Genomic DNA, 121,896 nt, shown 5'->3' on the forward strand with positions numbered 1-121,896 from the left:
CCAAGGTTATACAAAGTCTGCCCTGGGCTCGCCGGACCATTGTTTCATAATGTTAATCCACGGCCAATGATGTGTTCATACAAGTAGAAAGTTGAAGTTGCATTTGTAGACATAAATTTATGTATGGTGAAAATATGTCGATGAGTAAATTAGTGTAGGGGTATTTACGGCTATTATTGTGAATTGTACTTACTGCATGGCTACAATAGTGCGTTAGTGAGCAAAGTTAGCCCATGGATCTATTTTTGTGCATCCACGGTTAGTCCAAACCGGCCACTATTCGTTGACGTTGCCGAAGATAAAATTGACAGATTAGGAAATGTCACCCGGGAGAGTTTCAGCTTGATGGGAACCGTGGTTGATGTAGAGACGATGTTGACATGTTGTGGTAGGCAGTGCTATAGTGCGTCGTGTCGGTCAAAGGGCGATATGTACATGTGTGAGTACTTAGTAATATCGTATTTCAATCAAAGACAATTCTTGTCCACTGGTCTGGATTAGTTCATAAAATTAGTTTCCAGTCAGTAGCAATGTACGTAAGTCAAGTAAGGGACCGTTCAGTTTTTACGGCCGGGGGGCCCGGCAAAATCCAGGGGGGATCGTAATTTTGGAATCCGCAAAGGGGGGTCATCGCTTTTTCACTGGTAGGAAAGGGGGGGTCACCACATTTTCAAAAACATAATACGAACAATAAAGTTCACTGTATGCCATGGCCATGATCGACCCTCTTTACCGGCGGGCCGCCTTCGGCGGCCCACTACAATAAATATACATTATTTATTACCCATGACCCTCTTAACGGGCAGACTCCTTTGGCGGCCCACTCCAATTAGGTTTACTTCATGCAATGGCCATGATCCGACCCTCTTTACCGGCGGGCCGCCTGCGGCGGCCCACTACAATAAATTGACTTTATGTAATACCCCACGGCAATCTTACTGTAAAATTCCCAATTGAAGCCGCAGCTTGTATTAGAAACATTTTTGAGGGACCACTGGATCACGCACTGAATAATGGTAATGGCCGCGCGCCTTCAGCGGCCCTGTCCAGTAAAGTCTACTTTATGCAATAGCCATGATCGACCCTCTTTACCGGCGGGCCACCTTTGGTGGCCCACTAGAATAAAGTTGACTTTACGTAATGGCCCATGACCCTCTTAACCGGAGGGCTGCCTTTGGCGAACCACTCCAATAAAGTTTACTTTATACAATGTCCATGGACATGATTTGTCTATGGAAATGAAGTTAAAAATTGCCTTACAGTCGTCCTAATTAATGAACAGACGTTTCAATGGATGTGGCTGAGAAGTTTGTGCACTGGCATCTCTGCTACATGAATAAAGTGCGCCGCGTACCGGAGTTCAAATCCAAACCATGCGGGTAAATTTGACATATGGGTTTTGGTTATTTTTCAGGGGGGGGGGGGTCATCAATTTTTTTCGTCTGACAAAGGGGGGGTCATCTTTTTTTCACAAAAAATGCAGGGGGGGTCTATATTTTTTTGAACACCGGCGACAAGATTTTGCCGCCCCCCCCCCCAGGCCGTAAAAACTGAACGCTCCCTAAGGTGAATTCGTTGGCACATGGATATGGATGGATATGGAACGTACTACATTGGTAGACGTGAAGCGCCAGGTGAGCAATTGTGAGAACCTGGGGAGGGGGGGGGGTTGAATACTTCAGTAATGCGCATACCCAGTTGCTAACAAACAATATCTTGTGGGCCGGATCTTGGCATGTTACGTGAGGCCATGCATGCTGCCCAGCCGGCCATGCTACGACGCGGTGTAAATGTACCATGGACGTTAAAATGGATGGACTAAGAGCAGTCAAAGGCTCCACAAGAAGCAGATTATGCTCTAGTTTGATTGGACCTCACGAATATCATCATATCTTAACATTGTAAAAAGTACTTTAAAAAGTGACTTTTAACCGTAACTGAATCGTGTATGCGAATGTAGACCCGGCTTTCTCTAGCGTTTGTACAGCTGTTGAAATGATTGACACAGAGTTTACTGATGATAAGACACAAAACTTGTTGCTCAAGATGGAATGTGAAACATTGGAAGCATTCAATATGTGTGGCATTTTTTCATCGCGTATTACCGGTACATAACGCAGACATCCAATGTTTGTTTAAGCCTTTCAGATTAATTTCGTGTTAAATACGTAGGATATATATTAAGGATACCTTCTAACTGCAAATTAGATGACACATGAAGTGATCAATGTGGTTTTCATTGTGATTATAGTTATCATTAAGATCTATGTTGGTGCGTATGATGGTTTTGTACACTGCAATTATTACACTGGTCATTGATGATCTCTTTTTATTGCAGATTTCAGAATGCCAAGGACAAAATACTGGCGTATAAGCAAAGGGAGGCATGTATGAAATGGACTTATTGATTTTAAAGTAAACACTTGGTTAATAGTGTTTATATTTTTATGAGTTAGTTTTTGAACACAAAGTTATTTATGTATAAGAGAGACACATTCCAAATGTTGGTGATACGCTTGGTATCTTTGGATATATCTGATTTTTGAACATTATTTTCTTTATTTGAAAGCAATAATCGTAATTCTATAACTGGTTTTTGGTCATTGAGTAATTTTTGAATTTGAAAGGAATATTCATCATTGTGGTTTAACTTTGCTCTTGATAAGTGTTAATGTCAAGCACTTTAATGGTCATGTTTTGCTGATATATATTTCTCTTGATGTTTATCCATAATTTTTCACTGTTGTACATTTATAGATGTAATGTTTATATAATGATTACAAGTATAATTGTAAACTTTCATTGTTGAATGCTTATTGATTATTATAAACTGAATAATTTTGTCTTGTCTCTCTACAGGATAGTGCGTAAAGTACAAAGTTTGCTACATCAAAAGGCCCTGAATGGACCTTGTGCAATGAAACCAATGAAAATACAAGTAACATTGTGGCTCAACATATTACTCATAATATGACAAATAAAAATACAGTCAAGAAAAGTAAACATAGTAACCTGTATCATGTAAATCAAAGTAACCTATGTCATAATTTAAATGTAACCAAAGAAAGTACACTTGAAAGTAACACCAGTAACAACAAAGTAAGAGTACCAACAAACATGTAACTGATGTAACCAACAAGGGTGAACAAAGTAACTTGTACCATGTAAACCAACAAAGTAATTTGTGTTCAGATAAAAATGGAGACAACAGAAGTACATTAGCAGTACTAAATATATACAACAGCAAAGTATAGTTGATAGCAGTAACAAACATTTTAAACTAATTCTGGTAAGTGGTAGTACACATCAAGGAAGTACACGATTTAGTGTTGGATCCAGAGGCAAACAGTCCACATGAAGTGCATTAATTTCCCTTTGTATGTCTTTGCAAAGGCACCTTATGACAAGAGCAGATTTAGATACAATTCTGCACCTGGGAGATGAACTATATATTTCCATCATTACAGATTTAAAACTGAATGATAAATTTGTTAATGATCTGCTCATGTTCGATGACCTATCACACACTGACTTCCTAAATCCATGGCATTTTGGCATCAAAAGGGGTGAAATATATACCTTTGTGATCACTCACCTCGCAAAAGCTATTTTTGCCATTTATAACTCACGCAAACTTTTACAAAACCAATAAATAATACAGTAACTTCGATTTTAGGGCTTCATCAACTCCATGTAATTTGAATCATGGCAAAAAGCTCCAGGCTTGGAGCTTCCATCACATAATATGGAAGAGCCATCTTCCGATTGGTATGGTATTGTCCACTCACCCATGATCAAACCAGGCTGTGCATATTTACATAACTATTGTTGAGACTGAGTATCCTTGTACAAACGATGAATCACTTATGATGAACTGTCCACTGTCAGACTTTGTGCTGCTGTTTACCACTATCAACTGAGAAATTTGACAGTGGACATTTTATTATATGTGATTCATCGTTTATGCAAGGATGCTCGGTATCAACAATAGTTATTTAAATACGCACAGCCTGGTTTGAGCCTGGGTGACTGGACAATGCCATACCCACCAGAAGATGGTCCTTTCCAATGATCACATGTTGCAAGCTACCAAGCTTGGAGCTTTTTTCCATGATTCAAATTACATTGACTTGATGAAGCCCTAAAATGAAACTTCCTTAACATATGTAAAATCATCCTTGGTTAACTTCCCCTTTCAATTTATCTGTAGTTGGTAACTTTATTATCATTTGCATATCCTTACATTTGCCGCAAGTTTGCTTAGCGTGGTAATGACTTTAGCCTCTTAGCCTTAGATTACTCTACAATTTTTAGCTCATATTTGGTATGTATATAAATACCAAAAAGAGCTTATATGGTGAGTCGATGGGGTATGTATGTATGTATGTATGTATGTATGTATGTATGTATGTACGTATGTATGTATGTATGTATGTATGTATGTATGTATGTATGTATGTATGTGTGTGTGTGTGTGTGTATGTATGTATGTATGTATGTATGTATGTATGTATGTACGTATGTATGTATGTATGTATGTATGTATGTATGTATGTATGTATGTATGTATGTATGTGCAGATGTATGTCCGTCACACACAAAAGCTCCCAAACCCGCCGCACCTACCATCACAGTATTTGGTGTACCAGTAGACCCAGGGGTTGAGATGTGATGTTGTTCAAATGAACATGTCAGTGTGAAAAATATGCAAATGAGGTAAGAAAAGGGGAAATCCTACAAATGTGCAAGAGTCAGGTGGCATGGCAGTGACTGAAACAGGCTACTCCACTGACCTTGAGTCATTTCCTGTCATTGTTCATGAACTGGTACATATTGGCAGACCTGCTGAAACCATGAAGGACTGTGTTGAAACATTCTTCTGCGAAGCCTGTTCCAAAGTTGACCTCCAGTACCTAAAGTTTCAGACCTTATTTACTTTTGTCATTCTTGTTTTTCTGGTCTAAATATTTCTTGATGGACCAATTCAAACTAAATATGAGCACACTGTCCTTGACGGTATTTTTATAATCATTTTCCATTACAATTAGAGTACATTTGCATTTTTGTTAGTATTTTATTCAGCTTCGATATTTACTTTACACTTACTACCGTTACAGTATATTTTATTTACTCATTTGATTACTCTGTGGATTTACTTCTTACATTTCTTCCATCAACAACCATTTACAATATATTGCCTGCTTAATTGTTTAATACTGTTCAGTGTTTATATATTGAATAAAGTTTGTTTACAGTTAAAATCCATACTTGTCCCATGTCACTTTTTCCCCAGCTGTCAGCTACAAATACCAGGTGGCTATTCCTTTAACATTTGAAGTGCAGGCACAATCAACAACTTCTCCTCTATGTCAGTATGTAGAGCTAACCCATTTAAACTCCCATATGGCCAAGAGTATATGTGCCAGTGAAAACTATTCTTATAGGTTTGAGATTGCCTGTCTTTGAGTTTGTCTGTATGTATATGATATGATTGTGTTGATGTGTGTACTGCATAAACTCCACAGCCGCAGAACCTACCCATTTAGTATTTAATGTACAGGTGCACCCAGAGATAGAGTAGTTTCACAATGTGCCAGTTGTGATCCAGTGCCATTGGCGCTATTTTTAACTGATTGATTTTTAGGGGTCTTTCATATATGTAGTTTTGGAAGGTACACCAATCCTGCATTGTGGACTGTTTTATGAGTTGTGGAACAGAAATGTGGTTTTGATGAATGTTAGAAATAGGCAGGATGGCTGATTCAAAGTATCAGAGATTTTCATGCGCTTTTGGTAATAAAATTGATAAAAAACAACATATTTAATGTTTTAGATTTCTCACATTTGTTATGACCCTTAGCATTTGTCACCTGACTTGGTGACATGACTAGCTGCTGGACCTGTTTACTGGCGCATTGATTTAAAGACAAAGATCGTTTTATTTTGTGATAAGGACGTGCGATTTTGTAAAACATAGTCTATTAGCCTGGAAATGTGATATTTGCGAATATTGTTTACCTCACTGACAACCGTGTGGTTTGAAAATGGCTGGAATGCGCTACTACGGAACTTTTTTGTGTGTGCATGTGGATCAAAAACGTTTATGGTGTGAGCAACCCAGTGAGTGAGAGAACAAAGGACCCAATAGCCGGAAGCTGGAAGACAAAAGAAGACGAAGGTATTGCGTACAATATTATTCAAATCGCTATTCTTTATATTGCTGAGAAGCGCTGTTGGTATTTTGCTTGCTTATTTTGCAAAACAATAGTTCGTCTGACGTGTTGCAGCTTAAGGACTGAAATGAATGTGAATTCAACTTCAAGAATGTTGTTGTTTTGAATTTTACGGTACACTCAGTGTGAGTTTTCGGACGACCTCAGTTTTCGGACATTTAGTGACATGCTGTTAGTTAAACTCACTTCGCTCCTTATCTATAGCGTTTTACAGGTCATGTGACCTCATATTAAGTCGGGTGACACTGTTTTCCCGTTTTCGATAGTATTTTTTGTAGAAGCTATTGAGGGCGCTACGAGCGGAAGTCACAAATTGCCGCGTCAGTGATACTGTAAACATACTGCCGTCAGGTCAATGTAAGTGAAATTTTGACTAAAGTCCTGATTTAGCATTGAATTTTGAATGCGGGGGAGAATAATGATTTTGAAAATATTTTTTCCATTGTTCGCTACGATTGCATGTAGTGTTAACGAAAACTGCGCAGTTGTTTCGAGAAAAAAAGTACATTTAAAAAAACGTAAGAAGTGTACAAGTTTTCGGACAGACAATATTTAGCATAATCGTGTGAACGTTGGAAGTGACTTACCGCGTAAGCCGAGCTTCCCAAACATACTGTAGTCGATCAGTCAGGTCTTCTTTTTATTCATGTAGTTTAAAACTACTGCATAGTTACATGGAGGACACTTTTATACATTTTGAAATATATTTTTTCCACAACATTATATTATTCAACAGGGTGTCACTGATTTATCTTCTTTTATTAGCTTTGATAAAAAAATCAAAAAATAACAATAATAATATAAATTTAATAATCTCATTTGGAGTTTTTATGACATTGTATTTTTTAAACGTTTTTCACAAAGGCTTGAGTGAAAAGATGTATTTCTCAGTTTTGTAAGGCTAAACTGTGAGTTAGGCAGCAAGCAACATTCAAACTTCTTTTAAACCATGTAATCACACTGAGAGAGAGAGAGAGAGAGAGAGAGAGAGAGAGAGAGAGAGAGAGAGAGAGAGAGAGAGAGAGAGAGAGCAAGCAAGCATAGGGAACTGCACCAAAGTCCGCCCCCAGGGGTAGGGGTGTCTTGTCTCAGGACAACGTTCTTCTTGCTATGGTTTATTTTATTTATAACCAATAAAGAGTTATACTACCAACCTTTCTTTGCAGCTTTGGTGTCTTTGTCTTATGTTAGCGCTGGTTTTGTAACGATTTCTTTTTTTCGTTTTTTACGTCCTTTGACAATCTTTAGCGAAGTTTTGTCACTGTGTTTCGTCTATTATCTTACCAGTTTGATTGCCTAATTCGCCAAGGCAAGCAAAGGTTGTAGTAATTTAGTCTATTATCTGATGAGTTTGAGTGCCTAATTCGCCAATGTAAGCAAGTTAAATTACTAATCTGTGGACGCTGTCACCAGATTATCACCGGATTAACTTTGACAAAGTCAACAACGAACGCACCAGCAAGGTATAACGCAATCTGTAAACACTTATATATTTAGTCCATTTCATATTTCTGACATGTCCCTGTACCAAATTAAGCAGGTTCCATACAAAACATTGCCCTTTTTATTATGTCTAGCTAAAAAATGGTAGAATTTGACGATAGCTACGAAAGTAATTTTTTATATAAACTTTGGGGTATGGGGTAAGATTTGGTCATATTTCATGAAAACTATACAAGATATTGCATATTACAATATGTAATTTTAAAAACTAATAAATTAACTTTCCAATGGTACCAAACAAATATGGTTATATAATAAAGTAAGCTCAGCAGATGAGCTACAATAAGACAGAATTAACAAAAACGCATATGAGTCTGCATTACTGTGATTTTGCGGTACCCATCAGAATATGCCTGTTACAACTATAGAATCCCTATATTTTTTCATATTTTTGACATGTCCCTGTACCAAATAAAACAGATTTAATAGAGAAAATGGGCAGATTTGTTGTGTCTAGCTAAAAAAATGGTTGAATTTGATTTTAGCTATTACTGCAATTTTCAATGTAAACTTTGGGGTATGGGGTAAGTTTGATTACGCATATTAAGCATATTAACTTCAGCCAATTCCTAATTTGTATATTTAATGAACTTTGCTAATTAGGGATATATATCTGAAATTACAGGACCAAAATTGATGAAACTTGCTACATATATCGAAGCTACTATGATACGAAATTATTGAAATTCATTAAGCATTTTTACTTCAGCCGATTCCTTATTTGCATATTGAATGAACTTTCCTAATTAGGGATATATATCTGAATTAACTTGATTGTAGTTGTTGAAACTTGCTATGTACATCAAAGATACTATGATATAACATTATTGAAAGTCAAAAGACATTTTTACTTCAGCCAATTCTTAATTTGCATATTAAATGAATTTTCCTAATTAGGGATATATATCTGAATTGACTTGATCAAAATTGATGAAACTTGCTACATACATCGAAGCTACTATGATACGAAATTATTGAAATTCATTAAGCATTTTTACTTCAGCCGATTCCTTATTTGCATATTGAATGAACTTTCCTAATTAGGGATATATATCTGAATTAACTTGATTGTAGTTGTTGAAACTTGCTATGTACATCAAAGATACTATGATATAACATTATTGAAAGTCAAAAGACATTTTTACTTCAGCCAATTCTTAATTTGCATATTAAATGAATTTTCCTAATTAGGGATATATATCTGAATTGACTTGATCAAAATTGATGAAACTTGCTCTGTACATTAAAGACACTATAATACAATATTGTTAGACGTTATTTAGCATTTTCTCTTCAGCCAATTCTAATTTGAATATTTACTGAACTTTCCTGATTAGTGATATATACCACAAGATTCTGTGTACCTAATTTCATGACATTTGATGTATGAGTTTGAGAGATATCGACGACACAAATCCATAACACACACACGCATGCATATTACAGACACAGATACAGACTAACAAACGCCAACATATGACATAGGCCCACCGTGTGGGCCAAAAATGCTAAAATTGACCTTTGAACTTGGGTCGCGACGATGTGATACCCATGTAGAATCTGCAGATCGCTCACAAAGTAGTCGGTTGAAACAGGATTTGGCTATACGGAGAGAGAGGAAACTACTATTTTTCAAAGAACAGGATGATGATATTGTTATTTTTTCAGTCTTGCCAAGACAGATTTTCGTAAATTGCAAGTTTAGTAACTAAAACATTGAAAGCACTGGTTCCAGGTACCACTGCCTGGATTGCTCTAGAAAAAAAAATCTGTGATCGTGATCGAGGTTGAGGCAAAAGTTATCACACAATCACAATATCTCAAGCCTTCACAATAGGTCTGTGTCATTAACACCTCCTCAATTGCCGCAATATCGCACGTGCATGTCCTTTTGTTGTACTTGACGCAACTACTGCGGCAACCATTGTTTACTTGCCGCATGTGCCTCAGACAAGGACTAAGAAAATCAACGAGCAACAAAAGAAGTGTTGCCGCGAAGTTGCCGCACCAGCAGCTACGGCAACTGCCCAGCAAAAGCTACAAATTATGTGATGCTGGTACTGTATGTCTGCGACGTGAAGCTCAAACTTGTTACATGGACTCTACGTTTAAGATCATGTGACATGCATTTAGTGAACTCTTTTCAATACACGTCTTTGTGAAGGGCGGCACTAGATCCCCCTGGCATTATGCCATGAACCCTTTGCGTGGGGTTAGTGATGGTTACATTAAGGAGAACCATCTGAGGAGGGTTAGTGATAGTAAGGTTGAGGAGGACCCTTCGCGTGGGGTTAGTGACTGTTGCCATGATGACAGTTCGTTTACTAACTCTTTTCAAAACGCTTTCAATTCCCTTTTCAATTCCTTATGCTACATTGCTGAGAATACATCTTACCACAATTTGAATACATCTTATTATATTACCATGCCCTGCCCGTCGCATTTTGATTGGTCGAGCTGAACCACGTGACTGACCACAAATACACAGTAATGGTTTGTTTACATGCCCGTGAATATGAATAATAAGATTAACAACTCAAAGTATCGTAACTTTACAGCTCAAACGTAAATCATAATCAATCACAAAATAAAATGGAGCACTTTTGGGCCAAGTTGAGATACTTTTTTCTGAAAACATCTCCGGATTTGCCAATTTTTAACGGCGCGCATGACAGTGCGTCGCGTATTGCTCAGTTCTGCGGCCCAGTTGTCGTTCGCTCCTGACATTTTCGCAAATTTTGACGGTTCGTTGATAATATAATGGAAATAACAGACTCCGCTCTGACCATTAACGTTTATTTATGGGCGCGGGCTCGAGGAAAGCCAAATTAATTTTTGGCTTTTCTCTCGCCCTTGCCCATAAATAAACGTTAATGGTCAGCGTGTCGTCCGTTATTTCTATAGTAACTACCCCAAACAGCTTGAGCTGATACCGTAAAATCAGAAACTTCACACACAAAATTCATGAAGGATTATATTTGAAATATCTCAAGTAAAACAGATTATAAATCAATCAAATGATCCCATTGGCAGTAAAATGTTTTTGAAGACATATTGTTGAATTGTCTCTACACTTCAATTTCAAAAATTGCAATGCAGGCAGTCATAAAATGCACAGTGAGTATCGGCATAGAAACGTATAACAAGCGACCTAACAGACGATATAGCGCCGCTATATTATGTGGAGAAAAACTATTTTGTGAGTTGATGAAGGTGGAAATAAATTGCTCAAAAAATTACAAATATGAAACATTTTGATACAATTTTAACAAACTTGACTGCGTCATCCAAAGGAACATAAATACCAACTTTTGAAGAAATCAGACAAGCGGTTTCATAGAAGATTTTTTGTCTAAAAAGTGAAAAAAGTACGCAAAAATACAAACATGCAAATTCAACCAAATTTGTACACACTTAATTTAGAATACCTAAAACAACCTGCATACAAAGTTTCAACCTTATCTGATCTACGGTTTAACAGAGTTTTAGCAATAGCAGGATTTCTCGCTCATTTGCATATTTTTGACACTGACAGGTTCATTTGAACAAATTCACATCTCCACCCCTAGCTTCACTTGTACACCAAATACTTAAATGGTAGGTGCGGCAGTGTACAAGTTTTTGATATGGGTGGACATCCATCCATCCATCCATCCATCCATCCATCCATCCATCCATACATACATACATACATACATACATACATACCTACATACCTACATACACACATACACACGTACCTACATACCTACATACCTACATACACACACATACCTACCTACCTACCTAACTACCTACCTACCTACCTACCTACCTACCTACCTACCTACATACACACATACACACATACACACATACACACCATACCATACCATACCATACCATACCATAACATACCATACAATACCATATATGTCATTGAGTACAACTCAACATATAGTGCCATTTGTAGAGTATATGTAAATTTTATTCGCATATGAAGTACGTGGTCGGAATGTACACTCCAGAAAAACGAGTCCACTTATGTAGAATTTCTAACTTTCACAGTAAATTCTCTCTGGATAGAATTTGCATAGCTCACTCAAAAGTTTATATAAATGTCGTCGACAGAAAACGAGTGTGAAAGCTCCTTGCTGAATCTACAAAATTCAGACAAAAATTTGGACCAAGGTATGCGCATGCGTCAGGCAAAAGCCAGCCATATCTATTGATATATATTGATCAAATCGAATCAATCAAATCAAATGAGACAGTTTTATGTGCGCAATCAAGGACTGAATATAACCATGTTCATTTCCATTGATTATCATTTTAATGTAAATAATTGTCTGTAATTAATAAGCATACATCAAAATAATGAAATTTCCATACGAAAATATTCCTCTCTTTCATTCGCTGGTAGCGACAAGAGAGAGTCAAGGTGCAGAATGACGATGCATAAAATGTTCTTTGTATCTAAGATGTATGATGTATTAAAATGTTAACATTCCCGAAGTTATATCTATCTATTTACAATGTAGGTTGTAAACAATCATCACTCGAGTTGAGATACCCTTACTCATGTGAAACTTTGAACAGATTAAAAGTATAACAATTACGTTAGCCCTGAATTGGCGACTGTTACTAATGCTGCCTTGAAACAGACGAGTCCCGCTCGTGCTTTTATCGCCCCCTTCTCTGTGTTTCTGAGTCGGCAAATCATCGGCAACGCTTGTTTACTGCTTTTCTAGCATGATCATATCTCCCATACATATAAAAATGATAAAAAATTACCACGCGAAAGAAGTTAATTTGTGGAAATCTTGGTTAATGCGATCTCGAACAAAAGCAACCGAAATAAATTCCCCTTCAAAACTTGCTGATTCACTTTTGAACTTCTCGGCCTACTTGAAGTAAAATTGTGTTTCCTTGACTTTGTTGTCGCTGTCGAAGTAGCGAATCTTGGTTTTTGACATCTTGCTCTTGTCCAGGAAGTTGCCTTCCTCGAAGTCTGCAGGTTAAAAGAAGAAAAAGAGAATTTCAAAGTCATGTAGAGCCTTCGACTACACGCGTCAGTGATTCACAACTTCCATTGGTCAATGTACTGGATACAATTCACAGAGATTGTCGTCAGTGAATACACTACACTCAAACCAGTGGCGGCGCTCAACTTGTGGCCCTATCAGTGTTTTCTACCCGGGACGATGGAGTACAGGCCCTACAGGGGAATTTGACATTTTTCTAGCTATATTAACTTTCCAACCCATAGGCTGCAAAATATGTTTAACATTCAAGGTTGGAGAAAATAGAGGTTACATGTAGATAATTTAGGACTTGATGTCAGTCAAAACTAAAACTTATTTTGCGGCATTGTCAAATTCCTTCCTGTCAGGCATATCGTGGCAATCAAATTCTCCTGTCCCGTGATGCGATTTGCGATTGTCAAATTCCTTCTTGTGCCCCGCACCTTCCACCTCCCCTCGGTAGAAAACAATGACAGGTGCGCTAGGGCTGGCACCACTATTTTAATTACTCCCGGGGCATTCTTCCCCGAGCCTGTTTGAGAGAGAGAGAGAGAGAGAGAGAGAGAGAGAGAGAGAGAGAGAGAGAGAGAGAGATTCGTCGCATGCATTAAATTGGAAACAATGTTGCGGCAAGTCTCGTACAGACTAATGTGAATTGAAGAGCAGATAAAAGGCGGGTACGATATCACCTTTGCCAAATTTTACAAATCAGAGCGCTCTTCCTCCTAACCTATCTTTCAATTCCCTGCAAACGTACGTTTGTTGATTTTCTCACATGAAATTGCAGGTATTGATTTTTGGGGTTCGCAGAAAATGGCGATCATGTTCCTATTAGCGATCGCTTCATGGCTACATAGTATGTCGTGCACTTCTTTCGCATATTAGGGTGAAACATTACTTTCGCAACGTGTGTGAACTGTGTGATCCCTTTTCCATAATTATGTGTAATGAGACCAGCTAAGCCCGGGCAACTAAGTATGTTTAATATTGTGGGAACAACTTATGTAAGAAAAACTTGGTAGTAAACTAATTTTATATAGTTTTTTATATTTTATTACATTTTGCTATGTTGTTCGGTGCCTTCAGTATGACAAAGTTGGTATTATTACTTTTCAAACATTTTCTATATGCATACGAACGTGAATGTTACCTGTAAGCGTTTCTGTTAAGGAAATGTGAACATTCTTAATTGTGAACGATGTCACATTTGGTTTTGGCGCCAAATCATAACTGTGCATGAACATCAACTTAATATTTGAAATTAAATAGAAAAGTCAGAAAGCATTGCAAAATACAGACCTCAGATGGCGGCATTATTTTTTTCTTGTAATCTGAAGGAGTTTAATTATATTACTTTAAAAAGAATTGTACAATTTTTGAAATTTCCTAAAATTCCAGTCTCACCTCCACGGCGGTGCCTTCCTCCAGGACGTCTACCAGATCTGTCAGGATCAAACCATGGCCAATCACCGAAGATGGAGCTCATCTCTTCGGATGACTCGAAGGGTAGGACTGGTTCGGGCTCGTCCTCAGGTTCGGTTACCGGCTCCAGCCAGTAAGTGGGGAACCCGAAACACTTGTCGGCGATAAAGGGGCCGAGTGTCAAAATGTCTTCGACCGGTGGTGGCACAGCTAGGTAGCTTTCACGAACCATCTCGAAATGCTGACGTAGGTAATTTGGGTCCTGTGAGAAAATAAAACACAATCATTATGTACGTGTGCGCCTCGATAGTGAAAGACTTAAACTTTTGCTCAAACTTTCCTGAATAAAACGGTCAACCATTCTCTGACCAAGTCAAGAATAAAGACTCAGGGTCGCCGCGTGCAACTTTTATTAGCAGGGAGACAAATTACCTTAAATTTACCGATATTTGAAATGCAAATTGGTCGCCATCTCTGCGCTAACTCTATGGGGAAAAATTAAATTTTCGATAAGCCGGTGAAAATTTTTCTTAAGCAGTGAGTTTTAAAATGAGCCCCTAACAAGTTCTAGATCAGAATGTATTGAAAAAAGATTGATAGCCCGGCTACCTGGCCCGGTGAGCATTCTACCTTATATAATTATATAAATACCTTATATAACTATATGCTGGTTCTCGCATTTTTTGCTTCCTAAGAATCGCTATTCATTACTGTTTTTCTTTGACATAAAGAAGTTGTCAGCTAAACAGCCCCGCTCCGACACCCCCATCCCTCCAACACACACACAGCTATCTTACATCGAATGTTTGCGATAGAGGGACGGTGATCGGCCGAACACACCCGGCGCTGATGCACGTTTATCTCCTCAGAGTCATTATCTCGTGACATATATCATAAAATTGTCAGCGATGTTAAGCAATCTACTCGTGTAAATGTCTTCAAATTTATGAAGGAAACAAGATTTTCGACATCGGCTCGTAAAAAAGTACTGTCACATCACGTGATAAAAACACTAATTTTCTAATGTATCCTAAAAATAGTATGAATTCGTTTCAGTCAAAGAGTTCCCGATTTCTAGCAGAAGAGACAGTAGAGCAGTACTTCTCTGCTCTCGCAATGAGAACTCGAGGGCTTCAAGATGAAGATGCAAAGAATTGATTGGAAGGTTGTGTCTTTCATGGAATGAATCACGATGTAAAGTAGCACCCCGATGACATTTAATAACGAGTATCTCACCAGGCCAATCAGTCGTCATATTTTTACATGTCAAATACTTAGGAGTACTTGCAAGTCAACAATAGGTGTCAAAATGATTGACGCTGGTGTGCTCAAGCTCTTTTCAATAACTGGTCGGTTGATTCATTTTATTTTTATACAGTGAGGTTTTTTATGTGTTAAATGTAGGATGCACCTCGGGGCACGATACTCGGATTCTCAAATTTTACAATTCTTCTATGATTTACCACTTGTGGGGACTCATTTTAACGCCTTTGGAGTTAGAAAACTTTTTATCGTCAGAGTTTTTCGAAAATCGAAAATCTTATTTCTCCCCATGAGTTAAAAGAGGGAATCTATGGATACCATTTTGAATTTCAAATATCGGTAAATGTTAGGTCGTTTGTTCTCTGGTGCCCAATTTTGCACGGTAGCCACTGATTTTTATTTATTTGGCGAAAGGGTGGTTGACACTTTCAATGAGGAGAGTTTGAGCAAAATTTTAAGTCTTTCCCTTTCAAGGCTCATACTACCTTGAAGCTCAAAATGCGAGTATGACCCCGTAGTCTTTGTGCCTTGTGCACATAACCGATATAGACTAATTTCAGCAATTGTTTAGTTATGACAAATTTGATTTCCGGCTGACGGGTTCGTCTTCAGGTTAATGGGTTTTTAAGCAATAACATGAGCTATTGTTTTGCGGGAAGCATCATTTTCACCTTTCAATTTTAATAACAAAATGTGAATATCAATGATGCATATCATATCCATTCGTTTGCATCGTAATGAGGTTTGACATGGCTCGCCTGGCAGCATGAACCCGTGTGACAACGAGGCTTGTACTGACATTATGATAAATGGCATTTCATTAGCGCTATTGGGCGCGGCGGTAAAAAGCAATAAATGGATGGTCCTTACATAGCCATACAGTTTGAACAGCAAAGCGATCTTATCCTAACAGCAACGGGGCACTAATAGTCTTCGATGATGCCTGACTGTAATGGCTAGTCATCGGAAAAGCAGCTGCAGAGGAACCTACTGTTATTTGTTTTGCCTAAAAATATACACGGGTATTGTTCTTTTTTGGTTTCTCTTCCGCAGTTATAGCATTCGACGCACACTAAATGAGGTATGTCAAGGAACAGGAGAAGTTTTTGAAAAGGCGGGAAAGGGGGAAAAGTAGTTAGCTAGTTGGACAAGCAGTAGTGTCCTTACCCTCATCAACTGGGCCAGCATAAATCGTGGCATACATAAGTTTGATAGAGGTTTGACGAAGCAACGTCCCGAATCCCACAGCCTGTAGGCCGACAAGCCCTGGAAACAAAACAGAATCGAGTGTAAATAAATACATAAATAGTAAATAAATACCTCATTAATAGTAATCATCAGTCGCCATGGTCACCGTGATGTGTACATAGTTATTTGGGGAGCGGGTCCATGTAACATGAAGTCCCTCGACTAAGTGGAGGGAATGTGATCAAACTCAGCGCTAGCGCTGGAAACTTTTTTCTGGCGGCCTCGAAGAGCTGCCTGCGTTGAGTACACCACACGTTGGCTAAGACACGGTTGAGTGAATTGTTATTGTATATAGTTTGTTCCTTTTCTTTTGTTCTGGCTTCTCCTTTCGCAAAAGAAATCCTCGACGCAAGATTACTTACGACAGAGAAATCGTGCATAATAGTGACTGCCTCGCATTCTTCGCTCGACGGGATTTCGAATCTCTCCGTCTCTTCTTCTTCGTCAACTTCAACATTTTCGTCCAAGGACCCTGTGGGCGGGGCTGTAGTCGAAGGTGAGATATCTGTATTCGGTGGGAGTTCGCCAGGTTTCGTCACGGGTAATGGAACGTCAACATCTTCTTCACTGGAACTACTCGTCTGTGAAAAAAAAAGAATATGGAATAAATGTAATTGTAAAAATAGCATAGTTGTGAGAACTTTCTAACAGCAAGGGGAAAATATCTCGTTTACTTTCCTGTATTCCATCCCCCACACACCATTTTATTCAACCGGACTCCGCATTTTTAAGAAGTGGGGAGTACTAGTAAAATTGACCACGTGCCTGTTTTCTTAACCTTTTGCTACAAAACTTGCAAATTTCGCACCAGTCTTGTTTCTAGAGCTCGAAAATATCACAAGTTTCAAAGTTAGTCGATTCCTGCTCACCCATTGATCATCGGGTCTTGGTCTTCCTTCCTGCTTTCCTTTCTCCGGATCATTGAAGTCAATGCGACAGTTGAATTCTTCCTTCTGTATTGGAAAGATAGAAAAAAAAATATGTGAGATGATGGTACATCTGAAACAGTTGTCATTGCATCGCATTATAGATGGTATCTGACCTTCTCATTGCATTTTTGTATTTCCTAGGGATACAATGGATTTCAGAAAATTGAGTTGTGAAAGAAGAATACGAATCGAGATTACAATAAATGGGAAACAGGGACAAAGAGAGCAATTAAGAAGAGAAGACACGTGGGCTTGGTTGGACCGCACAAGTATTAGGCATTTGAATGTAGTCATTGGCCCTAAATATACCAGTTTACATTGTTTTATCAGACTGGCAAAAATTTATAAAAAATGTAACATTTTAGTACAACATTTCTATTAACATGTGTAAAGGAAAATGTGCGGTTCAGTGCTGAAACATCAGTAAAGCTATGAAGATATGATCGAAAATTGACAGAGATAGGATAGAATTTCTGAACAGTCTGTTCATGCAATGGACCCTGTAGGGTCTCTAGGGTTGGTATCTATATTCATGTCTTGGCATGATTCTTTTCGGACATCACCCTCCCCTACAGGGGTACTGTCAACGGTATTTGGCTCCTTCCCAACCGCCCTGCCCCCGCCGGCCGAAAACGCTATCACTTCGGTATTATTTGGGTTTTTTTCCGAGTGTGACAGCAGACGCTTACCTCGTAATCGTCGTCGTCGAAGAACTCGAAGGCGAGGGCGCCAGCTACGATGGCTGTCCCAGCCAACAGAATGAGAAACAGTGCAAGCAGCACACGGCGTGTCGTGCAGCAAGTCTTCTTCTTCGCCGGCACTACACCTTCTGGGACCACTTTTACGTGAGTCTGTAAAGACAAGGGTGGACCTTTAGATCCTGGCAAGGTGTGGTCAAAAAAGGGCTCGGTTGAGCGGCTGCTTCAAGAAAAACAAAATATTGCAATGCGGCTTGGCTGCTTTTACCAAACAACATGGGTGACTGGCAGCTGGGGAACGCCAACGTCGGGCAGTATGTATGCTTTGCCTTCTAGAAAAGTGTGGCAAATCTTGGCTTGTTAAAAAAATCCCCCCCCCCCAATTTCATGTTTTCATTCTGGCTGTCCCTCTAACGCACTAATGGTCGCCCCTAGAGGAGGGGTTTGACATAAAATTGGGCTATTGAATTAACCTCCACGGAGCTGGCTTCAAATTAACTGGGCCTTATTCAAACGAGTGCGTAGTATTCAACGATCCACGATAGCTTCAGAAATTGTTAAACTTACGTTTTTAAAAATGAATGATTTAACTGTTCTAATTTGCCCAGATTGAAGAACAATAAACACTACCAGAATACCTAAAATGAAAGGTACCTGGTGAAGAAGAAAGGTATACTTTACGCGAATGGAGATCTTGCAATGAGTAATATTTCACGTGTTTATTTATTATTTATGGGTGTCATCAATGCATTTACTTTCGAACCAATTTCCATTCTCCTTTTTTTTAATCAATTTATAGTTATGTCTAAACTTGCTCATAAATAATTCAAATTCTAATATCAGTCAAAATCGGTCTGCGGTCTGCTACTTAATCGAAATGAAACGTTGTGTTCAGTCGTCGCGAAAAATGCACTTTCGACTCAATTGCTTTGTATCTTAGCTTAAGGTTACAACAGTGAGTTTTTTGAAAGTTGTGAATATTTAAAGAGGTGATCCTGAGTACGTGCAGAGTGGTGTTGAAACACCAAGCACTGAAAACTTCCTCGGCTCTGTTCCGATCAATTGACCTCTCTCTGGCTGGGGTCATTGGTTGCCATGGCGATTTCAGTCGTGTCATGCGCATACTGCCATGTTTTTTAAGGGAGCGCGAGTGAAAATAATAAGCTCAATGGTAATTGAGTATTGGTGTATGTTATTGTTGACGTGATAATAAGAGAAGTAAAATTGTTGTTGTTAGTGTTACTATTTTCATTATATTAGAGTATTATTATTATTATTATTGTTGTTGTTGTCGTTTTCTGTTATCATTATTTTTGTTACGATTGTTACCATCGCCGTCGTCGTCATAATTATTACCGTCGATTATTTCGCTTTCCTATATGTAGCGGTTTTCCGAGCACCAGTACTTACTGCCAGATTCTTTATTCGGTTTGGCCCACTTTCTGAGCCAAACTAGAAGCACTAATTACTTCCCATTGTCGCACTGAATGTTAGCATACTGTTAAAAATTAAAAGTGACTGTTTCCAGTCTATTCCATCACAGCTCGTGAAAGATCAGCCACAACAGATGGTCTTACTGTGAAAAGTATGCCACGTGACTGGGGTGTGGAGATTAACCTACATGTGAATTGCCGTTCCTTCTAATGACAAATCCGGGTTATGACTCCCGGATACGGCGATTGATTTTTTCTCCGCTCATTTTTCCGGGTTTTTTGTCTCTTGTCGCTTTTGCCATCGCAATGAAAGTGGTGCACGTTGAAGCAATTACGTTACATGATAGTTCCGTGTTGATTAAAGCAGCCGGCGTAGGATTGAGTAGCTGTCAGCGACTTATATGTGACTTTTTGTGTTGAAATAATAACAACAGTGACGACAATAACAAAAAGGACAGAATGCTGAAGAGCCAACCTATGCAATGAGACTGTTAAATCACAATCGCTGATACGGTACCGGATCCGGTATCCTGGATCCGATTGAATTTACGCCAACGTCAGCGAGGAAGAGCGAAAGTGTACACAGACAACAGACTCACGTACAGTTGGACCCTCTTTAATGTTTCTTTTTCAATACAGCACAACTTCAGTAATAAAAACATAAATAAAGACTGTTGTGCTATATTCAGGACAATACGCGTCGTGTTCTTTTCCGTGTGCAATGGACCGGTGCGACGATCGATTCGTTGCATGCACATGCGCGTGACATATTCGATTTCTAGCGAGAATTAAGCTACGATGTTAGGTTGCTAGAAAAGTCGACACAATGTAGCTCCCGTCATCTTCATCACGACAAGTAAATAAAAAACAAATATTCTCAAATCCTCTCGTCATGTTTTTTATTTCTTTTTTACCCGGTAGGACCATAGACGGTCTCTCTACTGGTTATTGTAGAACTGCGAACGCGCATTGACACAGGCTTCGCTTTCATAGCACACCACTTCACAGTGGAATCCTTCACGCGCACAGCCCCGTGCAGTCATATTTGCATTACGTCACATCACAGAGTAATATCAGACAGAGTGGCAACAGCTATTGTTTAAGGCGTGAAGCGGTTACGTAAGCAATCCATGTTTGCCTCGCCTCACGAAGCTCTTGGCTCTCTTTTCCGAAGAGTGCCGACCATGCACCCTTCGGTAATTTTCGGATTTTCACCAATTGTTAAGCGAAAGTATGTTCGACAAAGCTTGTGTTGTTGTTGTCGTGTGGTGCTGATCGGAATTGATGTGCTGGCGAAAACGGGAGTGTTTTGAGCTTCAGGAAAGTGGGTTTTACCGTTTTAAAAATTCCTCTAATATTTTTATGAATATATAATGAGTGTGTTTGAACCAAATTTGAAAGTCTTTTATCGATACTGTCTGGTTTTACTCAATGGTTTACGGTCAGTCATACCGTCTTTCACACGTGCGCCAAGAAATGACATGTTTATGAAACTGCTGGCGTGTTATCTTTTGATTGGCGTGAGGCAGTGTTTCTGGCCTGAGAGCTCACAAAGTAACTATGGTTGCTACGCGACTGGCAGTACGATGCCATCTCGTCGTATGTTTCGCATAATCTCGTGTAATTATCAACCACAAACCAAGCCTCCAAAAAGTTTAACACCTTTTAAGCTCATTTTAATATGAAAAGCCAATAGTCTACCGAGACGACCATGGAACAAAAGGCATGCAAGTGTTGCCACTCTGTTTATGTTACTCTGTGGTCACATCTATGTATCTTCACAGCAGCGGTCCATCGACCGTAAAATAACGACAACAAAAAAACTAAGCCGTGACTCCGTCGTGGCCGTAGACAGATTATCGAGTTCGTTGAAGGGAAATCGTGTTTTTTGTCGTTGTGCGTGTCCCTAGACTTCTCACGCATTTCGTCTGATATTTAATTGGGGCTACTTCCCGTTAACCAGGAAACAAACTGCAAAGGACGAGGCGACATATCCGAATAAACACCTGTAACACCTGGCAACCTGACGACATTCTGTGGCTATAAATAAATCCCAGTTGGCGATAATTTCGACTTAATTGATACATGTCTGTCTCTTGATGCCAACCCGAGGACAAGTTATGGTCTAAAATGCGATAGAATGACACATGCTCTTAAAAATGCACAAGTTTGGACTCACGAAAATCGGTTCTTCTGGTGCCTTCTTGAGATCATCTTCTTTCTTCAAGTCTTTCTCATCTTTGCCCTTTTCATCGGGATCAGCAGAATATACGCCAAGTTTCACCATGGTGACCCGGTACCAGTGAGAATTATAGTCGATATCGGTGCTCAGAAAAGTTACGTTCAGTGCTCGACGTTTTAGCCCAGTGAAAGCTACTGCTGCAGTTGAGTTGGGCACACACGCAGTCCGACAGCTCAGCGAAAGTGGTAGCAGACTGCGGCTGCGCAGTTTATGCTCACGTCACGAGTACAAATAATCATTGAATTTAAGTGTTTGCATTGTACGCGAGAACAAAAGGCACGACTTCATGCTTCATGCACCATTATTATCAAGAGCGGCTATTAACAAAATACTCGTTCGAACTATCACCCAGCTTATTAATTACACGGGGATACAACTTCACGAAATCTCCATCGTTTTTAGTTATTTGGAATTGCGGGCGCGATAAAATGCTTATTCACCACCTGCAAGCTGATGTTATGGCGTCGACAATAACTTTCACCAACTTGAGGGCGCTTCGTGCCTGGTACCTTGTGTAACCACGATCTTATTGTCAAACAAATCAGTCTGTTTTGCTGAGGGCAGGGTTCACCATATTTGCGTTACCGCGTCTGCTCTGTTGAGTCAGGAAGGGAGTGAGTGAGTGAGCGATCCTGGCACGCGCGATCAGATCGGTGCTCTGGCACTGTATAGACTGCTAATTTTAGAGTTGAAAAGATCATTTATTTTGCAGTCGTCCAACTATTCTCCTCCGCCACAGGGCCATAAGGCATTATCAGTCATAGTAAGAATATAAAAAATTAGTAAATTTATGATTATGAATATTTTTGATAAAAATTGAGTATTTCTGTCATTACTTTATACTTACACAAGTACCCTACTGCACTCGAATCTTGAATGATGATCACTTTCCATACAAAAATTCGTGCAGATGACCATATTTCTTGGAGTCTGTGCTACAACTGCGTGTATTTGGCATAAATACTGAACATCATTTAGCGAGTGCTGTAAGGCACTTTTGTAAGTTTACAATAATGACAAAAATATTGTCTATTTATCAAGAATATTAGTAATCATAAATTTATCAATAATAAAAAGGTCTGTACTACTACTACCTGAATTTGGCATGGAAAGTGGTCATCATTCCAGATTCAAGTGCAGTAGGATACTTTTGTAAGTGTCAAATAATGACAGAAGTATCTAATTATTGTCAACAGTATTCAGAATCATAAATTGATTAATTTTCTTACTCGCTTGCTATAACTGATAGCGCCTTATGGCTCTTGCTACGCCAACTTTAAGAGCACTGGGGTCGCCTGCCTGTTGGGCGACTGATATCGTATGACATCTTGCAAAATATTCTGTCTGCACTCACGGGGATGAGTCCTTGATTAAGGACGCTTTTGACCGTAAATTTATTGTATCTAAAACCCACTAAAAAGCATATCGAGACTTTTATTCAAATAAAGTGTTCTTGTTTGTTTCTAATTTCACAAATTTGTTGTCAAAGCTTCAAATTTCTTTCCGCAAAGATTAAAACAACACTGTGCTTCCAATAATGTTGCCCCTGGACTCGTCCGAAAGTAATGTAGACAGATAATGTAGGTGACTTTTGTTTTGTTAGTCTACACGTAACGTCGAAAAAGTTCGTTACATTTCCCTGTAAGCGGGTCAGAAGCAGAGTTTTCACTATATATAATCGCAATAAATATAATTCCACAAATCGGACTACGACACCAGCTCTCTGCTTTATAATCACTGCAGAATTTACAACCGTAGAATGTTGTACGCGATACCTTTTCTCACGCAAGAAAGTGACGGTGTGGCAATCGTTTTTATTCACCAAAAACGGAAACGAACGGTTGGTGCATATACGGGGGTGGCAGTATAAGAAGTTTGCGTAGGTGATGAAAAAACAACAGATCATCCTGTTGTTACTATTTTGGGTAAGCATTACGTCACAGTTTATATTTGGACGTCTTCTGGGTACCTCCACCCACTCTTTCTAAGGAACGACAGATGAGTCACATAGCAAGTAAGAAACGGTACCAATCGACAGCGTCTCAGTGGCTGACCTCTACCCCTTTTGTACTTGACAATAATAGACTATTGTCTGCAAGGGTCGCTATGACCCCTAAGTAGTTTTACGACCAGCAACATCATTTATGGCTCAAATGAGTTCATGGGTATACACTCGGGGATTTTTGGGTGATATTGTTTGACGTTTGGAAGTAATGAGATTTCTCGAGAATGTCCAGGTCAATAACTGTCGGTTTATAGTGATGACTTCATGGATATGTATAAGCGAAGTCCCTCCACAGGTGGAGGGACTGTCTGTAGTAAAAGTTAACGCTCGTACATGACAAAACTGTACCCAACAATATACTCGGCCAAGCCATCACACCTGCGAATGTTATCTGCCAAGTATAAGCAATAAACAAGTTAAGGAAATGGGCAATTTTGAGACTTCAAGACTCACCATGATTTTATGTTTCAAATCATTTCAACACGAATCACGTAAACTAAAGGACTTGTGTATCACGTCTTGTGAACATTATTTTGAGAGAAAAATAATAAAAAGGCTCTTGTGCCACGGGCAAACCCCTCTGCTCGAAATACCTTTATTGTTCTAGTCTAATCATAAATCTTGCGCTAGGGTACATCTAAAATGCAGTCGACAATCGCCCGGATGGCTGTGCTGTATTCGATTATAGACTGTCGCATCCAGTCAGATTTCGTCTGAATTATGTTGTGTTTATTTTTAGCATATTATGTGGAGGCAATGAACCCTATCCAGTAATACGTCCTTGTGCATTGTCTGTTAGTACTTTTGAATACACGACGGATTATACCCCATTCGCAGCTGTTGAACCATTCTTCGTGCTGAAGAGCAGCGATTGAAGTAGATGACATTTCATATGTAGAATGCACAGTCGGGTACTCGGTGTTTGACATCAATACTGATAAATCGGTATTACTAGTACTTCTGTCACCATTAGCGTTTCATTTTACGGTGATAAATCACTATATAATACCAGTTCTGATAGGGGACACCATAATCAATAAACCAAACATAGTGATATGATTAGTCCAGCGTGACGCCGCTCCTGCCAATGAAAAGTAAAAATATGCACAACAACAATGCAACAAAAGTTGGGCCAAAACGATTACAAACTATGCAATGGGGCCTAGAAATAAATATGTTTCTGTTTACCTCATAATGAATGAATGAATGAATGAATGAATGAATGAATGAATGAATGAATGAGATGAATGAATGAATGAATGAATGAATGAATGAATGAGATGCATGTACGTACGTATCTATCTATCTATCTATCTATCTATCTATCTATCTATCTATCTATCTATCTAACTATCTATCTATCTATCTATCTATCTATACCAAAGTATAGAGATGTCCTCGTCGGTAATTACAGTGCTAGATACCAAAAGCAAAGCGTTATAAACAATAAAAACTACTTCAAGTACAAAGTAATGATATCTGTTAACTTAAGTAACAAATACTATTACTATGCACTTGAAGTAATTTTTTATTGTTGGTATATATGTTTATATATATATATATATATATATATATATATATATATATATATATATATATATATATATATATATTGCAGAATTGTGTAAAATATGCGTGAAATAAACGCGCATTAACATGCGTTTCAATGTTTTGATAAACGATTGAAACAACGTGTACGATACCAGGTATAATTAATATGACATTCGATTACACGTGTATGATGAAGTGAAACTGAAATGTATGCTACATTTGTTCGAGCTACATCGGAGTTATTCTAATAATAGATACGAAAGTACTTTAAAAAGGAAAAAAAAAAACGATAAACAAATTATACTTTACAAAGTTGACACCTTGTATGGGTGTCTCTTCATTAGTTGGCAAGGATAAATAACGCTTTGTTCAATTTTCGAATAATTTGTAGGACAGAAATTTGATTTTTAAGTGACATGTACATAAACACACAATATATTATATATTGTACTGATACTAGTGTTGTCTGTACATGAAAGAATAATCTCGCCATTTCATGGGTTTAAGATTTTTCATCGCAAATCGATTTTTAACTTAAGAGGTTATTTTACAAGTGGATTTAGAGCCGCTATTCGTGACTGCAAGTATCTGAGCGACAGACCCATCGTCCTTGCGCCGACATCGCGTGACTTCCCTTTAGAAATGTCATCCTCTTGAAACTGTGAACTTGATAAAAGCCGTCTTTCAAGTTTCCCGTTGAGCAAAGAAATGAAAGAACATGGCCGCTGATGAGAAAAAAATGCCTGCCCTTCTGCTTCCTAAGAAATCAGTTTCGCTCTTTCAGTTGTCAGTATCGATGTCACAAGGACACGCATTTCTTTAGTCCCTTTACAACTGAAGTGGTTTCTACATTCATCGGCTGCATGACAATGATGGTGGGTAGCTAACACGTGTCATAACTCATAATCTTGCCCTTGATTCAGCAAGTTATTTCACGTGTTATCGCATATGTCACACCATGAGCGCACCTCTTCACACAATCCATCGCGCCGACCAACTTCACTTTTAGCGTGTGGTTTCGCCTTGTCGACGCGCTGCCATGCTTGGCTTAGCTTACAAACGTACGTTTTCGCAAAGTCCGTAGCTTTGCCGAGCATACAATAGTGCGCCTACGGTTGACTAAATTTGAGAAATACAAGAAGCTGCACCACTGAAAGTTCGACAAACGCTGGACGAGGAAACTCAAAGTGAGAGGCCTCACCCCAGGCCTTTTCATTTAAAACCAAAACTTTCTGTATAAGAGAACAGTCTTGTGACTATTACATGTTTATACTCTCGTATGAAATGATACTCATGCGTTTCCCTTAGAGATAAGGCGTTGCCCCTATTGATAACCTCAATAATTGGGTGACGTCTTTACGCTCATTTTTGAGGCAATGAAGTCCATAGACATTTGCTGGGTCAAGGGAAAACATTCATGCTTCGTTCTCTGGCATAGCTCCCAGATTTGTTGGGTTTTTTTGTAAAAAAATGTGTTGAAACGCCCAGCGCGCAACGTCTATTTGTGCAATGTCAAGTGTTATTGTTGACAGCTTAATTTCGCTTCGGGTAAGAATTATTTGTAGACAATAATTTTGTATATTAGAAACAACGCCTCGCATTTGCAGGGCTATAGGCGAGCGGCGAATCCACAAAAAGGGCCTTATTTTAGGAGTTTAATGTACCCACCTTACATACGGCCACATCATACGTCATTTGAAAGCTTATTATCTCTACTTTAAGAAAATTGACGATGTGGAGCTGCCAAGTAGGGCCATAACCTCCTAATTTGCATAATTAACAAGGGTACCCAATTTGCATAAATGCGATATAATATTTGAAATTTATTGTTAACTTTTCTAACGATACGTTTAAACTATCGAGTGATATATCAAATGAAAGGTCTTTCCATGTAAAATACAAAATGGATATTCAAAGAGATATTGAAATTGATTATACTGAAATGTTTTCATGTTTATATGGAAACAATATTTTCCCCTTTTGAATAACAATATTTTAAAAATTTTAACACATACAGCAACAACACACAGCCACACCATACGTCATTTGAAAGCTTATTATCTCTACTTCACGAAAATTGACAATTTGGAGCTACCAAATCGGGCCATAACCCCTAATTTGCATAATAAACACGCATACCCAATTTGCATAAATGCGATATAGTATTATAAATTTATAGTTAACTTTTCTAAACATACGTTTAAACTATCGAGTGATATATCAAATGAAAGGTAGTTACATGTAGAATACAAAATGAATATTCAAAGAGATATTGAAATGGATTTCACTGAAATATTTTCATATTTATATGGAAAAATATTTTCCCCTTTAGAATAACAATATTTTAAAAATGTTAACACATAGAGTCCTATCATACAGCCACATCATACGTCATTTGAATGCTTATTATATCTACTTGAAGAAAATTGACAATGTGGAGCTATCAAGGAAGACTGTACCCCTTTATGTCCATAAATTACACTGGTAAGCAATTTGCAGAAATGAGATATGAAATTAGAAAATTCATTGTTAACTATTCTAAACACACTTTTACACTATCGAGTGATATATGGTCTGTGGTGATGGTATTTGCATGTAAAACACAAAATTGATATCAAAAGTGATATTTAAATTAATTTACGGAAATATTTTCATATTTCTGTCAAAATAAATATTTCCTCTTTTCAATAATGGTATTTAAAAAAATTAATTTAAGTATCAATGCAACAAAAAGATCCACACGAAAGGCACTATTGTAGTTGTTAAAATGTAGCTTTGTAGCTGAAACAATGTGTCAGAGTAAGCTGCAGTCAAAGTAATGGCATGATTCATGATCAAAATCATTCATGTCATTTCCAGTAAATCTAGTTATTGTAGGAATTCATCATCCTCTTCTTCACCAGCATTGTCATGAGTAAAAGGGTTGCCACAGTTATCGCTGCCTTGGCAGGAACAAAGGTCTGTGCAGGGAAGATAATTGGTGACATGTAATAAGAGAAAACAGCTCCGAAAATCGTTCATATCTTAGTTGTTTGAATTTTGTGTACGGTACATGTGTATATTGTAAGTGTATATTATGTTATGTTTGGTCGTTTTATGTATAGTGTTGATTTGCCATGGCGAGACGTAACCCTAATCTACGTGTTCTGCCCCATGGGGTAGCAAGACTAATGTGACACCGCGATCCTTTGATGCTACCTTTTGAGAGTACTGAGCTGTTTTCATCAGTCCTTCATTTTTTTTTTGGTGAAACATGTGCACTGATTGAATGATTGTAGGTGTTACCAATCGAGTTGTTCCACTGAAAGTTCAGTTTGTTCAAGTACGGAAGCTAGAATGTCTACTCTTCATTCAGGCTGTATTTGTGTACGCTCATTTGAATCGGAGATCGGACTGTTGTAGGTTTTGTGAAGTTTGGCATCATCGTAACGCTTATATTTCCGTTTCTCATTTATGTGATTAGGCTACGCTCACAAATAACGGTGAGAGGCAGAGAAATTCGGGTTAGATTCGAAAATTTTGGGAGATTGTAGAGGGGTACTTGGAGATTTTGATCAGCATATAGGGGACCTGAAAATGTTTTGGTTCCCTTTTACTATTTACGATTCCAAGGTTTTGAAATTAATTTAATGAAAATTTAATAACATTTAAATGTCTTCCGATTGTCCAAAGTTAGTAATAATTTAACAAGATTTAGAATCGTTTGGTCGCATTTCATTACTTTTATCTCGAAAATATCTTGTATTCTCTATTGCCTTGTTGTTGCATGATTGTTCTAATGTATCGTAATGTTTCGCGTTTAACAAGGCCCTTGAATGTTGCTGTTTGGTTTCGTGAACCGCAATGTATCTGTTGGTTTTGTGTGTGTTTTGCAGTCGAGAATGTCCTCTTTGTTCCACCGATGACCTTTATAGATAATGAGGTCTAACGATATGATTTCTTGAGAAGAGCTTTCGAAAATTTGAAAGTATGATGCATTTTTTCATGTTTGATATGAATTCATTAAGCTTGTGTTGAGTTCCAATGAGAATCATACATCGTTTCTGAATCTCAGTCAGAGCGATAATTTGTTCAGTGTGTTGCTGAATTATTCTCATTTTGTCTTGTGAAATGTAATGTCGGGAATTTCGTGTAAAACTGGAGATCTCGTACCGCACCCAAATACATGACGGTAAAGTTCACTGTTGACTTGAAAGTGTTGTTTTTCAAGATTATTTTCAGCATAGCTATCATGTATTTTGTTGTTGGTAGTTTGATTATGCAATCATTTGATGATCTTTCCTGATTTAATGCTCTGTCGACTGATTCCATTGGTTCATTGTGCGTTGTATTAGTGTACATTGAAACAATGTCTAGTGTTACCAATGTCGCATTGGCCGGAACTTTCTTGTCTCAATTTTCCGTGTAAAATCTGTCGTATCTTTGATGTATGTTGTTTATTTCTTCACGATTTGTTTGAGAAGATAGTCAATGCATTCTGATCGGTGAAAGGTTAGACTGCATCATCCACTTATAATTGGGCGGTCCACGAACTTTCCTCGTGGGCGTCATTTTGTTCACTTGTATTTTTAGCATAAGGTACCAACTTGTAAGTGGTGCTAGTGTTTTACTCTTAACTAGAATAATCGCCATGGCTAATTAACACTTTATATAAAACAGCCAAACATAATATACACTGACAATATACACAATATCCTACACAAAATGCAAACAACGAAGATATGAACGGTGTGTTGAGTTGCTTTTCCTTCATTATATGACAATAAATACGATAAATGAAATATGGTGCCTTCCGTCTACATATTCCACATAACTGAACTGAAAATACAGATGTAACACAGATGTAGTAACCATGATGTCTCCATCAAACAAGATTTCTAGAGAAATTGAAACAAAAATGACATCAATAATACAAAAGGGTCATTCAACACACAGCTATTTATAACAAGATTGGAACTAATTTGGGATAATTGGATGGTGAAGTAATGTCGGTTTAATTTGCAAATTGAAGCTCATCTGCTTTCTTTTTACTTGTAATGTTTTTAAGAGTAACTTGTTATATTTCAACACTCAACTATGGAGCACAAAACACGCTTTAGAAAATTTGCTAAATATGAAGACCCAATTATCCCAAATTAGTTCCAATTGGTTTTATGTATTCTTGTTGTTCAGCTATATGGGAATTAGACAGGAAAATGTTCCAGTTTTCGTATCCTTAATAAACAAAAAATCAATGCAAAACAAATTCAGATATTTATCCCCAAAACTTTAGCATTATTCGTTATTAGTACACAATATTTTGAATATTATAAACTAGTCAAAACGTTTACGATTTAATTGAAAATATTCAATAAGAATATTTTGAATACACGTTTGGAGTTCATGATTCTATTCTACATGCAAATACCTATCATTTGATATATCACTTGATAGTTGAAAAGTAAGTTTAGAGTACTTTACAATTGATTTTTGTAATTTTATATTGTATTCATGAAAATTAGGTACCCGCTTGCATTATGCAAATTAAATCATTACAGCCCTATTTGTCAGCTGCATATCGTCTTTTTTCATGAGGCAGAGATAATAGGCTTTCAAATAACGTTTGATGTGGTCGTGTGATGCGGTTCTATGTGTTTAAATTATTATAATATCGTTATTAAAAAGGGGAAGTATATTGTTCTACATTAGTACGAAAAATTTTAGTAAAATCATTTTAATATCTCTTTGGATATCCATTTTGTATTCTCCGTGCAAATACCTTTCATTTGATATATCACTCGATAGTTTAAAGTATGTTTATAGTAGTTAATAAATTTCTAATTTTATATCGCATTTATGCAAATAGGGTACCCATGTAAATTATGCAAATTAAGGGCCACGTCCGTACTTGACAGCTCCACATTGTCAATTTTCTTGAAGTAGAGATAGTAAGCTTTTAAATAACGTATGATGATGCTGTAAGATTTGGCTTTTTGTATTAAATTTTTTTAAATATTGTTATTGAAAAGGGGAAAATATTTTTTTCAATATAAATATGACAATATTTCAGTAAAATGAATTTAAATATATTTTTGGATGTCTTTTTAGTATTCTACATGCAAATACCTTTCATTTGATATATCACTCGAGTAGTGAATAATAAATATCTAATATTAATCGCATTTATGCAAATTGGGTACCCGTGGGACTTATGCAAATTAGGGGCTACGGCCGTTCTTGACAACTAAATGTTGTCTATTTTCTTCAAGTAGAGATAGTAAGCTTTCAAATGATGTATAATGTGGCTGTATGATGTGGCTGTATGTGTTCAAATTTTTGAGATATTGTTATTCAAAAGGGTTAAATATTTTTTTCAGTATTAATATGAAAATATTTCAGTAAAACCATTTTAAATATCTTTTTGGATATCAATTTTGTATTCTACATGCAAATACCTTTCATTTGATATATCACTCAATAGTTTAAAAGTATGTTTAGAGTAGTTAACAATGAATTTCCTAATTTTATATCACATTTACGCAAATTGGGTACCCATGTGAATTATGCAAATTAGGGGGTTATGGCCCTACTTGGCAGCTCCACATCGTCAATTTTCTTGAAGTAGAGATAATAAGCTTTCAAATGATGTATGATGTGGCCGTATGTAAGATGGGTACATTAAGTGTGAAAAATGGGTGTGTCTGCCGCTCGCCTATATTTCGATATATACTTGAGGTACAGTATGCGCCTCGAAAGTGAAAGACAAACTTTTGCTCAAAATTTCCTCAAGGAATCTTTCAACCATTCGTTTTCAAAATCAAGAATAAAAATCGGGGGTCGTCGTGCAAACTTTGGTACTAGAGAAACAAATAACCCAAGATTTACCGATATCCAAAATTCAAAATGGCCACCATCCCTGTGTTAACTCTATGGAGGGAAATAAAATTTTCGAATGTCGAAAAACTAAGCCGGTGAAAAGTTTTCTTACATCAAGAGCTTTAAAATGAACCCGTTCAAGTGGTATATCAGAAAAGAATTGCAAAAGTTTGAGCGTCAGAAAATCTGTCCTCGAGGAGCGTTATACTTTAAGGGGAAGTTTAAGGAAAGTTTTTTAACGTTTTGTTGAGAACAAAATGATAACAGAAGTATAGAAACTTACGATTAATGTCCATTATAACCTTTTCTCAAAGTCAATAGTGAACTCAAATAAAACAGTGATTTGTTTTACTTTTTGTTTCAATAATGACTTAACTGTCATAATTGAAGTTTGCTGTACACTTTAACAACCGTTACTATGTAGAATGCGCCTCGAAGATTGATTTTCGGACTCTCAAATATTTCCAATACTTCCTGTCAAGTCTCCTATATTGTGTGGAGTCTGTCTGTCTATGTGTCTGTCTGTCTTGTCTGTCTGTCTTGTCTGTCTGTCTGTCTGTCTGTCTGTCTGTCTGTCTGTCTGTCTGTCTGTCTGTCTGTCTGTCTGTCTGTCTGTCTGTCTGTCTCTCTCTCTCTCTCTCTCTCTCTCTCTCTCTCTCTCTCTCTCTCTCTCTCTCTCTCTCTCTTCTCTCTCCTCTCTCTCTCTCTCTCTCTCTCTCTCTCTCCTCTCTCTCTCTCTCTCTCTCTCTCTCTCTCTGACGGATAAATATGACTCGGGAAGGCAACGAACTTCCAATTGATATTTCGTCAAGGTTGAGCTTGCGGAAGGGAAACTTATGACTCTGGTGATATAATAAAATTATTTTAATAATGTTCATAAATTTCATAATCACGACGTTAGTATTATTGTTCTGTTGAAAACATCCTTTCCACCCATGGACTGTGTATAGACTGTATACACATGCGTAACTGACCTGTGACGGACTACATATAACCACAGGGACTTTGGTTATGTGTAGTTGTTGTTCGGTTGTTCGTATTGTTTGCCAATACAAATGAAAAACGCCAACTTATTTGTTGATTCTGTTGTTTTCAAATGTCGTGAAGCGGTGTCACGTTCGATCCATACTCAGTATTTGAAACAACAACAGCTATAAACACCCGCTCGAGTATTTTAGATTTCGCTCATTTTGTTTTTGCTAAGTCATCTAACATTAAAATTTGATTGAACGGGAAATAATTAAAAAAAAATTTCAATGGTATATCTGCTTGACTTATTAGTAGGCGCACCCGTGGTGGAATAAATTTTTATTCTTTTTCTCTAATGCAATCCAATTTTGACTGTGATGAAAATCTAAATGAGCGAAACTCAAAGTACATGAGAGGGTATTCACAGCAAATTAATGATTGTCAATTTTATTACCAATTTAAAACAACGGCAACAACAACCAGCTTACTAAGTTCCCTGTAGCTCAACTGATGAAGACTACAGCGGGTAAGCTTCGTTCCTCCGCAACTGGGTTGATAGCACGAGATCCCATGGGACAAATGTGCATGTAGTTCAGACCTTCAGTTTCAATATAGATGATTAGTTTGACAATAATTTGTTTGCCGATTGTTTCAAGCTGGCACTGGTGTCGCTAACACATTGTTACTCAAGGGGTTTTTTGCCCTTCATCTTGTAGTACGACTTACTACTGCTAAAATGCATGGAGTACTACATGTGTCAAATTGACATGTATCTGTAACGTTACAAGGAAAGAAGGACCAATTATGTGATATGATAAAGACACATTAGGTGTGACGTCATGGCAAACAGCCGGAAATTCGTGCCAAAGCTGCACAGTTTAATTTGGCAAATTAATTAAAGGCGCAATGTACACTTTTTAAAGTAAGCATCGTGGGAAATATTCAAGCATGCTCGCACAATATGTTGTACAAGAACACAAGCTCTTCGCGAGCTTACACAAGAGAGCTCAGCACAGACAAAGATATCGGCTATATGGGCCAGTAGCTGTAACTTTCCATTACTATTTTTACTACTTTTGTTTCGTATGCCCATCACAATATATTGTTCTACTTGAAAGTGAAAGACTTATTACTCAAACTTTCCTGAATGACACTTTCAACCATTCTCATACCAAATCAACAATAAAGATAGGGGGTCACCGTGCAAAGTTTGGAACTAGCGAAACAAATTACCCAACATTTTGCGATTTGATATTCAAGATGGCCGACATTCCTGTGTTAACTCTATGGGGGAAAATTAAATTTTGGATTTTCGAAAAACTATAACTGTTAAAGTTTTCCTTTCATCATATGCTTTAAAATGAGCCCCCACAAGTGGTAGATTAGAAAATAATTGTAGAAATTTTAGAGTCCGACTATCTGTCCCCGAGGCGCGCTCTACCTTAAAAAGCACGTTGAAACACCAATTATTTAGCTTGTCGACATAGTGTGTATACGTGTAGAATGCACTGTTATTGTTTACATTTGAATTCTCTTGTCCACATTAACAATGCAGTTTATATATAAGCTCAGTTGACAAGCTGAATACTGTGTATCTCAACATGTATCTCGGGATTAGGACTGGAAATGCTGTTGACGTTAAAAATAGTGAAAAGAAATCAAAAGTTACAGCTATTGATACTCTTGTCTCGCAGCCGCGGTCACTGACCGAGTGAAGGTTGACCTTTATCATTCTCTGAATAATGGCTGAATATATAAATAGGCCGTATTGAAGTGATGGCTGAAAAGGTCGTATATTTAAGATGTGAATCAGTCAATTTATCGTCAAATGGTGCAATTTTGGGTGATCGTTAAGAAAGCAACTCCACAAAAAATGTAAGAGCTGATGTTTCAAGCCACACACGTTCGGGATGGACCATGTCTTGGGAGGGGTGGTCAGGATCTTGTCATGCGAACGTATTATACGATATATCTTTTTCGCATTTCAACATTTCCAAATGTTAAAAAAGTCCGTATCGACCGACCTTCATAAGAATATTTCTCAAAAAGCAGCATGAATACCTGAGAAAAAATTGATATTTTTTTTTCCTCTGGGTCTGCAGATGTTTTCCTGTTTCCAATACCAGTATCTAATTGTCGGTAGTTTGCGCTTCGAAACTGATTGACTTGTACTCTTGCTTAAACGTTTCAGACGGAAAGTTTAACCCTTTCCCTTTCTTAATGAAGAATAAAAATCATGAGTGACACCATGCAAAATCTGGTCTTAAGGAAAAAATTTACCTTATATTTACCGACACTTGAAATTAAACATGGCCGCCATCCCTGTGTGAACTCTATAGGGATATATACAAATATATTATATATATTTACAAATATAACCCAGTGAAAACTTTATTTACTCCACAAGCTTCAAAATGAACCCCCACAAGTGGTAAACCAAACAAGTGTTGTAAACGTCTGAGAATCCGAATATATGTCCTCGAGGCGCGCTCTTTGTATAGGCGCTCCTCCCTTTCTTTATGGAGAGTGACGAGCGCCCTCAACAGACCGATCTTATGACACCCCGCACTGCTGGTATCTCTCATGTCCTCTGGACTGGCCTATGTCGCTTTAATAGCTTTCCTCTTACGTGCGTAGCCGTTACCATGGGATGTTGCCTTCGCCCTACGAACCCAGACGAAAGTATGTAGCTTGAATTTTGCGATTCACCTCACCGTATATGCCCTCAGACTTGGGGAAAATCTATCGCAGTCCCTCAATCTGAGACTTGCTAATATCTTTGTGTACAGGCAAGATAGATCATTGCTGCATTTAGCAGACTGCATCTAGGGTCTCTTTTTCACCCTCATGATCTAGGCGACCTCTGAGCACGTAACTGTGGTAGATTACCCGTACTCGAAAATTTGCGATTTGGTAAGACGACTGCATCAGTTACGACCAACATTCTTGATCCTGTGATACTATTTCGCATTAAAACAACGGAAAGAAAACTCTGATTCCAGTGACACGGCCTACCCTAAGGGCGCGTTAAGTTATTATGGCCGAGGGTGGGCCGACAAATTCTTCTTGTGCATCAGTCAAAATACGTGAACCCCCACCCACTGCCCCCCAAAATTGATGATCCCCCTTTTAAGGTGACAAAAATTTCATGGAGCCCCCCCCCCCCCCCCCCGCTATCATTGCTTGAGTAAGTATTAATCCAATTTTGAATGATAACACCGGCCATTACCGATGCATACAAGCAATATAACATCAGTAGTGGAAAAGGTTTTTTCCAAGATCCTACTCTTCTTCCAGAAGTTGTGTACACTGTATACTGTGTCTCGGAAGGCTCCAAAAGTTCTTCATCACTTGTGCTGCTGCCAAATTCATGGATTACAACATCATCATCCTCTCCCTCGGCAAATGGCTCTGAGTCTTATATGTCACTGTGGCTATCTGTATTTGAACAGTTTCCAAATGATTTATGATCTTTATCTAAGCTTCCATGTTTTTGTTTTTCGTTCTCTCCTGAGTGCATCACAGTTAACCTCTTTGATTTTGTCTCCTTTGTTACCTTTCATTTGGTTGACAGATTGTGATGAAGTAAGTATTTGTCCAGTTGTTGTACATATAATTTTGGAATTTGGATTTCCCTCGTCTCACCAAAACTGCCAGGGTATAAGGTCATGAAGGGGTCACATAGTCGATGTACAGGCCTAGCCTGGGTACACACTGCTCCTTGAGTAAGGACAAGCAAAGTGAGCTAAAAGTGCTTGATCAAGGAACATGCTCCCTTGTGGAACACTCTTGCCACAATACTTTAATGCTACCTGAAGGATGGATACTTTACCATATAGTATATACACATATTTTGTATTTATTTTAAGAGTTTCAATAAAAAAGGTAATTGTGTATTGCTTCCTTATTGCTAATTGACATTAAAACAAAGTCATCCAAACATTTCGTTTACATTCCAGCCTTTGTGTTTATTTATCCAGATAAGTTTTGTACATCTCTTTCTTGAAAACTGGTCAGACATCAACAGCAGGCTGTGCAACAGCAAAAGGGGAACCTTTCAGTGTAAGCCATGTTTCAATTGCACCTAATCATTGCCGTACATCAGCCAAAGGCTGAAAGGAATTGTTCATTTGCCCCCAGCAAACTCAATTTACAAGAATACAAGCCTTTATAGAGTTGGCAAGGCAATGTGTTAATGAGACCACAGAAAAGGAGAAAAAAGAACAGATTTTTCTCCTTATCTATGTTGTGACAGAAAATACGTATATTTTATTCAGATTACAGTGAAATGACTTTAGAGAATGAAATCATACAGAGAATCCTTTTTAATTTCCCATAATATTTTTGAACACTGAAACTGTTTTGTACAGTATGGATACTTATGAAAACCAAGTGGACCCCCGTGCTGTTTGACAAATACATGACCCACACCCCTTTGCAGTTTTCAAATGTAAGGTGATCCCCTGGAATTTGCCGGCCACCCGGCCTCAATAAATGAACGCTTCCTAATTTATACCATCGGGTGACTGAGATTTTTAAACGTTACGGTAGAATGCACCTGTGGAGCTATTCAGCCTGAGATATCCTAAAATACTTTCCATGTCGACTGCTTGATAGCGTTTTGACTAAACAAAGCTTACCCCATCTTTGAGGGCAATTTGTTCCTCTTGCACAAAAATTTGAACATTGCCCGCTAATTTTCATTCTCGATTTGTTTTCTCGGGGAAAATTTGAGTATAATTAAGCTTAAATTCTTTCATTGCTATCTTTTAAAAGGAAGACTGACAATACCTGTTTTATTGCTCTCTGCGCAAATCCGAGCGAATAGGTAAATACGTTTCCCAAACGAAGTACACAATTGTTAGGGCTATGTTACAGAAAACCGTTTTCTGTAACATATTTAACGTGTTTATTTGTAAGCCTTGTTAAATTAAGCTATTCGTTCTTCCGAAGCAGTTACCAGTACTTGTATGTTTGTAAGGACGCCGGATATGTACATCAATGTATTCAAAAAGTCCCGGTAATGCAATAATAACACAATGTAAAACAATTCAAATAGTCCGCGTAAGTTTTCCCGCCAAGCTCACAAACTATGGCGCCCTAGTCGAGAGTTGACATAGTTGATGTGAGAGGGACGGACTGTGGTGCAAGAAATAGGATAAAGATCACAGTCACTTGTGATCGGTCTATTCCGCTCGGCGTCTATGCCCCCATAGACGTGTTTTTCTCAGGCAAATGTACACACGTCTATGGGGGCATAGACGCCGAGCGGAATAGACCGACACAAGTGACTGTGGAAAGATCTACATCTTAAGAACAGGCGTTAGTTGACGGACTTGTTTTCCAACAAATTTATTCTATAAATTAAATATTATTAACAACTCACGCCACTAAGTATGTATCTAAGAAAAAGTGACAATTACATGGGATGTGTAACATCTTCTGCAGAAGCCCGCTACAACTGTAATCGGTAGTAGTGTATTGTACCGTGTACGTTCTCACTCCAACCACACAGCCTCCCAAAACACTGCACAGATGCTATCCTAGGCGAGGCCTAATTTTAGTGCGCTGTGGTACTGCTGGCTGGCCTGATGATACTAAAACAATTGTACGGCTACAGTTCTGGCCTCGGACAGCTTTAGTATCCAGGTAATGTTTCCAGAGCCTATGTTCAACAATTGAAGACAGATCTCCTTACTTTCGGCGTGTGGAGGGAGTGTGCTTTAATGTAAATGTTAGCGCCTATGGCAGAGATTCGGTTGACAATATGTAGACTTTTCACTTTGAAATGTACTGCAGAGAGGGAACAGAAAGGCGCCACAGTCCAGGCCTTACCACGGGGACAACTTTTCATTATAGTATCCCAGTTTAGTTCTTCATTTCCGGGAGTAAAACACTCGATTGAAAATGAGGGCTATCTAATTGTAAACCATCGGTTTACATCAAATCAATTATGGTTACCTTAAGGATGTGGTGACCCTAATGGTCTGGTATGTGTTTGCTCGGCATACGGTGACGGCCTTCGCTGACGGCGTGCTTGGCAAGCTCGCCGGCCAGCAAGAGACGGAGAGCAGTCTGGATCTGTGATAGCGGAACGCTTGAAATAGGCCAAGCGGGAAGCTTCGGCTGCGATTCGCTCGAAGGTGTCGTTGACAAAGCTGTTCATGATTGACATGACTTTTCAGAAGACAACAGTATCAGGGTTGACCTGTTTCAACACCTTTTGATGTAAATGTAAATACCAGTGTGAAAGCTTTCCTTCCTTTGCGTCCTTCGATGCATTTACTTTTACTAGTAGTTTGTCGAATCAATATCAACGGTCCAGACAATCGTGAATGAAAGATTGACAAATGACAGAATAAAATTAGCACTTTCTCTGCCTAATAAGTAGTTCAGGCATGTAAGTAATATATTTTCGTATTATGAATTTATTCGTTATTATATTAATATTTCATTGCAGCCGAACGAAAGTTTACAACTCTAGAAAGTATGATTTAATGCGCCTGAGATAACTATGAAGCTTCAAAATTCGTTAAAGATGTCCCCATTTCTTCATGTGTCTACCAAGTTCGTTTGTTTGTTGTTGTTTTTTCGGATGGCAATAAAGTGTTCTACTTTGTATCACGCCTTTTTATCTGGAGTAATGCGCTTAATTTTTTTTTCTGATGGTAAAACCGGGCTTGCACAGTTTTTGGTGGACGGCCTTTGCCTGTGGGCTTAGAAACCATCTTACGCCTTTTATATACATGTAAACATTGTACATCATATCTATACTACACTGCATGGTCACAGCGTTCGTGGAGGAAATAATGTTTGGTTCGCTCTTCGCTTGTTAATTTGCATCCAAAGGGTTAGCTGTTTACGCCTTCAGATATGCAGGAATATTATACTAACAAAGGTGAATATTTCAAATTGCTCCAATCAGCAGGCCCCAAGCGATTCGTTGCAGGTTTACGCCCTCAAATTAAAAAGTTTACAAAGTTTTGTCTATAATCCTTTTTGTGTCACTTCAAGTCTTGCGGGTAGTCGCCCTTTTCTCCTTCTTTGACTGTCTTTGACAACACTTTTCCCATTGATCCTTGGTAAAACTAAGCTTCACCGTAGTGTCCCAACACAAAAAGCCGACAAGCAACATTTGTGATTCACAATAGCTTACTACTGTGCTTTGAAGACCATATATGGAACTACTTTGAAATCTTCAGATTCTTACCCGCAGCATTCACAAAGGAGCAAAACGTACTGCAGATCATTAAGTGAACACCAAAACCCCATGCAGGGAAAGTGAAAAAATCCCCACAACAACTTGCCAATTATAAAAGACTAAAAACAGAACTCTTTTTTTGGCCAAATAGGTATGATATCATTCAGAAATTTGGATGTTAAGGGATTAGTCCGTTTGCAAAGAATTCAACGTGTTTGCACACACCAAGACTGTCATCTGAAAAATCTGTGGGCATATAAGTAGACTTCAGGGGACTGTAACGTTAGTGGTGAGGTGACCGCGAAATTGGATCAAATATATACTCTGCAAACTGCCATGAGAATCATGGGTTGAACGCGATCGGTAACTGCTACGGATGCCCGGGAAAAGTCGAGCGACCAGGGACAACTCACTTTACGGTCAATACCTGGGTGTCAGATGGAGAAATTCTACCTTTGAAAGTCATGGTCAACAATAAAGTCGAGGTCGCACTTTCAGTAAAACTATATGAAATGAAACGGATTACATTTGTCGAGGGAACGTGCGCGGGAAAAATCTAAAGCTAGCTGTGTTATGTATTACGCTAAATGCAATGCGGGTTTACCAAGTATGGGACTGTTCATCAGGTGTCACACTCTGTACTCATACTCTCATGCACACATCACAATAAAATATTTCGGTAGTTCTCTTTTTGGAGGATGTGGTGGCCCTAAAAAGGGCCGTTTTGTTTGAGTTAGCAAGAGTAAATTTAAGCGCTGAAACCGTACAGAGTACGGCCCTGGCGTTTCAGAGCGTAGACGACATCCATGACAGTGACGGTCTTTCTAGCCGTGCTGAATGTAGTGACGGCATCACGGATGGCGTTCTACAGGAATACCTTTAGTAGACCAAGGGCTTCTCGGTAGATATAAGACCAGAGATACGCTTGACACCACCACGACGGGCGAGACGACGCATAGCTGGCTTGGTGATACCCCTGATGTTGACACGCACTTTACGACGAAGTTTGGCGCCTCCTTTTCCCAGACGATGAAGCTTGGCGCCTCCTTTTCCCAGACCATTGCCTCCTTTACCACGACCAGACATGTTAACAGGTTATTCTGTTACTAGCAACTGAGGCCTAATACTAAGGACTTCGTACTAAATAGAAACTGATGTCATGAACGAAATTACGAGCACAATGTGTAAATTTGAATGTCGATTAGATGAACTGTTCAAAATGCTCCAATCAGAACGCTTCAAGCGAGTCGTTGCAGGTTTACGCCCTCGAAACTCAAAACAAACTTTTTGTTTATAATCCTCTCGCATCACTTCGAGGCTTGTGGGTAACGCCTTTTTCCTCTTCTTTGCTGTGTTCGACAAAAGAGTACCCATAGATCCTCAGGAAAACTACGCTTCACCACAGTGTTCCCACACAAAAATTCAACAAGCAACCTTCATGATTCACAATGGCGTATTACTACTATACTTAATAGACCACTGTGGAGCTACCGTGATTACATTGAATTCATATCGGTAGCATTCAAAAAGGAGCAAAACGTACTGCAGATCATTAAAACTGCAGTAAGTGAACACCAAAACCCCAGGGAAAGTGAACAAATCCCCGCAACATACTTGCCAATTGTAAAAGACTAAAAACAGAACTTAATTTTTTTGGCCAAACAAGTATGATATCATTTTGAAATTTGGATTTTAAATAATCAGTCCGTTTTCAAAGAATTCAACGTGTTTGCACACACCAAGAATGTCATCTGAAAAATTTGTGGGCTAATAAGTAGACTTCAGGGGACTGTAACGTTAGTGGTGAAGTGACCGCGAAATTGAAGCAATTATACTATGCAAACTGCCATTTTGTAAATCGTGGATTGAACGCTGTGACTCAGTAACTGCTACGGATGCCCGAGAAAAGTCGAGCGACCAGGGCCAATCCACTTTATGATCAATGCCTAGATGTCCGATGGAGAAACTTTGCGTTTTCCCTACTAATGTAATTTATTAGCAGAAAAGCCATTGCCAACTATAAATTCGAGGTCTCAATTTCATTATAACCGTATGAAATGGAACGGGGCACAATTGTGGAGGGAAGTGCGGGGGGGGGCATCTAAAGCTAGCTGTGTCGTATAACACTAATACAATCATGCGGGCAAGATTGTTCATCAGGTATCACAGCCTACGGTACTCAAACACTCATACACACAAAAAAATGGCAATAGTTCCGTTTTAGGATGATGTGGTTGCCTTTAAATGGGCCGTTTTGTTTGGGTTAGCAAGAGTTCAATGTATCTAACCGCCGAAACCGTACGGTCCCGGCGTTTCAAGGCTTAGATGATGTCCATGGCAATGATGTTCTAGGTGTGCTCGATGTAGGTGACGGCATCGCACGTACGGATGGCATTCTCCAAGACCCAAGACCTTCAGCAGACAAAAAGGATTTCTTTGTTGATATAAGACCTTAGATACGCTTGCCACTACCACGACGGGCCAGTCGACGGATAGCTGGCTTGGCGATACCCTTCACGTTGACACGCAACACTTGCTTTACGGTGTAGCTTGGGCCTCCGTTACCTAAGACCACTGCTTTCCATTACCACGCCCAGATATGCTGACAAGTTATTCGGTTTAACAACTGACGCCTAACTAACGGCTTCATACTAAATATGTAAAGGTGTCAAGAACGAAATTACAAAGCACTCTCTGAAAATTTGAATTTCAATTAGCCTTTTGCCCACTAAACAGTTTTCTCCGCCTGTCTCAAGAGTGAAGGTGACCTTGTCGATGATTGGTGATTTCAATTGTCCAGTCCAAGTGTGTAAATGCACTGTGACCCAATTAAAGATAATACAGTTTTAGAACTCTCATGGGAAACATTTGATCCAAAATTCCGCGAAAGTTTTGCCAATAGCCCACACATTGCACACTGATCGACTTTTTACGAAACTTATGATGAAATTAAGTATTACTTTAATTTAATTTAAGCTTTATTTCAGGATATCATACCAAAAAAAGTACACAATCCCGTAGACTTTTAAAAATACACAACACACAAAAAGAGGTATTAGACTGTAGTAAAAAAGAGCTAAAACTATCAAAAATACATCAGTTGCCTATACATCAGATAGATTTTAGAATGCCATAGAGCATACGACTTGAGGACGGTTAAAATAAGAGCATTAGGATGGTCTTTAAGACGCTCATAGAAATTGTACATCGATTTACGTCTGAGAGCCTCAAATGTCGGTATACTATTGAGAACAAACATAGCACTGGCACTGCAGTCACGAGCATAGCCCATAATAATTCGGAGAGCGTTATTGTAAGCTACACGAAGTGAATTCAGTTTTTTCTTGGTGTAAGAAGACCAGAGACTCGACCAATACATATTGGTACAGAAACTTCGGAACAAAAACAGTTTAACATGATCTGAACAGTAAGAAAATTTACGAAGCAAGGTATTTGCACGGATATAAAGGCCCCTAGTTTGCCGCATAATTGCTTGGTCATCAAGGAAATCATCAGTCATGTCATAACCAAAATACACATGGTGTTGCACAACTTGCAGTTGGCTGGTTCCGATTTTTACCAAAGGGAGCTTTCCTAATTTGACAGAACTCTTACGCGGTATAAAATTAAGAAGTACTATGAAGTAAGTACACACCAACACAACAAATTGTTTACGTTTTACTTTATCAAACTAAGGCCAAGGACGAGACGGCGAATAAAATCATCACAAACCAAAACGAGTTTGAAACTAGCGTTTGTTAGAGTATAAAAGGACAATCAGACATGTTTAGATAACGAGGGTCATCAGTTATTTACCAGCTTAAGAGTTTTCGGGAATACAACATTTTCAGATTTTTTCTAGCTCTCTAACAGTGTTGATCAGACACCACAAAAACCTTTTTTTCACCCAGTGAATTTCTTTTTATAAAGTCTTGAAAGATAAAGGATGCCTTTCCAAAGCTGTCTAATCTTTTCGTCTATCATCTCCTGTGGTAGCATGTGTAGACACAGACAAACATAGACTGTCTATATTTGTCTGTAGTGTAGACGACAAAGAACACGGTACTCTGCTTGTTGTTGTTTGTGTATACATATATATATAACCATGTATTTCAGTTTGTGGTATTCGCGTAACTGTACTGTGCTATGGAGGTACATAGTCGCTTGTGCTTCGATACACGGCGAGGGCCCCGGTGAGCATTAGGAAGTTTCAAAACATATGAAAAATTCTCCTGTACGCCTTCCCGCCTTTTACAACAACAATGTATGGATTTACTCAAACGAAGTTGAAAGTATTGGCTCTTTAGGGATCATGTTCCTCTAAGCGACTTAAAAACCTGTTTCGATTTCTCTTCATATCGAAACGTGTGTAAACTCTGTGATCTCTCTTCCATGATATAGGGGAAGCAATTTTAATATTGTGGGGAAAAGTTATATAAGAAAAACCGATTTATTTTTGGAGGTATTGATTTATTAAACTCTGAAGCGCTCTTCGGTGCCTTCAGTATAACCACGGATGTAAAAAATCTTGTTTTTAAATCCACGGTATGACATGATGGGTGTTAATGATGTACGAATGGTTACAGGGATGTGCGTTTTGTTTGACAAAACTGTCAAATAAGGAAAATTTTGATTCTGTGTTAATTTTTGTGTGTCTGCGTGTGTGGGAGAGTTTAACCACGTATCAGCCTACATTTGAGGGGACGCAAAACTATAATCCACTATTAACCTCTTGACCTTTATTACTTAGTACGACAGAATTTTGCTCGATGTTTTCACTTAAATTCGCAATTTAACGGTCAGATTTTTTTTTAATTATGGGAAACTGTCAAACGAGGAAAATTATGAGAACAACTTACATGAGAAAGGCCGAGTAGTAAACTTTTTTTATATTGATTATTAAACTTTGCAATGCTCCGGTGTCTTCGGTATGACAAAGTGGGTGCTAATGATGTAAGAATTACGCATATTTATGAATCACACATTGTGCATTCTTCAATTCTGCTCATTTACACGTAAATATGCAAAGCGTACTAATGACTGAATGCCAATGACGCATCATTCGGTGAAAGAAGTTTAGTGTGCAAGCATAGTCCCTCCAGTATTGCTGTTTGTTTTGATCAATCAAGGTATATAGAAAGATGTTCGCTGCATTGTTGGTATAATAGCATAAGCCAAGCATATTTTTATCATGTCGGAATATCAGTAATAACATATTATCTATCATTATACCCGTGAGCGCACTGCAATCCATGTCTATACATGAGTTCAAGCAAACGTAAAAAGAGGCTGAAACGGTAAGAATAGCTAGAATGACGCTGGCGAGGAAAGGAAACAAAATCCTGTCTCTTTTCATAGACCCTAGAGTAAAACTAAGGTTTATGCTCTGTTTGGTCTTACTCTGGTTTAAATCGAGGTTTCCATCGTTCAGAAGCAACTGCAAGACGCTGTATAAAAAGGGGATGTTCTCAGCATTTTACAGTGGGATCAGTTTCACTGAGCAAGTGCAATACATGTTGGCAAGACTTACCATGACCTATTGACACAAATACTACACGGATAGTCCTCTGTTGAAATTCACATTATTAATGAGCTATTCATAAACACCGTCATAATCTTTAGCTATCGCATTGCGATCTTGGCTATTGTCTCCCCCGCGAACAATTTTTTTCTTGTCAAAACATTTGAGTCACCTCGATTGCACTGAGAAATAAAATCCTTTCAAAGTATCGATACTACGGCTAAGTATTATTCGGCTGTCAGGACATAGCGATATTTGATGTACAGCAAGGTGTTACATAAATACATGGGTAAATGTTACTCGATGGTGTCCCCCTCGATCTCGCATCAAAACCCTTTTGAAATTGTGCAATATGGTGCAATCTGCAGATCTGTGTGGCGTTATCAATTTGTTTCCCCTAGCTACATCTATTTGAAAATGACATATGTAATACTCCAGGGGGAGAGCGTAAGAGGGGTGTCCACCCTCTCGCATCGAAAATTTTGCGAAATTGATGGCATGTATACAATCATGGTGCAAATCTGAGGTGTTTCAATTGTTTGCAGTAATTAAGACTGTTTGAAAATGATATTGGACACTGATAGTTTTATTAAAATTTTTGCACCATCAGTGTTTGAGGGACGATAGTCAACAATCCAACATTGAGAACATTGGACTTCCTCATGTATTTTGAAAATGCTAGCGCCACCGAAGGCGACGCACCTACAGAGAATGAGAGAGTCAGATTTCCCAAATTTTGTGACAACATTTTTCTTTGGTCTGCTATGATATTTTTTTTCCTCGAGACATTACTAGATCAATATTTCTTCTTCTTCACCTGCCTACAATTTTTCCAGAAAATCCCCCAGCCCCACCCCCGATTGAATGCTTCTCCCAAGTTAACAAATTATCAATGGGGAATCTAGTCTCCTTGACTAAATGACCAATCATCGACAAGGCCGTCTTAATAGTGTGCTACGCGGGAAATATATTAAGCGGCCTATGTAAACTGGTGTTTGTTATTGCGTTCGTGGCATTACTATATTTAGTACAAAGCTACAAGCTGACATCAGTTATTTTAAAGCCGCACTTTTCAATCCCAGGTTCTCGCATTAGTGGAGTTCTCCTCCCAGTCAAATGCCAGTACGATGTTTGATTTCTATAACATTGAGTACACAAACTGATCTCAACCTTTTGTCACATTTTGCTAATCCTGCAAACAGAGTTTATACAAGCTTCTGATTGACGGCCGGTTCAAATCGCCAACAGTCATTGATTCCCCACCACAAACGCTTGAATTTCCTAAAAACTTGTCTTCCATTCGCGTTAGACTTTGATATAACAACAGAGTTCGATCGGCAGCAACTTCGCGCTGACCGCTTGGCAGTCTGTCTGTGTTTTTGCGGCCAGGTAAACCTAAAAAGTTGCATTTCTGGAGCGTGTGCCTGTGTGTTGCCTCTTTGGTGTCCACTTACACAGTGAACGCCGCCATAACTTGGCGTTCTTTTAAAGGGAAGCTCCGCCTTTAACTCCTAATAACCTGCAAACATGTCTGGTCGTGGTAAAGGAGGCAAAGGTCTGGGAAAAGGAGGCGCCAAGCGTCATCGTAAGGTGTTGCGTGATAACATCCAGGGTATCACCAAGCCAGCTATCCGTCGTCTGGCCCGTCGTGGTGGTGTCAAGCGTATCTCTGGTCTCATCTACGAAGAAACCCGTGGTGTACTCAAGGTCTTCTTGGAGAACGTCATCCGTGATGCCGTCACCTACACCGAGCACGCCAAGAGAAAGACCGTCACCGCCATGGATGTCGTCTACGCTCTGAAACGCCAGGGCCGTACTCTCTACGGTTTCGGCGGTTAGATTGTTAGCATTTGCTAACCCAAACAAAACGGTCCTTTTCAGGGCCACCACATCCTCCAAAAAGAGAACTACCGAACTACTATGTTGTGTAAATGAGTATGCATGTTTGTGAGAAAGTCGTGAATCGCAGTGCGAAACTGCTTCTGTGTCCTTGAAAAGGTTAAACAACGTGTCTATCTTGAAACAAAATTGACCTATCACATTTGTTATACCATTTTGACCATATGAAGCTATGGGAGTAAATATGTTTCCACTGGTATTCCGAAACGGTTCATACAAAAGTTGGACGTGCAAAATGCAATTTCAGTCTAAAACTTTAACAAGTGACCAGATGTGTAGGATTATTGCAAACACATAAACGCATTTAAATGTGTATTTTAACATGATGCTTCATACCAATAAGGGAGCTAATATCTCCCTAATCTTCCACAATAATTGATCGAAAGTAAACGACAATGCTCGGGGCTTACACACCATATTAGTATTCACTCATCAATATGCTTTGCATATTTAAAATGATTGTTGAATGCACAATGTGTGATTCATAAGTAAGTATAAGTCTTACATCATTAGCACCCACTTTTCCATACCATGGAGGTAAAAAGTCTTCCTTTACTTAAAGCATGGAGGTAGGAAGAGAACGGCACCGAATAGTATTGCAAAAAGTAACAAATCGAAAAACTTTAAATAGTTTACAATACGGCTTTTCTTATGTAAGTTCTTGAGGCAACATCAAAATACATCCTACTAATATTATGGAAGTTCAAATACGTTGCGAAAGTCGTGTTTCACGTGCATGACGTATTATGTATAGATATGATGAAACGAAATCACAGATCATTTTACTAAGCCAGATTTCATGTTGTGAAGCAGACATTAATTAAGATAGTAACTTAAACACACTCCATCATTATAAATGAAATGTACTAAAATAGATTTCGGTTTTCCTACTTATTCTGCCTGCCAATGAAATTTTCTGACGAAATCATAATATTTATGTCATTTTTCTGTCTGTTATCGTCACTGCTTTATAAAAAATCAACATTCGTCGGTCAGAACTGCGTTCCATCTTATCGTGTAATCATTGCTGACATTTTTTGCCATGACTTGATTATTCGTCTTACCCTCTAACGCACGTATATCTATAACGTAAATCTATCGCACTGTCAGAATTTTCAAATCGGAAAGCTGTCCAAGCGCATACAAAAGGCAACACAAGAAGTCCACAGCAATAACACAGTCCGATGATAAGCGATTCACCCGACTTTTCCTGAGAACGACAAGCCCCGTTTCAAAATTAAACTAATACAAAATTTCTTTTCAGACTTTACCATCACATTTTTATGGAGAGTGTTTAAAAATTGTTATAATTTTCTAACCGACGAAATGTGAATTTAAGTATAGAATGTACCACTACCGTTTAAGATTGAGGCGGCTTCAGCAGAATGTCAGTGCCATGTAATTGTTATTAATAGAACAAAGTTGTAGGAAAACAAACCGGTCCTAAATGTTTGTTCTTAAGAAGTAAGTCTCTCTCATATTTCTTGCTCCTCAGACCGTCTCCGAGTCATATCAACCACGTCAACCGTCGGCTTGCGCGCCGTACCTTTTACGTGGGCCATTCGTAATGCATTACCGGGGCTTTGTGAATACATTGAAGTGCATACTCGGCGTCAGTACAAACATTAACGCACATTACCTCCATTGTACGGAGGAATGGGTTAATTATCAAGGAGGACAAATATGTTTTCTGTAGGATAACTCTGAAAATAGAATACTTTGGGTTGCGTAGCGTATTTACCTATTTTGCTCTTCTTTACTTTGAGGATAATAAAACATGACGCACAAAAAGTGAAATTTTATGGATTTCTCCTTCACATTTGTGGCTGTTTAAAAGAAGCACGCTGTCATTAATGGCGGCATTGTTCCGACATAAAAAAGTCAAGGATCGTGTTAAAGAGAAGGTAACACGAACAGTATACAGGAATTGCACAGCCCGATGATAAGCGATACAACCGAATTTTCCTGAGAACGCTAAGGCCCAGTTTCAATCAAACTGAGACATAATTTCTTTTTCAAACGTATCCATCATTGTGGAAACATTGTAAAAGTTATTCTAAATTCCTAAAATGTCGAGCGAAATTCTCTAGCAATGTGCAACAAGGTCGAGGTTAATAGTGAATTCTTTGTTTTCGTCCACCCAAAACTCCCCATACAAACAATGTAACACAGAAACAAACTTTTGCTAAATATTTTGGTTTTGTCAAACGAAATGTAACTATATGCTTCTGTTCTTGTATTATTAAGGAACGTACGTACGAAACCCTGATACTGACGATGTTGTGGGTAACATTTACTATGTGTGCGTACTGTCAAGGGTGTGATAGAATCAGTATATTTCTGTATACAAGAGGTGTTAGGTCCGATCTGTGTCTGCTTTTGGCGCAATTGGAAGTCCAATCTCCTTGACTTTGTTTGAATAGTTAAAATGACCAATCATCGACAAGGCCGCCTTAAGTTCTGTGCTACGCGGGAAATATATTAAGCGGCCTATTGAAATTCAAATATTAAACTAGTGTTCGTTATTGCGTTTGCGTTCGTGATACTATTACATATATTAGGTAGGAAGCCATTGAATGGTATCAGTTATTTGAAACCCGAATAATCTGCAAGCATGTCTGGTCGTGGTAAAGGAGGCAAAGGTCTGGGAAAAGGAGGCGCCAAGCGTCATCGTAAGGTGTTGCGTGATAACATCCAGGGTATCACCAAACCAGCTATCCGTCGTCTGGCCCGTCGTGGTGGTGTCAAGCGTATCTCTGGTCTCATCTACGAAGAAACCCGTGGTGTACTCAAGGTCTTCTTGGAGAATGTCATCCGTGATGCCGTCACCTACACCGAGCACGCCAAGAGAAAGACCGTCACCGCCATGGATGTCGTCTACGCTCTGAAACGCCAGGGCCGTACTCTCTACGGTTTCGGCGGTTAGATTGTTAGCATTTGCTAACCCAAACAAAACGGCCCTTTTCAGGGCCACCACATCCTCCAAAAAGAGAACTACCGCACTACTGTGTTGTGTAAATGAGTATGCATGTGTGTGTGAGAAAGTCGTGAATCGCAATGCGAAACCGCTTCTGTCCATGAAAAGGTTAAGCAACGTGTCTATCTCGATACAAAATTGACCAGTCACATTTATTACACCATTTTTACCATAAAGCTGTAAATAAACATGAAGCTACATGTGTAACCATAAATGTGATTCCACTGGTATTCCGAAACGGTTCATATAAAGTTGGACTCGCAAAACGTAATTTCCGTCTAAAACGTGAACAAGTGACCAGATGTTTAGGAAATATCGCAAAAAATAAACACATATAAATGTATATTTGAACATGATGCTTATTTACAATAAGGAAGCTAATATCTCACTAATCTTCCACAATAATTTATCGAAAGTAAACGACAATGCTTGAGGCTTACACACCATATTTCGTACACAGATGCATCATTAGTATTCACTGATGAAGATGATTGTTGAGTGCACAATGTGTGATTCATAAATATGCATAAGTCTTATAAGTCTTATTTATGATGCATAAATATGCATCATCAGCACCCACTTTTCCATACTGAGGAGGTAAAAAGTCTTCCTTACCTAAGGTAAAAGGAACCGAATAGAATTGCAAAATGTAACAAACGAAAAACTATAAATAGTTTACAATACGGCTTTTCTTGCGGCAATATCAAAATAGCTGACTCACATTATGGAAGAGGAATCACAAAGTTCAAAGACGTTGTGAAAGTCAGTTTTCACCCTGATATGCAATAAGAAGCGTATGACGTATTATGTAGAAATGAAGAGACATCAAAAGAGACTTTTAATTGGCCAATAAGAACACGATTGCAAGCCCAAGAAATCAATACCTGCATCTCCATATGAAGAAGAAACGCACAATGCAGGGAATTAAAAGATCCGTCAGGAAAATTGAATCTGATTGGTTTAATTTGGCAAAGGTAATTACTGTCCTTTTCGCTACTCGCTAGATCGTACGAAACTTGTCGCAACATTGTATCGAATTACCGTGAGTGGACGGGCTGTGCATGCATTTAGTGCATGCGGCAAATCTCTCTACATCTCTCAAACGGTCGCTGAATATAACTCTCTACCTTCTATACTCGTATTTTTATATCCGGAATGTATCGCCCTTTTGTTGAGATAGCTGTCAAATATATGACTCAATACTGCTATTTTATATATCCTACGATAGTCAGTGATCTTTCGATAACATTCTATAACACACGGTCCCTCCACAAAAGGGACCATGCACAACAATAACTAAATAAACATACCACTTATTAGCTAATAATTGTAAGGTTAATAAGTATCTTCAGTACGTTTTATGACTCTTTGAAGAACATTATTGTAATTACGCTACCGATGATTTCTCACTTGATATTGTAAAAATAGATGTTGTCTTTCAATTTATCCATATTTAAAATAAATTACTCACGACTATGTATGCTGTTGGTGAATTGTACATTGAATAACATTCATATGTACGGTAATTCTCTTTTTTGAGGATGTGGTGGCCCTGAAAAGGGCCGTTTGGTATGTGTATGCAAGGCATACGATTTACTTGGATTTGGCTTGGGTCTTCTTGGGCAAGAGTACTGCCTGGATGTTTGGCAATACACCACCCTGGGCGATGGTGACACCACCGAGGAGTTTGTTCAATTCCTCGTCATTACGGACAGCCAACTGCAAGTGACGGGGGATGATTCTGGTCTTCTTGTTGTCACGGGCAGCGTTGCCTGCCAACTCAAGGATTTCGGCGGCCAGGTACTCGAGGACTGCAGCCAAGTAGACTGGAGCACCAGCACCGACACGCTGGGCGTAGTTGCCCTTGCGCAGGAAACGGTGTACACGACCAACGGGGAACTGCAGACCAGCACGGCTGGATCGGCTCTTGGCCTTACCCTTAGCTTTGCCTCCTTTACCACGTCCAGACATTGTGTTTCTTGAGAATTACAAAAATTCAAAGTAGTGTAGGACGAGGTTCTTACTCGTATTTATACTGTCTATCAGGATCGTGATAAGTGGTCCCGTAGACCAATCAGTTGAATGAAATATCTAAATATTAAGTAGAGTATTGTTTACTTAAGTGTTATCGTACTTCCAACTCGGTTCGTTGAATTTCCCGCTCAAAGCGTCCAATCTTAATTTGCATTTCATCCTTTATAAATAACAGCCCATAGCTTGTTGACGGGCATTCTGAATTGTTCATCGCTAACATTCACAATGGCTCCCAAGACAAGTGGTAAAGCTGCCAAGAAGGCCGGCAAGGCCAAAGCCGCACGTAGTGGCGACAAGAAGAGGAAGAGGAAAAGGAAGGAAAGCTATGGTATCTACATCTACAAGGTACTGAAACAGGTCCACCCCGACACTGGTGTCTCCTCCAAAGCCATGTCAATCATGAACAGCTTTGTCAACGACATCTTCGAGCGTATCGCCGCTGAAGCTTCCCGCCTGGCCCACTACAACAAGCGTTCCACCATCACCAGCAGAGAGATCCAGACCGCTGTCCGTCTCTTGCTGCCCGGTGAGCTTGCCAAGCACGCCGTCAGTGAAGGCACCAAAGCCGTCACCAAATACACCAGCTCCAAGTAAATTGTATGCCAGCATACACATACCAAACGGCCCTTTCAGGGCCACCACATCCTCAAAAAAGAGAACTACCGTACAAACTTATGAAACGAAATCACAGATCATTTTACTAAACCATATTTCATGTGGTGAAGCAGACAATTAAGATAATAGCTGAAACACTCCAGCATTATAAATGAAAAGTACTGAAGAGATTTCACAGATCATTTTACAAAACCAGATTATGTGTGGGCAAGCATATACATATAAGGGATGGACCATTAGATCTTGGGAGGGGGTGGTCAAAAACAAGAAAAACAATTTTCAGAGCAGAAAGTTAGGAAAAAAAAAATCTTCAAACTAGTTTGCAAAATAAAAAAAAATAAATAAGAAGACAAAGGTGTAAAAAAAAAATCTGCTAAAGTCTTTAAAATTTGAATTTTTTTTAGATTTTACCGACAGAAAGCAACTTTCTGTATTTTTAGTAGATCCTCCTTGCACATTTTTAATTTTAATTTATACATTTAAAGTGACTGTATCCCTTATACTGGAAGTTGTGATTATCTTATCTTTTCAGGACTTTGTATTCTGATCACTTGAAAATTATAAAATTATAGAGCCTGTTTTCTACTTGTTTCTTGCGTACAAACCAAGCAGGTACACTAGGTAAAACATTGAAACTATGGTATGGTTGTCAAGACAGAAAGTTGTATTTGCCTTTTAAGATCAAGGTAAACAGATGCAGGCCACATCAGTTTCATTTTTTTCACAGCATTTTATTGCAATGATGAATGTAAGAATGGGTGAACAAGTAGAAACACGTCAATAATGATAAAAGAACATATCAAGTCATTATGTATTATTTTGCTTTTAAAAAGGCATTTTCAATTCTTTTTTCTCAAAAAACAGCCTCAAAAAACAACAGCAACACATGTTTTAACATTCAACAATACACTACGCAGAATGCCATCTATCCAACAAATCCCAACACAAAAACACACAAAAGGGTTGAACTTTGAAAGTTTCTCGATAGCAAATACTGAATAAATCTGCATGAATAATCGTTTTTGTGTAGCAAATTTCAAAGAAATTGGACAACCCCTTTCAGAGAATACAGATTTTTTGACCATGAATGGCATAAATTGCCCTAAAAAGACAAATATTGAAATTTCAACACATCTATACACATCCAATCAATTTGGACATGCTGCTACAGAGAAATAGATGTTTTGATCAAAAAAGGGCAACAATTGCTCTAAAAACACTAATATGCAAATTTAACTATATTATTTAGCTTATTTTAGCTTCTCAGCTTGTCAAATCAATTGTAAATCATGAGATATGCATGATGTTTGGTGGGGTGAATGTAGGCATTTCACCACGCAGTAAGGAAGGGAAGCCAGGAAACCAAAATAGTCAATTTTCAAAACTATAGGAAGCTACTGAGGAGCAAGAAGACCATGTTTCAGAGGAAGATGTGTAATCCAAAAAATGCTCCCAAAGTGCCACCAAATAACACCATTTTTATCTCTATTTTTCAAAAGCTCCAACGGCAGGAGGGGGGACACCCCTCCTGACCTCCCCCCGCAAAAATACTCCCCAGGTGCCACCAAATAACACCATTTTAATCTCTATTTTTCAAAAGCTCAAACGGCAGGAGGGGGACACCCCTGCCTGACTATCCCCCCCCCCGCAAAAATACTCCCCAAGTGCCACCAAATAACAGCATTTTAATCTCTATTTTTCAAAAGCTCCAACAGCAGGAGGGGGGACACCCCCTCCTGACCTCCCCCCGCTAAAATACTCCCAAGTGCCACCAAATAACACCATTTAATCTCTATTTTTCAAAAGCTCCAACGGCAGGAGGGGGACACCCCTCGACCTCCCCCCGCAAAAATACTCCCCAAGTGCCACCAAATAACACCATTTTAATCTCTATTTTTCAAAAGCTCCAACAGCAGCAGGGGGACACCCCTCTCCTGACCTCCCCCCCCCCATGACCGCTTGCGTGGCCGCTTGTGGTGCTTGGCACCACATCTTTGCCCTCTTTATCTTCAGACAGCGACGAACTAAAAAAAAATTATAAATCTGAAAATTTACTCTGAAAAAAAAAATTTGCACAGCTAATCTCAATTGGAAAAAAAAAATTTCAGAAATTTACAATAGTAAAAAAAAAATTTTCACAATTTCATTGTGACCACCCCCCTCCCAAGGTCTAATGGTCCATCCCTTACACGTCTTGTATACAGAAATATACTGTTTTTATCACAATCTTGACAGTACGCACACACTGTCAATGTTCCATCCCTAACTTCATCTTAAAAATACACGAACTGACTTAAGAGCTACCGGGGCCAAAATCACAGACATGGCCCCTATCACGATATTCGACGATTTATCGTCAAAGGGGCCCCAAGAATTTGGTAATTTTATACGGTAACGTCTTGAGGCATATATTTACATTGTTTCGACAAAATTAAAATATTTAAGACAAATTTTTTTCTATGTTACATAGTGTGTATGAACATGGGGCTACCAAAAGTAGTAGCTCCATGGTATGGAATGTATACAGAATTTAGAGTTGACGCAACATCGACCTTATAGCACACTGCAACAGAATTTCGCTCGACATTTTAAGAATTTAGAATAACTTTTACAAAGTTTCCATGAAAATGTGATGGATACGTTTGAGAAAGAAATCATGTTTCAGTTTGATTGAAACTGGGCCTTTATCGTTCTAATGAAACGTCGGGTGTATCGCTTATCATCGGGCTGTGCAATTTCTGCACTGTTCGTGTTACATTTTAAACGATGGTCCTTGACATTTTTTGGAACAATACCGCCAATTTGAATGGCCCGCGTAGTTTTCCTGCCAAGCTAATCTATGGCGCGCAAGTCGAGTGTTGACGTGATTGAAAAGACGGTCTAAGGTGCAAGAAATATGAGAAAGATTTACTTTGTATACTTAAATTCGCATGCCGTCGGTTAGATACTCAAAACAATTTTTGCATACTTTCCATAAAAATGTGATGGTAAAGTTTGAAAAAAAATTTGTGTCGATTTGATTTGAAACAGGGCCTTGTCGATCTGGGAAAAGTCGGGTGAATCGCTTTAATATCATCGGGCTGTGCAATTCAAGTGGACATCTTGTGTTGGCGTTATATGCGCTCGGACAGCTCTGCGATTAGAAAATTCTGACGGTGCGTTCATGGAGGGTAAAGACGAATGATCAAGTCATGGCAAAAGATGCCAGTTACTATAAGTACACACGCTAAGATGGAACGCAGACATGTTTGATATAAGGCTGTGATGGTAACAGGCAGAAAAATGACATAATTATTATATTTTAGTCAGAAAATTTCATAGGCAGGTAGAATTAGTTGAAAAACCGAAATCTATTTCAGTACTTTTCATTTATAATGCTGGAGTGTTTCAGCTATTATCTTAATGTCTGCTTCACCACATGAAATATGGTTTAGTAAAATGATCTGTGATTTCGTTTCATAAGTTTGTACGGTAGTTCTCTTTTTTGAGGATGTGGTGGCCCTGAAAAGGGCCGTTTGGTATGTGTATGCTGGGCATACAATTTACTTGGAGCTGGTGTATTTGGTGACGGCTTTGGTGCCTTCACTGACGGCGTGCTTGGCAAGCTCACCGGGCAGCAAGAGACGGACAGCAGTCTGAATCTCTCTGCTGGTGATGGTGGAACGCTTATTGTAGTGGGCCAGGCGGGAAGCTTCGGCGGCGATACGCTCGAAGATGTCGTTGACAAAGCTGTTCATGATTGACATGGCTTTGGAGGAGACACCAGTGTCGGGGTGGACCTGTTTCAGTACCTTGTAGATGTAGATACCATAGCTTTCCTTCCTTTTCCTCTTCCTCTTCTTGTCGCCACTACGTGCGGCTTTGGCCTTGCCGGCCTTCTTGGCAGCTTTACCACTTGTCTTGGGAGCCATTGTGAATGTTTGCGATGAACAATTCAGAATACCCGCCAACAAGCTATGGGCTGTTATTTATAAAGGATGAAATGCAAATTAAGGATTGGACGCACTGAGCGGGAAATTCAACGAACCGAGTTGGAAGTATGGAGACACTTATGTAAACAATACTCTACTTAATATTTAGACATTTCATTCAACTGATTGGTCTACGGCTCCACTTATCACGATCCTGATAGACAGTATAAATACGAGTAAGAACCGCGTCCTTCAGCACTTTGAATTTTGACATTCACAAGTACCATACACAATGTCTGGACGTGGTAAAGGAGGCAAAACTAAGGGTAAGGCCAAGAGCCGATCCAGCCGTGCTGGTCTGCAGTTCCCCGTTGGTCGTGTACACCGTTTCCTGCGCAAGGGCAACTACGCCCAGCGTGTCGGTGCTGGTGCTCCAGTCTACTTGGCTGCAGTCCTCGAGTACTTGGCCGCCGAAATCCTCGAGTTGGCAGGCAACGCTGCCCGTGACAACAAGAAGACCAGAATCATCCCCCGTCACTTGCAGTTGGCTGTCCGTAACGACGAGGAATTGAACAAACTCCTCGGTGGTGTCACCATCGCCCAGGGTGGTGTATTGCCAAACATCCAGGCAGTACTCTTGCCCAAGAAGACCCAAGCCAAATCCAAGTAAATCGTATGCCTTGCATACACATACCAAACGGCCCTTTTCAGGGCCACCACATCCTCAAAAAAGAGAACTACCGTATATTGTAATACACTCATTTTGTCAAATACTTTTGCACATAAAACGATAATAAAAATGAAGGTTGTGTATCCTACCTACTTTCAACCTCAATATATTTCAACACTAAGAAAACCAATTTTCATTTTAGCGAATCCAATAGGCCCTCGAAAATGTTTTCAGGGCTTATGTCAATAAGAGACAAAAGAAATATCAGAAACAAAGCTAACCATTAAAAACCATTTTTATTATCTACGGTTTCAGTTCGACAAACTCGGAAACTCAGTGCCACAGCAAACTTTGTAAGGGAAAAATATATGTGTAGTGCATTTATAGTCTTGCGTAAAATAACATATTTGATGTGCTTTTGGCACTGACAGTTACCGTATTCTTCGTAACATACATTATATAAATTATCACACATCTAGAAATGCACGGATTATAGCTAGTTTTACACTCGCAAATTATTCCTAGTTCTCTTATGGACTAACATGTAGAAGTGAATCATTTTCGGTGAAATCAGAGATCTTGTAGACAAACGCACTTCAAGCTGTAGCTATAGGGCCATAGACTGCGTAGATGAGCAGTTATTCCCTAGCCGAAGTATTTTTGCTATCGGTGATTTTGGGGCCTCGCCCACACTCCGAAGTCCCAAAAATCTCTGAAGGCAAAATACTCCGGCCAATGCCGGAAAATGCCGAGAGAGTTTGACCGGTTAAGAAGGGCTTGACTACGCAGTTTCTGCGTAGTGAAGCTTCATTACGTATTCATGGTGACCCCTGGCCAATATCTTTGGGGGCTTTTGTCTTTTGGCCTGCTTTGCATATGCGTCGTTGGACACGACCTGCCAATCACCCAGGTAGTCAATTAAACCATTTATTGACTGTTTACCGACCCAATTAACACTATCCAGCAGTATCAGTCATATTTTAATCGCGTGGCCCGGGTGAGCACAACGTAGGAACGCGTGTATTTCTATGTGTACGTTTCACTTGTGGTGTTGTTTGTACCATGGAGGTAGGAAGCCTCTCTTCCTACCTCCATGTTTGTACCATGGAGGTAGGAATGTTTGTACCATCGTGCGTTTGAAGTAAGCTTACTTGTTTCACCTACAGCATTACCTTCAAGGTGACAGGCTTACTATTAATGTTCAGTATCATTGCACCGAGTTCTGCCCACGGTGAAAACCACCTGTTTTGCCACGGTCCCTCTGTGGAGGGACCGTGGTTTTGCCTACTAATTACTGCCCGTCGCTGCCCGTCCTGAATGTAGCCTATCTATAGCTACAGTAATCAGTCAATATATAATACCCCGCGCCTTATAATTTTTATATAAACCACAGTCTCTCTATCCACGAGGGACTGTGTATAAACTTATAAAATCATAGTCCGTGCATTAAAAATGTTGACTTTCGATGCGATATACAGGTTGATCGTTGAATCGCACCGGCGCATCCATATTTACTTGCCCCATAAGCTTACTACTCTGTAAAGGGTGGGTAGATGGAATTCCTGGGCCAAAAATGAACACCGGGGCGAAACTTTTTGTGAACCCATGTGAAAACATAAATCATTTAATCCTAAATTGTAAGTTTGATCAGGAGGTACCTCCATGGTTTGATCAAAATCGAGACCACATTCAAGGGCTATGCAGACTGTCCATGTACGCACACACAGTGACAAGAAGGCGGCAAACACCTACTTACCAAGCACATCGAATCGGCGAAAAGAAGCATAAAAAAGCTATAGGCTCATCGCCAAAACAAACGCGCCAAGCGCTAACAAAAACCCATACCGAGCGGCCCTTTTCAGGGCCACCAAACACTCCAAAAAGAGAACTACCAAAAAAAAACCATAAAATGACATAGAACACACAAACACTTAAAAGAAATAACAAAAATCGTACACATAAAAATAACGTGACAGAAAAAATGGCCGTGGAAATAAATCAGCTATTTCCAAAGAATAGCCGACAACAACATGAAATTCAACAACAACCTATCATCGCTCAAACCATACCTCCATGCTCAAACTATGAAACTCCGAAAAATAGTACTAGGCAAAGGCCTTAAAATTAATTCGGACGCCAACAAAACCAAACAGAATAAAACCACCTCAGGATTTCAACAAATAAAGTCGTAAAATGTGACTACGCTACATCGTGAGACACAAACAATCGCAACAACACAAATTCAAAGAAAAGTCAAATTGGGCTCCACAAACAACAAACACCAAAAACTTGAAAGCTATCTGAAGCTGCTAAACTCGCACTTCTAGAGATACCCTTTCAAACAAGGAAACAAAACATGTCGCGTGCTAAAAGAATCGCGATAAACCAGCTTGCAAACAATAGACAAATTTCGGGAAAAAAAACCGTCGACAAGGGTCGGGTTTTCGTCAACGTCAACACAAACGATTACGTACTCGAATGCGAAAGACAATTACGCAACACTCAGTATTATACACAACAAGCCAGAACAAACAGTAAACAAAGTAAACGAACTATGAATCAAAATGTACGAGAACAAGCACATCAACCAGGATACTTGTGAGTATCTTGATCCAATAAACATAAAATCCGTACCCCAGTGGTACTTATTGCCTAAAAATTCACAAAACCTCCGCAAAAATCTAAAAGACACACCAGTCAAAACAAAATTTACCGAAGTAAAGAAACATAGAACAAACAAACCGAACCACCAAACGGACTCACAACGTGACCAAAAATTAATATACTTGCCTCGCTAATCGAAAAGCAAGACCACTAAAATGCATTAAAATAAATTTTCACAAACACAAACTAAGGAAAGAATCTACACCGCGACTGATGAGAAACCACACCCGGGTTTCGAAACGCAAGCGTCAAAGGGCGACTCTATCAACTTTTGTAACAACATAGGTCCGGCTGCGTCTCGCCATAAGCTTTCCCCACACAAACAAAACATTACCGTACACACTAATCCAAACTTCTCTACAAATATCCAAAGCGAAACAAACATTTTTATTAACACACACAATCGGATAAGAATGTAGGAACACATTTTCGAAACGAATCAAACACAAACTCGACACAAAAACATTTAGGATAGTTAGATTGGGAGCCTCTTTCACATTTTTTACATCTCGCTATACTGTCTATGATTCTAAAAATAAAGTCATCTGCCACTTTTTCTGTATACGCGGTTTGGCAAAACTCATCTCTTCAATCGAAAGTCGGGCGATTTCATGGTTCTTTGGGGTACGTCGAGCTTAAGGAATGTGGTTATATTCGCGATGTTTTATTCGAAATTATTTATTTCTTCTAGGGCAAATGCACGTAATTCATGCTGTTGGAAATACTGGCCGCTCATAAACAAGACAATAAACTCGATATCTGTGTATCTTTACTTTTATTGTCAAAGTACCATCGACACCCAAAAAAAACCAAATGGTTCAGTCCACGTGTGGGTTCAGTCCAGGTATTTGCAACGCCAGTCACCTAGGCGACGGTAATCCGCACCACTTATCACCATCGGGAAGGTACTCCTCCCCTATACCACTGGCGATCCCACCCTCAAGGCACTGCGTCATTCGACCAAGCATTGTTATTGTAATTTCCTGCATAAAATTAACAGCGAGGTCAACCGGTCAAACTCTCTCGGCATTTCTCTCCGGCAAGGAACAGACTAATAAAATCAAAAATTAGAAACACAAATGACAAATGTATTTCTGTAATGAATGGGTGGAAGACATAGTCAATCCGTGACATTATTCGGCCAACCATTTTTTCACCCTGAAATCAGAGAATGAAAGTCGAAATATGGGCAAATTTCATGATTTCATCGGTTCACTTGACCATTTACATTAAAATTGGACAAAATTTCGATCTTGAATTTGCTCTGTTAGCATTCTATTTCTGAATTAAGAATGACACGTTCAGCGCGCCCGGTATCTGTTGCGGCCAACCTAGTTTTTAACCAATAAATGCAAATGGAGATTACGAATTTGGTAAAATGCTAAATTGTAGTTGGTTCAACTTTTCAGTAATTCTAGGTAATGCTAGTATTGATCAAACAAAATCTGGAACCATTTTATCTCATTTCATGACTTTTATTTCGAGAAAATGGGAAATAGTGTGAATGCCATTGAATTTTCATAAACAAAACAGCAAGAAGATCTTGTAACAGGACAGAAGCTGCAACTGTTAATATTTTTTTCAGTATTTCTATGCGATGTATCAAATACATGTACAGTTTGTTGCTGTCTCCCTGCAGCATGCTGAAAAATAATGAGAAAGTGTGTTTGTAATAATGTATGATTGGAAAAAATCGAAACGATTGTCTTACTTTTGAATTAGGGATTTATAATTCCGGTATATTAGAAAAATAATTACAGAACAACAGTGGCGGTCACTATGCTTGATATTCTAAAAAGAGGATATTCTCTGCAGGGTCGGCCTTCGGCCTTGGCCTTCGATCGCGGGCCTTCAATCTAATATCCAAGCAACGCTTGTACGCTGCAAGCGCCTGTGCTCTGCGGCGGTAACCATTGACCCGGCCAGACTTGGATTAATTCAAGTTGGCTAAGACTAATAAATCAAAAAAGTCCACCGATGCATTTAAAATGAATCAATTTAAGAACTTTCCTTGGGAATATGGCTATACAACCTGCCGATGGCAATGCTCAACACTAAGAAAGCAAATTAAACCACTACAGAATATGTATGCATGCGTACTGAACAGGTAGAGTTGAACATCTGCGCGCAGAACTGCCCATCACGTGTAATTTTTCTGTGCGTACATCCCTAAGAAATGTGTGGCTGTATGATACTCTGGGAGGACTTGAAAATATTTGATCATATAGATGTGGGGGATTTGAAATTTTTTGAAGGTATTGAGAAGAGCCTGAAAAAGGATTCCAATCGCAATTCCTCCAGCCCCCCCCCCCCCAAGACTAGGCCTGAGTTTTGGAATTTTGCCTCATTTACATGAGCAACGAAATTCACTGAGGATGAACAGGCAACTAGTATGTGCTAACCTGTCTGAATATTCCTAAGCGCGTACCTCTTTACAAAAGGCTTGAAGCACGGCATGATGGCATTCATTCATTAACACACAGTTTCCCGGACTGTAGAAAGTATACTGTGTCTATTGATGAGAATTCAGTGATAACGACTCTCGGTGTTTGGCCAAAGTCTATGCAGCATTTCAAATTTAGAAGGTACCCTTAGGTCTATAACTCAGGGTTTTTTTGACATGTTAAAATATCTACATAAGTATGAAAATTTCTGACAAAAAATATACTTCCGTCATTTTTAGTTACCATTATCTGCCTTATCATAAAGTAACTATTCGACGGTCAAACTGCGTTGATCTAGCGTGTGGCTTACTGACAGAATTATTTTGCCAAGACTTAATTTACTCGTAGTACAGGGCACCCCAACGCACGTATATCTATCACTTACACTGTCAGAATGTTCTAATTGCAAAGTTATCCGAGTGCATAAAAGTGAAATTTTATTAATTCCTCCGTAAAGTTTGCGGTTGTTCAAATAGAAGCACGCTGCCATTAATTGGATGTATTGTTCCAAAATGAACCTCAGTCCTTCCTGAAAATAAACAGTTGGTTCCATGGCGACTGTCTCCAATTTACCCAATGACACGATTTTCTAACTCCGAATCGGACTTATCAAATACAATGGACTAACTGGTAGCAAAGCTAGACTCAAACAGAGGTTACATGTAGTTTTCAGTTGGAAAAGGTAACAGCAGATGTCCAAAGGAATTGAAGGCTTCATCTAAAGAATGTCAGTGCCATGTAATTGTCGCTTTTCTTAGATGACCTAGTGACAAGCATTGCGGAATAATATTTTATTCATAGAATAAAGTTGTAAGAAAACAAATTGGTCAACTAATGCTTCCTCTCAAGATGTTTCTCATATTTCTTGCATTTTTCAGACCCTCTCATATCAACAACGTCAAAGTTCGACCTGCGTTCCGTTGCTTGGGGGAAACTTTACGCTAGCCATTCAAATTGCGTTACATTGTGTTGTTGCATTAGCTGGGCTTTGTGAATACATTGATGTGCATAACCGGCGTCTGTACAAACGTGTAGGTACAATACCTCTATATTGTACCATGATACAATAGCTCCATGATTGTACAAATTAATAGGTTAATTTTACAAGGATGACAAATACACGTATTTTCTGTAAAGATGTTTTCTAATCTGAAAATAGAATACTTAGGGTTGCGTAGCGCATTTACCTATTTCGCTCATCTTTGCTTTGGGAATAGTAAAACCATAGAGGGTTTTTATATCAACGTTTATATGTTCGTCCCCCCCCTGGCTGGGGTGGGGGTACAGGTGTCTTGGTCTCCATGGACGTACCTGTGGTACATCCGTGGTCTCAGCACAGATTTGTTCTTGCTATTGTTTATGTTATTTTACATCACTTTATGTTCCTTTCCTTAAAGCTGTTCACAATAAACTTGGAAAGAGCTAGCAGCGTTTGGCCCTGCATTACAGTGAAATTCTGCATATGATAAAAATCGAAAATGTTAGGTAGAGAGTTATATTTTGAGACCTTCGGCAAGTCTCGTACAATCTGGTGAGTGTATAAGATAACATACAAATGTTTTAGTACCCCATGTCCCCATCAATCTTTCTTTTGCCCTGCATCGTACGTTTGTTTCTGATTTCCTCGCATGAAATTGCAGGTTTGATTTTTTCGTTCCTATTGGCTGATAAAGTGTTTTAATATGTCTTCATGGCTACTTAGTATGTCATGCACTTGTTTTTGAGTATCAGGGTTAAACAGCTTTAGCAACGTCTGTAAACTTTGTCATCTCTCCTCCATAATATGAGTGAGAGCTATTCTGACGTTGCGGCCGGGTAGTAGGGTGTTTTTAGTTTTTTTGATTTGTTAAATTTTGCAATGCCCTTCTATACCTTCAGTATTAGGATAAAAATACTTTTTACTTAAATGGTATGGCATAGTGGGGTGCTACTGATGTAAGAATAATGCATCACATATGGTGCATTAAACTCATAACCATGATTGTATAATAATTTTAAATATGCAAAGTGTATTGATGATTAAAAAAATGACGCATTCTGTTTACGAAGTATTGTGTGTAAGCACAGTCGTTCGAGTATTGCCATTGGTTTTCAATCAATTATTGTGGAAAATTTTGCAAGCCTAACTTTTCTATAAACCGTATAAGAATACCAGTGGAAACAAATCTATGGTTATACAAAATGTGACTGCTCAATTTTGTATCAAGGTAGACACGTTTAACCTCTTCAAGGACGCAGAAGCGGTATCGCATTGCGATTCACGACTTTCTCACACACGTGCATACTCATTTACACAACACAGTAGTACGGTAGTTCTCTTTTTGGAGGATGTGGTGGCCCTGAAAAGGGCCGTTTTGTTTGGGTTAGCAAATGCTAACAATCTAACCGCCGAAACCGTACAGAGTACGGCCCTGGCGTTTCAGAGCGTAGACGACATCCATGGCGGTGACGGTCTTTCTCTTGGCGTGCTCGGTGTAGGTGACGGCATCACGGATGACGTTCTCCAAGAAGACCTTGAGTACACCACGGGTTTCTTCGTAGATGAGACCAGAGATACGCTTGACACCACCACGACGGGCCAGACGACGGATAGCTGGCTTGGTGATACCCTGGATGTTATCACGCAACACCTTACGATGACGCTTGGCGCCTCCTTTTCCCAGACCTTTGCCTCCTTTACCACGACCAGACATGTTTAAAGGTTATCAGGAATTCAAATAACTGATGTCAGCTTTTAGCTTCCTACTTAATATATAGTAATGCCACGAACGCAATAACGAACACCAGTTTAATATTTGAATTTCAATAGGCCGCTTAATTTATTTCCCGCGTAGCACACATCTTAAGGCGGCCTTGTCGATGATTGGTCATTTTAAATACTTAAACAAATTTAGTCAAGGAGACTTGATTCCCAATTGCGCCAAAAGTTAAACAGATCGGACCTTACACCTCTTGTATACAGAAATATACTGATTCTATCTCACCCTTGACAGTACGCACACATAGTAAATATTACCCACAACATCGTCAATATCAGGGCTTACACGAACTTTAGAACTGCCGGGGCCAAAATCACAGCCATGATCGCCCTTTTCACGATAAACTACTAATTTGTGTCGGCTACATGGACGATCTGCCCTATTTATCGTCAAAGGGGCCACCCAGCCAATAACAGTGCAATGCAAGTAACAGTAGAGCATTTTCACACACACACTCACACATGCAGACACAGACAGACAGACAGAGACACACACACCTACACAAACACACACACACAAACATATATATATATATATATATATATATATATATATATATATATATATATATATATATATATATATATATATATATATATATATATATATATATATATATATATATATATCGAAGTATACAGATGTCCTCGTGGGAAATTACAGTGCTCGATGCTAAAGCAGAGCGTTATCAATTTCTGAAGATTGCAGGATGTATGAAACTTAAGTAACAGATATCTTTACTTTGTACTTGTAGTTATTTATGTTATCTATCTATCTATCTATCTATCTATCTGTCTGTCTATCTATCTATTATTAATATTATGTTGTTGTGTTGAAGTTATTTATGAATTTGAGAGAGAGAGAGAGAGAGAGAGAGAGAGAGAGAGAGAGAGAGAGAAAGAGAGAGAGAGAATCTTCGAGTTTTCTGGCAGAATTTGACCATTTTATACGGTACTGTCTTGACGCATATAGTTACATTTTATTTGACAAAACTCAAATATTTAGGAAAAGTTTGTATCTGTGTTTAATACATTGTGTGTATGGTGTATGGGGCGACCTTATTAGATACAAACAAAGAATTCACTATTAACCTCGACCTTGTTGCACATTGCAAGAGTATTTCGCTCGACATTTTAGGAATTTAGAATAACTTTTAAAATGTTTCCACAAAGAATGTGATGGATACCTTTGAAAAAGAAATTGTGTGTCAGTTTGATTGAAACTGGGCCTTGCCGTTCTCATGAAAAGTCGGGTGTGTCGCTTATCATCGGGGTGTGCAATTCCTGCACTGTTCGTGTTACCATGGAGGTAGCAGAGATGTGTTACCTTCTATACCGGCAATAATGACAGCCTGCTTCTATTGAACAACCACAAATATTAAGTAGAAATCCGTAAAATTTCACTTTCTACACCCTCATCATCATTATTATTCTTAAAGCAATGGAGACCGAAACATGTAAATACGCTACGCAACCCGAAGTATTCTATTTTCAGAGCAGAAAACATCTTACAGAAAACATGTTTATTCGTCATCTTTGTTTAATTAAACTATTCCTATGTATAATCATGGAGCTATTGTATCATGGTACAATAGAGGTATTGTACCTTCGTGTTTGCGCAGACGCCGGATATGCATATATCAATGATTTCAACAAAGCCACCGGTAATGCAATAACACAAAGTAAACCAATTTGAAATGGCGCGCGTAAGTTTTCCCGCCAAGCTTAAACGTTATGGCGCGAAAGTCGAGGGTTGAATTAGATGATATGAGAGTGTGTTTGCGGTGCAAGAAATATGACTTACATCTTGAGAAGAAAGCATTACTTACCGATTTGTTTTCTTACAACTTTATTCTATGAATAAAATATCCGGCAACGCTTGTCACTTAGTCATCTGAGAAAGGCGACAATTACCAGCTGAAAATACATGTCAGCATGTAGGTGTTATGATATCAATCTGACGTTGGATAAGGGCTGTGGGTATTTCAAAAATTCAAGCTAAATTCTCACTTCCACATACATAAGATTCCCCATGACGGTGATAAACTATGCTGACGCCACAGCCCACACCAATTAAGTATTCATAACATGACTGGCGCAAACGTGCGGGTGTAAAAAATAGGTTAAAATAAGAATAAAAGGGACTAAAAAGTTACGTTTGAGAGGATCGACGGAGGAGCATCGACGGAGGGGCATCGACGCAGGAGAAGAATCCTGACGACCTGAAGACCACGCAGAACAAGACAACTGCTGGACGCTCCTCTCCTCCATGATTTAGACATCTTGCTTTCCGCTACCCCCGCACTATTTTGTTAACTAGGCAATTTTAGGCAGTAGTTTACGTAAGTGCTCGAGTTAGCTTATTTTATTAAATTTTACACATTTCATTTTGCATCATAAATTTCCAGTGTTCGTGTCGGTCTATTCGGATGTCAGCACGATTCTGTAAAGGTACCTCCCAGCCCAGTCTTAGCCAAGCGAGTTAGCCCTACCAAGTGAGTGAAATTCCCCCATTATATTCCCCCGCTCAAAACCTCTCCCGCGTGACATGGTGGAAAATTGCTGACGTCTGACGACTCCGCGGAAACGGACACTGAAGATCCTGAGGTGAGTACATTATATTGATATTTACTTCTGTCTTATGAGTAATTCCAGTACTTACAACTTACGAGGAACCAAACTGACCACTTCACAAGCCACGACTTCAAAATCATCGGGTTCAAAACAACGTCTAAACATGCCACAAATCACACCAGAATTCCAAGCTTCAATTGAAGAAAATTTTGCGCAATTAGCGACCGCAATCCAAAAAGTTCAAACAACAGCTGCGAACTTCTCTCAAACTGCCCCAGGCGCTAAACCAACAAATATAACACCTCATGTACCGGTCGAAGCAACACCCTCTGTTTTCAATGGTCGAGATTCTAAAAACCCTAAAACATGGTTAAAGAGATTTGAAAATTATGCCAACTTTTGTGATTGGGATGAGAAACACATCTGTGCAATTTTCCCCCTCTACTTACAAGATATTGCCTCTACGTGGTACGAATCACTAGAACCGGGTGTCATAAACAAATTCTCAAGATTGTCTGGAGCATTTCTTCAACATTTCGTTGGTGGCGATCCCTCTTGGATAACAAAAAGAGAATTAAACAATGTTAAGCAAGGCCAACACCAAACCGTTGACGATTTTGCACATGTTTTATTATCAAAGGTCAATCAAGCAAATTTGCCCAGATCAGAATCCTTTGATTATTTCATCAATGGTCTCAAACCGGAGTTTGGTTCATTCATGCTCATACAAGATCCGAAAAATATTGACGAGGCTATACTAGCTGCCAAAAAGTATGAAAAGTCAATTGATGTCACAAAGCCACACACTCCCCAGGTTAATCAAATTTCAGAGCAAACCCTTGATTGCTGGACGGAACTAACCAAATCTCTGTCCTCCATACAAGAAAGTATATCAGCACTAACTAAACATAATTTGTCAAATTCACAACCTACGCGATTTAATGACAGGCGCGAAACACAAATGGACACAAGACGGGACATCTTTTGTACATACTGCAACATGGGTGGACACACATACGATAATTGCAGACGCAGACGTAGACATGACGAATGGGATCGCAAGCATTGTACGTATTGTGATAGACGAGGACATACGTATGATGAATGCAGAACTCGTTTGAGACGCACACAAACATACACTAGGCACAATCAATATTCATCGCAAAGACACCCATCAAGTCAGGGACCTTTAAACACCAACGCTCCTGCCCGACATTATTAGGGCACGGCCAACAGGAGCGACACAACGACCAACATGCTGCCCTATCTCACACACACGAATCAGACAAACAAACACAAAATTACTGCAATGACGGGCATATTATTTACAAAGATAATTTGGTCAAAGTCAACCTATTTGGAAATAAAATATTTGCTTTGCTTGATTCTGGAGCCAGCATCACTTGTTGTTCAACAAATCTTTTAAAAGATATCTCTGAGCTTGCTGCAAAACGCATTAAACCCGCCAAATTCACAAATATCTCTACTGCTGATGGCAAACAATTAACAATACAAGGCGTTATTCATGCATATTGCTTTGTCGGTAAACAAAGGTTCACTTGAAAATCCATGTTGTCGATGGCTTGAGACAAAGATTAATTCTTGGTCAGGACTTTCTAAAAACTAACAAAGCTGTCATCAATTACAATACTAACAAACTACAGCTTTCACCTACCAACCATTTCTCCGCTACGGAAGACTTTACAATCAATCCAAATTCAGAGTGTATAGTTACCGCAGATCTTCAGAGTAATACACCTAATCAACTTGTTGGTATTACTCACGGTATCTACGCTACTGAAAGACAAGGTTTCATGGCTGCACGTGTATTAACCACTTCCGACGACAACCAGATTTTGATTCGCTGGTAAACCCTCTAGATAAACCAATTCAGGTAAAGAAAAATACAAAAATGGGACAATTCAAACCAATTACACACTCGACTAAAATTCTCTACACAGATGAATCCCAGCCCAAATTAAATGAATTGTCCTTTCACGATTGTACCAGCTTTTTACACAATTCCCACTGCCATTGCCACCCTCATCAACCTTCAACGTCGGTCATACTACTCACAATGCATACTCAAATGATTACAAAACTACTCTACCGCAAACAACAAATACAACAACGCAAGAACATGACTACTTATTGTCAAAAATATCATTTGAGAATCCAGATTTAACCGACGAACAAAAACAGTCACTGAGAGAAGTAATTCTACGCAATTCTGATGCATTTGTTGGTAGTGATGGAAAAATTGGTCACTGTAAATTAATACAACACAGAATCAATGTCGCCCCCGACGCAAAACCCGTCAATCGTCCTCCCTATCGCTTGAACCCAAGTAAACGCGAGGTCATGAATGAACAAATCCAGAAACTACTGGACAATGATATTATTGAACCAACAAACAGTGCTTGGGGCAGCCCTATTGTTTTGGTGACAAAGCCGAACGGAAAAATGCGTTTTACTTGTGATTTTAGAGGTTTGAATAAAGTTACTATCCCCGACTGTTTTCCCCTGCCAAAACCCCAGGATTGCCTTGAACAGGTAGGTATTTCCAATCCCATATACTTTTCAACATTAGATGTTGCGGATTCATTTCATCAACTCGATTTACATTCTGACGACAGGCCGAAAACAGCCTTCAAAACAGAACACAACCATTACCAATACAAAAGACTAGCCATGGGCCTAATGAATTCCACGAGTGCATTTCAAAGAACACTCCACACTATATTCAAACACACGTTATGGAAGTACTTGATTATTTATGTTGACGACTTAATCATTTATTCATCCTCATTTGCGGAACACCTTCAACACATAGATAGCGTACTCCAAGCGATCATCCAATCAGGTCTTAAACTCAAGGCAGAAAAGTGCCACTTTGCCTGCAAAGAAGTGAAATTTCTAGGACATGTCTTAACGAAAGAAGGAATATCCCCAGATCCCGATAAACTAAGTGCAATTGCCACCTTTCCTCGGCCTAAGAATATTCGCGAGGTTCGCTCATTTCTAGGTATGGCAGGATACTATCGTAAAGCTGTAGCAAATTTCGCCAAAATCGCGGCTCCCTTACACGAGTTAACAAAGAAGCAAACCACTTTCTCTTGGTCGGAAGATTGTGAGTCTGCTTTTCAAATAATCAAAGAAAAACTCACAAATGACCCAGTAACTCTGGCTTTTCCCAACTTTGATTTGCCATTTGAACTGTATACTGATGCTAGTGACTTTGCTATAGGTTATATTCTAGAACAAAAGGTTGATGATAAACAACGCATCATTGTCTGTGGGGGCAGAAAACTTGGCGAGCATGAAAGACGATACTCTATCGGAGAAAAGGAGTTGTTAGCTGTGCTTCATGCTATAAGATCATGTGACACATATCTATATGGAAAGAAATTCACTGTCTATACTGATCATGCGAATTTAGTTCACATTTTCAAAAGCGAAGAATTAAAAGGAAGAATTTGTAGGTGGGTTCTCGCATTGCAACAGTATAACTTTGACATTATCTACAAACAGGGAATTCTACATTGTCAACCTGATGCACTCAGTAGACGCACATATGACGTCACTCACAACGCCCCTCCCCACACAGACATTTCAGACGAAGAGGCAGACAACGCTAAGGCTTTGTTCACTCGTCACCAAATTCACCAAACCACTCAAACAGAGGAAATATGTGTAGAACGTCACAACAATAGTGATGTTCCCACACCTTTCCCTATCACGCATACAGACACTACCGATACGGCAAACTCACACTGCGACAATAGTCTAGCTAAAATAAATGAAATCTCCACAAACGCAATCAGCTCTCATGAACCATCAACGTCTCACGATTCAATTTATGATGCAGATAATAGCGACGTTGATCAAAATGACACTATCAAAAAAGAGAGAAAGATCAAGCGCAAAAGTTCCCACGCAAAAAGCGTGTACAAGCAAGTTTATGTCATACAAAATGACGCCACGGAAAACAATCCATATCACTCTCATGGGGGTGACAATGACAATGACAATGAGAACAAAGGTGAAAACATTGCATGGTCCGACATACTCCCTGTCAATCTCATTACAATTCATGATTTATCACCATCTTCTAGTGAGCAAAGTGTTAATGACACCCATTATGTAGAAAATAATAGCTCCTCATTAAGCGATGATATGTCTGCCTCTGACGCCGAACAAATGGCCAGCAACTTATTTGATACAATAGACGTGAAACAAAGAGCAGATGAACATTTACAGCATTACTTCGCATTTTTCGAAAATGGTCAACTTCCCGAAAATGAAACGCTTGCGCGGAGGCTATTGCTTGACATTGAATCATATGTTATTAGTGACAATAAATTATATAGGCTATCAAGACCAGTAGGTAAGGCGAAGGAACTACAGCACACGTACAAACAACTGGTTATTCCAGCTTGCTTACAAAAAGAAGTTCTCAAACTCATGCATGACTCCCCATCAACTGCAAATCATATGGGCTTTGCTAGGACGTATGCAATACTACGCGAGAGATATTTTTGGCAGAATATGTCTAGAGACACACTCAACTATATTAAATCATGCTCTTGTTGTCAAACGCGTAAAAGATCAAGCAAACCATGCAAAGCAACACTCTTGTCTCAAGACATAGATCAACCGATGTCACGTATCTGTATGGACATTGTCGGACCCCTTCCAGAATCAGACAATGGAATGAAGCACATTCTTGTCCTTGTAGACGCATTCACACGTTTCCCAATGGCATATCCAATTTCAGACACCAAAGCTGACACTGTAGCTTCAAAACTTATTGAATTTTTCTCTCTCTTTGGTGTAGCTAAAGAAATTCATTCTGATTGTGCACAGAATTTTATGGCTGATGTCATTTTCCAGGTGTGTAAAGCCTTTAATGTCCACAAGCGTAAGTCAGCTTCATATCACCCCCAGGGTCAGGGCTTAGCAGAGAGACAAATTCAGACAATGGTACAAAATATCTCCATGTTTGCCAAAGAGCATCCCAATGAGTGGGACCACTATTTACCGTTTGCACTGTGGGCCTATCGAATCTCACCCCACACACAAACTGGCCTATCACCATACTTATCACTCTTTGGTTTTCAGCCGCCCCTCCCCCATGAAATCTCTAACAATGACATGGAGCCTCCCCAAACCACAAACACTCATTCAAAGTTACAGGAGATCTGGCTGATGCAGAGAAAGGCACGTAGCCTAGCCAAGAAGAACACAGAGACTTGTCAACAAAAGATGCTAGCACGGTATAACAAACACACACATCATATAGAGTTCAAATCTAACGATCTTGTTTACTTACAGCAACCACACAATAAGAAGCACAAATTCTCACATCTCTACTCAGGTCCATACAAAATACGGCAAGTATACCCTAACAACACAGCAGAACTTCTTAATCCCACTACAAATCGACCTTTCAAACATCTTGTACACTTTAATCGTCTCAAATTTGCATATGTTCGATCAAGCTGTGACGAAATAAGTTCAGCTGATTCCACATCACATTCACATGATACCGACCAAAATGTCACAGAATTAGAGAATACATCCTCTGAAATGACAGATTCAGCAACATCATCAGAAGAATACTTCGAGGTCGAAAAAGTACTTCGAGGAAGAAACAAGAATGGAACAACCCAGTATCTTTGCAAATGGAGAAATTTTCCTCATTCACACAATACTTGGGTAAACCATGACGATTTAAATGAATTCACAAAACAACATCTCATTCGCCATCCCGTGCGCATATCTGGCACCAACCGACCAAATGTCAGATTAATTAGCGCACTACTAACAAAAGAAGATATGTGTCTGTATGACTCCGACTTCAAGTAAATATATTTACTCCGACTTTTAATGTAGGTGTCAATAGGTATACCATGATACTGTCGGCACATCTAAGCAGAAGACACTGGTCAAGCCACAGTGCGGGCGCCAGCACACTTCCCACGTGATAGAAGCGGGTTATGTGTAATAGCTTGAATATTAAGCAAATCAGCATAGACTACAACATAGCATACATTTTCTACCTTATTGCTATATAAGTACTATTATTATATGATGGCTAACGCACTTTCCGAAAAAAAAAAAAAGGATTTAGCTTACGCCATCCTGCGCTCACGAGCGTCGTTTTCTTGACATCAAGATACGGAACAAACTATTGTTACATTTCTAGTAACTGTATTATTAAAGCCATAATTTGGCAATGGCTATATGAGACGAATATGTCCGCCATTTTTCAATGGAATTTTCTTTCACTCAAAGATTATTTTCCAATGTTTTTGTGTCCTTTTAGGGGCCGAGATAAAGTTTCTATCTTTAAAATAAAAAAAAAAACGTACGTAATAATATGCAAACAAAGCGTTCATCAAAGATACCGCCTATAGACGCGGCCACTTTAAAAATTTTCTTTGTACTTATTTTAGCAACGCCGTACGTAATGTAGTCCCCTATGCTATGCATTTCGACAAGAGCATTGGCGCTCGCACCCGCATTGCACCAAACGAATAGCTGCCGACAGAAGATACCTTTTAACAGGTGATTTCCACTGATAAATTCTCACCCCATATCTACACTCTCTGGCTGTACATACAGGTTACTGACAACGCCCTCCACGTATTGTATACTCGTGTTCTCTGCCGATTTCTAAAACTCTCACACATTAACACATTTCAACAAAGCTTACTACTGTATATATGCGTACTTGATACGCACCTAGTCATTCATTCGGACTCCATCACCCGAAGACTCCAGACGAACCGCTCCTGATCTAGTACTCCAGTAAGTATAAAATTCCCTTACAGGTACAATCATGATTCTACAAGCGTTTCGCTTTTGTTTGTTGCTGTTTACTCTACAGGCAAATAATGCTGATCCCTCTATAGCAAAACTAAATTATGGGACGATATTCGAACCAACTGCTATAATTCAAAAAATATCAACTCACTGGTATGTTACGTTTTATTTTGACATTCCTGACATACATAATTTGGACCCCATTCTCTCAAAATTTCAAACAAACCCATGCTCTACAAAAGAAACATCCCCATTTTGTTTTAGATACAACTCAATTTTAGATACATTCTATGGCAACTCTAAAAAAATGATAACCAAGGTGAGATCTTTGGCTAAAGAAATTCGGTTGCTAGCCGATTCAGACATAGAGTCCCAACGGCGCACAAAACGCGCCCTATTCTCACCTATTGGTAAACTTGCACATTTTCTATTTGGCGTTAGCACGGACTCTCAAATCAAAGTCCTTACAAAACAAATTGCTGCCATAGAAAAGCAAAATCTGGCCCTGAATTTCGCCATTCAAGATTCACAAGATGTACTGACGTCTATTACTAAATTAACAGACCATAGAATTAAAAACCTATGGTCCCAACTTAATTCTTCACATCAATACATTGTTGATGTTATTTCTGAAGTAAACACACTTGAACAATACCTAAATATGACCTCGGCTAGAGTCAACCAAAATACAAAAGACTCTATGCACATTGCTCAACTCACAATGTTACTCATGCAAATAACTGAACGAACACAGATTTTAAACAATCTAGTCTTAGAATATCAACTTTTTCTTTCTGGTATGAATGTCTTAGTTCAGGGTTTCCTTCCTTTAGAAGTCGTTTCACATCAACAACTTCGTTCTTCCTTGGACAAAGTACGGTCATTTCTGTCACAAAATCACCCCCATTATCGACTTGCACATGACAAAACCAACTTTTATTACAAACACAAAGGAGTAATTTTTCATCAAAGTTCCAAACGTGTATACATTCAACTTGTGATTCCCCTAGTTAAGACTAATTCCATGTTCAATGTATATAGAGTATTTAATTTCCCTATTCCGGCACCATCAAATATCAACAGTCAACATAACAAATCTTCTCTACTCGAAAATTCACATACGAAAATTACGAATCTTGTTGACTACGTTGGTGTTGCCGAAGACAATGCTACATTTATTGAATTAAGCCCCACAGACATCAAGCATTGCCAAGGAGACAATATTTGGTACTGTGATCACCCATTTTCGGTTTACAAACGTGATCATAAGTCGTGTGCCATTTCGATCTTTTTCGATATTCAAAACAATATCGATAAATTTTGTGAATTCGAAATATTCGTTGAATTTGTTCCCATACCACAGGCGTTTTTCCTCAGCGACTCTCAGGCGGTTCTTCAAGGAACCAACTCCACTTGGTCTATTATGTGTGAAGGGCAACAGCCAAAGACCATTTCCAATTGTAACCTCTGTCTGGTTGACATTGAGTGCAACTGTGTAATTGAATCGGAATCGGTTTTGCTGGAGTCAACTTTGTCTAATTGCAAAGGCAATAATTCGATGTTGACTCGCCATATCGCAAACCTTCCATTCATCAGTGCTATGTACAAGTTGCAAGATCTCGCCAACATCACAGGCGACACAACCTATAACAGTCCATTGAGGGCTGAACTCCCAGACATAAAGGTAGTCCAACAAAACTGGCAAAATACCTTAACACGTGAAAGGACTTTGCAATTGGATCTTAAACGAGTTGCCGCATCCCATAACCGCCAAACTAAACTCTTCGCTTCAGCGATTGATGAATTGGCTTATCTAACAAAGCCAAACTACGAATTGTTCGATTCACCACTTTCCTACTTGGCACAAATCTTTTCTCCGACCGCAATTTTTGCTGTCATAACGGCAATTGCTTTTGTATTTGTATTTTTTAAGCTCAAAAAATTGCATATGCAAGTCGGAAAATTAACAATTTTACTCAGTCACATTCCGAAAACAAAAGCGTCCCCTATATTATACCTCCCTCAAACATCCATCGCTCCACCACATCTTCCTATTGAAGATTTGACTTCTTCTTATTTCGATCATTTCACCTATATAAAATGCATTATTGCTCTCACGATTACAATGACCATACTATATATGTCCAAACAACTCTTTTATAAGTTGAAAGTCTTTTTATTTCCTAGAACATTTCTTCAAAGTTCAGGTTCTTTTATTTTCTTAGAAATTTCTACTCTGTCCGATTCAGTAACATTGTGCGTACAGCATATTGCAATCGCCCCAAATAGAGTGAAGCACATGGCTAGAAAGCCAATCTGCTCTATGGAGGTCAAATCTGGTCTATTTCGGTCCTTCTTGCACGTGGAATGGCGTGCACCAAAATTAATCATCGACGATGACACTATTTTTACCATTCCACTGCCTTCAAAAATTCAAATACCCCTTGGCATGTCTTCTACATGTCGGAAAATCTTAGATACGGGATGTACTATTCGTTTATTGATCGGGAATAAACCCGTTTTGTCGAGATTCCACTCTTCAACACTCTCGACCCTTCGATTGCGGATCTTTTGACTTAAAACATGACGTTGACACTTTCTGTATATTCGCTTTCAAAGATCTTTTTTTAAAGAACCATGTCACTCTCTGTATTCGATTTAAAGACATTTTTTTTACGAACAATTTACGATGTATTCTCAATGTATATACTTCTACTAATGTAATTTCTGTCTTCTCAAAGCTACACGAGAAGAGGATTTCTATCATTTTTTTAGTACAGGCAACAAAAAAAAAAAAAAAAAAAAAAATAGCTAGCACCAGCCCAGTGATACAATCAATCCGCGACCACGCACGAGACGACTCCAGAAACCACCATCTCTGTATCCTGGACTGCACTTCATGTATAGTTAGATTTGTTGCCTCGACATGTAAACTTACAGATTTTTTTTTTCTCGAGCACTTACTTCTTTCATGGAGTGAGGTCACTCCATTAGCTGAGGAACGCCCATGTTATGATATCAATCTGACGTTGGATAAGGGCTGTGGGTATTTCAAAAATTCAAGCTAAATTCTCACTTCCACATACATAAGATTCCCCATGACGGTGATAAACTATGCTGACGCCACAGCCCACACCAATTAAGTATCATAACATGACTGGCGCAAACGTGCGGGTGTAAACAATAGGTTAAAATAAGAATAAAAGGGACTAAAAAGTTACGTTTAAGAGGATCGACGGAGGAGCATCGACGCAGGAGCATCGACGCAGGAGAAGAATCCTGACGACCTGAAGACCAGGCAGAACAAGACAACGGCTGGACGCTCCTCTCCTCCATGATTTAGACATCTTGCTTTCCGCTACCCCCGCACTATTTTGTTAACTAGGCAATTTTAGGCAGTAGTTTACGTAAGTGCTCGAGTTAGCTTATTTATTAAATTTTACACATTTCATTTTGCATCATAAATTTCCAGTGTTCGTGTCGGTCTATTCGGATGTCAGCACGATTCTGTAAAGGTACCTCCCAGCCCAGTCTTAGCCAAGCGAGTTAGCCCTACCAAGTGAGTGAAATTCCCCCATTATATTCCCCCGCTCAAAACCTCTCCCGCGTGACAGAGGTATAAAGGACAGACATTCTTCTGCTAAAGATTTCTACAATCGAAAACAGCGGTAGCATTGTATGCTTATGTTCACATTTCGTGGGTTAGAAAGTTAAAACAATTTTGCATACTTTTCATCAAAAATGTGATGGTAAAGTTTGAAAAGAAATTTTGTAAGTTTGATTTGAAACTGGGCCTTATCGTTCTCTGGAAAAGTCAGGTACTTCTTGTGTTGCCTTTTGTATGCGCTCGGACAGCTTTGCGACTAGAACATTATGAGAGTACTACAGACACAGGCGTTAGAGGGTGAGACGGATAATAAAGTCTTGGCAAAAATACTGACAGTAAAGAGTACACGCGAAGAAGGAACGCGGTTCTGACCGTCGAATATTAATTTTGTGACATAGGGGCTATATGCGATATGGTAACAGGCAGAAAAATGACAAGGATATTTCGTCAGAATCACATAGCCAAAGCAGGCAAATTGAAAAGGAAAACCGAAATCTGTTTTAGCGCTTTTAATCATAATTTAGTGTATTTCAGCTGTTATCTTAATGTCTGCTCGGCCATATAGAATCTGATTTAGTTAAATTGATCTGAGTTCGTTTCGTTTCAATGATATACGGTAGTTCTCTTTTTTGAGGATGTGGTGGCCCTGAAAAGGGCCGTTTGGTATGTGTATGCTAGGCATACGATTTACTTGGAGCTGGTGTATTTGGTGACGGCTTTGGTGCCTTCACTGACGGCGTGCTTGGCAAGCTCACCGGGCAGCAAGAGACGGACAGCGGTCTGGATCTCTCTGCTGGTGATGGTGGAACGCTTGTTGTAGTGGGCCAAGCGGGAAGCTTCAGCGGCGATACGCTCGAAGATGTCGTTGACAAAGCTGTTCATGATTGACATGGCTTTGGAGGAGACACCAGTGTCGGGGTGGACCTGTTTCAAGACCTTGTAGATGTAGATACCATAGCTTTCCTTCCTTTTCCTCTTCCTCTTCTTGTCGCCACTACGTGCGGCTTTGGCCTTGCCGGCCTTCTTGGCAGCTTTACCACTTGTCTTGGGAGCCATTGTGAATGTTAGCGATGAACAGTTCAGAATACCCGCCAACAAGCTATGGGCTGTTATTTATAAAGGATCGAATGCAAATTAGGGATCGGACCAACTGAGCGGGAAATTCAACGAACGCAGTTGGAAGTATGCAGACACTTAAGTAAACATTACCATACTGAATGCTTTTATATACATTTCATTCAACTGATTGGTCTACGGGGCCACTTATCACGATCCTGATAGACAGTATAAATACGAGTTAGAAAACCCCCGTGCTCTATTTAAAATTTTGACATTCTCAAGTATTATACACAATGTCTGGACGTGGTAAAGGAGGCAAAGCTAAGGGTAAGGGACGGACCATTAGATCTTGGAGGGGGGGTGGTCAAAAACAGAAAAAAAAAATTTTCAGAGCAGAAAGTTAGGAAAAAAAAAATCTTCAAACTAGTTTGCAAAATAAAAAAAAAATAAATAAGAAGACAAAGGCGTAAAAAAAAAATCTGCAAAAGTCTTTAAAATTTTGAAATTTTTTTTAGATTTTACCGACAGTAAGCAACTTTCTGTATTTTTAATACATCCTCCCGGCACATATTTAATTTTAATTTATACATTTAGAGTGACTGTATCCCTTATACTGGAAGTTGTGATTATCTTATCTTTTCAGGACTTTTGTATTCTGATCACTTGAAAATTATGAAATTATAGAGCCTGTTTACTACTTGTTTCCTGCGTACAAACCAAGCAGGTACACTAGGTAAACTATTGAAACTATGGTATGGTTGTCAAGACAGAAAGTTGTATTTGCCTTTTAAGATCAAGGTAAACAGATGCAGGCCACATCAGTTTCATTTTTTTACAGCATTTTATTACAATGATGAATGCAAGAATTGGTGAACAAGTAGAAACACGTCAATAATGATAAAACAACATATCAAGTCATTATGTATTATTTTGCTTTTAAAAAGGCATTTTCAATTCTTTTTTCTCAAAAACAGCCTCAAATAACAACAGCAACACATGTTTTAACATTCAACAATACACTACGTAGAATGCCATCTATCCAACAAATCCCAACACAAAAACACATAAAAGGGTTGAACTTTGAAAGTTTCTCGATAGCAAATACTGAATAAATCTGCATGGTTAATCGTTTTGTGTAGCAAATTTCAAAGAAATTGGACAAGCCCTTTCAGAGAATACAGATTTTTGACCATGAATGGCATAAATTGCCCAAAAAGACAAATATTGAAATTTCAACACATCTATACACATCCAATCAATTTGGACATGCTGCTACAGAGAAATAGATGTTTTGATCAAAAGAGGGCAACAATTGCTCTAAAAACACAAATATGCAAATTTCACTATATTATTAGCTTATTTTAGCTTCTCAGCTTGTCAAAATCAATTGTAAATCATGAGATATGCATGATGTTTGGTGGGGGGAATGTAGGCATTTCACCATGCAGTAGAAAGGGAAGCCAGGAAACCAAAAAAGTCAATTTTCAAAACCATACGAAGCTACTGAGGAGCAAGAAGACCATGTTTCAGAGGAAGATGTGTAATCAGAAAAAATGCTCCCAAAGTGCCACCAAATACACCATTTTTATCTCTATTTTCAAAAGCTCCAACAGCAGGAGGGGGACACCCCCTCCTGACCTCCCCCGGCAAAACTACTCCCCAAGTGCCACCAAATAACACCATTTAATCTCTATTTTTCAAAAGCTCAAACGGCAGGAGGGGGACACCCCCTCCTGACCTCCCCCGGCAAAAACTACTCCCCAAGTGCCACCAAATAACACCATTTTAATCTCTATTTTTCAAAAGCTCCAACGGCAGGAGGGGGACACCCCCTCCTGACCTCCCCCGGCAAAACTACTCCCCAAGTGCCACCAAATAACACCATTTAATCTTTATTTTTCAAAAGCTCCAACGGCAGGAGGGGGACACCCCCTCCTGACCTCCCCCGGCAAAATACTCCCCAAGTGCCACCAAATAACACCATTTTAATCTCTATTTTTCAAAAGCTCCAACAGCAGCAGGGGGACACCCCCTCCTGACCTCCCCGGCAAAACTACTCCCCAAGTGCCACCAAATAACACCATTTTAATCTCTATTTTTCAAAAGCTCCAACGGCAGGAGGGGGACACCCCCTCCTGACCTCCCCCGGCAAAACTACTCCCCAAGTGCCACCAAATAACACCATTTTAATCTCTATTTTTCAAAAGCTCCAACAGCAGCAGGGGGACAGCCCTCTCCTGACCTCTTCCCGGTGACCGCTTGCGTGGCCGCTTGTGGTGCTTGGCACCACATGTTTGCCCTCTTTATCTTCAGACAGCGACGAACGAAAAAAAAATTATAAATCTGAAAATTTACTCTGAAAAAAAAAATTTGCACAGCTAATCTCAATTGGAAAAAAAAAAATTTCAGAAATTTACAATAGTAAAAAAAAAATTTTCACAATTTCATTGTGACCACCCCCCCCTCCCAAGGTCTAATGGTCCATCCCTAAGGCTAAGAGCCGATCCAGCCGTGCTGGTCTGCAGTTCCCCGTTGGCCGTGTACACCGTTTCCTGCGCAAGGGCAACTACGCCCAGCGTGTCGGTGCTGGTGCTCCAGTCTACTTGGCTGCAGTCCTCGAGTACTTGGCCGCCGAAATCCTCGAGTTGGCAGGCAACGCCGCCCGTGACAACAAGAAGACAAGAATCATCCCCCGTCACTTGCAGTTGGCTGTACGTAACGACGAGGAATTGAACAAACTCCTCGGTGGTGTCACCATCGCCCAGGGTGGTGTATTGCCAAACATCCAGGCAGTACTCTTGCCCAAAAAGAGCCAAGCCAAATCCAAGTAAATCGTATGCCTAGCATACACATACCAAACGGCCCTTTTCAGGGCCACCACATCCTCAAAAAGGAGAACTACCGTACATTATAATGCACTTACTTTGTCATATTCTTTTGAACATATGAATACAAATGAGGGCTCTCTATATACTACTTGCTTTCACGTCAAACGTCAATATATCTCAACACTAAGAAAACCATTTTTGGGCTGTATCGAATCCAATAGAACCTCGGGAATTACGTCAATAACAGACAAGAAATATCAGTTCGAAAGATTAATTGACATGCAATCTCATCGGACCTTTCGAAGCTAAGGGATGGACCATTAGACCTTGGGAGGGGGGGGGTGGTCACAATGAAATTGTGAAAATTTTTTTTTACTACTGTAAATTTCTGAATTTTTTTTTTTCCAATTGAGATTAGCTGTGCAAATTTTTTTTTCAGAGTAAATTTTCAGATTTATAATTTTTTTTAGTTCGTCGCTGTCTGAAGATAAAGAGGGCAAAGATGTGGTGCCAAGCACCACAAGCGGCCACGCAAGCGGTCATGGGGGGGGGGAGGTCAGGAGAGGGGTGTCCCCTGCTGCTGTGGAGCTTTTGAAAAATAGAGATTAAAATGGTGTTATTTGGTGGCACTTGGGGAGTATTTTTGCGGGGGGAGGTCAGGAGGGGGTGTCCCCCTCCTGCCGTTGGAGCTTTTGAAAAATAGAGATTAAAATGGTGTTATTTGGTGGCACTTTGGGAGTATTTTAGCGGGGGGAGGTCAGGAGGGGGGTGTCCCCCTCCTGCTGTTGGAGCTTTTGAAAAATAGAGATTAAAATGCTGTTATTTGGTGGCACTTGGGGAGTATTTTTGCGGGGGGGGGGATAGTCAGGCAGGGGTGTCCCCCTCCTGCCGTTGGAGCTTTTGAAAAATAGAGATTAAAATGGTGTTATTTGGTGGCACCTGGGGAGTATTTTTGCGGGGGGAGGTCAGGAGGGGTGTCCCCCTCCTGCCGTTGGAGCTTTTGAAAAATAGAGATAAAAATGGTGTTATTTGGTGGCACTTTGGGAGCATTTTTTTGGATTACACATCTTCCTCTGAAACATGGTCTTCTTGCTCCTCAGTAGCTTCCTATAGTTTTGAAAATTGACTATTTTGGTTTCCTGGCTTCCCTTCCTACTGCGTGGTGAAATGCCTACATTCACCCCACCAAACATCATGCATATCTCATGATTTACAATTGATTTTGACAAGCTGAGAAGCTAAAATAAGCTAAATAATATAGTTAAATTTGCATATTAGTGTTTTTAGAGCAATTGTTGCCCTTTTTTGATCAAAACATCTATTTCTCTGTAGCAGCATGTCCAAATTGATTGGATGTGTATAGATGTGTTGAAATTTCAATATTTGTCTTTTTAGGGCAATTTATGCCATTCATGGTCAAAAAATCTGTATTCTCTGAAAGGGGTTGTCCAATTTCTTTGAAATTTGCTACACAAAAACGATTATTCATGCAGATTTATTCAGTATTTGCTATCGAGAAACTTTCAAAGTTCAACCCTTTTGTGTGTTTTTGTGTTGGGATTTGTTGGATAGATGGCATTCTGCGTAGTGTATTGTTGAATGTTAAAACATGTGTTGCTGTTGTTTTTTGAGGCTGTTTTTTGAGAAAAAAGAATTGAAAATGCCTTTTTAAAAGCAAAATAATACATAATGACTTGATATGTTGTTTTATCATTATTGACGTGTTTCTACTTGTTCACCCATTCTTGCATTCATCATTGCAATAAAATGCTGTGAAAAAAATGAAACTGATGTGGCCTGCATCTGTTTACCTTGATCTTAAAAGGCAAACACAACTTTCTGTCTTGACAACCATACCATAGTTTCAATGTTTTACCTAGTGTACCTGCTTGGTTTGTACGCAGGAAACAAGTAGAAAACAGGCTCTATAATTTCATAATTTTCAAGTGATCAGAATACAAAAGTCCTGAAAAGATAAGATAAGTACAACTTCCAGTATAAGGGATACAGTCACTCTAAAGTATAAATTAAAATTAAAATGTGCCAGGAGGATGTACTAAAAAATACAGAAAGTTGCTTTCTGTCGGTAAAATCTAAAAAAATTTCAAAATTTTAAAGACTTTTGCAGATTTTTTTTTACGCCTTTGTCTTCTTATTTTTTTTTTTTTTTTTTTGCAAACTAGTTTGAAGATTTTTTTTCCCTAACTTTCTGCTCTGAAAATTTTTTTTTTCTGTTTTTGACCATCCCCCCCTCCCAAGATCTAATGGTCCGTCCCTAACTATTATCCATAGTTTCACCTCGACAAACTCGAAAACGCAGTGCCACAGCCAACTTAGTATGGGAAAAATATTTGTAGAGTGAATTGATAGTCGGGTGAATTTTTAATATTAAATTTGATGTGCTTTTGCACTGTAAGTCGCCCCATTCTTTACAAAATACATTTATATCAATCGTATATCTATAACTGCACAGATTATATAGCTAGTTTCGCATTTGTAAATTATTCCTAGTTTTCTTGTAGATTTACGTGTATAGTAAATCATTATTTTAGATGAAGTTAAAGTTTTTGTACACACGCACTTACAGTTATAGCTGTAGGGCTATAGACTCCATAAAGTAACTAACTTCTTTTTCTTTTAGAAACCATAGTCTGGATGTAGCATCGTATGGCGTTGATCTTAACCAATCACACACGCGACAATGAAATTTCATGATAATAAGCTAGGTTGCCCAAAATTGTGATGTTTGATCTGATCAAAGCATTAGGGTATTTCTTCAAAGCGACTGAAAAATCTATTCATTGATGTGGTTTCTGAGGAGGTGATGAAATTGCGAAACAACGAGGTGGATAAGTGCAACCATTTTGGACGCGGGAGTTTTCATTTTTAAGATTCTATTGTTTGGTAGGTATTTCGGTGAAAAATGAATAACATTTTATGTCATCCAACGGTTCGAATACTACTAATGATTAATCAAATCTTGAACCATTTTATCTCATTTCATAACTTTTATTTCGAGAAAATGAACCCATTGAATTTTCATAAAAAACAAACAATATATCTTGTAACAGGACAGAAACTGCAAATGTTGATATTTCTTTCAGTATTTCTATGCAATGTATCAAAAACAGTTTCTCGCTATCTCGTTACAGCATGCTGAAAACTACTGAGGAAGTGTGTTTGTAATATTGTTTGCTTTATAATGATTGGAATACCAGTGCTGCTAACTTTTTGATGATAATTTCACTATTTTATTTTGATTTTGAACCATAATTCCTTGTTCTTCTCCCAAAGAATGTTGATATACACAGTATCCAGCTTGTCAACTCAGCCCCTATGGTTGTAAACTGCTTTGTTATTGTTGAAAACTGACTTCTGGTCCGGACTAGAATTCAAATGTAAACAACATGCATTTTGCACATATAGACGCTAAGTTGACAAGCTAAATAGCGGGTGTTTCAACATTCTTTGGGGAATACAATAAGAAGTTGCAATTGATTTATAAAATAAAAATAATGAAAAAACCATCAAAAATTAGCAGCACTGGGGCTTTAATTCCGGTATATCAGAATAAAAAATAAAGAAAAACGGCGGGGTAACCATGTCTGATTTTCTACAAGAGAGGATATTCTCGTACTACTGCGATGGTTGGGCCTCACACTACGGCCTTCGATCCCAGGCCTTCAATCTACTATCCCAGCAACGCTTGTACGCTGCAAGCGCCTGTGCTCTTCGGCGGTAACCATTGACCCGGCCAGACTTGGATTAATTCAAGTTGGCCAAGACTAATAAATCACAAAGTCCACTGATGCATTTAACAATGAATCAATATAAGAACTTTCCTTGGGAATATGGCTATACAAACTGCCGGTGACAATTCTCAACACTGAGAAAACAAATTAAGGTTCCAAGACAAGAAATTGACCTTTTTAATCTAATAATTCTCTGGTGCTTAATAAGCTCAGAACCTCCGTAAATATACATTTTCTGAAAGCCTAGATATAGGGAAACATTTTGGTAACCACAGTGTAACCACTGTTTACATAACTATCATGACAAGTAATTTGCATAGCCTTTCAAAAATCGGTTTTCCTATGTTTTGTCTAAATATTTCAAAACATCTGACTCAAACTTGCTGGAATGCAAGCTGTCACAACGCTCTTCCAAAGTATGTCTCAGATTTTTTATATCTTGCTTAGTTTTTTTTAGCACAATTTTAAAGAAATTAACTAGGGTTAAATTCACCGCTCTGGAAGTTTCCTGGATAAAATTGTTTAAGAAGGTTTAAAAAAATTTGAGACATATTTTCGAAGATCTTTCAGACAGTTTGCACCCACACAAATTTCAGCCACATATCTCAAAGCATTGAAACAAAACATAGGAAAACCAATTTTGAAAGGTTATGCAAATTACATGTCACGTGATAGTTATGTATATAATGGTGACACTATGGTAACCTAAATGTTTCCCTATATCTAGGCTTTCCGAAAATATATAATTTACGGGGTTCTGAGCTTATTAACCACTAGAGAATCGTTAGCTTAAAAAAAAAGGTCAATTTCTTGTCTTGGAACCTTAAACCACTACAGAATATGTATGCATGTGTATTAAATAGGTAGAGTCGAACATCTGCGCGCATCACACGTAATTTTTCTGTGCGTACACCCCTAAGAAAATTTTTTTGAGGGTATGGGGGGCTGAAAAAAATGAAATTTCAATCGCAATTCCTCCACCCCCTTCCCACAGACTAGGACTGAGTTTTGGAATTTTGCGTCATTTACATTAGCAACGAAATTCATAGAGGATGAACAGGCAACTAGTATGTGCTAACCTGTCTGAATATTCATAAGCGCGTACCTCTTTACAAAAGGCTTGAAGTACGGCATGATGGCATTCATTCAGTAACACACAGTTTCCCGGATTGTAGAAAGTGTACTGTGTCTATTGATGAGAATGCAGTGATAACGACTCTCAGTGTTTGGCCAAAGCCTATGCAGCATTTCAAAATCGCTCAGAAGGTACCTTAGGTCAATAACTGAGTTGGGTTTTTTGACATGTTGAAATATCTATAAATTGTAAAGAAAAAAGACAGGTGCGCCACCAAGTCTTGTGACAACCAAGAGGGTAATTTTTACCAATGTAAATGAATCATACACACCTTACTGTACATCAAAGATGAAGGGTCTGAGGGATATATTGCTATGTCCATGAAAACCAAATAATATACCGCCCAGGATTGATACTTTGAAAGGAGTTTATTTCTCATTGAAATCGAGATGACTCAAATGTATGGATGGAAGAATCCATTGTTCGCTCGGGAGACAATAGTCAAGATTATAATGCGATTGCTAAAGACTGTGACGGTGTTTATGAATAGATCATTAATAATTTGAATTTCAACAGAGGACTATTCGTGTAGTATTTTGTGTCAGTAGGTCATGGTAGGTCTTGCCGACATGTAATGCCCTTGCTAAAATGAAACCGCACTGCAATGCTGCGAAGATCCTCTTTGTGAACATGTATAGTTCGATATAAGCAGGGTAAGACAAAAAAAAAGATACAGGATTCGTCTCCCATCTTCGCCAGCGTCGTTCTAGCTAGACTGACCGTTCAGCCTCTTATAACATTCGCTTGAAATCTTGTAAACATGAAAAAATGACAGTGCGCTCTACGCGACAAAATATTATCTGAATATCGCATTTATTTACTTGTAGTCCTTTTACTGCAGAATTACAACTCGGTGCATATTAACGAGCTTGTTTTGTTGTTTTGCCGGCTGTTGAATCTTGTGAACTAAAAATACGATAAAAAGATATAAAACGCATCGCTTTTATGAGACACCTAAGATGGAAAACAACTCTTTGTGCGTTTTCTGGCCTTATGATTGATAATTTCAATGAATATTCTAAGGATAGTGTCTTGAATCTGCCGTTACCCTTGTATGGTTCGACCATGCAGTTAGTGCGGGCAAGTAGTGCACTTCAGTCTGCGAAATAAAGATCTGACGTCATTGCTGCAAAGACGCTCATTTTCCTCCAGTGTCTTTACGTCACTGAACGATGGACACGATGTCAATAATCGAAGGTCGCAGGTCCCAGGTGCATCTCTTGCATCTTGCATCTTATATCTTGCATCTAATATCTTGCATCTTACATCTTGCGTCTCTTGTAAAGTTTCGATTAATCGTGAGTCACTAAACTGCTTTCCCACTAATTGCGAAATGCAGTAGGGTCGACGGTGTGCGAATCGTAATTGCATGGGATAGCTTACGTGCTATTTGGATGCTTCCGTGTTATTACTGACTGGTTGTGCACCGCCAGTACGATAATGTTGCTAGATTATTGAAACGGTGCGATCCACATATTAAATCTTGTGGTTTACAGAATTCCGATATATGCGCCACTCCGTAAGACAAGAAATATTTTTCCTGGTCCTTTGGTATATTAAAAGTGATGCGTTTACTTTCGCAAATAGTGTTTTTTCTAACCGTTTTGATAATAGGCTATTATCATCTGCTTGCAAAATACTCTCTCCTCCACCCTGTTTTTGGCATTTTAGGGATATGAAAGGTAAGGTAGGTCCTGACATTAAGTATATGAGTGTTTTTGATAAGATATTACAACTCTTTTGGTATAGTTTGTAAGTCATGAGCCATTGGTTTGAGAATGCAATCGCACAGATTTTGTAGAACACAGTCAAGGAAAAATGACATGACGTACAGGTCTCGCGGAGGTGTGCGCTATGACCGCTCAACAAAACTTGCTAAAAAGGCTATTACTCAAGTTTTGAACCTACTTTTAACCGTATTCATCCGAGTTGACTTTGCATGTGCTTTTAACTGAAGACTCATTAATCACATATTCTGTGTACAATAATTGTCCATGCCCTAATGACATTTATCTGAGTCGTCAACATTGCGAAAACTGATTATACAATATACATATCACGTAAAGCTTATCCTGCCATGCCTGTTTACAGTCTGTGTGGGATTTGAAAATCCTTTGTCTTGGATTTTCCATTAATTTTCTATAATATTGAATGTCTACATTAATACACGATAACGATCGCAGAAATGCACAGTGAAAATACATGAATACGGGAATCTCATCGTCATCGGTGGCAGTCAAGGTGCGCCCTCGGTGCCCATTCGAGTTTTTTTACTGCACCTTTGCCGTTGGCTGCGCTATGACAACAGGGTGAGGGACTGTGGTAAAATCATGGACGTGCAAGAGTGACTCTCTGGTACCTTCATAATGAAACTACTGTCACTCAAACGAAACTATATGCACGGTGAATGTTATTTAGCTAGTTGATAATGGAGGTAGTAGCTTACCTCCACACTTAGTATGACAAACAACTTGTGGCGGCAGACTGAACTGGCTCATGGTGGCTTTAACTGAAAAGTTTTTAACTTTAAACCAAGAAACTTCCATTCTCTTTCCAAATCAAGAATAAAAATCGGGGTCACCGTGCAAATCTTACAATAGAAACTCGACAAATTACCTTAAATGTATCACCACTTGAATTCAAAATGGCCACCATTCTTGAGTTAACTCTATGGGGGAAAGTTAAATTTTCGATTTTTCATAAAAATAAGAGGGTTAAAACTTTATTTTGCTTTGAAATGAGCCCATACGAGTGGCAGACTAGGAAAGTGTTGTGAAAGTTCGAGACTTCAAGCACCTGTCCTCGAGTCACATTCTACCTTAAGGGGAGGGTAACAGGTCACAGTGCACTTGCTTTATAGAACTATTAAATTTTTAAAAGAAATGATCAGAAGTTATTATGTGGTACAAAAACATGGGTGGTCATGCTCTCAAGACCATACAACTACTGAAGCCAGTCCCATTCATGTTGAAAATTTTCAGAGATCATTGTAATGGAAAAATTCCAATCTGAATTCTGACTTCGTTTTCAGGGGAGAATATAATGTGGATAAATATCTGAGTGTTTCTCACATATTATGCGATGACACTAATGACAAGCACCTCGAATTAGCTGCATGCTTTTTCAGCAATTTTTGAATTTCATTGCAATCAGTTGGTTTTAATTCAGCTGAAAAGACATCTTGACTATTGTAAATATGGAGAAAAGTTTAAATTTGCCAACATCTTAAATTAGCGAATTTAAAGACTCGGCTAAATTAGCTAAAGAAGGATGCTAGCTAAAAAGACTTGTTTCACATTTGCTCTCGCACAGCAAGCTGAAAGTTTAAACCTTTTGACTTTATCGTGGTTCCTTTTTTCATCGTAGCTGATGATTGTGATATCAATAATAATACTTTACTTTATTGTCCAATCTAAGTGGAAAATTATCTTTGGCACCAGGCGTTAAAAAGCAAAACACTTCAACTACATAAAGAACAGTTACACAAAACGACAAACTACACATAAGCCAATCCTAAAATCCTGTGTTAAAAATGGAAGCTCTGCTTCCTGACGATAGTTTTGACATGTTCTTATTTAAAATGGCAACAGCAGACGGGATGAACGATTTCTTAAAACATTTTTCTTTGCTCTAGGCACCAATAATCGGCGACCCGAAGGTAAATATTGGAAATGACTATGTAATGGGTGAGATTTGTCATTCAAAATCAACAAGCAGATTCCAGAGTTTGGTACAATGAAAATGTGACTTCATCATTATGTGGTACAAAAACATAGGTGTATTCTGTGCGAGCTTCCAAAATATGCCATGCTGCCTAACTACATGTAACTTGAACGAGCATACCAAACTTGAATCAGGTAACCTGTCAAAGGCAGAGGTTACAGTTGCAGTGGCACTAGGTGTGTAAAATTCAAACATTTATTTGAAAAAATCTTCAAAAAAAATCATGATCTGAAATGTACACCTTGGCAACAATATTCATATTTCAATTAAGATCTCATAACAGGAATCTGAACCAAATATGGTTTTATTATTTATTGTTTATTTGATCTGTTTTTCCTTGATGACAGACAAGGATTTGTTCATTGGAAGTTTGGCATCTTAGTGACATTTTCTTTTTCATACTATCTGTTAAGCATTTTATTTTGACGCCAACAGTCATTTTGACAAAGCACATATCCAACCAAAACGATAAAATTTCAGTTTTTTTCAGAGAACATCTGTATTTAGGTGACTAATTGAATATTAAGGTAGTTAGCGCCTCAAAAGTGAATGACTTAGACTTTTCTCAGACTTTCCTCAATGAAACATTCTATTATCATCTTACCAAATCAAAGAAATTGGGATCACCGCATGCACAATTTGGTAATAGAGAAACAAATTTCCCAATACTTATGGACACTGGAAATTCAAAATGGCTGCCACCCCTGTATTAACTCTGGGGGGAAGTTGAATTTTCAATTTTCACAAAAATAACTTTATTTATTCCTTGAGCTTTAAAATGAGATTAAGATTCTTATGGAACCATCCTTCATTTTTTATTTCACATGATCTGCCCATACTTTCAAGGTCAAATATTGACTGTTGGCATCGAAGTAAGATATATAAAAAAACATTTTATGAAAAACAGACACCAATTAAAACATGGCAAAGTTTCTCCAAACACAAGTCACACAGATACGTAATAATAGTACAGAAATATTTTGAATGGATTTACAGATATCAATCTGTTTATATGCGCTGGAGGTCTTGAAACGCAAATACAATGTAACTAAAACTGATACTATTACTTATCATGGATAAAGAAAAGCATAAACTTATTCCTGTGTTTTTGAGAATAGAGTGCCAGTGCTAGTATACAAGCTTGAAGTCAACTGATAAAATATGAAAGACAACTAAAGCTCAACATACATGAAAAAGCTCCATTTGCTGTGAACTCTGGACTCATTTTCCAGTACTTTCATCTGTAATATGCAGCTTTTTGGTCAACCCCGAAAACTCATATTGAAATACGTACTGTATCCTTATAATGTCCGTTATTATTGACGAAAAATGAATATTGGTTTGGACTAGAATGCATAATTGTCAAAAACATAAACATGGCATATTGTATATATGCTATGATTTTTATTTGTTAGGCTTTATATTGTGACATGCTTCCGAGAAAAGAAGAACAAATGCACTCGTTTCTTGAGACAGAAAACATGAAATTATTATCAAAAGGTACAGCTATTATCCCTTTGGGAAACTAGGAATCTCAGACTGACCATGGATACATTTGCATTCTGTCCAGAGTGTCAACTAAATTACAGGAAATAGTCTGTTGAGTTGAATTCAAACTACTATGTATATATGAAAATCATCAATCTACAGTATTGTTAGCTAAAGCAATTGCCATAAATATTTCTACATGTCAATCTATATATCACCTGCAATGTTCCAATCTCCCTAGGAAAAAAAACTGCCAGTGTCTCTGAGCAATGTCTTACCCAGCCCTGCCTCACAGGACTGTGTGTCATAACTGGCATTAGGCGCTGCTGGTAACAACACACAGCCCTGCCACGCAGAGCTATTATGTTTTACTTGGCAGTCTGCTGTTTGCTATCTATGCACTCAATCTCCTGCATGGATGAAACCATTTAAATTGGGTAAGACATGGATTGATGGGTGCATGCACACATGAAACATACAGTGGGTATCTACAAACAAGAAAGAACTGGTGCAAAAATTAAAGTTGTTCCCGCTGATAATAATTTATAGGTCTGAAAATTGTATATTTTATGTCCAAAAAAATAACACATTAATTGTGATTATTGATATCAACTATCGTTGTGAAAACGATTTCACCCATGGAGTGACAAGTCGCAGAAGACTGAGCAAAGATGATCGTAGTGTGTAAACATTGATGGTTGAAAGTTCCTTACTGTTTTCCTCGGGATATTAGAGTATTGATAAGGACGAATCAACTTTTCAAATACCCAGAATCTATACAGCACTTTCTAAAGAACATTTAGTGTGAACAGACTATAGACCACGTAAATTGATTTGAAAATTGCATAGCCATCTTGACTAGAACTGTCCTTCACGTAGTCATAATGACATTAAAAAGTAAATTACATGGTTTAAACTTTCACGGACTTTGTAATCACTACACAATAAATCTAAATTCTCAGAAAAATTGAAACAAATGACTGATATGAGAATGTTAAAAGAGAAACTGAAATAATTCAAAATGAAATGTGAATTTTGAGATAGAAATCACCAGTAATGAAACAGGCTTGATTATTATCATAGATCCTCACAAAATCTTTGATAATCAGGGTGATAAGTGATCACAAGGATAATCTATGGAGGCAGCAAACAGTGTTATTTCAGAAATAGCTCATCAAATGGGAGACTTGTTAATATCAAGCATATCTATGAGCACTGTAAAAAAACTTGGTGATGAAAGCACCATTTAAGATCGCTACAGAATTCTAAAAACAGAAATTTGTTTCTGCACCAAAGAGACTGACAATGAACTCAATAATACAATTAAACCGACATCTGTAATTAGGTTGTTGACTGCCAGATATAGACAGACAGGAACGCACTCCTAAAGTAGTATTCCACACCAAGCATGGACTCATTGACCATAGATAGTAATGTCTATGCTTTTTTGCATGTTTTGACGCTTTCAGTGGAAATCAAAGACGCAAATACCACAGAAGTAACTGAACAATGTCAACTTTAAATTGTCAACAAGATATCGCTCCTTTAGTTACATGTAAAGGTTGGTAAAACCCTCCATTGTGATACTCAAACAGCCTGAGGCACTTTGTATTTGGGTTGGTTTAATCACCCCCCAAAAAAACTAAACTTCTGCCTATGGTTAGGGGTCTCCACTGTTGACAAATAATTAAGAGGTGGAAAATATGTAACAATCTGAGATAGTCTGTTAAGAATTGCTGTTTGTATCAAAGGAACAAAACAAATGTAAAATTAAAACTACAGACCACACTTTCTCATTTACCGCAGAGGATGCTGTACTCACTAAAGCTATACTTCATCAAACTATTTACAAGATTTTTCCATTTTGATATGTACAGTGAAGGGAATGGTTAATTTCATATTGTTCATCAATGTCCTCTTTTAGAAAAACCAAATGAACAACTCTGAGAAGAAGATGACAAATCATACTGTCTTTTTTTGTAGTCCCTTTGTTGATTTCGTTCCTGTGGAATTCACTGATATTGTGTTGATGGTTGTAACAGATTTGTAATTGATACAAACAAACTTGTCAACAACACAACAAGGTAATTTCCAGCATTTACCAAAATTCATAAGATGGGTGAGATATGTTTGGACCAATAATACTTTTTGAAAATAACTTCAATTACACAGCAATTTTATTTCAGTTCATTTGTTATTGACAACTGAAATAAACAGTGCTTTCTTGCAGCATTTGGTTCAAGCCATTTCAAGAAAATTCTTTGTTTGCCGTCCTTGGCTTTTTGAAAAAACCTACCAGGCAAAAACAAATAAAGACAAAAAATACAAGTGTATTAACATAAGCTCATATTTTTACTTGGTTTCTTTGGGAAAAATAATTTTTTATTTGACATAGTGCTAACATTGTGTTTGCTTTCTTAATTTATCTGAAAATCTCCCAGCACGTGGACGGCAAACACACAATTTTATTCAAAACACCTTACGTGAAAGACCAAAGTCTTGAATGGATATTAGTGCTCCATATTCAAGACAACTTATATAAGAGCAAACCACAGACCCTCGTTTTTCTCAAGGGTCTATGAGTAAACTTATTGAACAATGACTAAATAAACTTCTTTGTTTCCACACAATAAGAATCCCTTCCTCCCTCTACAAGCGAAGTTCTTTCTCCCAGGGACATTTTGATGACAGTTATCTGTTGCCATAGGAACATCAACATTCTATGCCTCCATGGAAACAATGTAGTTTTCAAAACATGATATAAAAGATCTGCTGGGATTTAGTTGTAGGGTTTTCTGGTAAACTTAAAATCTAAATTCAGCATATGATATTTATTCATTAGCAATCAAGATGAAGTATCATTTTATGTGTTTATATCAGAAATGGTTTCAATACCACTGTAAAGTTTCTTTTATATGGCACAGAAAGCTTTACTCAATAGAGAACTTAGTATGATAATATTCAAATGTAAATCACTTGTATTTCTGTAAACTTTATTTACACTACAATATACATTTTTTGATTGTCTAACCACAAAACAGTGCTGCGTTCATAAACTTTTCATTTTTTAGACCATAAACACACTGATCAACCTTTGTTCAGGCCTTGTAATGACAAAAACATATAAGATGGGTCATTCGGATATATCTTGATGTTTTTGTTATCAATCCATACATTCAAAATTGTACATGATTTCTTTATTATACAAATTGCACTGATTGTGTAGGGACAGCATTGGCAAACATTCATTACCATTTGTGATAGATTTTTTCTGTACAGACTCTAATCCAATGCATTATCACAGATCACGCAAATAAATCTTCATAGACTAATACAGTCAAACCTGTGTATATACGCTGACCATTGTACACAGGTTTTGTACCAAATTGGAGCAATTCCATGTGGCCACTGACCACACAAGATAGGTAGTTGTTCAGTAGAGGGACTTTAATGTGTAAAATGCCACAGGACCTCCGCAAGGTGATCGCTATAACAGAGGTGACCACTTTTTAAAGGTGACCATTACGACAGGTTTGACTGTATTGACAGAATACGCGATGTCACCACTGGCATGATATTTCATTCAAGCAATGCCGCGCTATCGTTCATGCCGTTGTTAACCAGGAGTTTGTAGAGGTTACCCACTGTGGCATCGGCTCGACTCTGCCAGGTGTGAAGAACCAGCTCTCCGGGAGTTGGTCTTTGCTCCCACAGTTTGATGAACGTGTTGGCATTGGGGATGTTGATGTCCTCGGCAAGCTTCCTCCAGTCCATGCCATCTGTCAGAGAAACAACAGGGCTGATTCCTAATGACCTCAAACTTGTATCATGAACTCCTTTGACAACCTTGAATGCCAAACATTTTCACTGCCATAATGAATTATTACTTACCTTCAGTGAAGACAAATTTTTGGCGAGGTCCTATATGTGTATTATATCATACCAGTATATTGATATGGCAAAATTACTGCAATTTGATTGGTTGAGACGTGAAAATAACTGGCCTATATTTGCAACTTGATATAGCATGGTTGGAACGTGCATGAGCTCTCAGCTGGAGAAAAATTCCATTTTTGATGTTTGATGCCAGAATTTCAAAATAATACCATGATTTCATAGAGATAAACCACCTAGTGATAGTTATACCACTTGATTTTGACCAGTTCGCTCCATATATACACTCGCTATCGCTCTTGCACATATGTCGTGAACTGGTCAAAATCTCCTGGTATAGTTGCTGGGTGTGGTCTATTGCTTAAACTATACGTTTCTCTCTGTAGTTTACTACATGCTCAGTAGTTTAGCAGTTCATATGCAAAATATTACAAGGTCTATACATCCAAGGTCTCTAAAGGACTTTTGTAGCCAATTTCAAGGCCTTTTTAAGGTAAAAGGTACCATTTCTAGATAAAATTTTCACAATGTATCACTTTTATATACCATTTTACATATAATTTTCATGATAAACAGTCTGATAATCTTATCATTTTGGAAAATTGGGGATGGATCATCTATTTTCCAGGATATTCAAGGACTCTATTTATTTTCCAGGGCTTTTCCAAGACTCTCCAGGAAGTTTCACAATTAAAGGACTTTTCGAGGAGTGCAGAGGACCCTGAAATTGATATTTGCTGAAAGTTTATCATACGACTTTTGGCAATTATTCAGGAATACAAGTTTGCCTCAAATGGTATTTTGGTACCGCCCACTGATGACCATAAAAATCCTGTTAAGGGCTTTGACCCAAATTCAGCAAGACCACACAGATCAAGAGTCGCAGGATGGACAAAATTTGGCCAAATCTCGGTCAGCAGAAATGTCATAACAACAAAGCTGTATTCAGCTATACCGCTGTAATGCAGTCATTGATTTTGATGTTACTGGAAGTCAGTTATATGTAGTCTTTGCAGTGCTGAATTGATGAAAATATTTGACTCATTTAGACTTGTTTCAACCGTCCAGTGTCAAATCAAAGTAAAGTAAACAGTGGGGCAAATACATTGTCTTCACACAAACATTCACTTTTTTACAGAGATTACCCCTATTTTCCCTATACACTGGCCCAGCTTAATTGGAAAACGCGATGGCACTAGATCATACCATGTTGGTGAAAGGATTACACAGTCATAAAGTCATTTCTTATTTCTTTCAGTAAATTTGAATGTATATTAATCACTGTAACAATAATTTGTTTGCCTCGTATGGAGTCAATTAATTCAGCATGGACACGATGCTGTATGTATTCCTTACCTGCGCGTGGTATGGAGAGCAGGTTGACTAGTTGGGTTCTGATTGAGAATGGGATGTTTTGTAGTGGTTGTTTCTCTGCTAACTGGGTACCTGGAAACAGAAAAGTGAAACATTCCCAATCAGTTGTTTGTCTTGTGAAATAGAAATATTAGGAAATTTATGACTGAATGATATTAGACGTAAATCATCATAATTATTTTCATCAAAGAGTAATCTTTGTCATCTGATGCAATACAATTCCACTTGTAAAGTGTCATTTCAGTCTACATCAAGTAACTGTACTGGAATCTGACAACAGCTTTTGCACTGTAATCTGAATCTGAATTCGATTCAAGCCCGATTATCCAAATTCTACATTATGTCACACTTTCCTCTGATTTCAATGTGTGAACTGTCATGAATCAGTCAGAATCTGAATGCTACTCTGTCAAAGCACTTATGACTCATGATGTAAGAGAATAAAAGAATGAAAGATTAGAGAAAAATTCACAATCTATAGAGATTAAAACTGGCAGAAAGAGCAAAATTATTTGAGCGAATCGCAATTACACGCAGAACAGTGATACCACTGGAAGACTAGAAATTGTTGTGGAATTATGGACTGTATACTTCCACAGTACACTCCGTTTACTCACCTATTTTCCCAACTCCTCTCGGAATGTGCTCCTTGAGGACTTTAACGATGTCATTGCGTTTTATGTCCCTCATAACTCTCACAAAGCTGCGTATCAATCTACACTGAGTCTCCTCGTCTTGCTGCATGGGTCTGGTCATGCTTTCCCAAACCTTACTCACACAGGCTACATTGAGGGGGTTAGAAGTCTGCAAATTAGACAGTAATAATAAAATGAGATATACATATATCACTGTAATGTCATGTGAGAAATTATGCCGATAACAAAAAAAAATAGGTTGTGCTAATATATGTTTACTTTGTATATACAACTGAAAATTTTAGATCAACCAGCTTGAATTTCATGACACCAACAATTTTCTATTGAAGCACTGGGTGGGGCGGGGTGGGAGAGAGAGTAAAGTAATTCAGAAATATACTAAAAATGCAGTGGTGGGTGTCTATGGAAACGATATTCTGAACAGCACTTTTTGCGGTTACAGGTTTGTTACTAAATATAGCTGCATGTGTGCAATATCTGACATTGCTGTCCAAGGAAAAATATTTTTTTCTCTGGCCTTACACACAGAAATGTGAAAATCTACAGTGAATGGTAGATAATGCATGATTTATACTAATTTAATGGAGCACAGATTTACTTGAGACACAAACTGATATCTAACAAAACAACTCAGTGGATCATCTTCCAAAAAGCATAATGAGTTTGTGACTTTTATCTATTTTACAATCCTCTATTGAGAGCAGAAGTAGCTAAAATTTGCTTTTTTTCTAAACAGTACTAATGGTAACATAATATCAGTGTCAGTCTTCATGAGATCCAGGTTCATAATCTCACATATTCTTGGTACCAATCTGTGAATTGCTGAGGATAATTTCCCCTTGTATTGCATGACTCTGGTTGCATCTTTTAAGACCGTCTCAGTGAATATTATATGGAAAGGGATTCACAGTTTACCTTATGCAGCTCCATTTGTTTGTCACCTGTCAGTTTGAGTTTCTTCACCACAACGATGATGTCGTCTTGGTTGAAATTTAGCCTCTCCAGATCTTCTAGGAACTCATTGGTGAAGAGCACTTCAGGTTCATCGTGGGGAATATTGGAGAGTGAATCACCCGCAGCTGTTGTTGAATTGATCAGAAGAATTGACACCAGTCAGAAGATTATTCAGTGTGTACTCGCAATATATCTGATAAGGTATACAGTCTGATATACAGTCTGCAAGTTTCCAGCTCCAAGTTCAACTCACAGCCATATTGTGTGTGTGAATATGGTCAAGTTTTGAAGAGGCATTCATTGTTTTAGGGGTTTTGCAACGTATTTTAAAAATGTGTCAAAAACCGTATGGGGAAATGTAAAATTCTCGATTTTCACAAAGAATAAGACTGTAACAGTGAAAACGGTTATGTTTTCATATGTTTTAAAATACGCAATCACAAGTGGTACACCAAAATACTTTGTAAAAGTTTGAGAGTCTAAATATCTGTCTCCGTGACACACTCTCCCCTTATTCAAGGTGGTAAAATCACCACCAGCTCAAGGTAAATGAATGACGTTTACAGCGTATCAAATCAGAATCAAATGATCTCATCAATTTCTGAAAACCTACTCACCTTCAAAGTTTCCACTCATCCTGCCTTCTTGAGATTCTCTGCCTGGGGGTTCATCAGAACTGGTGTCTGAGTTGACAAAAAACAATGAAGAGAAAAATAAATATTCAAAAGAACAATGAGTTCAAAGGAGGAACTGTGAAAATGCAAGATACTGAGACATTACAACCACTGGAAAGGAAGTAGTGAGGGCTTGAAAGGTACATAAATCATTTCATATCAAATATTATGCAGAGTTGATACACCCGTATATACCGGATGTACCTTTAGTCTTCACAAGGACAACAGATGTGACTTTACCATTTTCATCAGTTTTACCGTACAAAACAAATTAGGCCAGAGAAAAAAAAATCTTGTTCATCGGATTTTTTGGACCAAGTGCCAAGAGCGGTGAGCGAATTTTTTTTTTTAGGCCGAAGGTAAACACGGTTCTCTGGCGTTTATGCACAGATGCAGACAAGGCAAGATAATTGTTTCCTTTTTACCAGAAATATCTCAGACAAGAAACACTGATACTGGTACCTGAATTCAATACTATATTTCCCAACAATAACATAGGCCATTACATTCACAGTTAGTGTTTGCACAACATATTCTGAGTATTTCAACATTCTCTCAGAATAAAACTGAAATGTACAGCAAATCACTGAAATCCAACAATTCAGTATTGTCCTTTAATATTGTCCTGGTGGGACCTAGCATCTGAGTTTTTTCATTTTACTTTGGCCCCATGTTTTGGCCTCTTTACCACTGTCTCTAAACATTTTACACAATGGTCTAACAACACTGTACTGTGATCGGAGTGAAGTTATATAGTCATCATTCAGATCGTACTTTAACATCGACTCAACCATGTGTTTTGTCATTGCCGTAAATTTTATACTTTCAATGCAATTTTCATTCAATCGGATGCACCGTCCATCTGCTGTTGAGTGTCATGATCTTGTTGAACAAATCGCCGAACGTAATATCAGGACAAACACTGAATAGCGTCTTTGGAACTAACTGTTGGCCATCACTTCGAATGTTGGCGATCAAATTAATACTCATGATGTGACATGTACTAACCTTTACAAAACGAGGAAATTTCTGGCCAAATCGACCCACTTTGCGTCGTGATTCGCCAAATTCAGACGTCATAACAACGTGTCGGAAGTCTCATTCAAAATCCCGTGCCCGCGAAAACCCAACAAAGTGTAGGGCGCCACCAGCAGCAGTACTAAAATATTTGTAATGCGGAAGTAAGAATTTGCCGCGATCAAAAAAAAATTCCAAATATGCCAAAGTAAAAGCGGCGATTCCGATGAACAATTTATTTTTTCTTCCTGGCCTTACATAATTGTTATTATTATTATTCTTACAGTACATTAAAACAAAGAGTACCAGCCTTCCTAGCACTATGGGGTGTGTACAATGTGCAGCACCATGTTGACAAATGAATTTTAGTCCAGGCTAAAATCAAATTTTCAACGATAACATTTGACATATTGCGCATACAGGTACGCAAAAAAGAAAAAGACAAATTGGACGCTAGGCATAACTTTCCATGTGATTTTGAGAGCATACCAAGAAAATGCATGCCACAAACTGTGATTTTTGAATTGTTTTCTCAACAAAGCACACATGTACTTCTTGCTCGCTTTGTCCGTAAAGGATGTACATTTGAAATTTGATCCGTTCACCCACCATACAATAATTGTGGCTGCCACATGTTCTCTGGTTGAATAGTGGAATGATCCCGAACCTACATTCCAAACTACTACAGATCCTGTGCAAAAATCGCTCACATATTATAACTCACCTGTGGGAAATTTAGTGCGGACATCGTGGGCCAAACGATTCAGCCTTATACTCTCCAGTCCTTTGATCAGAGTTGCAGTAGTGGCATCCTTGTGTTCCCTCTTCCACTTGCTCAGCATGGTGTGGATCATCTCCCTGACATCGCCACGGTGTTCATACTCTATGATCTCAATGTCACTGTCAGACACACCCAGCTTCCGTGCCAGTCGCTTCCAATCCTTGACAGACAGGTTATCTCCCACAAAGTCAGTGCATTCCTTCAGGATGTCCTCCCTTTTCTGCTTTTGAACAAAGAGAAAACACTTAAAAATGTGTGTAGTGTTTCTGCATTACTTCTCTTTGATCTGATGATAAATTAAAATTGTATCTGTAGCTAATGATAAAATACCTTTTATAAACTTATGAACGAAAACATCATTTTATTGAAGGCTTAATACCTGGTAGATAATATCTAAGTGTTGTGCTGACAATATTGTACAGCGACTATGAAGTTCTGGTAGTTTACAGAAAATATTTTAGTTAAAAAAGTTTTCATGACAAATTTACTTCACGTTACCTTTTCTGAACTCTTTTTAGATGAATTTGAGTTGCTGACAGCTGGACGGTAACTTTCCTTTGAGTTGCTCTCAGCTAGCAGACGATTTTCCTCTTCGAGTCGTTTCAATTGTGCCTGTGTTATCATGAGTTCTGTTTGTGTTTGTGAACCTCCAGTGCAAGATATTGCAGCAGGAAGCTCACTGATTGATGCAGTCATACCCAGGTGTACATCTCCAGGTTTCCTCCCACAGCTCCACTCTCCTCATACGCGTCTGCCTCCTGACCAGAGTTGGGATTTCCTCCAGCCTTTGGTTTGCTTTCTGCATTGTCACCTTGCGGCTGTACACTTTGAGAATATCTAGCAGTTCCTGGTTTAATCTCTGGGTGCTTGACCTGCTCACAAGGCTGTGATGGGCCATCAAAAATCCTTGCCCGAGCAAGGATTTCTTCCATGGAGCCTCCAGGCTGAGTGTTCTCAAACGGCAGCTTGGCGCCTTTCTTCCCCGCCTTCTCTTCCTCGGACGGCTGCACACCTTGCGACACCTGTTTCATTTGTACAACTTTGTCATCCTTGTAAGGTCACCGTCAGCTTCCAGGTCACTACTTTGTAACCTAGCAACACCATCTCTAGCATTCATCACTGGACTGGCTCCAATGTTTTGTACTTGAACAGATGTTTCCACTGGTTGTTGGTCCACGATTTGCAAGCTTTGGAATCTGTCAACAACATCGACATTTTCCATACGCTTGCCTGCAAGTACAGTCTTTAATTTTGCCAACTCGGCTTTCACTCTCTCCTTGTCTTGTCTTTCAACCTGCAGCCTCTGTTTAAGTTCAGTCAATTCTCTCTCCATCTCTTCACTTTTGTCATCCAGTTCCTTATTGATTTCATTCACCGATTTTATCTGATCCCATCTTTTCCGCGCCTTTCCTCTAATTTCCATAGTTTTCCTTCAACGTTTTCACTTCTTCTTCAGAATTCTTCAAGCGTTCAGCGAGTCTACTCCTCTCGCTCTGCTCTACTGCCAGCTTTTCCTGGCTCTCTTCTAACTGTCTCACGAGTCTTTCCAGTCTACCTCTGTCCTCCTGTTCCATACCGCTGCTGCGGTGTTTCTGTTTCATGAGGATCTTCAGGGTCTGCATCAAGTTGACGGTGAGTTGGTCTTGGAGGCTCCTGCACACAGGATTTGCTCTTCCGAAGTCAAGTGAATGGCTTTTGATGTCTGATAAGGCAATTAAAAACAGGTGTGATCATCAGTACTCCAAAGGGGATGAAAAAAGTGCAAAAGAATATCGCAAACTGTGGTGCATATGTATACAGTACAATCTGTCTAAACTGAACCATTCAGGGACTGAGAAAATTGTTCGGTTTGGAGAGGTGTCTGGTTTATAGAGGTCCTATTGGAATGGGACTGGGAAAAGGGTTCAGTTTAGAAAGCTTTCCAGTTTAGACGGGGTTCGATTTAGACAGGTTTCGCCGTACATTTGTTTGGAGAATGATTCCAAGGCTGATTTCTAACAAGATTCCATGTTGACAAGTTGATGATGCAGTCGGAGCATCTGATATACTTTGTTTGACTAACTTTCAGGATATGCAACAACTTAAAGTAGTACAGTAACAGTAACGTGAAAAGTTTCAGATTTTTATTCAGACTTTCCTGAAGGATATTTGAAACCATTTTCACAATAAAGAATGAGAATGAGTTGCCTAAAAGAAATAAGTAACGTAAAATTTACTGACATTGTTAATGTCATGATTCATGGTTAAAGTCTATGATTGAAGTTTCATTATTCATCAAAAAAGCCGGTAAAAACTTCCAGTGTTCTCAAAGGCTTGGAAAAACAGAGGAGCAACCAATTTAATAACAATGTATAATTTGCATATTTTTTTCATGAAAATGTATTCATTTGTACAGTTGTTAACATATGAATAGATTGCTCCAAAAAGAGAGGGGTGAACCCTGACTTTTGACTCCACAGGATTCAAAACAAGTCCACTCACGCAGCAGATCACAAAAGTGTTTAAAAGTTTGAGTGTCAAGAAAACCGTGTCCCGGCACATCATACCTTAAAAGTGATGATTATAATTTTTTTAAGCTTGATAATAAGCGTTTATGCAGTCATAAAACCTGCGGCCTATGTTGATACATAGTCCAAATAAATTTTAGTCAGGATCATGGTAAGTAAACTTTCAAAGGCTTTGAACGTGTACTGTACTCCTGATTGATATCACACAGGTTCTACTGCAGGGAGTGTTGATGAAAATGGAAAAGCCAGGCGCTTAAAAATTTCAGCATTCAGCGAAACCATTTCCAATTGAATTCAGTGATCCGTAAGCCCTGGTATCTGAATTAATGGTTCTGCAATCCACTTTGACAATTTTGCATTCTCTCTCTATCCTAAGGTTGTTGTTATATAGTTCCGGACCTTTGGTCATGGGATTTGCTTGCCCCTGAACACACTTTGACCTTTCACCTATTTTCCTGTAAACAGGTAAACATGGTCCACATTCATCATTGTTAACAAAGGGCTTGCCCAAACCATGATGGTGGAAAAGCGGTTAAACTGACAGCAACTTACCATGTCTGATTCAGGGGTCAGAGGTTATCTTATGTTTGCTTTGGAATAACTCATTGCCTTTTATAATACTAAGAAATAGAACCTAATACAAAGAAATAGAACATAACTCTGTGTGGTCACACATAGGGCTTTTCCCGGTGAGCTAAATGCAGAGTTACTATGCAGAACACTTTTGACACTTCATCATTATGTCAAATTCTTTGTGATGTCATCAAATTTTGTCTATTTATGTAGAGTTTATGTTCTCCCACAATTCTTCGAAGTCCTGTGAAAACATATCTGTTTATGAGCTAACAATTGTCGCTGCCATGCATTTGCAAAAGTCATTGGTAAACCTTATCAAATCCATCAGTACTTTTTTCTCGGAAGTAACAGAGCGACCTTGTTCCCTTCAGCTTATTTCTGAAAGGTTCCTAATAACGGGCTTCTTCTGTCATTTCAAAAATTGAACGTCTGATCACAACAAATTTCCTCTCCTGATCATTGGCACTTTAAGGTATTAATATGTAGTATCTCAAAACACAGAGTTTTTACACTTATGCCCAACCTTTACTCTAACAAACTTCATTTACTGATTGGCTGCTATGCTGGTGAAAGAGTCGGAGTGCAAAGAGGCCAACGCTTGTTACCTGGTCAGAAAACAATCCGCCAGTCGGTATTTTTGTGACGCGATTAAACATCAGCTATTAAAATATAACCCCAGTGAAGCTGACCTATATTCTATTCCCAGTAAACACTGGTCAGCATTTACTGACATCTCTCTGCTCTGTGACTAAACACAGTCCCTCCACCCACTGTAGACCGAACAAAGAAAGCTGTTCACGATACAACAAAAAATGGAGCTTGCAACTCATACCGGTATTCCCTGCTCAGCAAGCTGTCAAATGTTGAAATGATATGAATGTTCAAGTTAATGAACCCCACATGTATAATTTATTGCTTTAAAAGTGATGGCAATGAATACGCATGGAAAAGAGTCTATTATGGAATCTTTGTATACAGCCATCATTCAATTTTTTGGTGGCTACAAAACTTTTGATAAGCGAAAAGACCAAACTGTAATTTTATTAAGATACAGCCTGCATTATGTTTCCTGCACTATGTCTTTTAACCCTTTTATCACCATGGTTTGGCTGTCATAACCCATTGTTATCAATGGCGAGTGTGGACCTGTTAACTGGGAACTGGGGAGAACAGTTTAAAAGTGGGGCTGGTGGGATAAAGTAAGTTTTTTTGCTCCTATATCATCTTTACAGAAAGAAATCAGCACGTAAAGACCCCAGAGTTATTTTTCGCCCTCAATTTAAGACATGTTTAGGATTGGCAATTTTAGTTTTAATAGGTTAGGATTTTTTAAGTGAAGACAAAAAAATTTTCTCTGCCAAATATTTTGAATCATCACAGATTTTCAGGAATACATGATACATACAAAAACATTGAAACATCTGTAGCTGGTAGTCAACTAAAATTTATCATGTATCCACTTTTATCACTTTATGTTTTGAAAATAATGTGATTGTTATAAAAGGCTGAAAATAGCATATGAACGATGTATGCTATTTTCAGCTTTTCCCCCAATATCTGTTAAAGGTACTAAATCCTAATCTTTTCAAATTCCTACCATTATTTTTGTTTTATTTGTTCTGTTTCAGTTCTTAAACATTTTTACTTATCGATCATCAGAGCTCTGCTCACACTTTTTGTCTCTACCTATTCGCTTTTCACATATGTTGATGACATAATTTCTGGTATGTACCATAGGGAGGGGGATTAGAGATCTGACGACTGACAATTTAGCATGTTTCCGTGAGAAGGACAGAAAAGTTGCTCATACAAACACAGCAGTAATAATCTGAACAGATTACAGCAACAGATTACAGCGACTTTGTCCCTTCAACATAAATTCCTCCCATGTCCATGCTTGGGAAATGGCACCAACAGAGTGCCATCGCATTGAGATTTTGAAAAGCCTCCACTGTTTTCAGACGTAAATAAAATAGAAAAACAATCCAGAAATGTTATGAACTTTTCCTTCACTATTTGAATTTTTCTAACATGACAAAAAAACTTCTGTGTTGGTGTTTTTTTTCATTGCTGGTGCTGAAACACCCAGCTTATACAAATCCAAAGATCTCTGTTGCATGAGACCTACTTTGCAAAAACGTAAAACATTTTTGATTCTGCCAGGTAAATGTCATCTAAAAACAGTGAAAACAAACATAAAACTACATGAAGTATGGGTACAACTTTCTCCTAGATGAAGGAAAACAATTGTTTCTTCGATTTGGCAAGGCACAATACAGACACATTTGCATACAATGTGGAATATTTCCTCATTTTGCTATCGCTCTTACCTCTTCGAGTGGTGCTTCTGATTTCCAGTTTCTGCCCGTTTTTCCCAAATTTTATAGTCCGTACGCCGACTTCCTCAACAAATAAACTGTTTTCCGCCAGGACTTGTTTCAACTTGTCAACTGCCGAGTTTGGAACAGCCAGAGTGATGACGCATTCAGTACTTTCCCCAGTGACGTACACCTGACCTGAATGATCTGTGGGTTTCAAAATAGGTCAAAAGGGGATGCAACACTACACTGTGGGATTTGGCCTGATGATGTATGCTTAGTTGATCAAATCCTAAAGAGTTCCCTGTTTTTCAATTATTGCTTTCAGGGAGTAGTGATAATAATATTATTATGAAGATTTTTCCGTAGATCATTAAACCGTGATTTTTAGTATGAACATATTTTATTATAGATTCTGAAACAAGAAGTTAGATATCTCTATAAACCACGACTACTGTACATATTTTTTTTCAGATCACTTTGGTGTACTTTCAGAGTGATATGAAGTCACTGTTTACATTCAAGATTACTTCACTTTTGTAACATCAATTATATTGTTAGAACGATGAACCATATGTTGAATATCATCAAAGCATAACTTGTAGTGGTGATTATAATGAGAAATCCTCGTAAAAAACAAGTGATAGTGAACAACTGTGTCTGCTCTACCACAGTCATTGCCTTTTAACCTTGTAAAGAGGAAAAGGTTAAATTTGACTGCTAAACACATAATGCATATAATTATTTGTATGTATTTGGTCACCATTGATGTGGTGTTTCAAAAGCACTCCAAGTCACAATTAATACTTCATTCATGGCTTTTCCACATCAGCATGAAACATTCACGGGAATTTTTTTGATGTTACATAGCAGTATATGCAATGCCGTATGTCCTGCATTTATCATGCATCTTTCTATTAATAAATGGAAACATGTATGGGTTGGTGCCAAGTAAACCATGTTTGAGAAACTGCATGTGGTTCTGGAATGGGACTTTCTGGCCTTCAAAATGGGCAGAGAGTTTCTTGTACAGGTTATTCATCTGGTGATTCAAAGAATTGGAAAGAGTGATTGATAATGCTATCGTGATTTGGCATTGTTTGTAAATAGATGGGGAGTTTTGGTCACAGCTGTGTTGGTTTCACTCACTATTGATATCTTACTTCCTCCTAAGGGTCAAAGGTCAAACTGGGGGAAATGCAAATCTCTTTGGTCCCCTTCTGTCATGAGAAAAACAATAGTACGCTTTTCAAAGTTAAAAATAAATCAAATGAGGAATGGATTTCTGAAATGAAATGAAGGAAAGTAACTTATTCACTTCTGAGCAGCACTGATCAGTTCAGTGTTTTAGGCACATTCTGCATAGGCCAATTACAGACATGATTATTAGCTTGACTATCCTTACTATCAGCTGGAATTGAAAATGCACAGATCTCTAAATTAACTTGCCTAAATAAGTTCAGTGTCAAGGTGAAGAATATAATAACTCATGATTTTTTTCAGTAAACAACAATTTCTTTATCAGAGTATCTGAGAAAAATATATCTGTAGCTTAACCCTTTGAGTGCTTAGTCATTTTTCCCAACAAAATTTTCGTGCAACATTTTACCAATCTTTATGAATTTTTCTGTATCTGTTGTGATGATTTTGGAGCAAATGGACATCGCATTTAATTAGCTACAATTTTTGATCAAAATTTTTTGCAAAAATTTGCGATCCAACTGAAATTTGGGCCGACATAAAATAATTATCCTTTTGGGAATAGATTTGGGCCATTGGTGGGAAGATATAGTTCTACGTACATGGGATGATATAAAAACTAGATCAAAAATGTCAACTTGGACCAGGGCCAACATAACGTGTCCACGCACTTGAATTTGCTGTCCCAAATTTTACGTTAGCCCTGAACCTCCCTTACTGGGACCAAACTATATCGGCCCAAGGCTGACGCAGCGTGTCCCCATTGGTTATTTTACATCAGCCCAGGCCCAGCACTGGTGCTACACTGATGCAAATTGGCCAGCCTGAACAACGTGCATGTGTCCTTATCACAGAAAGCAAGCACTATGAGGCTGTTATTACACATCCATAACAATAAACATTGGTATAGTCTGTACATGAACACCAAAAGGGCCAGTGTATTGTACTCATTTTGTATTACTTTCACTGTGTATGAATATAATGGCTAACTTCTATGTGAGGTTATTTATCAGCATACATACATTGGGATGCCTCCTTAGACCTTATTTTTGAATTCAAATTCACTCATGAATGCATTTATTGTACTGAGTGTAGTTGACAAGTATCTGACACGTGCCTTTGTGTGAGTACAACATCACAACTATAGTTTGAAACTAAATGAAAATATGCAGCCAGATTGACTTTATCAACAGTACAATGAAAACAAGACATCGTTTTTTTTCAAGTCAACTGAGCCGGGGAATTTTGTCTACTATAGTTTCAACCATTGCCTGGGACGGATACCTAGCTCAGTTTGTTTGAGTAGGTATATCAACATTTTCCTCATTTCCATTCACCATATAACAATTTATACCTAAACCAGCCCTCAAATTCACTATTTCATAGAATGGTGAACAGTAGATGTACCATACCTTGGCCTTTGTCAGATATAAGTTCTGATAAAGACACATGAACTTGATGACATTGTCTTTCGAGGAAATTCCAAATTAGACTAAAACTTTGTCATGACAATGGACTTGTAATTCTAATGGAATTCTATTTGTAAAGGCCATAAGGAAGTACACACATGATTGGGAACTAATGAATGTGCTATTTGTGAAGTTCACAAGGTAATACATGGCTGGATTTTCTACAATCTTCCTGAAATGATGGCTGATATATAATGCACCTGAATTTTTGGCAACTTTCAAATGCTTTTCACTGATTGAGATGTACCGGTATGTTAACCTTTTCCTGCCGAGCGCCCTTGTCCGTTATCCTCCCAAGTCAGTAGAAAACCGCCCCATAATATGTGCCTGCAAAAGATTGGCTCTCCTGCATGTTATCCTGCCAGGCATTTTGGCAGAAATCGCCCATTTTCAGGGTAGTTTTAGCCGTACTTATACTTATACGTTAGACTTCGATAATTTCTACATGCCCGTAGACAGGGGAAGGAGCTCAAGGGTTGCTGCAGAAAAAAATTGAGGTCACCGGCTTTGTTTGCCCCTGGGAGTGCGTCATTTTATTGCCGTTTCATGTTTATTTTTTCGGAAATAAACTCCTTCAGTATTACGCACGTCCGCTAGGCACAAACATCACCTCACTCCTCTGTTAGTCAGAGACCCTGAGGGTCGTGCTAGGGGTGCAGAAGCACCGTCAAACCTGTCCTGTTTCCCCAGGGTAGGGTCAATGAATAGTACCTTAAACGACTTGGCAGTGTAGCACAAAAACTACGTTTTTGCCGTTGTATTAACGACATGGCTGAGCCATTGAAGCACAGCTCAATGTAGTTTAGCCAGCTCAGTTGGGAGTTGGCTTACGAGTGTTACCGTTCATTACTGACTTAATCGAGTGGTCCTCAGTCAGGTACGGGTTTGTACCGACATGGCTTGGGCTGCAGCTAACCAGTGATAACCAGTCACTACACCCAAGTCTTCAGTTCACTTTTGCGATGCACGGGTGCAACGCAATATGCTTCCATTGTTCTAGCCATCGACGTGTCCACATGCCTGGCAGCCATATTGTACTGCTAGCTGGTTTGCATAACAAAAGCAGTCCCTGCTAAATGCAGGCGGTATCCCCGTAGCCTGACTACGCATTGACCTTATGTGCCCTTTTGAATTCTCTGTACGCAAACAGCGTACGTAGTTACCAATGCGTCGGCAAGAGGATACGTTTGCCTGCAAACCAGAGCCAATACTTCGGATGATGGAATAAATAAAAAATCCAAAGCTACGTCCATTGAATGGCACGGCCAAGGCAGTGAAGGACGTTGCCTGGCTTGAACTTGCAGAGCTGAAGCCCAGCTTAGTACGTCGGACACCAGTTTGTAATGGTATTTCCGAGTCGTTCATATCCGTTCCATCGGAGGAACAAGTCGAGCCGTCCCGTCAAAAATACGTTCTCATTTTCAGTCACGCACAACTGAATAAGTGACTTTCGTCTCGCACCATCGGCATATCTGCCAAGTCGTTTGCAAGAGGTAGCCTTCTAGATTAGCATTGCCGAGTTGGTCAAGTTCGGCAGCAATCTGTATAGTGCCAGGCAGCCAAGTACGTCCAACTCCGCCAGAAAACGTCACCATGCTATCCTGCCAAGTCCGCTAAAAAGCGGTAAAAAAAACCAGCCCCCCTCGGGTGTGGGGGACTGGCGGACAGGTTTCTGCACCTTTCCCTGTCTATCGACTCCTGCGAACCCATTTCGAGGGGAAAAGGCGTTCCTTGTCAGAAAACCTCTCCTCGGATGACCCCTAAACGCACAGGGGATAGCAAAACGTAGTGCCGTCGACTTGGCAGGAAAGGGGTACCCAAAAAGGGCCCGATTCCCACCGGGTTGGGAGAATAACGGTCACCAGTGCTTAGATTCTGGCTACACCGAATTTCAAGCGGATTTTCATCGACTTGGCAGGAAAAGGGTTAAGTCATGCTGTTCGTCAATCTGTATGGAATATCTGGGGCTCTTATAACCATAAAATATCATCTATCCTAAAGTCATGATCTTGAAATTTGAATTTGTATTTCGAATATTTGTACGCGAGGTCTCCAACTGTAAATTTAGAACGGAGATTCATGGATATAGTAACCGTTTTAGTGGTGATTACTATTGTGACACAAATTATTGGATTGCAAGAAAAGTCAAACGACTGATAAATTTATAACCAAATCAATAAAAAGGTTAAAATCTATGACTGATTTCTTATCCAGTGCATCATATTTTACCATGGTATCTCAGTTGGTCTTCTTACCATTTCTTTATTTCATATTTTCAAATCAAGAGAATGAGGCTAGACGGTAGTTTTGACCTACCCGTACTGTCGTATGTACGGTGACTACTATTCTCAAGTATCACTTGAATTGAAATAATCCATAAACCTGTAGTCTATTATCTAGGAGTGAAGAAACAAATTAAAGAGAATTACACATACCAAAGGCACTGATTATTGCTTGGATTACAGTTTGCAGCAATCGCGGCGTGGTCAGCTTGGCATCATGCTCTGTCAGTCTGAACTCCACTTCCTCCTCTGTGAGGGGATCTGCTTGGAAGAAAATAAAAGTTGTTATTTACTGTTTAAAATATATCATATCTAACCAAATATCTGCTTTGCCACTAAAATAAAATCAGTGATCGCTTTAATATTTCTGAAGATGCGTTGTAGAGTGTGTTGCAGTCATACTTTTAACGTAGTCATCTCTTTGATAGTCGATAGTCCAACAAAGATAATAAACTGGAATATCTATCGTTCTTGGCAGGTCTATATCCTTCCTTGGATGTTTGTGCCAGACAGAATTGTGACAGATCGCATCCAGCTGTAAATAGGAAGCACGTACAGGAGCGTCCCTGTATTACAGATATCCAAGTCTAATCTGATGATTGATACAGGGTTCTGATCATATATGCTGACATTGACAAGTTTCTTGACGATGCAAAGTTCAGAAAACTTGCAAATTAGTAGACACAAACCTTGTGAGAGAAGCAAATAGGGGTTTTCCTGGGAGCCTCTAGCTATGTATTCTATATAAAGACTCCCTAGGCAAGTACTGATTAATTTGAAATCCAATCTGCTTGAACTAATCTTTCCTCTTAGCTAAAAAAATGGTCTGACTGATAAAATGACACTTGCATCATTGTCAGAAAGGTAGTAAAATTTGTTTAAAATGCATTAAGCAGTGTTTTTCCTAAGGTTTTGGAACAGTGGTAAATGATTTGGGAACCCTGATAACATTTCTGCTGTGCATCGGTACACAAGGGGAACCCCAGTAACATTTACTCACTTATCACCCTTAACAAAAACAGCGATGAGTCACAGATTTAGCTGCAGACAACAACGTCATATTTTGATGTTTTCTTGTCAGCCATGTTAAATTACTAGAGCGCTTCAATTGGGTCTCCTATTAAGGTGGAGCTGCATGTTGCCAACACAGTTTTTTTCAAAGCAATATTTCTCATCAAAGATGACAAGGAAACCCCCTCATACTATATATTTTCAAAAAGCAAAGACTCTAAAGTATAGTGTGGTAGCAGTAGATTGCGCGAAAGATAAAGTGGGTGTATATTTGGGGTAAAAAACCTCAATTTTGGTATTAATGATAAAATTAATTTAAGTCAGAAACTTGACAGTATTTTCTGAAATGTAATATTTAACATGAAAGAAGAGTATATGTAGAAAAAAACGACTGGTATTTTATTTTGCATTATCTATCCCCATTCAAAATTGGCAAGGGTTTAAAAACCTGACACTCAAAGAAGTGATTTACAATTCAAATGCCTCTTATTTAAAATGTAAGAACTTTATTGCCAAACAAAATAGTTGTTTTTTTAAAGAGCATTTAAAGAACATAATGTGAAAATTTCAGAAAATTTGATCCAGCCAGACTGGAGTTAAATTCTTTGGAAATTTTGAAATTGGGAGGAAAAAGAAGGCAGGAAATCAGGTGATTTGCATTCATTTGCATAAATTAACACTTCTGTATCATGAAACTTACGACTGCTTGACAAGCTAAATGGTGAACACCACCAACATTTTAATCTTGGGTTAACATATTAATTAAAATTGAATGAATATTTGCAAAAACGTGATTTTTGAGCAAAATGTGCTGTGTTGGGTGCAGCGCCCCCTTAAAAAGTATGGTTGGTGGTATGCAATATGCCATTTTGAAAAATTGGACAACATGGGGATGTGGCACCCAGGCATTTCACAGCATAGTGATTCTGACATCTGTGAGACTAGGAAACATCATATCATTGTAATATGGCTACAAAGGTGCAATTTAAGCAGCAATACTGTATGTGTGTATGGTTTGAAAACCGATCTACCATAAAATTCAAGATAAGACTGTCAGGTTGCTGAACAGAGTTACAAAAATAAAACCAGGAGGAGCCAAGTTAGCACTATAGCAATTATAGCAAAACTAAAAGTGTGCATGTACGTGAATTTGTGTGTATAAACGAATTTGACCTGATACAATATGCTAAATCTGTTCATGTTTTAGGAAATGATGCTAAAATTCACTGACCAGTGATGTGCTTGCTTCTGTAATCATCCAACGAAGGATATTTCAACATGTTAGGGTGAGCATCTATGCTGCCAGTTTCCATCTCAGGGTTGTGGAATGAGCTGTACTTATCATCTATCCAGTCCCCCTCTCCCACCATACCTTGGCTTCTTTCTGCTAAGAAAGGGACATAAACTTTAATAAGTTTTTTATGTACATTATGCATAACAGCTGTAACTTCCATAATATTTTCAGCACTTTTTAAAGTAAAAAAATAATTTTCTTCTCCTTAAACCTACCATATATTGCACCACAAAGTATTAACATTGTTGACACAATGAATTGCGTGAAGTATTCCATGTTATTATCGTACTGACAATGAATTCTAGTCCTGACAAAAATATAAGTTGTCAAAAATTATAGAGGACAAGAAACACATACAGGTAGTACTGATTTAGTGATACAACTGACATTTCAGTGCGATTTAGGTGTGGAACAGGAAACTCTACTTTGCAGAGAAAATAAACGTACTGGAAAAAAAATGCAAAGTTACAGTTATAGGAGCTTTAGCAAAGTACGGAAAATAGTGGCATCTGTTAATTTAAGTAAAAGCATTTATAATTGCAATTAAATTGAATTTTCTCTTGGCTAACTTCTGAAACGTTCTCCTTTGAAGCACATCCCACTATATACAGCAGTAACACTGTGTAATGCACAAGAAATCTTTGCTAATTTTGCATTCCTTTTCTCATCGAGATACATGTAAATGTACCTTGTGTGCTTTCATGTTGGATGCACAGTTATACAATTTAAGGTAGGGCACTTTTTCACTCTCTACAACTTTATATGCATGTTTGTTAATATTTCTGCTAAAATGCATCAATACAGTTGAAATTGGTGTTCAATTTTGTTTTTCATTGATGTAGGGCAGGGTGCACCTCAGGGACATATAATCTCAAATTTTTACAATATTTTTATGTTCTATCACCTGTCTGGGCTCATTCTCTTGGAAGTAAATAAATTTTCACGTTTTATTTTCGTGAAAATCAAAAATTTTTTCTATGGTTGGCGACCAGTTTGAATTTCAAGAGTTTCAATCAGGTGCATTGGTTTCTCTAGTGCCAAATTTTGCATGGTGAGCCCTGATCTTTACTATTGATTTTGAAAGAAAAGCATTTACAGTTTCCTTTTAGGAAAGTTTGAACAAACGTTTAACTCTTTCAATTTCAAGGAGCGTACTACTTTAACCCTTTTCCTGCCAGACAGTATTAACTGTATCACTTCCCCATCAGCCAAGTCAGTAAAAAGCGGTATTGAGCCAAAACATGACGTATTTTCACCCACTTGGCTTGGTATGTTATAGCATCTTTTAAAAAAAAAAATCAACGTTACAGTATTATGTTTTCAACAGCCTTCAAATATACAGTATTATGTTAAAATACATCATATGTAATGCGTTGTGTTTCAGTAATTTTAACCACCTTGACCTGGTGGTGAAATATGGACTTGGCAGGAAAAGGGTTAATGAAAAGAACCATTCGAACCATGCAATCTATTGAATACTCAGTGCACTAAGGCCTTTTTTACTCTACAAATATTTTTATTTTTACTCTACAAATATTTCTAAAGGGAAGGACATCCAATCTAGTATCTGTGGCTGAACTTATGGACCCATACAATCGGTCTGTTGTCATGCACAACTTATCCCAACATTCCTTGTGCATATCAAAAGTTGAAAAGCGGCAGCTGCAAAACTGATAATCTGTGTACCTGTATCTGCCATGTGTGCGTTTTGAGATCAGCAATGCTGGCAAATAAATTCTGCGACAAAGGTACCTGGTAAGAAAAAGAAAAGATATGCGAAATGGGACATGTTCACAAATGATTATTGTGCGAGACAGACTGGGATTTATAGCATGTGTACAGTACACTTCAATAGGACCGTGCTGTGGCAGGAGAGTAACAATAACACAGATGCATCACGTAATTTTTACATTTGAAACCTCGCATTAGCGATCATGTGAACATTCAATTCACAGTGAACTATGGGCAGTCCTCAGGCAGCTACGGGCAGTCACGGGCAGTAATTAGTAGGACCGGGGTGAAGTGAACTTCTTTCGTCATGAGCTTCTGAGCATGAACTTTAACTAACAACTGAATAGGTCGCGGTCGTATTCATCATAAATGATATATTTAAACCGATTCCTGGTGCCTCGAGTTTTATTTGGAAGATTTGGCGTCCACGGAATCGCAGATGTATTATTCAGTTCGCCGCGACCCCTAACTCCGGGGATTTCCGGTTTCAATGTTGTACTCTGTTCACATACCGTGTTTTGGTACATGATACAGTGCTCTCCCACGCCATCGCCACAATAGCCGACGATTTTGCTGTGAATGTGATGAGCATTTGTGAAACCTTGTGAAAATAGTCAATGTCATATAAGATCAACTCACCTGATGTATGAGCAAAAGCCTAAAAGTGAGCTTTAGAGCTGAATTCGTTCCTTTTCTCGGTTCATGATTCACTGAAGCCGTGCATTGTTTCCTAAAATAGGCACGGGGAATTCCCTCCAAAGTACGATGCTGAAGTTATTTTCGTATTCGTTTTCGTATTCGTTTTCGTATTCGTATTCGTATTCGTATTGGAGTCACTGACAGAAATTGTTATTTTTAGTCCAGGTTTCAGGTATGAAACGTGCAATATACGATATTTACTGAGGTTAAAATATTGTGATAATTTGATTCGTAATTTCATCTGCCAAATTTGGTTAAATTTACATAAATTTGCATTTGTAGATTTTAAAGAATTTTGTTCACTTCATTTTATTTGAAAAAAAATACTTAAAATCGGTTGGGATCTGGTAAGGCAGCATCTTCGCTTGCCAATGTCTCTTGACCGGGCAGCTGGATGCACCCCGAAATCAGGTGGTCAGTGCCAAGTAATGGGACTCGTGAGAGCGGATGCAAAGGAGCTGCCCTGGACTGTACTATTGTTTTGCGGGGAGGGCAGATTTTTTGAGGCGCTGCAAAACGGGTGACTGTTGAAAGCTATGATGAACGGGGGACTTGTCTAGGACAACCATCTGAATAAAAAAATTTGAAAATTGTTATATCCGGTCATCCTTTTGGACTCACTTTAGAATGATCATATCCATTTACAATTTGTATTTCAAGTATTTTACTTGATTTTGATATGGCTCTACGTAGACCTGAAATAAATTATAATAACAATACAATACAATACTTTACAAAACTCAGGGAGTGCGGTAAGGCAAAAATTACAAAATTGCAAGTTACGACTAAGTTGTACGTGCTGCTACAGGGAAGAAAGTAACATAAATCAATGACAATAGGTAGTTTATCTTTCAGAGTAAAGATGTGAGCAATATTATACATAAAACCGGACCGACCGATAATTCATGTATTACATTCAATCAGGGCTCAAAGTAGCGACCATTTTCAGTCGCATAGGCGACCAAATTTATGAGATTGCGACTGAATTTTTTCAAGACATTTCTCCATACCGTATACGTGATCAAATACAACATATATCATATATTCGCTCAGTGTTCACGGAGCATCGTCCTGAAAGGCCACGACCCCAAAATACGCATTGAATAAGCATAGCTAATACTCAAAGGTTTGAGCGCGTTCTCTCCTCTGCACAGCGCTGCAAATGTGTCTGCTGATGTTATCTTGAATGATCTGTCAAAATATCCCATGAATTTAATGATAAATTTTACTACAATCCAATCAAGTATCAGAAGCAGTTTTAGTGCTGTCACATCATTTCAAATGAACCAATCATAATCCCAGCATAAAATGTCATCAAAATATAGCTGACAAGGGAAAACAAGCAACCAGTAACTGCAACATAGTTTCATGCGTTCACGTGCGTAATGAATATTTGCGTTAGGGATAGACCATTAGACCTTGGGAGGGGGGGTGGTCACAATGAAATTGTGAAAATTTTTTTTTTACTATTGTAAATTTCTGAATTTTTTTTTTCCAATTGAGATTAGCTGTGCAAATTTTTTTTTTCAGAGTAAATTTTCAGATTTATAATTTTTTTTTAGTTCGTCGCTGTCTGAAGATAAAGAGGGCAAAGATGTGGTGCCAAGCACCACAAGCGGCCACGCAAGTGGTCACGGGGGGGGGGGAGGTCAGGAGAGGGTGTCCCCCTCTGCAGTTGGAGCTTTTGAAAAATAGAGATTAAAATGGTGTTATTTAGTGGCACTTGGGGAGTATTTTTGCGGGGGGAGGTCAGGAGGGGGTGTCCCCTCCTGCCGTTGGAGCTTTTGAAAAATAGAGATAAAATGGTGTAATTTAGTTGCACTTGGGGAGTATTTTTGCGGGGGGTGGTCAGGAGGGGGTGTCCCCCTCCTGCTGTTGGAGCTTTTGAAAAATAGAGATTGAAATGGTGTTATTTGATGGCACTTGGGGAGTATTTTTGCAGGGGGAGGTCAGGAGGGGGTGTCCCCTCCTGCCGTTGGAGCTTTTGAAAAATAGAGATAAAAATGGTGTTATTTGGTGGCACTTTAGGAGGATTTTTTCGGATTAGACATCTTCCTCTGAAACATGGTCTTCTTGCTCCTCAGTAGCTTCCTATAGTTTTGAAAATTGACTATTTTGGTTTCCTGGCTTCCCTTTCTACTGCGTGGTGAAATGCCTACATTCACCCCACCAAACATCATGCATCTCATGATTTACAATTGATTTTGACAAGCTAAGAAGCTAAAATAAGCTAAATAATATAGTTAAATTTGCATATTTGTGTTCTTAGAGCAATTGTTGCCCTTTTTGATCAAAACATCTATTTCTCTGTAGCAGCATGTCCAAATTGATTGGATGTGTATAGATGTGTTGAAATTTCAATATTTGTCTTTTAGGGCAATTTATGCCATTCATGGTCAAAAAATCTGTATTCTCTGAAAGGGCTTGTCCAATTTCTTTGAAATTTGCTACACAAAAACGATTATTCATGCAGATTTATTCAGTATTTGCTGTCCAGAAACTTTCAAAGTTCAACCTTTTGTGTGTTTTTGTGTGGGATTTGTTGGATAGATGGCATTCTACGTAGTGTATTGTTGAATGTCAAAACATGTGTTGCTGTTGTTTTTTGAGGCTGTTTTTTGAGAAAAAAGAATTGAAAATGCCTTTTTGAAAAGCAAAATAATACATAATGACTTGATATGTTGTTTTATCATTATTGACGTGTTTCTACTTGTTCACCTATTCTTGCATTCATCATTGCAATAAAATGCTGTGAAAAAAATGAAACTGATGTGGCCTGCATCTGTTTACCTTGATCTTAAAAGGCAAATACAACTTTCTGTCTTGACAACCATACCATAGTTTCAATGTTTTACCTTGTGTACCTGCTTGGTTTGTACGCAGGAAACAAGTAGAAAACAGGCTCTATAATTTCATAATTTTCAAGTGATCAGAATACAAAAGTCCTGAAAAGATAAGATAATCACAACTTCCAGTATAAGGGATACAGTCACTCTAAATGTATAAATTAAAATTAAAAATGTGCCGGGAGGATCTACTAAAAATACAGAAAGTTGCTTTCTGTCGGTAAAATCTAAAAAAAATTCAAAATTTTAAAGACTTTTGCAGATTTTTTTTTTACGCCTTTGTCTTCTTATTTATTTATTTTTTATTTTGCAAACTAGTTTGAAGATTTTTTTTTTCCTAACTTTCTGCTCTGAAAATTTTTTTTTTTCTGTTTTTGACCACCCCCCCCCTCCCAAGATCTAATGGTCCGTCCCTTAGTGGCATGTGACCGGCTAGACCATTTCCGGAAATCGTCCTTTGGAAAGCAGATCAAAGCATCGATTTCATCAAGCTTGGACTGGATTATCCTGTTTCATAAAGGTTTTGTTTTCAGCTAGATCTAAATAGCAAGCATCTTTGTTGAAATATCATGGCAAATCTGCCGGGTAGCGACTGCAATTATGTAGAACCATGGAGGTAGTAGTAGGGTGCCAAAGTTTAGCTCAAATGTTGCGACATTATACGCAGCTCACGCACACTGAAAGTGAAATTTGATTTTCGTGAAATTTTAAACGCCATTTTTCTGAAAATAAGTAGCTCAGTTACCGAAAAAATGGATATTTCCAATTGAAATCGATGTATGAGGCAGGTTTCATTAAAAAACTAAAGAAAAAACGATAGAAAAATAGTGTTTTTCCTCTCAAAAAATGCCACTTCGTACTGACCAGCCACAGCGCTCGAGTGGTCGCCGCTCATGGCACGCACTTCTGAATCCAGTCAATACCTATTCGCAACGGAACTGCTTTCGGGCCCTGTGCACGCTGTCATAGAACTGTGAATTTGGCCAGGAAGTGGCAGACCATCCCATTTACATGTAGTGGTGAGTTTTTGTTATATTCTGGGAATTTTAGCCAGCAAACATGAGGTAAAGTGAGTACGGTAAATTCGGTGTAGATTTTTCCCATTTTGATACATATTTTTGCCATAAAACTTGTAGCATGTTCTTTTTAAACATCATTCCAACATTTCTGTGAAATATGACGAAAATCTGTCCACGAGCACAAGTACGAATCATAAACACAAAACCGTGTTCATTCATAGACCTCAGTACAGTGTGACTCAAGATGGCGGCGGAAGGCAGTCACACTGACACACCATTGACAGCCTAGCCTGCCTGAGGCTGAAGTTAGGGACAGCTATTTCTTACAATTTCATGGCTGAAAATGAACTGCATTAAAAGAAAATTGGCAGTTTAAATTGATTTATTAGAATTGAGTGTTATTAAATAACATTGTGACAAAATTGCATTGTATTGTGAGCTCTAGTTTTTAAGTTATGTGAAATCAAAATTCATAAAAACATAAAAATCCATCCATTTTCGATGGTACGGTGCCGCCGCAATTTTGACTAAGTCAGACAAAATATTTTCAAT

At 38.6% G+C, this 121,896-nt stretch overlaps 12 protein-coding genes across 14 annotated transcripts; 5 read left to right on the forward strand and 7 right to left on the reverse strand.

Annotated features, from left to right (window-relative positions):
* Positions 1 to 11,681: 11,681 nt before the first annotated feature.
* Positions 11,682 to 24,683, reverse strand: LOC139140209 (integral membrane protein 2A-like). Its single transcript, XM_070709298.1, has 7 exons — positions 21,912 to 24,683; positions 18,291 to 18,452; positions 17,542 to 17,625; positions 17,035 to 17,253; positions 16,592 to 16,690; positions 14,144 to 14,423; positions 11,682 to 12,726 (listed from the first exon to the last, which is right to left on the reverse strand). The coding sequence occupies exons 1-7, from the start codon at positions 22,017 to 22,019 to the stop codon at positions 12,620 to 12,622; spliced, it is 1,059 nt and encodes a 352-aa protein (XP_070565399.1). The 5' UTR covers positions 22,020 to 24,683; the 3' UTR covers positions 11,682 to 12,619.
* A 22,882-nt stretch (positions 24,684 to 47,565) lies between these two features.
* LOC139140210 (histone H4) lies at positions 47,566 to 48,006 on the forward strand. Its single transcript, XM_070709299.1, has one exon. It carries the CDS (start codon positions 47,604 to 47,606, stop codon positions 47,913 to 47,915), a length of 312 nt encoding a protein of 103 aa, XP_070565400.1. The 5' UTR covers positions 47,566 to 47,603; the 3' UTR covers positions 47,916 to 48,006.
* Positions 48,007 to 50,552: 2,546 nt separating this feature from the next.
* Positions 50,553 to 50,974, forward strand: LOC139140237 (histone H4). Its single transcript, XM_070709337.1, has one exon. It carries the CDS (start codon positions 50,590 to 50,592, stop codon positions 50,899 to 50,901), a length of 312 nt encoding a protein of 103 aa, XP_070565438.1. The 5' UTR covers positions 50,553 to 50,589; the 3' UTR covers positions 50,902 to 50,974.
* Positions 50,975 to 52,375: 1,401 nt separating this feature from the next.
* Positions 52,376 to 52,924, reverse strand: LOC139140235 (late histone H2A.3, gonadal). Its single transcript, XM_070709335.1, has one exon. It carries the CDS (start codon positions 52,921 to 52,923, stop codon positions 52,546 to 52,548), a length of 378 nt encoding a protein of 125 aa, XP_070565436.1. The 5' UTR covers position 52,924; the 3' UTR covers positions 52,376 to 52,545.
* A 276-nt stretch (positions 52,925 to 53,200) lies between these two features.
* Positions 53,201 to 53,586, forward strand: LOC139140236 (histone H2B, gonadal-like). The gene has a single exon (XM_070709336.1). The coding sequence runs from the start codon at positions 53,212 to 53,214 to the stop codon at positions 53,578 to 53,580; it is 369 nt and encodes a 122-aa protein (XP_070565437.1). The 5' UTR covers positions 53,201 to 53,211; the 3' UTR covers positions 53,581 to 53,586.
* Positions 53,587 to 57,094: 3,508 nt separating this feature from the next.
* Positions 57,095 to 57,539, reverse strand: LOC139139611 (histone H2B, gonadal-like). Its single transcript, XM_070708490.1, has one exon. It carries the CDS (start codon positions 57,510 to 57,512, stop codon positions 57,144 to 57,146), a length of 369 nt encoding a protein of 122 aa, XP_070564591.1. The 5' UTR covers positions 57,513 to 57,539; the 3' UTR covers positions 57,095 to 57,143.
* Positions 57,540 to 57,757: 218 nt separating this feature from the next.
* On the forward strand, positions 57,758 to 58,330 carry LOC139139612 (late histone H2A.3, gonadal-like). Its single transcript, XM_070708491.1, has one exon. The coding sequence runs from the start codon at positions 57,805 to 57,807 to the stop codon at positions 58,180 to 58,182; it is 378 nt and encodes a 125-aa protein (XP_070564592.1). The 5' UTR covers positions 57,758 to 57,804; the 3' UTR covers positions 58,183 to 58,330.
* A 7,292-nt stretch (positions 58,331 to 65,622) lies between these two features.
* On the reverse strand, positions 65,623 to 65,993 carry LOC139139613 (histone H4). Its single transcript, XM_070708493.1, has one exon. It carries the CDS (start codon positions 65,981 to 65,983, stop codon positions 65,672 to 65,674), a length of 312 nt encoding a protein of 103 aa, XP_070564594.1. The 5' UTR covers positions 65,984 to 65,993; the 3' UTR covers positions 65,623 to 65,671.
* A 13,702-nt stretch (positions 65,994 to 79,695) lies between these two features.
* LOC139140211 (histone H2B, gonadal-like) lies at positions 79,696 to 80,142 on the reverse strand. The gene has a single exon (XM_070709300.1). It carries the CDS (start codon positions 80,111 to 80,113, stop codon positions 79,745 to 79,747), a length of 369 nt encoding a protein of 122 aa, XP_070565401.1. The 5' UTR covers positions 80,114 to 80,142; the 3' UTR covers positions 79,696 to 79,744.
* Positions 80,143 to 80,409: 267 nt separating this feature from the next.
* Positions 80,410 to 82,947, forward strand: LOC139141188 (late histone H2A.3, gonadal-like). Its single transcript, XM_070710811.1, has 2 exons — positions 80,410 to 80,443; positions 82,715 to 82,947. The coding sequence occupies exons 1-2, from the start codon at positions 80,410 to 80,412 to the stop codon at positions 82,945 to 82,947; spliced, it is 267 nt and encodes an 88-aa protein (XP_070566912.1).
* An 8,906-nt stretch (positions 82,948 to 91,853) lies between these two features.
* On the reverse strand, positions 91,854 to 103,663 carry LOC139140213 (uncharacterized). 2 transcript variants are annotated; one of them, XM_070709303.1, is made up of 7 exons: positions 102,891 to 103,663; positions 102,336 to 102,612; positions 100,538 to 100,603; positions 99,882 to 100,045; positions 98,928 to 99,114; positions 98,293 to 98,382; positions 91,854 to 96,821 (listed from the first exon to the last, which is right to left on the reverse strand). In XM_070709303.1, the coding sequence occupies exons 1-7, from the start codon at positions 103,086 to 103,088 to the stop codon at positions 96,622 to 96,624; spliced, it is 1,182 nt and encodes a 393-aa protein (XP_070565404.1). In that variant the 5' UTR covers positions 103,089 to 103,663; the 3' UTR covers positions 91,854 to 96,621. The 2 variants fall into 2 exon arrangements, with proteins under 2 accessions (XP_070565404.1, XP_070565403.1); XM_070709302.1 differs by having other exon boundaries at positions 102,336 to 102,615; positions 102,891 to 103,661.
* A 141-nt stretch (positions 103,664 to 103,804) lies between these two features.
* LOC139140214 (uncharacterized) lies at positions 103,805 to 117,545 on the reverse strand. 2 transcript variants are annotated; one of them, XM_070709306.1, is made up of 6 exons: positions 117,420 to 117,545; positions 116,736 to 116,801; positions 114,987 to 115,139; positions 112,898 to 113,005; positions 107,806 to 108,000; positions 103,805 to 104,094 (listed from the first exon to the last, which is right to left on the reverse strand). In XM_070709306.1, exons 2-6 carry the CDS (start codon positions 116,746 to 116,748, stop codon positions 103,805 to 103,807), a joined length of 759 nt encoding a protein of 252 aa, XP_070565407.1. In that variant the 5' UTR covers positions 116,749 to 116,801; positions 117,420 to 117,545. The 2 variants fall into 2 exon arrangements, with proteins under 2 accessions (XP_070565407.1, XP_070565406.1); XM_070709305.1 differs by having other exon boundaries at positions 114,987 to 115,142.
* Between the last annotated feature and the right edge of the window lie 4,351 nt (positions 117,546 to 121,896).

Source organism: Ptychodera flava, chromosome 9 (assembly GCF_041260155.1).
Source record: "Ptychodera flava strain L36383 chromosome 9, AS_Pfla_20210202, whole genome shotgun sequence".
NCBI lineage: Eukaryota > Metazoa > Hemichordata > Enteropneusta > Ptychoderidae > Ptychodera > Ptychodera flava.

Coding starts and splice junctions, on each gene's coding strand:
- LOC139140210 (XM_070709299.1), top strand. CDS start 47,604: ATGTCTGGTCGTGGTAAAGGAGGCAAAGGTCTGGGAAAAGGAGGCGCC.
- LOC139141188 (XM_070710811.1), top strand. CDS start 80,410: ATGTCTGGACGTGGTAAAGGAGGCAAAGCTAAGG. Junction 80,444..82,714: donor TAAAGGAGGCAAAGCTAAGG/GTAAGGGACGGA, acceptor CTGGTGCTCCAG/TCTACTTGGCTGCAGTCCTC.
- LOC139140235 (XM_070709335.1), bottom strand. CDS start 52,923: ATGTCTGGACGTGGTAAAGGAGGCAAAGCTAAGGGTAAGGCCAAGAGC.
- LOC139140236 (XM_070709336.1), top strand. CDS start 53,212: ATGGCTCCCAAGACAAGTGGTAAAGCTGCCAAGAAGGCCGGCAAGGCC.
- LOC139140209 (XM_070709298.1), bottom strand. CDS start 22,019: ATGGTGAAACTTGGCGTATATTCTGCTGATCCCGATGAAAAGGGCAAA. Junction 16,691..17,034: donor TTATGCACGATTTCTCTGTC/GTAAGTAATCTT, acceptor TTTTGTTTCCAG/GGCTTGTCGGCCTACAGGCT. Junction 14,424..16,591: donor TGCTGGCCCAGTTGATGAGG/GTAAGGACACTA, acceptor ATTTTCTCACAG/GACCCAAATTACCTACGTCA.
- LOC139139611 (XM_070708490.1), bottom strand. CDS start 57,512: ATGGCTCCCAAGACAAGTGGTAAAGCTGCCAAGAAGGCCGGCAAGGCC.
- LOC139140211 (XM_070709300.1), bottom strand. CDS start 80,113: ATGGCTCCCAAGACAAGTGGTAAAGCTGCCAAGAAGGCCGGCAAGGCC.
- LOC139139612 (XM_070708491.1), top strand. CDS start 57,805: ATGTCTGGACGTGGTAAAGGAGGCAAAACTAAGGGTAAGGCCAAGAGC.
- LOC139140213 (XM_070709302.1), bottom strand. CDS start 103,088: ATGACTGCATCAATCAGTGAGCTTCCTGCTGCAATATCTTGCACTGGA. Junction 99,115..99,881: donor AACAAATGGAGCTGCATAAG/GTAAACTGTGAA, acceptor TCTAATTTGCAG/ACTTCTAACCCCCTCAATGT. Junction 98,383..98,927: donor GAGAGGAGTTGGGAAAATAG/GTGAGTAAACGG, acceptor TTCTGTTTCCAG/GTACCCAGTTAGCAGAGAAA.
- LOC139140214 (XM_070709305.1), bottom strand. Junction 108,001..112,897: donor AGCAATAATCAGTGCCTTTG/GTATGTGTAATT, acceptor TGAAACCCACAG/ATCATTCAGGTCAGGTGTAC. Junction 104,095..107,805: donor CAGAAGCACCACTCGAAGAG/GTAAGAGCGATA, acceptor TTGCCTTATCAG/ACATCAAAAGCCATTCACTT.
- LOC139140237 (XM_070709337.1), top strand. CDS start 50,590: ATGTCTGGTCGTGGTAAAGGAGGCAAAGGTCTGGGAAAAGGAGGCGCC.
- LOC139139613 (XM_070708493.1), bottom strand. CDS start 65,983: ATGTCTGGTCGTGGTAAAGGAGGCAAAGGTCTGGGAAAAGGAGGCGCC.